Source organism: Bufo bufo, chromosome 6, assembly GCF_905171765.1.
Source record: "Bufo bufo chromosome 6, aBufBuf1.1, whole genome shotgun sequence".
NCBI classification, from domain to species: Eukaryota; Metazoa; Chordata; class Amphibia; order Anura; family Bufonidae; genus Bufo; species Bufo bufo.
Window position 1 is genome coordinate 322414540 of NC_053394.1, and position 144179 is coordinate 322558718.

Sequence of the window (144179 nt, forward strand, 5' to 3'; positions counted from 1 at the left end):
TATGCTGGACAGACTGTGCGAGCAGCAGCAGGCCATAGTGGAGTTTCAGCTGCAGCACGCACGGGTCAGTCGCACTGTGGATCAGACACACTTCACCACCAATGACTGGGCCTCCATGCGAGACCTGTGTGCCCTGTTGCGCTGTTTCGAGTACTCCACCAACATGGCCAGTGGCGATGACGCCGTTATCAGCGTTACAATACCACTTCTATGTCTCCTTGAGAAAACACTTAGGGCGATGATGGAAGAGGAGGTGGCCCAGGAGGAAGAGGAGGAAGAGGGGTCATTTTTAGCACTTTCAGGCTAGTCTCTTCGAAGTGACTCAGAGGGAGGTTTTTTGCAACACCAGAGGCCAGGTACAAATGTGGCCAGACAGGGCCCACTACTGGAGGACGAGGATGAGGAGGAGGTGGAGGAGGATGAGGATGAAGCATGTTCACAGCGGGGTGGCACCCAAAGCAGCTCGGGCCCATCACTGGTGCGTGGCTGGGGGGAAACACAGGACGATGACGATATGCCTCCCACAGAGGACAGCTTGTCCTTAACTCTGGGCAGCCTGGCACACATAAGCGACTACATGCTGCAGTGCCTGCGCAACGACAGCAGAGCTGCCCACATTTTAACGTGTGCGGACTACTGGGTTGCCACCCTGCTGGATCCCCGGTACAAAGACAATGTGCCCACCTTACTTCCTACACTGGAGCGTGATAGGAAGATGCGCGAGTACAATCGCACGTTGGTAGACGCGCTACTGAGAGCATTCCCAAATGTCACAGGGTAACCAGTGGAAGCCCAAGGCGAAGGCAGAGGAGGAGCAAGAGGTCGCCAACGCAGCTGTGTCACGCCCAGCTCCTCTGAGGGCAGGGTTAGCATGGCAGAGATGTGGAAAAGTTTTGTCAACACGCCACAGCTAAGTGCACCACCACCTGATACGGAACGTGTTAGCAGGAGGCAACATTTCACTAACATGGTGGAACAGTACCTGTGCACACCCCTCCACGTACTGACTGATGGTTCGGCCCTATTCAACTTCTGGGTCTCCAAATTGTCCACGTGGCCAGAGCTAGCCTTTTATGCCTTGGAGGTGCTGGCCTGCCCGGCGGCCAGCGTTTTGTCTGAACGTGTATTCAGCACGGCAGGGGGCGTCATTACAGACAAACGCAGCCGCCTGTCTACAGCCAATGTGGACAAGCTGACGTTCATAAAAATGAACCAGGCATGGATCCCACAGGACCTGTCCATCCCTTGTGCAGATTAGATATTAACTACCTCCCCTTAACAATATATTATTCTACTCCAGGGCACTTCCTCATTCAATACTATTTTTAATTTCATTTTACCATTATATTGCGGGGCAACCCAAAGTTGAATGAACCTCTCCTCTGTCTGGGTGCCGGGGCCTAAATGTGTGACAGTGGCCTGTTCCAGTGGTGGGTGACGTGAAGCCTGATTCTCTGCTATGACATGAAGACTTATTCTGTGCTGACATAAGGCCAGATTCTCTGTTACGGGACCTCTCTCCTCTGCCTGGGTGCCTGGGCCTAAATGTGTGACAGTGGCCTGTTCCAGTGGTGGGTGACGTGAAGCCTGATTCTCTGCTATGACATGAAGACTGATTCTGCGCTGACATAAGGCCAGATTCTCTGTTACGGGACCTCTCTCCTCTGCCTGGGTGCCTGGGCCTAAATGTGTGACAGTGGCCTGTTCCAGTGGTGGGTGACGTGATGCCTGATTCTCTGCTATGACATGAAGACTTATTCTGTGCTGACATGAAGCCAGATTCTCGGTTACGCGACCTCTCTCCTCTGCCTGGGTGCCTGGGCCTAAATATGTGACAGTGGCCTGTTCCAGTGGTGGGTGACGTTAAGCCTGATTCTCTGCTATGACATGAAGACTGGTTCTGCGCTGACATAAGGCCAGATTCTCTGTTACGGGACCTCTCTCCTCTGCCTGGGTGCCTGGGCCTAAATGTGTGACAGTGGCCTGTTCCAGTGGTGGGTTACGTGAAGCCTGATTCTCTGCTATGACATGAAGACTGATTCTGCGCTGACATAAGGCCAGATTCTCTGTTACGGGACCGCTCTCCTCTGTCTGGGTGCCGGGGCCTAAATGTGTGACAGTGGCCTGTTCCAGTGGTGGGTGACGTGAAGCCTGATTCTCTGCTATGACATGAAGACTGATTCTGCGCTGACATAAGGCCAGATTCTCTGTTACGGGACCTCTCTCCTCTGCCTGGGTGCCTGGGCCTAAATGTGTGACAGTGGCCTGTTCCAGTGGTGGGTGACGTGATGCCTGATTCTCTGCTATGACATAAAGACAGATTCTGTGCTGACATAAGGCCAGATTCTCTGTTACGGGACCTCTCTCCTCTGCCTGGGTGCCTGGGCCTAAATGTGTGACAGTGGCCTGTTCCAGTGGTGGGTGACGTGAAGCCTGATTCTCTGCTATGACATGAAGACTGATTCTGCGCTGACATAAGGCCAGATTCTCTGTTACGGGACCGCTCTCCTCTGTCTGGGTGCCGGGGCCTAAATGTGTGACAGTGGACTGTTCCAGTGGTGGGTGACGTGAAGCCTGATTCTCTGCTATGACATGAAGACTGATTCTGCGCTGACATAAGGCCAGATTCTCTGTTACGGGACCTCTCTCCTCTGCCTGGGTGCCTGGGCCTAAATGTGTGACAGTGGCCTGTTCCAGTGGTGAGTGACGTGATGCCTGATTCTCTGCTATGACATGAAGACAGATTCTGTGCTGACATAAGGCCAGATTCTCTGTTACGGGACCTCTCTCCTCTGCCTGGGTGCCTGGGCCTAAATGTGTGACAGTGGCCTGTTCCAGTGGTGGGTGACGTGAAGCCTGATTCTCTGCTATAACATGAAGACTGATTCTGCGCTGACATAAGGTCAGATTCTCTGTTACGGGACCGCTCTCCTCTGTCTGGGTGCCGGGGCCTAAATGTGTGACAGTGGCCTGTTCCAGTGGTGGGTGACGTGAAGCCTGATTCTCTGCTATGACATGAAGACTGATTCTGCGCTGACATAAGGCCAGATTCTCTGTTACGGGACCTCTCTCCTCTGCCTGGGTGCCTGGGCCTAAATGTGTGACAGTGGCCTGTTCCAGTGGTGGGTGACGTGATGCCTGATTCTCTGCTATGACATGAAGACAGATTCTGTGCTGACATAAGGCCAGATTCTCTGTTACGGGACCTCTCTCCTCTGCCTGGGTGCCTGGGCCTAAATGTGTGACAGTGGCCTGTTCCAGTGGTGGGTGACGTGAAGCCTGAATCTCTGCTATGACATGAAGACTGATTCTGCACTGACATAAGGCCAGATTCTCTGTTACGGGACCTCTCTCCTCTGCCTGGGTGCCTGGGCCTAAATGTGTGACAGTGGCCTGTTCCAGTGGTGGGTGACGTGATGCCTGATTCTCTGCTATGACATGAAGACAGATTCTGTGCTGACATAAGGCCAGATTCTCTGTTATGGGACCTCTCTCCTCTGCCTGGGTGCCTGGGCCTAAATGTGTGACAGTGGCCTGTTCCAGTGGTGGGTGACGTGAAGCCTGATTCTCTGCTATGACATGAAGACTGATTCTGCGCTGACATAAGGCCAGATTCTCTGTTACGGGACCTCTCTCCTCTGCCTGGGTGCCTGGGCCTAAATGTGTGACAGTGGCCTGTTCCAGTGGTGGGTGACGTGAAGCCTGATTCTCTGCTATGACATGAAGACTGATTCTGCGCTGACATAAGGCCAGATTCTCTGTTACGGGACCTCTCTCCTCTGCCTGGGTGCCTGGGCCTAAATATGTGACAGTGGCCTGTTCCAGTGGTGGGTGACGTGATGCCTGATTCTCTGCTATGACATGAAGACTTATTCTGTTCTGACTGCTGACATGAAGCCAGATTCTCTGTTACGCGACCTCTCTCCTCTGCCTGGGTGCCTGGGCCTAAATATGTGACAGTGGCCTGTTCCAGTGGTGGGTGACGTGAAGCCTGATTCTCTTCTATAACATGAAGACTGATTCTGCGCTGACATAAGGCCAGATTCTCTGTTACAGGATGTGTCTCCTCTGCCTGGGTGCCTGGGCCTAAATGTGTGACAGTGGCCTGTTCCAGTGGTGGGTGACGTGATGCCTGATTCTCTGCTATGACATGAAGACAGATTCTGTGCTGACATAAGGCCAGATTCTCTGTTACAGGACCTCTCTCCTCTGTCTGGGTGCCGGGGCCTAAATGTGTGACAGTGGCCTGTTCCAGTGGTGGGTGACGTGATGCCTAATTCTCTGCTATGACATGAAGACAGATTCTGTGCTGACATAAGGCCAGATTCTCTGTTACAGGACCTCTGTCCTCTGTCTGGGTGCCGGGGCCTAAATGTGTGACAGTGGCCTGTTCCAGTGGTGGGTGACGTGATGCCTGATTCTCTGCTATGACATAAAGACTTATTCTGTGCTGACTGCTGACATGAAGCCAGATTCTCTGTTACGCGACCTCTCTCCTCTGCCTGGGTGCCTGGGCCTAAATATGTGACAGTGGCCTCTTCCAGTGGTGGGTGACGTAAAGCCTGATTCTCTGCTATGACATGAAGACTGATTCTGTGCTGACATGAAGCCAGATTCTCTGCTATGGCATGAAGAGACTGATTCTGTGCTGACATGAAGCCAGATTCTTTGCTATGGCATGAAGAGACTGATTCTCTGCTGATGTGAAGCCAGATTCTCTGCTATGGGACCTCTGTCCAATTGATATTGGGTAATTTTTATTTTTTTAATTTTTATTTTAATTCATTTCCCTATCCACATTTGTTTGCAGGGGATTTACCTACATGTTGCTTCCTTTTGCAGCCCTCTAGCTCTTTCCTGGGCTGTTTTACAGCCTTTTTAGTGCCCAAAAGTTCGGGTCCCCATTGACTTCAATGGGGTTCGGGTTCGGGACGAAGTTCGGGTCGGGTTCGGATCCCGAACCCGAACATTTCCGTGAAGTTCGGCCGAACTTCTCGAACCCGAACATCCAGGTGTTCGCTCAACTCTAGTTGTAATCGCAATGCGATTAATGCAGGTAATATTAATCGCATTGCGATTACAACTTAGATCTGAGTTCCTAATGGTTGTATTGCTAGAATATAATGAAGATTGAGAATATAGTGCTATATTCGTCAATTCTAGCAATACAACATAAAGTAACACAGTACTGTGTGTTAAGTAGTACTATTCCTATCAGTTAAATACCTGTTACGTTCACTAGTATTATTACTATTATAAGGTGTGTTAAGTAGTACTATTCCTATCAGTTTAATCCCTGTTACATCCCCTATCAGGGGACGTGTACATGGAATAGATTTTTGGAACCGGGAGATGGAAAAAGATGCTTGGTCGGTTCTCCTACTTCAAATTTGGGGCACTGCGCGTGCAATCTAATGTGCCACCAGATATGAGTGGTGTGTTAAGTAGTACTATTCTTATCAGTTTAATCCCTGTTACGTCCCCTATCAGGGGACGTGTTTATAGAATCTATTTTAGGAACCGGGAGATGGAAAAAGATGCTTGGTCGGTCCTCTTAATTCCAATTTGGGGCACTGCGCGTGCGCTGTGTAATTTACTGTGCAATCCCAATATGTGTGGTGTGTTAAGTAGTACTATTCTTATCAGTTTAATCCCTGTTATGTCCCCTATCAGGGGACGTGTATATGGAATCGATTTTAGGTACCGGGAGATGGAAAAAGATGCTTGGTCGGTCCTCTTAATTCCAATTTGGGGCACTGCGCGTGCACTGTGTAATGTACTGTGCAATCCCAATATGTGTGGTTTGTTAAGTAGCACTATTCTTATCAGTTTAATCCCTGTTACGTCCTCTATCAGGGGACGTGTATGTGGAATCGATTTTAGGACCGGGAGATGGAAAAAGATGCTTGGTCGGTCCTCCTACTTCAAATTTGGGGCACTGCGCGTGCAATCTAATGTGCCACCAGATATGAGAGGTAAGCTAAGTAGTACTATTCTTACCAGTTTAATCCCTGTTACGTCCCCTATCAGGGGATGTGTATGTGGAATCGATTTTAGGAATCGGGAGATGGAAAAAGATGCTTGGTCGGTCCTCCTACTTCAAATTTGGGGCACTGCGGATGCAATCTAATGTGCCACCAGATATGAGTGGTGTGTTAAGTAGTACTATTCTTATCAGTTTAATCCCTGTTACGTCCCCTATCAGGGGATGTGTATATAGAATCGATTTTAGGAACCGGGAGATGGAAAAAGATGCTTGGTTGGTCCTCCTATTTCAAATTTGGGGCACTGTGCGTGCAATCTAATGTGCCACCAGATATGAGTGGTGTGTTAAGTAGTACTATTCTTATCAGTTTAATCCCTGTTACGTCCCCTATCAGGGGACGTGTATGTGGAATCGATTTTAGGAACCGGGAGATGGAAAAAGATGCTTGGTTGGTCCTCCTACATCAAATTTGGGGCACTGCGCGTGCAATCTAATGTGCCACCAGATTTGAGTGGTGTGTTAAGTAGTACTATTCTTATCAGTTTAATCCCTGTTACGTCCCCTATCAGGGGACGTGTATGTGGAATCGATTTTAGGAACCGGGAGATGGAAAAATATGTTTGGTTGGTCCTCCTACTTCAAATTTGGGGCACTGCGCGTGCAATCTAATGTGCCACGAGATATGAGTGGTGTGTTAAGTAGTACTATTCTTATCAGTTTAATCCCTGTTACGTCCCCTATCAGGGGACGTGTATATGGAATCGATTTTAGGAACCGGGAGACGGAAAAAGATGCTTGGTTGGTCCTCCTACTTCAAATTTGGGGCACTGTGCGTGCAATCTAATGTGCCACCAGATATGAGTGGTGTGTTAAGTAGTACTATTCTTATCAGTTTAATCCCTGTTATGTCCCCTATCAGGGGACGTGTATGTGGAATCGATTTTAGGAATGGGAGATGGAAAAAGATGCTTGGTTGGTCCTCCTACTTCAAATTTGGGGCACTGCACGTGCAATCTAATGTGCCACCAGATATGAGTGGTGTGTTAAGTAGTACTATTCTTATCAGTTTAATCCCTGTTACGTCCCCTATCAGTGGACGTGTATGTGGAATCGATCTTAGGAACCGGGAGATGGAAAAAGATGCTTGGACGGTCCTCCTACTTCAAATTTGGGGCACTGCGCGTGCAATCTAATGTGCAACCAGATAGGAGTGGTGTGTTAAGTAGTGCTATTCTTATCAGTTTAATCCCTGTTACGTCCCCTATCAGGGGACGTGTATATGGAATCGATTTTAGGAACCGGGAGACGGAAAAAGATGCTTGGTTGGTCCTCCTACTTCAAATTTGGGGCACTGTGCGTGCAATCTAATGTGCCACCAGATATGAGTGGTGTGTTAAGTAGTACTATTCTTATCAGTTTAATCCCTGTTACGTCCCCTATCAGGGGACATGTATATGGAATCGATTTTAGGAACCGGGAGATGGAAAAAGATGCTTGGTTGGTCCTCCTACTTCAAATTTGGGGCACTGTGCGTGCAATCTAATGTGCCACCAGATATGAGTGGTGTGTTAAGTAGTACTATTCTTATCAGTTTAATCCCTGTTACGTCCCCTATCAGGGGACGTGTATGTGGAATCGATTTTAGGAATGGGAGATGGAAAAAGATGCTTGGTTGGTCCTCCTACTTCAAATTTGGGGCACTGCACGTGCAATCTAATGTGCCACCAGATATGAGTGGTGTGTTAAGTAGTACTATTCTTATCAGTTTAATCCCTGTTACGTCCCCTATCAGGGGACGTGTATGTGGAATCGATTTTAGGAACCGGGAGATGGAAAAGAATGCTTGGTCGGTCCTCCTACTTCAAATTTGGGGCACTGCGCGTGCAATCTAATGTGCCACCAGATATGTGTGGTGTGTTAAGTAGTACTATTCCTATCAGTTTAATCCCTGTTACGTCCCCTATCAGGGGACTTGTATGGAATAGATTTTAGTCTACCGCAAAGAGTTTTCAATAGTTGACACACTCATGAAATTTTATACCTCTATGCGTCAATCTTGGTGTAGTTATGACTGTGCTCGTGCGCACGTTTGGGAGATTGCAGGCGATGGGGTTTTTCAAAGCCTATGGTCGTGCTGAGGTAGTTCAGCGACAGATAAGTGACCCAGAAAACAATGATTCTGCAGTGTGGGCCCATTGTTGGCCTAGTAGGCTTTAATTATCACCTTAGATGATCACAAAGAAAATTTATGTTTTTTCTATGCAAAATTATCCAGCTGATCGCTTTTGGTCTGTTCCCAATAAAGCAACGACCTTATCATCTGGGGTGTGCCAACATTGCCAACACACTCATAGAGGTGGTCGCTTCATTGTGATACGCAAGCCCCTTCAACACAACAAGGTAACGATCACGAAGGGGAATTGACATATGTATGTGTCTTTTTTGTTGTTTTGTTTTTGCAGCCACAGTGCAGCACCAGAGGCCAGAAAAATTAGGTATGTACACATGCCTGAAAAATTTGGTATTGTTGCAGCCGCTGCACTAAAGAAAGTGCACTAAAACATTGCGGCTTGAACCCTAGTTCGTGGCGGAGAAGTCACGCAAGTCATCCGGCATGCTGAGATTAAATACAGCAGCGTGTGGACCATTTTTAGCCAAGGCATCTCATCAGGCCTTTTTTAGTCAAATGCATCCCCCACTGTCAGTCCCTTCGGGATCCATGCCTCATTCATCTTAATAAAGGTGAGGTAATCTCGACATTTTTGACCTAGGCGACTTCTCTTCTCAGTGACAATACCTCCTGCTGCGCTGAAGGTCCTTTCTGAGAGGACACTTGAAGCGGGGCAGGCCAGAAGTTCTATCGCAAATTGGGATAGCTCAGGCCACAGGTCAAGCCTGCACACCCAGTAGTCAAGGGGTTCATCGCTCCTCAGAGTGTCGATATCTGCAGTTAAGGCGAGGTAGTCTGCTACCTGTCGGCCGAGTCGTTCTCTGAGGGTGGACCCCGAAGGGCTGTGGCGATGCGTAGGACTTAAAAAGCTCCGTATGTCCTCCATCAACAACACGTCTGTAAGGCGTCCTGTCCTTGCCGGCGTGGTCCTGGTAGGAGGAGGATTACTTTCACCTCTTCCCCTTTTAGATTCCCGTTGTGCTGTGACATCACCCTTATACGCTGTGTAAAGCATACTTTTTAACTTGTTTTGGAACTGCTGCATCCTTTCCGACTTCCGGTAATTCGGTAACATTTCAGCCACTTTCTGCTTATACCGGGGGTCTAGTAGTGTGGCCACCCAGTACAGGTCGTTCTCCTTCAGCCTTTTTATACGAGGGTCCCTCAACAGGCATGACAGCACGAAAGACCCCATTTGCACAAGGTTGAATGCCGAGCTACTCATGTCCCGTTCCTCATCCTCACTGATCTCATTGAAGGTCTGTTCTTCCCCCCAGCCACGTGCAACACCATGGGTACCAGATAGGTGACAATGAGCACCCTGTGGTTAGTCTTCCTCCTCCTCAAAGCCACATTCCTCCTCTGACTACTCTTCCTCAGACTCCTCTTCCAGCGTTGCCGCAGGTCTAGCAAGCGATAATAAGGCTGTTTCTGGTGGTGATGGTGACCACAACTCTTCCTCTTCAAGCTCATCTACGGCCTGATCCAGCACTCTTCACAGGGCACGCTCCAGGAAGAAAACAAATGGGATGATGTTGCTGATGGTGCCTTGCGACTGACTAGGTTTGTCACCTCCTCAAAAGGACGCATGAGCCTACAGGCATTGCGCATGAGCGTCCAGTAACGTGGCAAAAAAATTCCCAGCTCTGCAGAGGCTGTCCTAGCACCCCGGTCATACAAATACTCGTTGACGGCATTTTCTTGTTGGAGCAGGCGGTCGAACATTAGGAGTGTTGAATTCCAATGTGTTGGGCTATCGCAAATCAAGCGCCTCACTGGCATGTTGTTTCGCTGCTGAGTATCGGAAAAGTGCGCCATGGCCGTGTAGGAACGCCTGAAATGGCCACACACCTTCCTGGCCTGCTTCAGGACGTCCTGTAAGCCTGGGAACTTATGCACAAAGCGTTGTACGATCAGATTCAACACATGTGCCATGCACGGCACATGTGTCAACTTGCCCAAATTCAATGCCGCCAACAAATTGCTTCCGTTGTCACACACCACTTTGCTGATCTCCAGTTGGTGCGGGGTCAGCCACTGATCCACCTGTGCGTTCAGGGTGGACAGGAGTGCTGGTCCGGTGTGACTCTCTGCTTTCAGGCAAGTCAACCCCAAGACGGCGTGACACTGTCGTATCCAGGATGTGGAATAGCCCCTGGGGAGCTGGGGTGGTGCAGTTGATGTGGAGCAAGACGCAGCAGCAGAAGAGGACTCAGCTGAGAAGGTTAGCAAAGAGGATGGAGTAGGAGGAGTAGAGGAGGTGGCAGCAGGCCTGCCTGCAAGTCGTGGCGGTGTCATCAACTCTTCTGCAGAGCCACGCATTCCATGCTTGGCAGCCGTCAGCAGGTTTACCCAATGCGCAGTGTATGTGATATACCTGCCCTAACCGTGCTTTGCAGACCAGGTATCAGTGGTCAGATGGACCCTTGCCCCAACACTGTGTGCCAAACATGCCATGACTTCCTTTTCCACAATAGAGTACAGGTTGGGGATTGCCTTTTGTGGAAAAAAAAATTCGGCCGGGTACCTTCCACTGCGGTGTCCCAATAGCTACAAATTTTTTGAAGGCCTCAGACTCCACCAGCTTGTATGGTAAAAGCTGGCGGGCTAAGAGTTCCGACAAGCCAGCTGTCAGACGCCGGGCAAGGGGGTGACTCTGTGACATTGGCTTCTTACGCTCAAACATTTCCTTGACAGACACCTGACTGTGGACAGATGAGCAGTAACTGCTGAAGGTGAGAGGCGGAGTGGCGGGTGGTTGAGAGAGGGCAAGGAGGACAGCAGTGGTTGACGTGGCTGAAGATGCTGGACCAGGAGGAGGATGGTGGCTTTGAGTTTGTGTGCTTCTTGTACTCATCATGTGTTGATCCCATAGGCGTTTGTGATGTGAGATCATGTGCCTTCGCAAAGCAGTTGTACCTAGGTGGGTGTTGGACTTCCCACAACTCAGTTTCTTTTGGCACAGGTTGCAAATGGCATCGCTGTTATCAAAAAAATGCCACACTGCTGAGCTTTGCAATGACGGCATTCTGGTGGTGGCAACAGCATGCGTTGATTGGCGTGCTGTCTGGCTGACCCCGGGTGCCGATACATGCTGTCTGACTGTGCCACTAGCTCCTTGCGACGACCTTCCCCTGCTTCCAACTCGTCTCCTCCTCCTCTCTGTGTCCCCATCTGAACTTTTTACTTGTTCTTCTTCTCTTCGAGCGGGCACCCACGTGACATCCACGGACATATCGTCATCATCAACCACTTCACGTGTATCTGAAAACTCAGCAAAGAAAGCAGCAGCGGGTACAACATCATCATCATCACACCGTACGTCCATGTGTGTAATGCTGCCTGACTGAGACATGTCCCTGTTATCTACATCCTCTGGCAATAATGGTTGCACATCACTCATTTCTTCCAACTGATGTGTAAATAACTCCTCTGACAGATCAAGTGAAGCGGCTGTGGTGCTAGTGTTGGTGGTGGCGGCGGGCAGGCGAGTGGTAACTTGAGAGGGGCCCGAAGCTGAGATGGAGGAGGATGGTGCGTCAAGGTTCTGAGCGGAAGCTGTAGAAGATTGGGTGTCCTGTGTAAGCCAGTCAACTATGTCCTCAGAACTTTTCGAGATCAGGGTACGTGACCTCTGAACACTGGGCATTATTCTAGGGCCAAAGGAAATCACAGCACCACGACCACGACGGCCCCTGCGGGGTGGCCTGCCTCTGCCTGTCATTTTTTTTTAGATTAGTGGTACTATGCATGCAAGGTACTGTGCCACCCGATATGAGTGGTGGGCAGTGGGCACAGTACAGTCTGTGGGCCTGACACCCACTGGCAGGCAAGTAGAAGGCTGAAAAGTCAGCCTGAATTTGTGGGAGGGGCATCTTACCTTCTTAAGCTCCAGCCCCCAGCTCCTCAGGGCGCTTCTGTTCACACGCTGGATAAGGAGTCGCTCTGCTCTGGTACTGCACCCTTGCACGTCGTGAGCTGCTTCAACTGCTTCATTCGCCATCCATACACCGCCGATTCGCGTCCACAGGACAGGTGAACTAATGTATGATGTTCTCCCCGCTCCACAAGGGCTCCTCCGAACGGCGTTCACATACTTCCGGCGCACGCCGGAATCCTCGTCCAGGCCTAGGCTTCCGGTCACATGACCAGCCTGCGTTCCAGCATGGAGCACACACCGGAATCCTCGCACAGGCCTAGGCTTCCGGTCACATGCTCGGCGTGCGTTCCAGCATGGAGCGCACGCCGGAATCCTCGTCCAGGCCTAGGCTTCCGGTCACATGACCAGCGGGCGTTCCAGCGTGGAGCGCACGCCGGAATCCTCACCCAGGCCCGGCAGCTCTAATCGGCCAGGCGGTTCCAAGGCAGGTAGGCTCTGTCCCCACTGGGTTCCCCCTTACAGGAGCCTCCGGGGCCCATGTTCCGGGCTTCTGATGATCGAATTAGCGTGCGTTCCAGCGTGGAACGCACGCCGATAGCTGCTCCCACATCTGGGTCTCCCGCTCCACAGGGCTTCACCCGGAATCCTCACTCAGGCCCGGCAGCTCTAATCGGCCAGGCGGTTCCAAGGCAGGTAGGCTCTGTCCCCACTGGGTTCCCCCTTACAGGAGCCTCCGGGCCCCATGTTCCGGGCTTCTGATGATCGAATTAGCGTGCGTTCCAGCGTGGAACGCACGCCGTTAGCTGCTCCCACATCTGGGTCTCCCCCTCCACAGGGCTTCACCCGTCCCGTCCTCTGGCTGGACTTGTTTGGCGTGGAACGCACGTCAAACAAGTCCATATACGAAGTAGGCAGGGGTGTCTACAACTGTTCATGTCTTTAAGCGGCCATTTATAATTTGTGGGCAAAAAAAAAAAGAAAAAAACTCAGCAGGGTTACCCAGCAACCAAACGATCAGAAGCGCACACCCGCCGTACCGCGCGGCGTCAGGTGGGATGAAGAAAAAGTTATCCTCTGTCCCCACTCTTAGGGGATCAGGGGGAGGGCTCCTGGGTCCCCGTTAGGTCTGGTAGGGCACTAGTTTTAGTTCTGAGGCCGAAGAGAGCTGGGGGTCTCACCAGGTGTAGGTTAGGTCTTTATCGCACCCCATACGCGATCATCTGTCACTAATCGTTCACTGCAATAATCTGTCGGCCTTACTATTAGGTCTACGGCCCCCAGACTGGCACCCCCGTCGAAACAGGCCACACGCGGCAAGCAGGGGTATCTAGCCCCTGGGCAACGACGGCCCATGCCCACAAACAGCAAAAAAAATATATATATATATACAATGAAATCGGTAGGTTCCAATCACCAGCCATTTCATACGCACTCCCGCCGTGCCGCAGCAGGAGGAAGGCAAGTCATCCTCGGTTCCTCATTTAGGGGGAGGGCCCCGGGGTCCCTGCTGGGTGGAAGGGACCTAGTTTCAGCACGGTGTTCAAAGAAACCGGGGTCTCACCACGAGTAGGCCAGAGTAGGCCAGGTCATCATTGCACGCCATACCCATTCAGCGGTCACTAAACGCTCATTGCAGTCATCTATTCTATGGTGGCAACAGTGCCATGTGTTATATGTATGTACTTCACGTTATATGCTGCAGTCTCATCTACTGGTTCGCCAGGCTCATACCTACTTCTGTCTCCTGGATCACCCAGGCTCACACCTACTTCTGTCTCCTGGATCGCCCAGGCTCATACCTACCTCTGCCTCCTGGATCGCCCAGGCACGCACCTACCTCTGCCTCCTGGATCGCCCAGGCACGCACCTACCTCTGTCTCCTGGTTCGTCCAGGCTCATACCTACCTCTGCCTCCTGGATCGCCCAGGCACGCACCTACCTCTGACTCCTGGATCGCCCAGGCACGCACCTACCTCTGTCTCCTGGTTCGTCCAGGCTCATACCTACCTCTGCCTCCTGGATCGCCCAGGCACGCACCTACCTCTGCCTCCTGGATCGCCCAGGCACGCACCTACCTCTGTCTCCTGGATCGTCCAGGCTCATACCTACCTCTGCCTCCTGGATCGCCCAGGCACGCACCTACCTCTGCCTCCTGGATCGCCCAGGCACGCACCTACCTCTGTCTCCTGGTTCGTCCAGGCTCATACCTACCTCTGCCTCCTGGATCGCCCAGGCACGCACCTTCTTCTGTCTCCTGGATCATCCAGGCTCATACCTACCTCTGTCTCCTGGTTCGCACAGGCTCACACCTACTTCTGTCTCCTGGTTCGCCCAGGCCTGTCATCCTTCCCAGTTATGTTCTCTTTTCTTTCCGAACTTTATGGATTTGCCCTCTCAGGAACGTGTCCTGACCGTTCACTGGTACGAGATTTTGGACCAAGGTCAGGTGACCCAAGACATCGATACAGGTAATAGCCTCTAAGCCCAGGTACGTACCCAGACCGACACAAGCCATCTCGTAGGCACCAGTCGTACTACGTTCTGGTCACATAGAGTTATTGTGTCTCTGTCCCATTTTTTTCCTGGAACAATCTGGTTATGTATTCCCCTGAATCACTCAGGTCTAAGTATTGGCCTGAATCGCTCAGGCTTCTGTATTTTTCCCTGGTCTCTCAGTGGGTAGGTAGTGGCCAGGTCCACCCAGGTCCAAGGTAATGCCCGATGCACCCAGGGTCCGTCATCTTCACAAAAGGCGTATGTAATCGCCTGATTCGCTCAGGACTCCATGTTGCCTGAACCGCTCAGGATCCAGTGTATTTGCCTGAATCGCTCAGGTCCCATGCATCTGCCTGGAACGCTCAGGGGTTTTCAGCAGGGTCCGGCTGGTTCCCGGTTACCCGGTTCGTGTCCTGCATGTCTGGATTCCTGTTTCCCGCAGGTCTCGTTGCATGCAGCACGACTTCGGGCCCTGATTCTGGCAGTTCAGGTCACCCAGCAGTTGGCCATGGCGCCCAGGCTGTATCCTGGTTCTCCGTCGCTTCACCCCAGTGCCACCAGATCGCACCTCTCTCCGGGTCTCGTACCAACGCAAGCTTATTCTCATGTAAGCAGGGCCTCAGGCCACCGGAAGTTCGATCCATCCTCAATTGTGTCGCAGGGCTCTTCCGTGTCCGGTCACTCCACGGTTCAGGTCTTCAGTATCGCCGGAGAGTTGGCAGCGCTGTCCGTCGATTCGGGTAGGTTGCGATCCCTTCTATACCATGGTCATTCCTGTTTCCTTTCCACTCTCGCCGGTCACTCGGCCACTGCTCAAAAAAAAAAAAATAGAGAGGGAAGTATATGTATGTGTACTCTCCTGAATATCTCAGGGTGTATTTTCCTGAATCGGGTTTCATATATTTCCCTGATTAGCTCAAATTTTCACGTATTTCCACGATTCACCCAGGTCTCAGTTCCCTGAGTCGCTCAGGTTTATGTATTTCCCTGAATCGCTCGGGCCATGTATGTTCCTGGATCGCTCAGGGTTATGTATTTCCCCGAATCGCGCAGGTTTGTATTTTTCTGTCTCTTCAGGTTGACTGTATTTCCAGGTTGTATGTATTTTCCTGATTCTCTCAGGTCACGTATTTCCCTGAATCGCTCAGGTCTTATTTCCCACAGGTTGTACGTATTTGCTTGAATCGCTCAGGATCCAATATATTTGCCTGAAAACGCTCAGGGGTTTTCCCATACCATCAGGAAACTACCAAGCCGGTGTCAAGGTTTACGAAGTTTTCCAGGTCCCACTCGCAGGGTGGCTTCGACGATGCCTCCTAAACCCTGGCGTTCATAGCCCACTGTCACCGCAATCTCAGGCTGTCATTTAACACCATCGGGCTGTACCTAGCGGGGATACAGCACTGCGCCATGCTTCATAATCCAAATAGAGGTTCCTTTTCTTCAGTGCAGACAGTCAAGGTGGCCCTTGGGGGGATCCAGAAATGCGGGGATGCCCCTACCGGCCGTAGACAACCTGTCTCCGGCGAGATGTTTGGGCGACTCTCGTCCGCGCTGGATGGTCTTCCTTTTGGGCACTCTCCTAGTTTGATTATTAAGGCAGCCATGTATCTCGGGTTTTACGGGTTCCTCAGACCAGGTGAGTTCACCAGCACCTCCCCTAAACTTCAGGGGTTGCAGGTGCGACAGTTGTCCTGGGCCCATGACCATTTTGTCCTCTGGCTCCCTTCCACGAAGGCCAACCAGCATGGACCACCCTCGGAGGTCAGGTTTTTAAAACCTCCAACGATTAGTGCCCAGTCATGGTCCTCCGTCAATTGCTAGCCCTGTTGCAAGATGCCTCCCCAGAGGCCCGCTGCTTCCTTGGCGTGGGGGGCCCCTGACGTCAATCCAGTTTGTGTCCCACATCAGAACGCTGGCCTCAGGTCTCGGTTATAACCCGCTGGCCATCACAGGACACTCGCTCCGAATCGGAGCTGCGTCCTCAGCATCAAAAAACGGGGTTCCGGCGCACGTGATTAAATGCATGGGTAGGTGGCGCTCTTCTTGCTTCACGAGATACATCCCGAACCCGCATGTTGAGATTTCCCAGGCATTTTGTAATCTTGCTCTCTGAGTGGTATTAAAGGCTTTTGGTCACTACTCTGCTCTCCTCCTTCATTTTGCCCACTACTAGGCTTACCCTCGCTCCTGGCTTCCGGCACAACACAGCCAGCAAGGTCAGGGGAAGCGCTTCACCCACTCATCACAGTTAAGCCTCTCCCATAAGTGGAAGGCTGAAAAGTCAGCCTGAATTTGTGGGAGGGGCATCTTACCTTCTTAAGCTCCAGCCCCCAGCTCCTCAGGGCGCTTCTGTTCACACCCACCCACCCACCCCCCCTGTTCTCAAACACTCCCCTTAGGGTACGCCCACTACTAGGCTTACCCTCGCTCCTGGCTTCCGGCACAACACAGCCAGCTAGGTCAGGGGAAGCGCTTCACCCACTCATCACAGTTAAGCCTCTCCCATAATTGCAATTATATTACAGAGAAAAAATTTAATGACTTTTTTATCTGCAAGGTACTGTGCCACCCGATATGAGTGGTGGGCACTGGCAGTGGGCACAGTACAGTCTGTGGGCCTGACACTCACTGGCAGGCAATTGCAATTATATTACAGAGAAAAAATGTAATTACTTTTTTATCTGCAAGGTACTGCCTTGATATGAGTGGTGTGCACACAGTACAGTCTGTGGGCCTGTGGCCTCTCACACATGGGCAGGCAACTGCAATATATAAATAGAAGAAGAAAAAAAACAGACTGATGTACCAGCCCTAAAAAGGGCTTTTTGGGGTGCTGTCAGGACGCTGTCCTTACAGCAGATGAGTCTTTGAGGACTGGAGTGGACACAGAACACTGGGCTAGCTAACGATTTCCCTATTAATTCAGCAGCATCAGCACTCTCCCTGCTCTAACTAACACTGCAGCTTTAAAATGAATCTAAGATGGATGCTATCCTTGCTTTTCGCTAGGAGGTGGGAGGGTCTGGGAGGGAGGGTATGCTGCTGATTGACTGGAATGTGTCTGCTGACTGTGAGGTACAGTGTCAGTTTGCTCAATGATGACGTATAGGGGGCAGCCCGAACATCGGATATGTTCGCCCGCCGCGGCGAACGCGAACAAGCGATGTTCGCCGGGAACTGTTCGCCGGCGAATAGTTCGGGACATCTCTAATGACACACTGTTATGGAGGATCTGTGGATTACACAGTGTAATGGGAGTGTCTATGGATGACACACTGTTATGGGGTACCTGTGGATGACACACTGTTATGGGGTAGCTGTGGATGACACACTGTTATGGGGGACCTGTGGATGACACACTGTTATGGGGGATCTGTGGATGACACACTGTTATGAGGGACCTGTGAATGACACACTGTTATGGGGGACCTTGGGATCATTCACTGTTATGGGGGAATCTGTGGGTGAAACACTGTTATGGGGGATCTGTGGAAGACACATTGTTATAGAGGATCTGTGGAAGACACACTGTTATGGAGGATCTGTGGAGGACAAACTGTTATAGAGGATCTGTTGATGTTACACTGTTATTGTGGACCTGTGGATGACACTGTTATGCAGGATCTGTGGAGGATACAATGTTATAGAGGATCTTTGGGTGACACTGCTATGGGGGGGTGTCTATGGATGACAATGTTATGGGGTACCTGTGGATGTCACACTGTTATGGAGGACCTGTGGATGTCACAGTTATGGAGGACCTGTGGATGTCACACTGTTATGGGGGACCTGTGGATGTCACACTGTTATGGGGGACCTGAGGATGTCACAGTGTTATGGGGGACCTGTGGATGACACTGTTATGGGGGACCTGTGGATGACACACTGTTATGGGGGACCTGTGGATGACACACTGTTATGGAGGATCTGTGGAGGACACACTGTTATGGAGGATCTGTGGAGTACACACTGTTATGGAGGATCTGTGGAGGACACACTATTATGGAGGATCTGTTAATGACACACTGTTATGGGGGACCTGTAGATGTCACACTGTTATGGGAAACCTGTGGACGACACACTGTTATGGGGTACCTGTGGATAAAACACTGTTATAGAGGGCCTGTGGATGTCACACTGTTATGGGGGACCTGTGGATGTCACACTGTTATGGGGAAATGAGGAGGACCCACTGTTATAGAGGATCTGTGGAGGACACACTGTTATGAAGGATCTGTTGATGTCACACTGTTATGGGGGACCTGTGCATGACACCCCGTTTTGGGGGACCTTTGGAAGACACTGTTATGGACGATCTGTGGATGACACTGCTATGGGGGGGTGTCTATGGATGACACTCTTATGGTGTACCTGTGGATAAAACACTGTTATGGAGGACCTGTGGATGTCACACTGCCATGGGGAACCTGTGGATGTCACACTGTTATGAGGAACCTGTGGATGTCACACTGTTATGGGGGACCTGTGGACGACACACTGTTATGGGGGACCAGTGGATAACACTGTTATGGAGGATCTGGAGGATCTGTGGATGACACTATTATGGGGGTCTATGGCTGACACTGTTATGGGATACTTGTAGATGTCACACTGTTATGGGGTACCTGTGGATGACACACTGTTATGGAGGATTTGTGGATCACACTTTTATGGAGGATGTGTGGATGACATTGCGGTGGGGGACCTATGGATGACAAACTGTTATGGGGCACCTGTGGATGACACACTGCTATGGGGGACCTGTGGATGACACACTGTTATGGGGGACCTGTTGTTGACACACTATTATGGGGGATCTTTGGATGACACACTGTTTTAAGGGAATCTGTGTGATGACACACTGTAATTGCGGAATCTGTGGAGGACACACTGTTATGGGGGACTTGTGGATGACACAGTGTTATGGGGGACCTGTGGATGACACAGTTGTATGGGAGACCTGTGGATGACACAGTGTTATGGAGGATCTGTGGAAGACACACTGTTATGGGGGATCTGTGGAGGACACACTGTTATGGGGGATCTGTGGAGGACACACTGTTATGGGGGACCTGTGAATGACACAATGTTATGGGGGACCTGTGGATGACACAATGTTATGGGGAACCTGTGGATGTCACACTGCTATGGCGGGTCTGTGGATGTCACACTATTATGGGGGACCTGTGGATGACACACTGTTATGGGGGACCTGTGGATGACACACTGTTATGGGGGACCTGTGGATGACATAGTGTTATGGGGGACCTGTGGATGACACACTGTTATGGGGAACCTGGGGATGACCCAATGTTATGGGGGATTCTGTGGATGACACACTGTTATGGAGGATCTGTGGAGGACACACTGTTATGGAGGATCTGTGGAGGACACACTGTTATGGAGGATCTGTGGAGGACACACTGATATGAAGGATCTGTTGATGTCACACTGTTATGGGGGACCTGTGTCTGTCACACTGTTATGGGGAACGTGTGCATGAAACACTGTTATGGGGTAATCTGTGGATTACACACTGTTATAGAGGATCTGTGGATGACACACTGTTATGGAGGATCTGTGGATGACACAGTGTAATGGGGGTGTCTATTGATGACACTGATATGCGGGACCTGTGGATGACACACTGTTATGGTGGACCTGTGGATGAAACACTGTTATGAGGGACCTCTGGATGACACACTGTTATGGGGGACCCGGGGATCACACACTGTTATAGGGGAATCTGTTGGTGACACACTGTTTTGGGGGATCTGGGGAGGACACACTGTTATGAAGGATCTGTTAATGTCACACTGTTATTGAGGATCTGTGGATGACACTGCTATGGGGGAAGGGTCTATGGATGACACTGTTATAGTGTACCTGTGGATAAAACACTGTTATGGAAAAAGGAAGACCTATGGATGTCACACTGTTATGGGGGACCTGTGTCTGTCACACTGTTATGGGGAACCTGTGCATGAAACACTGTTATGGGGTAATCTGTGGATTACACACTGTTATAGAGGATCTGTGGATGACACACTGTTATGGAGGATCTGTGGATGACACAGTGTAATGGGGGTGTCTATTGATGACACTGTTATGCGGGACCTGTGAATGACACACTGTTATGGTGGACCTGTGGATGAAACACTGTTATGAGGGACCTCTGGATGACACACTGTTATGGGGGACCCGGGGATCACACACTGTTATGGGGGAATCTGTTGGTGACACACTGTTTTGGGGGATCTGGGGAGGACACACTGTTATGAAGGATCTGTTGATGTCACACTGTTATTGAGGATCTGTGGATGACACTGCTATGGGGGAAGGGTCTATGGATGACACTGTTATAGTGTACCTGTGGATAAAACACTGTTATGGAAAAAGGAAGACCTATGGATGTAACACTGTTATGGGGGACCTTTGGATGTCACACTGTTATTGGGGACCTGTGGATGTCACACTGTTATTGGGGACCTATGGATGTCACACTGTTATAGGGGTTCTGTAGATGACTCAGTGTTATGGGGGACCTGTGGATGACACACTGTTATGGGGAACCTGTGGATGACAGTGTTATAGAGGTCCTGTGAATTTCACACTGTTATGGGGGACCTGTGGATGACACACTGTTATGGGGGACCTGTGGATGTCACACTGTTATAGGGGACCTGTGGACGACACACTGTCATGGGGGACCTGTGGATAACACTGTTATGGAGGATATGGAGGATCTGTGGATGACACTATTATGGGGGTCTATGGATGACACTCTTATGGGGTACCTGTGGATGACACACTGTTATAGGGTACTTGTAGATGTCACACTGTTATAGGGGGTTGTGGATGTCACAATGTTATGGGGGACTTGTGGATGTCACACTGTTATGGGGGACATGTGGATGACACACTGTTATGGAGGATTTGTGGATGACACACTGTTATAGACGATTTGTGGATCACCCTTTTATGGAGGATGTGTGGATGACATTGCGTTGGGGTACCTATGGATGACACACTGTTATGGGGCACCTGTGGATGACGCACTGTTATGGGGGACCTGTGGATGACACACTGTTATGGGAGACCTGTGGATGACACACTGTTATGGGAGACCTGTGGATGACACTGTTATTGGGGGACCTGTGGATGACACTGTCATGGGGACCTGTGGATGACACTGTTATGGGGGACCTGTGGATGACACTGTTATGGGGGACCTGTGGATGACACTGTTATGGGGGACCTGTGGATGACACTGTTATGGAGCATCTGTGGATGATACAGTGCTATGGAGGATCTGTGGATGACACTGCTATGGTGGGGTCTATGGATGACATTGTTATGGGGTACCTGTGGATAAAACACTGTTATGGAGGATCTGTGGATGTCACACTGTTATGGCGGACTTTGGATGTCACACTGTTATGGGGGACCTGTGGATGTCACACTGTTATGGGGGTCCTGTAGATGACTCAGTGTTATGGGGGACCTGTGGATAACACTGTTATGGAGGATCTGGAGGATCTGTGGATGACACCATTATGGGGGGTCTATGGATGACACTGTTATGGGGTACCTGTGGATAAATCACTGTTATAGAGGACCTGTGGATGTCACACTGTTATGGTGGACCTGTGGATGAAACACTTTTATGAGGGACCTCTGGATGACACACTGTTATGGGGGACCTGTGGATGACACACTGTTATGGGGGACCTGTGGATGTCACACTGTTATAGGGGACCTGTGGACGACACACTGTCATGGGGGACCTGTGGATAACACTGTTATGGAGGATATGGAGGATCTGTGGATGACACTATTATGGGGGTCTATGGATGACACTCTTATGGGGTACCTGTGGATGACACACTGTTATAGGGTACTTGTAGATGTCACACTGTTATAGGGGGTTGTGGATGTCACAATGTTATGGGGGACTTGTGGATGTCACACTGTTATGGGGGACATGTGGATGACACACTGTTATGGAGGATTTGTGGATGACACACTGTTATGGACGATTTGTGGATCACCCTTTTATGGAGGATGTGTGGATGACATTGTGTTGGGGTACCTATGGATGACACACTGTTATGGGGCACCTGTGGATGACGCACTGTTATGGGGGACCTGTGGATGACACACTGTTATGGGAGACCTGTGGATGACACACTGTTATGGGAGACCTGTGGATGACACTGTTATTGGGGGACCTGTGGATGACACTGTCATGGGGACCTGTGGATGACACTGTTATGGGGGACCTGTGGATGACACTGTTATGGGGGACCTGTGGATGACACTGTTATGGGGGACCTGTGGATGACACTGTTATGGAGGATCTGTGGATGATACAGTGCTATGGAGGATCTGTGGATGACACTGCTATGGGGGGGTCTATGGATGACATTGTTATGGGGTACCTGTGGATAAAACACTGTTATGGAGGATCTGTGGATGTCACACTGTTATGGCGGACTTTGGATGTCACACTGTTATGGGGGACCTGTGGATGTCACACTGTTATGGGGGTCCTGTAGATGACTCAGTGTTATGGGGGACCTGTGGATAACACTGTTATGGAGGATCTGGAGGATCTGTGGATGACACCATTATGGGGGGTCTATGGATGACACTGTTATGGGGTACCTGTGGATAAATCACTGTTATAGAGGACCTGTGGATGTCACACTGTTATGGTGGACCTGTGGATGAAACACTTTTATGAGGGACCTCTGGATGACACACTGTTATGGGGGACCTGGGGATCACACAATGTTATGGGGGAATCTGTTGGTGACACACTGTTTTGGGGGATCTGGGGAGGACACACTGTTATGAAGGATCTGTTGATGTCACACTGTTATTGAGGATCTGTGGATGACACTGCTATGGGGGGAGGGTCTATGGATGACACTGTTATGGTGTACCTGTGGATAAAACACTGTTATGGAAAATGGAAGACCTATGGATGTAACACTGTTATGGGGGACCTGTGGATGTCACACTGTTATTGGGGACCTGTGGATGTCACACTGTTAAAGGAAGGAGAGTAGCTGTCGTCTCCTTACTGAATCCAGCTCTTTGAAAGAGAGGTTGTCCCAGGAAGACCAGTTTCAGTGTGTGGACAGAAAGCCTCATCATCAAGCAAGGCCGCACGGTTGCTGAGAGCTTGGTGGCCATCCCGGGTAAGCGGCATCCTAGGGCCCAGAACGGACAAAGGTCAGTACACCCGTTTACTCCATACTTTACACTAGTGGCGCCTGAAAAACAGAGACTAAGCCTAGGCCTGAAACTAGATAGCTAGTTAGGGTTGTGTTATTGCCAGGTTGTTCGGGACTGTTTTGCGGCGCAGCATTGACATTGCAGGCTCTGCTGTGTCAGCCATCGGCTAGGTCAGTCCTCTGTAGCGGCACAGCACGACTTGCAGGCTCTGCTGTGTCCGCCATCGGCTAGGCCTGTCCAGTGGGCAGGGACATTGACTGTGAGTCCGGGATATAGCGTTTTCTATGCATATTTGTATTGTTTTGGTTATGCCTGTGTTATTACTTTTTGTCTAAGGCTACTTTCACACTAGCGTTCGGAGCGGATCCGTCTGATGTTTCATCAGACGGATCCGCTCCGATAATGCAGACGTTCGCATCCGTTCAGAACGGATGCGTCTGCATTAAAACTTAGAAAATTTTCTAAGTGTGAAAGTTGTCTGAGCGGATCCGTTCAGACTTTACATTGAAAGTCAATGGGAAACGGATCCGCTTGAAGATTGAGCCATATTGTGTCATCTTCAAGCGGATCCGTCCCCATTGACTTCCATTATAAGTCTGGACGGATCCGCTCGCCTCCGCACGGCCAGGCGGACACCCGAACGCTGCAAGCAGCGTTCAGGTGTCCGCTCACTGAGCGGAGCGGAGGCTGAACGCTGGCAGGCGGATGCATTCTCAGTGGATCCGCCTCCACTCAGAATGCATTGGGGCCAGACGGATGCGTTCGGGGCCGCTCGTGAGCCCCTTCAAACGGTGCGCACGAGCGGACACCCGAACACTAGTGTGAAAGTAGCCTAAGTAAAGTTTCTGTTCATATTAAGCTGGTCTCTGTGTCGCTTTCCTTGTCTGTGACTTTGCTGTATCCTGGGGAGCCCACCCCGGTACACGGCTTACAAGGGGAAGAGGGGGGAGAATAAGGGAGAAAACCAAATTCTCAAACAGGCAGACACAGTGCTAAATGAATACCCCCCCCCCCCCCCCCCTTTCAGGAGAAACCAGAATGCCGGCAGAACACATGAGGGATTTAACCCATGAGCTGCCAACAGTATCTGCAGTCAAAAACACCCTCGCTATATGCTGTGGTGTTAACTAGCTCCTGCAGTCCAGCTGAGGTCAGAGCCTGTGGGTTGGACACAGCAGAAGGCCCAGTCATCCCAGTCTGATGTTTGGGCCTTGCAGCCTGGAGCCAGTGCAGGCAAAGGATGGGGGTGGGGCTATGTTAGCTCCGCCCACACAGAACGTCCTGATGCCGTTCTGTGGCATCAGAATTGTGGATAATGCTGGCCTGTCACCGAGCTCTGGTGAGACGGGGAGACTGTGCAAGGGGGGGATACTTAAGTATCTAACAGCAGGGGGCCCCTTTTAGAAAGGGGGACCTGGGCAATTGCCCTGTTTGCCCCCCTAACGCCGGCCCTGCTCCTATGTACCCATAGGATGGCCCTGATAGAGGGATAGAGAACCTACTGATATAAGTGGGTTGATAGACTACCATAAATACCGAAAATAACAAACACTAATCAGATAATAAACCACCATATATATAGCATCCGCCACAGTTAACATATCCACTCCTTAGATCAGATGTATCTCAGGAGCCACCAAAATGGTGCCCCACATAAATATCAAATCTTTTTAAAGTAGTTGAAACTCATGATGACCCAGTGCCAATGCGTTTCGCCCCTTCAATCACAGGGCTCATCAGGGGACATCTTTTGATTATCGGATAGGAGGATATGAATAAATAAATTAATATCGCCACTTAAAGTAATAGTATTTGGAGTTGAGAGATTATAAAGATCAATCTAATAGCAGCAAAAATTGTAATTGACTGGGGCCAAACAAGATAATTGTCAGCTTCCAGATGGCCACTGATGAAGAGGTAGGAACACCTCGAAACGCGTATGGCAACTTGGCATCATCCTTGCGACTACCCACCAATACCCACACCTTTGCTAAAAGGACCTCGGATCATCGCAACAACATATGAAATTTTATACGAAATTTTATACGAATTTCTTTACGAGATAAAGGATACAAAGAAAAAGGTACATGCTGAACGGCAAACAACCACGTGCTAGATCACGTGAGACGCCAACTCGGCAGGAAAGAGCGCGCAACACACAGCGTGGACAAGCAAACCGCCAGGAGGATCACACCGGCTACTGCTTCACCAATACAGGAACCATACTTGAACCGCAGGGTGAGTACAAATAATTGCTGTGTGGGACGCCACCAGCAATAAATATCATAAAGTGAACATTGTACAAAATACCCTTTGACGGCAAACAACATCACCTGTATTTACGAACAATACCGTACCTGAAAATACCATCTAATGATACTGGACTAACTCAAAATCCGTTTATCTTTATATATAGTCTTTATATTACAATTTTTTTTTAAATACATACATTTATACCTTCTAATTTTTTTATCTTGGACAATCATCGTTGTATTTCTTGGACATTCTTGGACTATTTTTATTTCTATTTTTATCCTTATATATATTTTTTCATTATTACTATTTTGACATCTTCAAGACCTCCATTGATTCATTTTTTTCAACCAATTTTTCGACTATTATTACTATCGATTGTTTTCATTCACTATATCCTGTGTAATTTTCATTGAATATTGATGCTTATCGATTATATTTATTCTCATCGATTATAATTTTCTTATCGATTATTATATTATATTTTTCTCATCGATTACTATTTTTCCCATCGATTAATTATCGAATATCCACTCCCATCAATTTAAATATCGATTAGATACTTGCATTTCCAACACACTTATACCTCACCATCCCCTCACCCCCCCACCACCATCCGGGTGATAATCCCAGCACATTCTCACTACAACACCCTATCACTCAAAATAAATCAACAAGAAAACAACTAACCAATAGATTTTTAATAATATAAACTTTTTATAATAAAAATATTTTTAAAAAACTTTTTGTAAAATAACCAACAATAAATATCCTATAAAAACCAGATATAGAGCGCCTGTCGACTTCTTTACTTCTATCAATTGTCAGCTTTCAGTACAATATCTGAATTGTATAGTTCTCTCCCCTCTCCCCCTTTTCTTTGTATCTATCACAGAAATCCAGGCGAAAGAAAAAGCTTATATACTTAACTTTGTCTACTTATGTACCCAGCATTTGACTAGTTAAGTTGTCACATCTTTAGGGTACTTTCACACTAGTGGCAAGGAACTCCGGCAGGCTGTTCTGGCGGGTGAACAGCCTGTCGGATCCGTGCTGCCGCTAGTGCACCATGCTGCTGGACTACCGCTCCGGCCTCATTGACTATAATGGGGGTGGGCTGGAATTCCGGCGGCAGCATGGCAAACATGCCGAGAGGCGGCCGAAATAAAAGTACGACGTGTCGTATTTTTATTCTGGCCGCCTCTCGCCATGTTTGCCATGCTGCCGCCGAAACTCCGGCCCACCCCCATTATAGTCGATGGGGACGGAGCGGTAGTCCAGAGGCACGGTGCACTAGCAGCAGCACGGATCCGACAGGCTGTTCACCCACTGGAACAGCCTGCGGGAGTTCCTTGCCGCTAGTGTGAAACTAGCCTAAATCAGCATTTACAAATGTATTTGCATGCCCGATATCAATTATAGGTTCGATCTCCCAAAATTGGATAGCGATAACCTGCTGAACAAGAAGGGGTTGGGGTGGGCCTGGCGTCCTCGGTGTATTTTGAGGTTATTTCAATTTTAATGTGATCAGAATAAAGGCTATGTTTTAATAGTGGCAATCTGTGAATACTGAGTGGTGAGGTGGCAGCAGCATCAGGAGACCACAGAGTGACCCAGTGACAGAGTGGGGAGGTGGATGGCAATAACAGTACCCGCTGAAGATGGTGCGTGTAAGAAGGAGCACTTGGCATCAGATGTGTGGCATCAGGTGGGTGGCAGCATCAGAATAGTAGCTGACACAGGTAGCCAGAAGAAACCAGTCTCTCTTGTCAAGGTTTGGGTGAGGCAGCATGGATGATCTAATCTGATGCATCAGGCATTGGTGGGTGGAAATCCTGGCTGATTCACGCCTGATTCATCTTCTAAATAGGAGCACTTGCCATCAGAGATGTGTGGCATCAGGTAGATGGCAGCATCAGAATAGTTGCTTAGGCAGGTAGCCAGAAGAAACCGGTTTCTTTGTCAAGGTTTGGGTGAGGCAGCATGGATGATCTAATCTGAAGCTAGAGCAGAAAAAAAGCTGAAGTTAATTCAGACACTTGGGGATTACACCGTATTCCAAAGGAATGAAGAAATCTGGGCGCCGACAAGGGTGGTTCAAGTCGTGTAAGAGAGAGAGGAAGAGAAAGAAGGGGGGAAGGCAGCTCAAACAAAGTGTTAGTGACTACAAACACCTCACAAATTTGTGAATGCCTATGTAGGGTGATATATCTATAGTGTTGAACAGAGTCAGTCACTTACAATATAGACCCCAAAAACAAGAGAGAAGGAGAACAAGCGCCAATCCCTGTTAGGACACAAAATCGTGGAGAAAAATGATAATAAAGGAAAGCCTGGGGTGGGAAATGAGACGTAGGACTGGATAGCTCTATCACATGATTTAGGAATAGTACGTGGTACCATAAGTGAACACAGCTATATAAAGGAAGGATATAAATAAATGTATAGTATAATTAAAAAATTTATGATAAAAATTAATAATGATAAAAATTAATTATAGAAATGGTGAAATGCCCCTCAGGGCAGCTTCACACAAATGGCATAAACTTACACTAATATAACTGGTGAGAATATAATAAATGAAATGCCCCTCAGGACAATTTCACACAAGTCACACTCACTTCACTAGGGGGTAGTCATCAGAATAAGCACATGACACCTGTGACTAAACCCCCCCCCCCCCCCCCCAGCCAGGATCGCATGTAGAGTAGTAGTGATGGAAGGCAGCAGGAATCCTGTGCTTCTGATCAATCACCTTTAATACACATATGTGGCTCAACGCGTTTCGGGGATAACAATTCCCCTTCTTCAGGAGAATTACATAACAGAATAACAGTAAAACATATCGGACCGGAAGTTATTCTGGCTTCCGCTCCGTGGAACGCAAACTATGCGCTCCACCGGAGATGAGAGCCAGGGCTTCCGGTAAGGCACAGGCCGATACATGTCGGACCGGAAGTAACCCGACTTCTGCCCTGCGGAATGCACAAGCTGCGTTCCAACAGAAGCAAGAACCAGGTTTCCGGTCCGCTACTCCAATATACAGTAATGCCCGAACGGAAGTGTGGAATATCAGGGACATCACTTGCGGTCAAGATACTATATCATGGATGCACAGTTAATAATTAATAAATGCATGCACAATTAATAAAGGCACAATTAATTAAAAAACACAAGAATGATTAATAAGAGACAATGGCGTATAATAATATGCATATAGATAAAGGAGTGTAGGAGTTAACAAATATAAGAGAATTTCACACATATGTATGTATATTATTTTATATATATATATATATATATATATATATATATATAAAAAGATGTAAATAGATATGAATAGATATATAAATAAAAAGATGTGAATAAAATACATACATTCCATTCATATTGTGCAAATGCCAATAGATCATATAAATAATAATAAATAGTGCTAATGCATCTATATTATACACATATAAAATGCATACATGAATAAATTATAGAAATTAATGGATAAATAAATAGATAAATAAATTGATAAATTACTAAATAAATAAATTAATTAATTAATAAATAGGAGTCTCATAATAATTTCCTGGAAAAAAAAAAAGAAACATTTCTCTCTCTCCTAAAAATTTTTTTTCTAAAATATATATATAGTGTAGCCCTAACCAAGGCCAACTATAACTACTCTAACTCTAACTACTAAAGTTTCACTGTATTACCAATACACTGAATACCCTAAATTAATCAATACCTTTAAATTGATAATAAATTAATAATAAAAATCAGGAATACACTTGGCCTTGGTTAGGGCTACACTATATATTTTTTTTTAGGATTTTTTTTTAGGACAGAGTATTTATTTATTATTATTATTTTCAGGAAATTATTATGAGACTCCTATTTATTAATTAATTAATTAATTTATCAATTTATTTATCAATTTATCCATTAATTTCTATCATTTATTCATGTATGCATTTTATATGTGTATATATATAGATGCATTAGCACTATTTATTATTATTTATATGATCTATTGGCATTTGCACAATATGAATGGAATGTATGTATTTTATTTACATCTTTTTATTTATATATCTTCATATCTATTTATTTACATCTTTATATATATATATATATATATATATATATATATATATATATACATGTGTGAAATTCTCATATATTTGTTAACTCCTACACTCATTTTATCTATATGCATATTATTATACACCATTGTTTCTTATTAATCATTCTTGTGTTTTTTTTTTTATTGTGCCTTTATTAATTGTGCATGCATTTATTAATTATTAACTGTGCATCCATGATATAGTATCTTGACCGCAAGTGATGTCCCTGATATTCCACACTTCTGTTCGGGCATTACTGTATATTGGAGTCGCGGACCGGAAACCTGGTTCTTGCTTCTGTTGAAACGCAGCTTGTGCATTCCGCAGGGCAGAAGTCGGGTTACTTCCGGTCCGACATGTATCGGCCTGTGCCTTACCGGAAGCCCTGGCTCTCATCTCCGGTGGAGCGCATCGTTTGCGTTCCACGGAGCGGAAGCCAGAATAACTTCCGGTCCGATACAGAACAGCCTGATTTGGAGAAAGAGCCCTGGTAACTGGCCGTTGTAACGGACCGTTTCAGCAGACAAGGGGTTAAAATCCGTTTAGGCGATAAGCTCCTTTCTGAGAGACAGGCACAGCTACTGCAGAACACCAAACCCCGAACTGGATACAAAGTAGCACTCCAAACTGGAACCTCACGAATAGCTGCTAGCAGACGAACAGGGATCAGCTTATCCTTCTGGCAATCGGTCTTCTAACAGCATACAGCGAATCCCCCCAATAACGAGACAAGGCTCCGTGTTGAGGATCAAGCAGTGGTCTGACTGTACTTCACGTACCTATGTCATAAACCACAAACATAGTACTGCCCACAGGGGTTTGAAATGCAACCAATCAGTAATTAACAACACATACAATGTAACTACAGCAACCAATCGTTCACGCCCCCAGAGGACCAGAATGAAGACTGACATAGGACAACATATCCCCACAATGCATCATGGTCTCCTCCCCTCTGTCTGGAGACAACCTGAGGAGCAATCCAATTATCTCTCAGAACAAAGGGAGATCGCCAATACACATGCGCAGACAACAGGACAGACATCACCATTTAAACACACAATGGGACAATGGCACAATAGAAACACACCCAGCATTTTCCTCCCAAGCTGACAAGTTACACTTATTATAAATTGTTACAACTTTGTGAGTTTACATTGGCCATACATATAACTTACATTAATTCAAACAGTATAACGTGGGGACAAACCTATCCAAAATTCACTTGAATCGGTTCAGGGGTTTAAAAGTTAGTATATGGCCCATAATCCTGGGGCAAGAGGCCAGCAGCCAGTCCTCTCCAAAACCCAGTGGCGAGGTCGGTTTCGCCACAGCCGTATTTGTATATGTATAGCAGGCTGGATTTCCAGCCTGCATTTGTGGGAGGGGCATAGGGTATTTAGCCGGCGCACGCCCTCCCTCTGGTGTCGGCATCGCGCAGTGCACCTCGTGTTACGGCAACGTCATCCGAGTGCGACTTCCGGTTCCGGCTAGATTGACGAAGCAGAGGCCGCGGCGGTGCGCTTCTCCCGTGCGGCGGTCCTCTGTGGTAAGTTACTCCGTGCGGCTTCGCCGCCGCACTGCATCTCCGGCCGCCCACCTCCGGCTCCGCTTCCCCCACCAACGCGTCTCCTCTGCCGCACGTCTCCCCCTCTCCCCCCCCCCCGGGCTGATTGCTTCTCATTGTTCAGCCTTTGGGGGAGCGGCAGACGGGGACGCGGGGACGCCACTCCACGACTTCCCCGATGCGTTCCACGGTGGAACGCATCGGCATGTACAATTCCGCCCACCTCCCGGAGCTCCGCTACTTCCCCGATGCGTCCCACGGTGGAACGCATCGGCGTTCACAAATCGCTTTAATCATATGGAAGCCTCCCATATCACCAACCTTCCCTGCGCTCCTCCGTGGGGGCACACGGGGGGAACCCCATATACTATACCCTGGGCTCCAATATGGAAGGCATACCACGCCCACTCCTGGTTCCTTGACTGCATTTCATTCCTCACATGTATCCAATGTAGTGTTACATGCAAAGCCCAGAATAAGCTTGGGCAGGCACGTTGCGGGGATGCCGTGGCCGGGCGGCGCGGTCTTGTTGTGCGGCCGGGCGTTCCGGGAGCAGCCGCGTGTGCCGGTTGCTAGGCATGCCGCGGTTCCGCCCCTGATTAAAAAAACTTTTCCTTCCAGGGACGTCCAGGTGGTCTTCTTTTCCTGTCTTGCATTAATATGGTTCTCTCCGTGTCCTGTCGCCTGATACGTTCAGGTTCCCTTTCGGGGTTTATCGCCCGATACGTCCAGGCTCATTGCCTGTCCAATCACCTGATACGTCCAGGTCCGGTTGCCTGATACGTCCGGGGTTTTGCTTTCATTATGTCCTCCCACCTGATCCTGTCTAGTTTTCTTTTCCGATGTGTCAGGATTGGCTCCACGTCCTCCTGCCTGATGCGTTCAGGATGTTCTTTGTGCCTTCGGCCTGATACGTTCAGGTTTCTATCTTCATGTCTGTTTGCCTGATACGTCCAGGTTTCCGTTTTCATGTCTGTCTGCCTGATACGTTCAGGTTTCCGTCTTCGTCACTGTCTGCCTGATACGTTCAGGTTTCCGTCTTCGTTACTGTCTGCCTGATACGTTCAGGTTTCCGTCTTCGTGTCTGTCGCCTGATACGTTCGGGTTTCGGCTTCTGGTTTTTCTGCCTGATACGTTCGGGTCCTCGTCATGTCCTCTTGCTGGTCAAGCCTTCATCATGTCCTCCCTCCTGTTACGTTTGGTTCATGTCCCGTCTGGTCAGTCCGGTTTGTGATTTTTTCATCTTTTTCAGAATCATTCTTGGGGTCGCCATTTCACGCCACGTCACTTTCCTCTCTTACTGTCCTGTCGCATCTTTCTCCTTCCCCATAGGTGTACCTATCACGGTCAGTTCAGGCTTCTTTATCTGTCACGCTTGGGGCCTGTTGCTCGCCATTGCCATCACGCACGGGTCATGTCTCCTCACTGCCTGCCACACTGGTCAATTCCACGCTGGCAGCCAGTTGGGGCCTCGTTTCCAGACGCGTCTCGGCTCTCGGTCTTGTTCAGGGCCCGGCGTTTTGTTCACTTGTTCACGCCAGGTCATGTTTCCTCACTACCTGATACGCTCAGGCCGCTCGGTTTTTCGTGTTTTCTTTCAGGTTGTCCTTCCATCGCCTGATATCGTTCAGAATTTCTTGCGTTTACGGCCTGCCACCTTCATGGGTTCGTTTTCTTTCCTGTTCCATCACGTAAGTTTCGTCTTGTCAGCATATGTTGGGGTACCTCTCCCCGCAGGTACCAGTAAAAAAAATTTCCTCACTTACCAATCCCAGATTCGCAGGGTGTGAAGTTCACTCTCTTCGCGGACATTCCCGAGTTTTTGTTCGATTCCTCCCAGGTTTTCCAAACAATTTTCCATTCCAAACTTTCTGAGGCTCCAGGTAAGTGAAAAAGAAAAAAAAAAATAATTTTTTTGGGGTTGCACGAGGGGTTGTCAATTCACGTCAGATCCTCCCACAGGGTCCGGTCTTCTTCGTGCAACATGTCCCACGTCTCGGACATTGAGGACTCAATGTCCATCCCGGAGTCAGCGGTCCTCTGAGGCAGCCAGCCGCGTGTCTTACAGGCATGGACCATCCCCAGGATGATCGCTGAACTGAAGAAGAAAGGGATCCGCCACTCGGCAGACTGCGCGAAAGGCAGAACTATATCATCTGCTCTTCCCTGAATCTCCCAGGACTCCCGAACCACCCGGAGCCTCCGAAGATCTGGTCTCCATGTCGACCATTCAGCTCTCCCTGACCCAACTCCATACGACCATCAACAACCTAGCGTCTTCGATGTCACACATCGACTCCAGGCTCCAGGCCGTCGAGAGCAAGATTGCTACGCCGCCTCCTCCTCCGCCAGAGCCCGAAGCTGTGCAGTCTACTTCCCAGGCCAACGTCCCAGGTACAAGTCTGGCCTCTCCCGACATCGCCCCCGCGTTCTTCGTTTCAGAGAGCATCAGGCGGGATATCCTGGCGGGGAAGGACATCAATTTGGCCGCCATCCTAATCTCTACCCATGATACGGTCGAAAACCGGACAATCGCCTGCGGTGATGTGTCGGTGGTGCTGAGGTCTAAAGACGTCCGCCTCAACAAGAAGCTGTCCATCCCCGAATTCATGCTGACCTTCAGCCAGTACCGGGACATAGTGTGCTCCATTCATCCCCACCGCAGGGTAGAATTGGACACATACATGTGTCACCGAGCTGGGTTACAGATATGGCGGTACCGCCTTTTATGAGTACCACCGGTCCTTCTCTGCCAAAGCTGCAGCGGCTTTCCTCCAGCACCAGCATGTCACCAACTGGGCAGTGTTGGACATGGAGATTTTTTGCAGGCACTTCGCCGGGCAAAAATCCCCAGCCTGTGCCGGTTGCCAATCAGTCCTCCATTCTACTGATTGGTGCCCCATGTCACCAACCCATCTCCTGCCAGGCCTACGTTCAGCTCAGGGCGCAGAAACCCAACCCCGCCACGGACAAACTCGGTCCGTCCCATCACCTTCTTAGAAAGAATCAGATCTGTAACAACTTCAACCTGGGTTTTTGCAGTTATGATAAATGCAAGGCTTTGCACATCTGTGCCATCTGTTTCAGGGCCCATCCTCAGTCCTCCTGCTCCCAACGCACGGCAAAACGCTCCTGACTAGGCGGGGTCAACGTTGACCTGTTACTCTCCCTCCTCCAACAGCATCATGACCCCAGTTTTGTCCAGTTTCTCACACAGGGTTTCTCGGAGGGTTTCCATACCGGGCTAGTCACCCTTCCGCAGGTCACTCATGAGTGCCCCAACCTCCTCTCTTCTTTGGCGGATCCCGGGGTGGTGGACGCTCTGTTGGAGGCGGAGTTGCAGAAGGGCTTCATGATCGGTCCTTTTGCGGAATCCCCTTTCCCTCTCTACCGGGTCAGCCCCATAGGTCTGGTGTCCAAAAAATCTTCTAATAAAAAAAGATTAATCTATGACCTGTCTGCTCCTCATGCATCCAGCACCCCCAGCCTGAATTCCCTGGTCCCGTCGGACGAGTTCTCCATGCAGTACTCGTCCCTGGACGAGGCCGTGGAGCTCATTTTACAGGTCGGGGCAGGAGCTTGGTTGTCAATAGCAGACATTGCCGATGCCTTCAAGTTGCTGCCTATCCTGCCTCACCTGCGGAAGTTCTACGGCATCAAATGGAGGGCAAAATATTACTTTGCCACCCGCTTGACGTTCGGGTCAAAGAGCAGTCCCTGGCTCTTTGACCAGTTCGCCCAAGCGCTTCATTGGCTCTTGGTCAATCATGCCTACTGTCCGAGGGTCATCCATTATCTGGACGACTTCTTGCTCATCGAGCAGGCCGAACACGCCCCGGACAGGTTGGACAGCCTCCTCAGCCTGTTCAGCCGTCTGAACGTTCCGGTGGCTTCAGCTAAGGTTGAGGGCCCCTCCAGGGTAATCACCTTTCTGGGCATCACCCTGAACACAATCAGAATGGAGGCCAGCCTCCCCCTGGACAAATTAAACAGGTTAAAGGACTCTGTGGCCAGGCTCGTGGGCACCCGCACGGTGTCAAAGTTGGAACTCCAGGTCTTTATTGGGGTCCTTCACTTGGCCGCCAGGATCATGCCCCAGGGCAGGTCTTTCACCGCCGGCCTGCTCAGACTCCTCCCAGCAGCCTCAGATCAGCATGCCCTCATCCACCTCGACGCGAACGCGCTGGCGGATCTGCCATGTGGTCATTGTTTTTGTCCAGCTGGAATGGCATCTCCCTCTTTGTTCCTCAGTGGACCGAGGCCTCTCCCTTGGTGTTCTCCGATTCTGCTGCTTCCCTCGGTTTCGGGGCCATCTGCGGGGATCAATGGTTTGCAGGTCCTTGGCCCGCGCAGGTCTCCTCAGACCAGGAGGCTGCCAGGTCCTCCCCCCTGCTCGAGGTCTACCCCATCGTCGCAGCCGCTCTTGTCTGGGGGCAGTCATGGAGTAACAGGCCAGTGTGCTTCATGACTGACAACCAGGCTGTTGTTGACATCCTCGCCAGGGGTAGGTCCAGCTCCCCCAAGGTCCATGCGTCTGGTTCGCAGGCTCACCTGGCTGTCCCTTCAAAACAACTTCCGCATCATTTGCAGGCACATAGAGGGCAAGAAAAATACCGCAGCCGATGCTCTGTCCCGTTTAAACTTTATTTGTTTTTCCAGGTCATGCCGGGAGCACGGAGAGTCGGGATCAACCCTCCGGGTTCGAAGCCCTGATCATGGATTAGAGGAGTACATTTCCGCAGCCCACGGGCTCATCCGCAAGTCTCTCTCGGCTAATTCGGCCCGGAACTATTTAACGGGGTGGAACACCTTCAGGCGGTTTGCCCTCCTGCACCCCAGGGGGGACAGGGACAGAGTCTCCTTCGTCCTGGCCTTCCTGGCGTACTGCCACAAGGAGCTCCGGTTGACCCACAACACCATCAGACTTTATTTAGCAGGCATCCAGCACCACCACATGAATCAGTCATCCCGTCATACCTCTTTCTTTTCCTCCCCGGCGGTCAAGGCGGTTTGAGAGCATTCAGAAGCTCTCCTTCTCCTTCCGTTCCGCACCAGACAACCAGTCACAGGGGATTTATTCCAAAAAAATTTCTGCCGCCCTAGATGGTAATCCCTTTGGCCCTTTTAGAAGTTTGATCCTCAAAGCCGCTCTCTACCTCAGCTTCTATGGGTTTCTCAGGCCAGGGGAATTCTGCTGCACCTCAGCCCGGAATCCAGGGCCAGCTATCAGTCAGCTCCTCCGTAGTTTAGACCACTTCACCTTCTCTCTACCGTCCTCCAAAACCTCCCAAGTCGGTCCACCGGTACAGATCGAATATTTTAATTCATTCAATCCTTGGTGCCCCGTGTCCGTGTTCAATCAGCTGCTCTCCACTCTCCATGACAGAACGCCCGATAGCCCCCTACTGCCATTTCCCGTACTGTCACTGACATCCACGCAGTTCATCAGGCACATTTGTTCCCATAGTTTCGGGTCTGGGGTTCCACGCAGCTTCCATTTCGGACACTCCTTCCGAATCGGGGCCGCATCGGCAGCCTCCAAACATGGCGTCCCCGCTCACGTCATACGGAAGATGGGGATGATTGGCAATCTCCTGTTTTTCCCGCTACATCCCTCATCCACGGGTCAAAATTGCCAAAGCTTTTTCCAGTTTGGTTTTATAATCTCCAAATAATAAACTACCTAAAATTCATGTTTTGCCCCCTTTTTTGGCTACCCGCGACACGTGGCTAAAGGCACACCACTAGCCAAGTTAGGTCCTATCGTGTCCAGTTCCACACCCTCTGTTTCAACACTCCCCCCGGAGCCTTGACCACAAGTATAGCAGGCTGGATTTCCAGCCTGCATTTGTGGGAGGGGCATAGGGTATTTAGCCGGCGCACGCCCTCCCTCTGGTGTCGGCATCGCGCAGTGCCCCACCCGACCCTCCCTCTTTTCCAGCCTCACTGCAGCTAGACTCCCTGGGTTAGCCCCCTTTTTTGGCTACCCGCGTCACGTGGCTAAAGGCACACCACTAGCCAAGTTAGGTCCTATCGTGTCCAGTTCCACACCCTCTGTTTCAACACTCCCCCCGGAGCCTTGACCACAAATATATTTATATGTTTCTAGGAGCTATTCCACTGGCGGCTTTGTCTTGCCCTGTTGCTAGTATTATTAAGATGTTTTTATTTATAACTTATAACCATTAGGTGGAACGCATATGCATTCCAAAATACCGGATGTACGTCCATACCACTTCCGGTCATTCGAAAAACGCGCCCTTTTTGGGGCTATTAAGGTATAAATTCTTATGTTTTACTGTTAGGGCTCTTTCACACTTGCGTTGTTCTGTTCCGGCATAGAGTTCCGTCGTCGGGGCTCTATGCCGGAAGAATCCTGATCAGGATTATCCCAATGCATTCTGAATGGAGAGAAATCCGTTCAGGATGCATCAGGATGTCTTCAGTTCAGGACCGGAACGTTTTTTGGCCGGAGAAAATACCGCAGCATGCTGCGCTTTTTGCTCCGGTCAAAAATCCTGAACACTTGCCGCAAGGCCGGATCCGGAATTAATGCCCATTGAAAGGTATTAATCCGGATCCGGCCTTAAGCTAAACGTCATTTCGGCGCATTACCGGATCCGACGTTTAGCTTTTTCTGAATGGTTACCATGGCTGCCAGGACGCTAAAGTCCTGGCAGCCATGGTAAAGTGTAGTGGGGAGCGGGGGAGCAGTATACTTACCGTCCGTGCGGCTCCCGGGGCGCTTCAGAGTGATGTCAGGGCGCCCCACGCGCATGGATGACGTGATCGCATGGATCACGTCATCCATGCGCATGGGGCACTCTGATGTCATTCTGGAGCGCCCCGGGGGCCGCACGGACGGTAAGTATACTGCTCCCCCACTCCCCACTACTACTATGGCAGCCAGGACTTTAATAGCGTCCTGGGTGCCATAGTAACACTGAACGCATTTTCAAGACGGATCCGTCTTCAAATGCTTTCAGTTCACTTGAGGTGTTGCGGATCCGGCGGGCACCTCCGGCAAATGGAGTGCACGACGGATCCGGACAACGCAAGTGTGAAAGAGGCCTTATTCTGTTATGTAATTTTCCTGAAGAAGGGGAATTGTTATCCCCGAAACGCGTTGAGCCACATATGTGTATTAAAGCTGATTGATCAGAAGCACAGGGTTCCTGCTGCCTTCCATCACAAACTACTACTCTACATACGATCCTGGCCGGGGGGGGGGTTTAGTCACAGGTGTCATGTGCTTATCCTGATGACTACCCCCTAGTGAAGTGAGTGTGACTTGTGTGAAGCTGCCCTGAGGGGCATTTCACCATTTCTATTATTAATTTTTATCATAAATTTTTTAATTATACTATCCATTTATTTATATCCTTCCTTTATATAGCTGTGTTCACTTATAGTACCACATTCTATTATTAAATCATGTGATAGAGCTATCCAGTCCTACGTCTCATTTCCCACCCCAGGCTTTCCTTTATTATCATTTTTCTCCACGATTTTGTGTCCTAACGGGGATTGGTGCTTGTTTTCCTTCTCTCTTGTTTTTGGGGTCTATATTGTAAGTGACTGACTCTGTTCAACACTATAGATATATCACCTTACATACTCATTCACTAATCTGAAGCACCCGGCATTGGTGTTTGGAAATCCTGGCTGATCCATGCCTGATTCATCTTGACAAAGGTCAGTCTCTCCACATTTTGGGTGGACAGGCAAATTCTTCTTGGGGTAACTATGGCCCCCACTGCACTAAACACCTGCTCTGAAGCCACACTACTGGCCAGGCAGGACAGCTTTTCCAGGGCAAACTCTGCCAGTTGCGGCCACAAATCCAGTTTGGCTGCCCAGTAGTCCAGCGGATCTTCAATGTGGGATGGCAGGGTGCTGTCCAAGTATGCCACCACCTGCTGGTTCAGGTTCTGCTCCAGGTATGGCTGCTGCTGCTGGTGAGTAGTTTCTTCACTAGGCGGGTTAAGAAAGCTGCTCATCATCGACTCTAGACTCGAGCTGCTGCTGATAGAGCTGGTACTGCTCCTACCCCCCACCCTGCCACAGCAGCCATGGCAGTGGACCGAGAGTGCAGAAGGCCCCCCCGATCAGACCTGCGAGAGGATGGATGATGGCGCAGATAGGCAGCGGCCAACTGACTACATAGAATGTCTCTATAGTAGTTCAGTTTGTCCTCCCTCTAAGAGGGTGTAAAAAAGGCCCCCATTTTGGACCGGTAGCGAGGGTCCAACAAGGTGGAGAGCCAGAAGTCATCCCTCTGCCGAATGGTGACAATTCGGCTGTCACTATCCAAGCAAGTGAGCATGTAGCGGGCCATTTGTGCAAGTGACTTGGAGGGACTCCCTGCCTCCATCTGCACTCCATACAGCCATGGTGTGCCTGGGTCATCTGCCTCGTCTTCCTCATCTCCCTCTTGCTCCTCCGGCTGCTCCTGCTCATCCTCTCCTGTCACTTGTATAGAAAAGCCACCCATTTCGCTACACATTGCTTGTGCTCCAGTGTCCTCCTCCTCTTCCAGTTCAGCCCTCACAGGGCTCATGTGGCCATGAGATGTACAAGTCGTGGCCAAAAGTTTTGAGAATGACAAAAATATTAGTTTTCACAAAGTTTGCTGCTAAACTGCTTTTAGATCTTTGTTTCAGTTCTTTCTGTGATGTAGTGAAATATAATTACACGCACTTCATACGTTTCAAAGGCTTTTATTGACAATTACATGACATTTATGCAAAGAGTCAGTATTTGCAGTGTTGGCCCTTCTTTTTCAGGACCTCTGCAATTCGACTGGGCATGCTCTCAATCAACTTCTGGGCCAATTCCTGACTGATAGCAACCCATTCTTTCATAATCACTTCTTGGAGTTTGTCAGAATTAGTGGGTTTTTGTTTGTCCACCCGCCTCTTGAGGATTGACCACAAGTTCTCAATGGGATTAAGATCTGGGGAGTTTCCAGGCCATGGACCCAAAATGTCAAAGTTTTGGTCCCCGAGCCACTTAGTTATCACTTTTGCCTTATGGCACGGTGCTCCATCGTGCTGGAAAATGCATTGTTCTTCACCAAACTGTTGTTGGATTGTTGGAAGAAGTTGCTGTTGGAGGGTGTTTTGGTACCATTCTTTATTCATGGCTGTGTTTTTGGGCAAAATTGTGAGTGAGCCCACTCCCTTGGATGAGAAACAACCCCACACATGAATGGTCTCAGGATGCTTTATTGTTGGCATGACACAGGACTGATGGTAGCGCTCACCTTTTCTTCTCCGGACAAGCCTTTTTCCAGATGCCCCAAACAATCGGAAAGAGGCTTCATCGGAGAATATGACTTTGCCCCAGTCCTCAGCAGTCCAGTCACCATACTTTCTGCAGAAGATCAATCTGTCCCTGATGTTTTTTTTGGAGAGAAGTGGCTTCTTTGCTGCCCTTCTTGACACCAGGCTATCTTCCAAAAGTCTTCGCCTCACTGTGCGTGCAGATGCGCTCAAACCTGCCTGCTGCCATTCCTGAGCAAGCTCTGCACTGGTGGCACTCCGATCCCGCAACTGAATCCTCTTTAGGAGACGATCCTGGCGCTTGCTGGACTTTCTTGGACGCCCTTAAGCCTTCTTAACAAGAATTGAACCTCTTTCCTTGAAGTTCTTGATGATCCTATAAATTGTTGATTGAGGTGCAATCTTAGTAGCCACAATATCCTTGCCTGTGAAGCCATTTTTATGCAACACAATGATGGCTGCACACGTTTCTTTGCAGGTCACCATGGTTAACAATGGAAGAACAATGATTTCAAGCATCACCCTCCTTTTAACATGTCAAGTCTGCCATTTTAACCCAATCAGTCTGACATAATGATCTCCAGCCTTGTGCTCGTCAACATTCTCACCTGAGTTAACAAGACGATTACTGAAATGATCTCAGCAGGTCCTTTAATGACAGCAATGAAATGCAGTGGAAAAGTTTTTTTGGGATTAAGTTAATTTTCATTGCAAAGAAGGACTATGCAATTCATCTGATCACTCTTCATAACATTCTGGAGTATATGCAAATTGCTATTATAAAAACTTAAGCAGCAACTTTTCCAATTTCCAATATTTATGTAATTCTCAAAACTTTTGGCCACGACTGTAGGCACCACATCTCCAGTCCCCTGACCAGCCAGATTTACCATCATCTGTTCCAGGACATGAAGCAGTGGAATTACGTTGTTTATCCCGTAATCCTGGCAACTGACAAATAACATGCGTACGTTCACCTCACGCATTGCACCCGCGTGGAAATCTTGTCCATGTGAAAGGGGTCTTACAGTTACTGTCAGCGTCTTACAGTTCAATTGAGTACAATACAGAATGTATTGTACTTAATTGAAACAGGGATCAAACCCTGAAAAGGTGAAGTCCCACAGTGGGACAAATGTATAAAAAAAAAAGCGTCCTTTTCCCAAAATAAAGTTAAAAAAAAATGGATTTTTTTAAAAGACATATTAAGTATCGCCGCATCTGTATCGACCGGATCTGTAAAAATATCACATGACCTAACCACTCAGATGAGCACCGTCAAAAAAATTAAATAAAAACTATGCTAAAAAAACATTTTTTTGTCACCTTACATCACTAAAAGTGCAACAGCAAGCGATCAAAAAGGTGTATGAATCCGTAACAATCTGCTCTATAAAAATACCACATGACCAAGCCCCTCAGTTGAACACTGTAAAAAAAAAAAAAAAGTGTCAAAAAAGCCATTTTTTTATATCGCAAAAAGTGTAATAGCAAGCAATCAAAAAGTAATATGCACCGCAAAATAGTGCCAATCAAACCGTCATCTCATCCCGCAAAAATTATACCCTACCTAAGACAATCGCCCAAAAAATTTAAAAAAACTATGGCTCTCAGACTGGAGACACTAAAACATGATTTTTTCTTTTGTTTAAAAAATGATAATTTTGTGTAAAGCTTAAAAATAAATAAAATAAATCATACATATTAGGTATTGCCAAATCCGTAACGACCTGCTCTATAAAAATATCACATGACCTAACCCCTCAGGTAAACACCGTAAAAAATAAAAAAATTAAAACGGTGTCAAGAAAGCCATTTTTTTTGTCACCTTACTGTAAGATACTCACCTGTCTTGCACTCCGATGTGACCAAAAAGGGTCCTCGTGGAGCAGCGGGACAAAGCGATCAAAAAGTCATATGCACCCCAAAATAGTACTGTGACGGACTGAACCGTCACTGTGGCTGCTGGAGAAGCCTGAGGGCCAGCCTCTTGCCTACGGACTATGGACCCAGAACTATGGAGACCCCCTCAGACCTTTTGGGGTTACAAAGAACTTTGAACCCTGATTTATGTGTGGAATTTATATGCCACATATTTCCTATTGCCCATTAATTTGTAGGGTGTGGATTCAGCAACACAAAAAGGGTTAACTCTGCACTGAGACTCCCACTGATTGTGTTAGTGGTGGGATTAAGATAGCTGACTGTAGGAGCAGCCGACTCCCAGATGAGTAGATCACCCTATAATACACTCAGGAGATAATCCCATCACATGTGTCTCCTCTATCCCTCTTCATTCATTACAGATGTCTGTTTGCATGTTGTTCATGGTTGATTGTGTTATGTTGTTAGACTTCTTGAACTGTATATATATTGAGTTGGTCTTCAATAAAGGGAGTTCCTGTTTTACACTTCATCATGTTGAGGCTGGTGTTTGGGTAACTGATCGACACTGGGGATTGCTATACGCTGAAGATTTTCTATACTCCCCTGGCTATAACTACTAGCTCTTGTAAGAGCTGTTCCTTGTGCCTGTGGTGGTTTTGGTGTAGAGCGGAGTGCTTTGAGTCCTCGGGAAGCGCTAGGAGCATCCATCAACGGAGGTACCCGGTCGGGGTGCCAGGAGATCCGTTACAAGTACCAATCAAACCATCATCTCTTACCAAAAAGAATGAGAGCCTACATAAGACAGTCACCCAAAAAATAAAAAAATAAACTATTGCTTTCAGAATATGGAGACACTGAAAAATAATTTTTTGCAAAAATGCTTTATGTAAAACTGAAACAAACAACAAAAAAATATTCATATTTGGTATTGTCGCATTCGTAACAAGCTGTTCTATAAAAATGACACGTGATCTAAGTTGTCAGATGAACATTGTAAATAACAAAAAATAAAAACAGTGCAAAAACAGCTATTTTTTTGTTACCTTGCCTCACAAAAAGTGTAATATACAGCAACCAAAATCATATGTACCCTAAAATAGTACCAACAAAACTGCCACCTTATCCCGTAGTTTCCAAAATGGGGTAACTTTTTGGGAGTTTCTACTTTAGGGGTGCATCAGGGGGGTCTTCAGATGTGACATGGCAGCTTAAAATTATCCCAGTGAAATCTGTCCTTCAAAAACCATATGGCACTCCTTTCCTTCTGTGCCCTGCCGTGTGCCCGTACAGCAGTTTACGACCACATATGGGGTGTTTCTGTAAACTACAGAATCAGGGCAGTCAATATTGAGTTTTGTTTGGCTGTTAACCCTTGCTTTGTTAGCGGATTTTTTTTTATTAAAATGGAAAATCTGCCAAAAAAGTGAAATTCTGAAATTTCATCTCCATTTTCCATTAATTCTTGTGGAACACCTAAAGGGTTAACAAAGTTTGTAAAATCTGTTTTGAATACCTTAAGAGGTGTAGTTTCTAAAATGCGGTCATTTTTGGGTGGTTTATTTTATGTAAGCCTCACAAAGTGACTTCAGACCTGAACTGGTCCTTAAAAAGTGGGTTTGGGAAATTTTCTGAAAAATTTCAAGATTTGATTCTAAACTTCTAAGCCTTCTAACATCCCAAAAAAATAAAATGGCATTCACAAAATGATCCAAACATGAAGTAGACATATGGGGAATGTAAAGTAGTAACAATTTTTCGAGGTATTACTATCTATTATAAAAGTAGAGAAATTGAAATTTGAAAATTTGTTAATTTTTGGTAAATTTGGTATTTTTTTTATAAATAAAAATGCAATTTTTTGACTCAATGTTACTACTGTCATCTGACGAGAAAACATTCTCAGAATGGCCTGGATAAGTAGAAGCGTTTTAAAGTTATTACTACATAAAGGGACACATGTCAGATTTGCTAAAAATGGCCTGGTCCTTAAGGTAAAAAATGGCAGGGTCCTCAAGGGGTTAAACAGAACCAAACTTATGCACAAAAAATAAAAAATATAATAAATCCTAATTAAAGTATTTGATAACACAGTCCAAGATCCACAAGGTCGATTCCACCTAAACTTGAAAGTCCATTAACATATCACCACAGAATTAAGCATTCAATTAACAAAATCCATTCAATATTAAATCAACGTCCTATTCCCAATAATTACTCAGTTCATCAATAATTCATCAGATGTTATAGACAAAGTGATTGCAGGTTAGCAAATGAAACCAATAATACACATTCCCCGAGTAGTTATCAGATACGTAGTTAAAAAAAATCCTCATCCTGTTCTATGGCAGATTTCCCTTCTCAAATTAAAAGGGTCTAGATAATTAGGATTGCTTCACCTCCTTCAATACAACCGCACGAGAGCAGCAAAGTTATTAAGGCTTCATAAACTACTTTTCCAATAGAAGTCAAGCAAACCTTTCACAGCATATCCCCTAAAATGTCTCTGTCCAGTCAATATGTGACAGTAATTAATATTGTTTAGTAATTATTTAGGAGTATTTTGCTGAGTAACGCGATAAGACGATTGGAATAGATATGACCAGTTAGTATGCGAGTGACCGATAATGGTTAATGGTTAATAATGTTATGCTGGAAAGTGTCAATACTACGGGTGAGGTAGGTTAATGGACTCGTGGGGGTCCTCACATCCAGGTGACATGACAGTACAGCAGGCAACTCTCCCACTCCCAAATCCAACCATCTCACAAGTCCTTTGCTCCCCAGGGACTGTATTTCCGGAGAATATACATGTTCCAGCGCTTCTTCCATGCCATGCAAACAGCCCCCAGCACAGATGCGGAATGAATATCCTCACTCAGGCAACCCACAGCACTTCGATAAGCCACGGCCGTCTCAGCGAGCTCCAGGTCTCACCCTCCATTTGAGCTCAGCGGCAGCACATCCACTTTCAGGACATCCATCCACTGTCAGAGAGCGCCGAGGACTAAGCACGAGGGGCATCCTCACAGGCGCATCAGTGTCGGCACCAGCTGGCGCGCGTGCCACAGGACGGGGAGGGACATCCAATGGGTCGAAACATTGCATATCAGCCTATGTTGGGGGATGCCGTTCTGCAGCTTAAGGAGGGTGTGCTTGGTAGTGTACGAGTGGCTGAAGTGCATGCAAAGTTTCCTGGCCATTTTTAGGATGTCTTGCAGATGGGTGAAAGACTTCAAGAACCGCTTGACAACCAGATTATACACGTGCGCCATGCAGGGGACATGGCTCAGCCTTCCTTTACACAGCACCGACACCATGTTCTTCCTGTTGTCGGTCACCATGGTCCGATTTTGAGTTGTCACGGAGAAAGCCAGGATTCGATTTCTTGATGAAGGACATGGAGCAGTTCCCCCCCTGTGGGACTTCGTTCACCCAGGCAAACGAGGTGTAGAACAGCATGACACCGCCTGGCCCTGCACATGTGGTATGCTGGAGGAGCACTGTGTATTGTCCCTGCAGGACACTGTGGAGGATGAGGAGTCAGATGGGGACATTGTCGCAGAACCAATGGCGTGAGAATGTGGAGGCAGAAGCGACGTCACCTGGCCAAGTTGCTGGTTTGGCTGGGCAGGAAACACATTTACCCAGTGGGCCGTAAAGGACATACATTGTCCTTGACCATAGTTACAGCTCCACACGTCGGCGCTGCCGTGCACTTTGGCAGACACCGAAAGGCTCAAGGACTGGCCCACCTTCTGTTCTACATATTTGTGCAGGGCTTGTACTGCCTTTTTGGCAAAGAAATTACGGCTTGGGACTCTCCATCTCGGCTCGGCATAAGCCATCAGTTCTCTGAAAGGTGCAGAGTCCACCACTTGGAAAGGGAGGGACTACAGCACCAGCAACTTGGCCAGGAGCACGTTAAGCTTCTGCTCCTTTGGATGAGTGCACACATACTGTTGTCTCTTGGAAATCGCTTCAGTGATCGATTGCTGACGGAATGACTGACGAGGAGCAGGAGGGCGAGGAGCAGGAGCATCAGGACCGGTAGATGATAGAAAGGACAGACAGCTCCCTTCGGCTGAGGTGGTGGAGCCTTGCTTGCCTGAAATCAGGTGCGTGCCACTGGGTGATGCAGCGGTTGCTGCGGCAGGCTGGACCACCACATTGGAGCTTAGATTCTTCCAGGCCACTTTATGGTGACGCTGCATATGTTAACGCAGGGCCGTGGTGGCACATTGGCACCCTGGCACGCTTCCCCTTCTGCCCACAGATTCGGCAAATGGCCATGTTCACCTCCTCCGGCGACTTACAAAAAACTGCCACACCGCTGAGTAGGTGATTTTACTGCTACTGCGCGCTGCCTCTATGAACCCCAGCACCACTACTTTTCCGGGGAGGTTGGCTCTAGTGATGAGCGGCAAGGGCAATATTCAAATTTTTGATATTTCTACGAATATTTTGTAGAATATTCGTCCTACATTTGCCCCAATTTGAGATTATATTCTTGATTGCGAAAAACCGTCAATGTAATATTAGCGTATGCAAGCGAAATACAGACGTGGGTCACTTATGCTACATTTTTCAAGCTGGTATAAGTTTAGTTTTCTGAGACTGGAGAAAATGGTGGCATGGCAGAACACTTAGAAGAACTTTATATCCAGATTGAGTGCTCCAGTAATGTTCGCGCTTGCGAATTTTCGTCAATATCTGCTACACTATAGATCAATCTAACCTACACCTGACTATCTCCCCCTAACTATCTGAATTATATATAAGTTAACTGTCTAATGTAATAACAAAGCACAGAGCACAGCAATGACACTGCTGTCTGTTTCAAAACTGCAATAAACTTTAGAAAATAACTGCTGGGGAGGTTCTTAATAGTAAGGGTTAGGCAACTTTACTATTGATTGCCTAGGGATGTTGCTAAGCTGTGACAAAGCCTTCTTATTGGCCCACAAGCTAGAAGAAGGGGAAAAGGGAGGGATGATCACCTATATGTACTGTGTTATAAAAAAAAAAAAAAAAAAACGAATATTCATCATTGCGAATATATAGCACTATATTCAAAATATTCGCAAATTCTCGAAGTGCCGAATTCACGATAAAAATTAGCTTTCGAATATTCGTGCTGAACACAAGTAGGCTCTGCCAAAGCGGGGAGGTCTACCCAGACCTCCCACTGCTGACACCCTGCTAACTCCCGGCCACGCTACCGACTTCCTGGCTCTGCCGCTGCCTCACGCATAAACTGCCGCCCTCTTCTCCCGATGATGATGAAGCCCCTTCGTCACCCGGCTACCAATTGCCGATCGGCTACATCATCATCGAGTAATGTATGCACGGTCACTGATGTCTTCCTCAATGGTCCTTCTGAGCCAGGAGCCTGACCGCTCGCAACACCAGCTCCCACGATACTCTCCATCATATTGAATAGATCTGTCCATCTCTGTGTCATTTACTTGAATGGGCGTGAGCTGCAGTACCAGCTGCAGCCATGGACAGAGGGGGCGCTTTCTATGGGAAAATACGAAAAGAGCCTTCTAATCCCTAGACAACCCCGGATTATCAGTAGATGTGTGATCCATAAACTATTAGTAAGAGCGTGGCATATTACGTGTGGGCGTGGCATAGTGTCATATTTTTATGGGGTTCACATATTTTTATATTTCCCTCATTTAACATCTCATAATATATATTTCTAATATCTGACAGCGGGGGGCGCTGTTGCATTGCTGTTGGCATAGTGGTGAGATGCGGTACTACAAGTGACATACTTTCCAGTGCAGAATTCCATTAACCCCGTCCTTGTCCGCAGCCTCTGCTGGTTCCTGGAGACCTGACGGATGAGACGGTGGTGCGGGGGATGGTGGAGCAGACGGTGGTGCACTTCGGACTACTGGACTTGCTGGTGAATAGCGGAGTGATATTGCTCATGGGGACTATAGAGAACACAGTGCTGCAGGACTGCGACCGCGTGATGAACGTGAACATCCGGTGAGAAGGGGCGCTTCCTGTCAGTGATGTGACACTGTCTGCTCATATTAGGCTGTTTCTTTTGTTTATGGAGGTTGGTGCCATGTGGGGGTAGGGTCATGCTCCCACCTTGTAAGGGGCTGGCTCTGGAGCTGCCAGGACGATGCTGTAGGTAAGTTTGCGAGGCGGCACCGGTTGTGGTGGTTCTATCACAGCCCGACAAAAATAACGGATCTTAGACAAAAACGGACACATTATAAGCTCAGCATGATCCGTTTATTTTAATTGTGCTCGGATCGTCTATCAGAACGTACCTAACCTGACTTCCCCTAGCTACACTTAGCAGTAGAGTTATGTCACAACTGCCGGAGTAGGGCCGCCTAAAGGGGGCAACCCTAATATGAATGATTGTAAGATGGTGTGGGTGGGTGAAACATTACCGAGCCGACGTCAGCCTGAGGACGCAGGTGAGCCTAAATAGGGTCGTCAATCAGCCTCCCCTCCCACAAATCCAGCAAACACATTTGCTTAACACTTGTGATCTGATCGTCTATCAGAACGTACCTAACCTGACTCCCCCTAGCTACACTTAGCAGTAAAGTTTTGCCACAACTGCCGGAGTAGGGCTGCCTAAAGGGGCCAAAAAATAACAGACCATAGATTCAGAAAGAATATTTATATAAACATGTCGTTACAACACCAAGGTCTGAAAAGCAAGAGACATTTCATGATGAGGGTCTGGAATGTACCGTATGTAGCAAGATGATTTCCACCTGCCCAATCTCTGAATAATATGAACTGGGACGTTGTTTCTGGAGGCAGCTGACGCTGCCCCAATTCTGAAGGGGTGGCCTGTGATAGACATAGGATTGACCCTCATATTAACTAACAGTAGCCGGATATATTTCATGAATGTCTGACTACTCAGGGGTGCAGCATTAAAGGCTAACAGCGGCGAGTCCGCTGAAGCCACCCTGACGTACTCCAACCATTCACGAAGAACCACTACCGGACACCAACTGCTCCCGGTGGGAAAATACTTCACCTCTTTCACCAGTTCCCCAGGCTGAGCTGTTTTCGACGAACTTAAAGGGAATCTGTCACCTGCTTTTACCATTTTAATCTGGCACCATCACTATGTTGACTAAAGTACCTTATTTCCAGCAGTCTTCTTTTTACTTTATTTCATTTTGTCCTTTTGATATAAAAGCGCTTTTTATGTTATGCTAATGAGGCTCCAAGGTGCCCAGAGGGTGTTTTTTTCACTCTCCGGTGCCCAGTGACGCCCCCCTGCAGTGCCCAAGAACGCCTCCTGATCCTCAAATAACCTCCCACAGCCCGGCAAACGGTTCCGCCCCCTCCCCACGTCATAGTCTACCTTATAGAAATGCCCCGTCCTTCTTCCTGTCCGCGGCCAGAAAACTTGCGCAGGCGCAGTAACGCCTGCGGCCCATGACGCCTGCGCTCGATCATCAACTCCTCAGGGCAACAGCGCTCAGGTTACATCACTGGGCTCGGCGCATGCCCAGTGAGACTTTTGAGGCTGTTGCCCTCAGGAGGTTGATGATCGCGCAGGCGCAGGCCGCAGGCGGTACTGCGCCTCCGCGAGTTTTCTGGCCGCCAACAGGAAGAAGGACGGGGCATTTCTATAAGGTAGACTATGACGTGGGGAGGGGGCAGAACCGTTTGCCGGGCTGTGGGAGGTTATTTGAGGATCAGGAGGCGTTCTTGGGCACTACAGGGGGGCGTCATTGGGCACCGGAGAGTGAAAAAAACGCCCCTCTGGGCACCTTGGAGCCTCATTAGCATAACATAAAAAGCGCTTTTATATCAAAAGGACAAAATGAAATAAAGTAAAAAGTTAAGACATAACATGTGTTACTCCACACAAGTTGTCCTTTACGTAAAAAAGCTATAGAGGAAGCGGAATGTGTAAACTCGCTAGGCCTGAGGAACCCGTAAAACCCCAAATACATGGCCTTTTTAATCAACAGGCTAGTGCCATAGCCAAAGGGCTTCTTCTGCAGCAAGTCAGACAATGTCCTAAACATCCGTCCTGATAACGGCTGTCGAGTAGAAAGGCTCCTAGCTGTCACCTTCACCGGATGTGCCGAAAACAGAGACGGCTGATCGGGGTGTAGGACATAGCAGTGATGCTGTATGCCAGCAAGGTATAATTTGATGGTACTATGTGCTAACTTAAGGTGAGAGTGGCAAAAAGCAATAAACGCCATCAAGTAGGTTATGGGCCCCATGCCCCCAGGTGGGTAAGTTTCCTTAAATTTGTTGAACAACCCCCAAGCAGTCTCGTATAATTTGCGCGTGTTGCTGGACAACGACTTAGCCACAAGGCTCCTAGCTGTAGGGAGGTGTAACGCTAGTCCATCACCAGTTGACTGTGATGAGGGGTTGGCGTTGGCAAGGAGTCTGCCCCTGGGTAAACCTGGAAGAAGAGCCGAAAGTTAAGCCAGGACAGAGAGTCTGCTGCTACATTCTTTTCCCCACTAATGTGTGTACAAATAAAATGAAAACCATGTTGTAGTGCCAGACAAACAAACCTTCTAACGAACGCCATTATCTCTACGTAACTTGATCTGCCCTTCATCAGAATGTCTGCAGTAACCGCATTGTCCGTCAAAAACAAGACCCTATGATTCCTCCATTGCCTACCCCAGACCTGCGCTGCCCCCACTATGGGGTAGATCTCAAAAAAGGGGATGACTGACCGAACCCTGGAATGTTCACTACCTCAGGTGGCCAAGGACTGGCCAACCAGTGTCTTCCCCATATGGCAGCGAACCCTACCGATGACGCCGCATCCGTATATACCAAGGGGGACTGATTCGACACTGCAGGAACAAACAATGAAATTCCATTCCACTGTGTCAAAAAGGTGTCCCACACCAGTAGATCGGCCGTCGCCTGTTGATCTAAGTGGATAGAACTTTCTTGATCTGGGGCTGATGGAAGCAGTTTCAGCAGCCTGGAAATAAAGGTCCTCCTTTGAGGAATAATCCGCATGGCAAAATTTAACATGCCCAGAAGGGACTGGAGGTTTGCCCTCGTGGTGACCCTGACATGAGCCAACCTATGAACCACCTCTCTGATTCTGCATAATTTATCCTGCGGAAGACTGGCCTGCATCTTTAATGTGTCCAGCTGTAGCCCCAAGAAGGTAATTGCAGTACTAGGGCCTTCCACCTTATGCGGTGCTACTGGTACTTTAAGATTCTTGAATACCGTATTTAATATGTGCAGATTCCTGGGGGCTTGTGACGGGGGTTCGATTAACAGAAAGTCGTCTAAATAATGAATAACATGGTTAGCGTGGAATCTATTAGTCAAAATCCAGTGTAAGGCCTTCACAAACTGGTCAAACAACCACGGACTGGATTTTGACCCGAAGGTCAATTTATTAACAAAATAATAACGACCTTTCCACTTAATGCCGTGCCACTGCCATAAGTCTGGCTGTAAGGGAAGTAATTTAAAGGCGTCTGTGATGTCTGCTTTCGACAACCATGTGCCTTGACCTAAAAGAAGTATCACCTGGATAGCCTCGTCAATGGAAGCATACTTCATAGAGAACTCCGATGGTATCAAGGAGTTCAGACTAGAGATAGGCAAGGAATGTGGTGCTGACAGATCATAAATTAATCTTTTTTTATTTGAGACTTTCCCAGTTACCACCCCCACCAGGTTTACCCTCCAACAGTCGAAGGGTGGCTGACTAAATGGACCTACCAAATAACCCTTCTCCAATTCAGTCTGTATCAGTTCCGAGACTGACACCGGGTCTTTGAAATCTGAGAACAGGTTCCTACACTCATAGGAGCACTGAGGTAGTGCCACTAGCCCAGTATGGAAACCATTAACCAAACTGTTCACCACATATTTAACCCAGCCAGGCTCCGGATGATCTCTTAAATAATAATCAAGCTGTTCCGCGTCTACCACACCTAGCCATGCCGTATGGTTATTCCTCTGAGGACAAGTCACACGGGGATGAGCCCTAAAACAAATCGAACATACAGTGGCGGAAATAATTATTTGACCCCTCACTGATTTTGTAAGTTTGTCCAATGACAAAGAAATAAAAAGTCTCAGAACAGTATCATTTCAATGGTAGGTTTATTGTAACAGTGGCAGATAGCACATCAAAAGGAAAATAGAAAAAATAACTTTAAATAAAAGATAGCAACTGATTTGCATTTCATTGAGTGAAATAAGTATTTGAACCCCTACCACCATTAAGAGTTCTGGCTCCCACAGAGTGGTTAGACACTTCTACTCAATTAGTCACCCTCATTAAGGACACCTGTCTTAACTAGTCACCTGTATAAAGAGACACCTGTCCACAGAATCATATCAATCAAGCTGACTCCAAACTCTCCAACATGGGAAAGACCAAAGAGCTGTCCAAGGATGTCAGAGACAAAATTGTAGACCTGCACAAGGCTGGAATGGGCTACAAAACCATTAGCATGAAGCTGGAAGAGAAGGTGACAACTGTTTGTGCGATTGTTCGAAAATGGAAGGAGCACAAAATGACCATCAATCGACCTCGCTCTGGGGCTCCACGCAAGATCTCACTCGTGGGGGTGTCAATGGTTCTGAGAAAGGTGAAAAAGCATCCTAGAACTACACGGGAGGAGTTAGTTAATGACCTCAAATTAGCAGGGACCACAGTCACCAAAAAAACCATTGGAAACACATTACACCGCAATGGATTAAAATCCTGCAGGGCTCGCAAGGTCCCCCTGCTCAGGAAGGCACATGTGCAGGCCCGTCTGAAGTTTGCCAATGGAACACCTGAATGAATTCAGAGAGTGACTGGGAGAAGGTGCTGTGGTCTGATGAGACCCAAAATAGAGCTCTTTGGCATTAACTCAACTCGCTGTGTTTTGGAGGAAGAAAAATGCTGCCTATGACCCCCAAAACACCGTCCCCACCGTCAAGCATGGGGGTGGAAACATTTTGCTTTGGGGGTGTTTTTTCTGCTAAGGGCACAGGAACAACTTATTCGCATAAACGGGAAAATGGACGGAGCCATGTATCGTGAAATCCTGAGCGACATACCTCCTTCCCTCTGCCAGGAAACTGAAAATGGGTCGTGGATGGGTGTTCCAGCACGACAATGACCCAAAACATACAGCAAAGGCAACAAAGGAGTGGCTCAAGAAGAAGCACATTAAGGTCATGGAGGTGCCTAGGCATCTCCGGACCTTAATCCAATCGAAAACCTATGGAGGGAGCTCAAGCTCAGAGTTGCACAGAGAAAGCCTCGAAACCTTAGGGATTTAGAGATGATCTGCAAAGAGGAGTGGACCAACATTCCTCCTAAAATGTGCGCAAACTTGGTCATCAATTACAAGAAACGTTTGACCTCTGTGCTTGCAAACAAGGGTTTTTCCACCAAGTATTAAGGTCTTTTTTTGTTAGAGGGTTCAAATACTTATTTCACTCAATGAAATGCAAATCAGTTGCTATCTTTTATTTAAAGTTATTTTTTCGATTTTCCTTTTGATGTGCTATCAGCCACTGTTACAATAAACCTACCATTGAAATGATACTGTTCTGAGACTTTTCATTTTCTTTGTCATTGGAACAAACTTACAAAATTCAGTTGAGGGGTCAAATAATTATTTCCGCCACTGTAAGTGCAGCAACCTACACTGGCTGTAATGACATGCCAAGAAATTTAAGTTGTTACACACTTGTGACCTGCCCAGATATTTAATTAGTCGTCCTAATTGGTCCACCCCTGACAGATCCCCGCCACTGCTGGTCGATGGACCCGGAATGTTCCTAATCTGTGAGGTCTCTGTTGGTACGCTAAGACTGGAACACCAATCCGTAGTATGTGAGTAGGAACTACACGTGGCACACGTCGGGGCTCTGAGACCCGCGAAGTGGCGGCAGAATAGTTCCGTGTCGACGACTGACCAGTCAACGACATGTTCACTCTGCGCCAGGGCTGCCTTAGCCGAGAACGAACGCTGGTAGTCATAGAAGGCATGTGCACTGTATTTATAACCTAAATCCACCACCTTGTATAAAGTACAGATCCAACTCTTCCCTCCTCTGTGGGCTGACTGACGCGACCACATCCCGAAATAAACTAAAGGCGAGGACAAATTCTGCCACACTTAGCTTTCTGTTGAGCCTGGCATCTTTGGACTTAAGGACAATGGACACTTCCCCACAGACTATCATCCTATTATCAGGCACTTCGTGCGTAGCTATCAGTAACGATGCTAAATTAACTTCCTTACCCACAAGGCTGTCCTGGCGAATGTTTCCTGTAGTCGTGACTGACTTCGTAATCTCGCACCTGTAGTCGTGACAGACTTCGTAATCTCACGCCTTTAGTCGTGACTCGTGACAGACTTCGTAATCTCGCGCCTGCAGTCGTGACAGACTTCGTAACCTCGCGCCTGTAGTCGTGACAGGACTTAAACATTGTGTCTGTAGTCGTGACAGATTTTGTAGTAATGTGCCTGTAGTCGTGACAGGACTTAAACATTGTATCTGTTTTCGTGACAGACTTTATAGTAACGTGCCTGTAGTCGTGACAGGACTTAAGCACCATGCCTGTAGTCGTGACAGACTTCGTAATGAGCACCTGTAGTCGTGGCGGACACCGTAATACCGTGCCTTTGGCCGTGATAGATTAGAGTAATCCTAGCGAATCCCGGTGACACCTAGTGCCCCCATTGACCTGAACCTCCCGGACCATACCTATCCCGCTGAGCAGCCGTATGCTAAGATGACACTGGACTGGCCGAGGCCAGCGCCCACGGGCCTAACCGAACTATGGCCTCAGTTTAACCCATTACTTCCCATACAGTAAAATAAAACACTTAGTAACAGGAAAAACCAAGACCTATGGGTCACACATACTGCCCGATTGTGGTACCATGTATCGGCATGTCCCTTGATCACTCTGGTGACTCGGGCCTCCCACATCTTCCTGACCTTCCATGGGTCTATGGACTCGCCACCACATAAACCGCCCAGTATTACGCCTACTATAAAACGTTCCCATCGTTCAGCCGCTTCTGCTCCCCAGCCACCTTACAACCTTAGGGCAAAGTCACACTCCCTTTTTTTAAGCCATATTATTCCGTTTCAGCTGCACAGCTGGATTCATTTCTCTCAGAAGCAGGGGGTGTCTCTCTTCAGCACTGTACTGCTGTGACGTCCTTTCCCTTACTTCCCACTATGTTTGTTTTTATCTCCAGAGATAAGGAGGGAGAGATCAGACTTAAGGCATATTTACATGATCAGAGGAGAAGCTGATTGTCGGGAAGGAAGTGGTCAGATGCTCGTTAAGTGGAGGTGAAGCACCTTGTTTACATGCAGTGATCTCCTCCACAGTATCATAATGAACGGCCGCTGCTGCAGTCCCCATACAGAATCAGCCGAGGATGTTTAGACGACGTTGGCACCAACGACCATTTTCAGCCGAGATCAAGCGTTTCTCTCATTCTGGCGTTCATCGGGTGATCTGCGGCACCTCTAGACAGGAAGATTATCAGGAAAAAGCCTACATAGGAACGCCCGATGTTTGGGGCGTTTAAATCCAGCTTTACAGACGCAGGAGGCTCTTGTGATCTTCGGAATGTTAGTAGAAAGCAGATGTTTTATCAGTTTTCAGGATGTCGCCTCTGGCAACGCCCCCTCTCAGCCGTCTTTTCACAGATCCCGCCTGACAACAGCTGGAAGGGAGACCCCTGATCGCCATGACTCTACAGCTCTATTCAGGCGATGTTTTTATATGAGGTGATTTTAAAAGTTTACACCATTCTCTACTAAATGACGATTGTGTGAAAGTAGAGTGACTCTTTTACGGACATCCTGGAGTAGCAAATGGGTATCACAAAGAAATAACTCCCCTCTGCCCCTCAGGTCCATGTTGTACCTCACCCAGCTGGGCCATGCCGCATCTCATCAAGACCAAAGGAAACATTGTGTGAACGTATCCAGCGTCAACGGCAGAGAGCGGTTGAGTGCTGACCGTCTGTTACAGGCTCCGCCCCATTTAAAAAAAATCTGTCATGAGGGCGCCCCGTGGTGCATTTAGTCTCTGCTGGAGGTCCGTGCCCAGCATCCACTACTCTTTCAGTAAAGTAGATGGAGACAGGATCAGAATGTATTCTTCTCACTTGAGACATAACAGCAGAATTGTGACTGCATCTCTTGAGGTGACTGGAGTATAAGACATGATGGAACAGAAGAATGGTGTGTACAGCTCTGGAGGTGACTGGAGTATAAGGCATGACCCAAGAAGAAAGGTGTGTACAGCTCTAGATGTGACTGGAGTATAAGGCATGATCTAAGAGCAGAATTGTGACTGCAGCTCTTGATGTGACTGGAGGATAAAATATAAGAGCAGAGTGGTGTCTACAGCTCTGGAGGTGACTGGAGTAGGACATGACTTGTATTCATATTGACCCTCGGTATATGTAAGTCGAATTTTCCAATATTTTGGACAATGCTGTGGATGTAAGAAGCGCTGAAGGATACAATGTATCAACCAACAACCCGGTCATTGTAAACTCACTTTACCTCCACAGCATTGTCTTCTCTTCTAAACACTATAAAAGAGACGTTTTAACAATTAGTTGTTATATGACAAATAATGTGATTAATAGTCTTCTGACTACTTGGAGTATGACATGGCACAAGCAGAATGGTGTCTGCAGCTCTGGGTGTGACTGGAGTATAACACATGAAGTAAAAGCAAAATGGTGTCTACAGCTCTGGATGTGACTGGAAGATAAGTCATAAGAGCAGAATAGTGTCTGCAGCTCTGGATGTAACAGCGGCATGACTGTCCTTGTCACATTGTGTGCAGCCCACTGTCACGGAACCATGAACCAGACGTACAACAAGAGATAAGTGAAAATAGGAAGGCTTTATTGAAAATAAAGCTGTAAAGCAAAAGTCCAAACGGATGGTGAAACCGAGCAGAGTCCTTGCGAAGCCAGAGGTCAGGAACCAGAAGGGTAGTCAGACGAAGCCAGGATCAGGAACCAGCAGGGTAGTCAGACGAAGCCAGGATCAGGAACCAGCAGGGTAGTCAGACGAAGCCAGGATCAGGAACCAGCAGGGGTAGTCAGACGAAGCCAGGATCAGGAACCAGAAGCAGCAGCAGTCTTAGAAGCATGTGAACACAAGAGGACCAAGCAAGGAACTGAAGCCACAGACCTCCTATATATATGAGCTAGGCATCCAGCTCCTCCCAGTGGGAAGGAGGAGCCGCAGGGTGGAAGGCTACAAGAAACCCAGAAACCAAGATGGCCGCCAGCACATGTCAAACGAAGGAGAGCAGCAAGCAGGTAAGACCATGACAGTACCTCCCCCTCAAGGGCCCCTCCTCCGCGGAGCACAAAACGGTTTCTGAGGGAAGCGTGCGTGGAAGGCTCGGAGCAAGGCAGGAGCATGGACATCTGCGGAGGGAACCCAGGAACGCTCCTCTGGACCATAACCACGCCAATGGACCAAAAACTGCAACCGACCGCGGACCAGGCGTGAGTCCAGGATATTGCTCACCTCATATTCCTCACGATTGCCCACTTGGACCGGACGAGGCCGAGGAACCGAGGAAGTGAAACGATTACACACCAGTGGCTTCAACAGGGAGACATGAAACACGTTGGAGATCCGCATGCCAGGAGGAAGCGCAAGGGCATAGGCTACCGGGTTTACCCTGCGAAGCACTCGGAAGGGACCAACAAAGCGAGGCGCCATCTTGGGAGTGGGCACTCGAAGGTTGAGGTTGCGGGTGGACAACCATACACGGTCTCCGACCTGGTAGGAAGGAGCAGGCGCTCGTCTGCGATCAGCCTGGAGTCTCTGGCGCTGCGTAGAGACCTCAAGGGACTTCTGGATCTGTACCCAAGAAGCACGTAGGACGGAAAGGTGATCCTCCACAGCCGGAATATCCTGGGGAGAGAATACCTCCGGTAACACGGCAGGTTGGAACCCATAATTGGCCATGAAGGGAGACGTCCCAGAGGAAGAATTCACCGCCGTGTTCCTGGCAAACTCAGCCCAAGGCAGGAGGTCAACCAATTGTCTTGGTGATCGGAGACATAGCAACGAAGGAATTGCTCCAAGGCCTGATTGGATCGTTCTGCGGCCCCATTGGACTGAGGGTGGTAGGCCGAGGAGAAGGAGAGATGAATCCCCAACTGGGAGCAAAAGGCGCGCCAGAACCTGGACACAAACTGACTCCCCCGATCCGACACAATCTCCTTAGGCAAACCGTGCAACCGGAAGACCTCCCTGGCAAAAATCGTGGCCAACTCTTGTGCAGAGGGTAACTTCTTGAGAGGAACACAGTGGCACATTTTGGAAAACCGATCCACAATCATGAGAATGACCGTATGGCCTCGGGATGCAGGGAGGTCCACAATGAAATCCATCCCCAGGTGTGACCATGGGCGCTCCCCGGTGGCTATGGGTTGCAGAAGGCCCAACGGAAGGTGCCGAGGGGACTTACTCTGGGCACAAACGGAGCATGCCGCTACATATGCGGCGATGTCGGAACGTAGGGAAGGCCACCAGAACAGACGTGAAACAGCCCAGGACAGCTGATTCTTTCCAGGATGCCCCGCGGTCTTGGAGTTATGGTAGGTTCGCAACAACCGAGTGCGCAACTCCTCAGGCACAAAACATCTGCCGTTGGGTCTCCCAGAGGGAGCACCAGATTGAGCCGCCAAAATCTGCTCACCCAGGGGAGAGGTCAGGCTGGTGCGAATGGCGGCCAGGATCTGATTCGGAGGTATGACCGAAGTCGGAATCGACTCCTCCCTGGACAGCTCGATTACTGCCGTGATAAGGCATCCGCCCTGATGTTCTTGGAACCGGGTAGGTAGGAGACCACGTAATTAAAACGTGACAAGAACAGAGCCCATCTGGCCTGACGTGGTGTCAATCTCTTGGCCTCAGAAAGGTAGGTCAGATTCTTGTGGTCCGTCAGGATGAGAACCGAACCACCGAACCCTCGAGCAAGTGCCTCCATTCTTTAAGGGCCTGCACGATGGCCAATAACTCCCTGTCACCAATCTGATAGTTGCACTCCGCGGAAGACAGTTTCCGGGAGTAAAACCCACAAGGAAGCAGAGGACCCTCTGGTGTTCTACGCTGAGACAGAAGGGCGCCTACTCCCGTCTCAGACGCGTCCACCTCGAGGACAAAGGGCAACCCAGGGTTGGGATGCGACAGAATCGGAGCCGACACAAAGGCGGACTTTAGGGCCTCAAAAGCTCGGATGGCCTCGAGCGGCCAGACCTGGGAATTACTGCCCTTCCTGGTCAGATCTGTGAGAGGCTTGGCCAGCATGGAAAAGTCCCTGATGAACTTCCGATAATAATTGGCGAAGCCCAAAAAGCGCTGCAGGGAACGAAGACCACTGGGCTGGGGCCACTGTAAGACAGCCGAAACCTTCTCAGGATCCATGGAGAACCCCTCAGCGGAAATGATGTAACCTAAGAAGGTTACCTGGGATCGGTGAAATTCGCATTTCTCAAGCTTACCGAACAGCTTGTTCTCTCGTAACCGTTGCAACACTCGTCTGACATCCAGAATGTGGGCCTCCATGGATTCAGAATATACCAAGATGTCATCCAAATAGACTACCACACACTGCTGCAACAGGTCACGGAAAACATCGTTGATGAATTCCTGAAAGACTGCGGGCGCATTGCACAACCCAAAGGGCATCACCAAGGATTCGTAATGACCGGTCCTGGTGTTAAACGCGGTCTTCCACTCATCGCCCGCCTTGATCCTTACCAGGTTATATGCCGCCCTCAGGTCGAGTTTGGTAAAGACCGTGGCCCCTTTAAGGCGATCGAACAGCTCGGAAATCAAGGGTATCGGGTAAGCGTTCTTGATCGTGATGCGATTGAGACCCCTGTAATCGATGCAAGGCCTCAACTCACCGCCCTTCTTTTTCACAAAGAAAAATCCAGCCCCTGCCGGGGACGAAGATTTACGAATGTGTCCGCGTGAAAGCGCCTCCCTCACGTACTCCTCCATGGCCTCATTCTCCGCTACCGACAGTGGATAGACTTTGCCACGAGGAGGAACGGCACCAGATTGCAACTCTATGGCACAATCGTATGGGCGGTGCGGAGGTAGGGCAACCGCGCGCACCTTATCGAATACATCCCGGTACTCCTCGTATTCAGGAGGCAACAGAGAGTCCGAGGAAGTACACAGCAACTTGACAGACCCATGGATGCAACTAGCCCCACACTGCGGTGACCACGAGAGGATCTCGACCGATCTCCAATCGAAAGTCGGATTATGCTTCTGGAGCCAGGGGTACCCCAAGATTACCGAGTAGTGTGGAGACGAAATAACCTGGAGGCAGACCGACTCTCTGTGAACGGCACCAATGGCTATCCCCACTGGAAGGGTCTCATGAGTCACGTGTGGCGGCAGAAGGGGTCTGCCGTCTATCGCCTCAAGAGCCAGTGGGGAACCTCGAGCCTGCAGAGGAATGGAATTGGCGGCAGCGAACACACTATCAATGAACAAACCACCAGCACCAGAGTCCACCAACGCCTGGGTCGTCACCGAGCCCCCGACCCAGGAGAGGACAACAGTGATCAGTGGTTTGTCAACACGGGAAACCGGGGACGAGGAGACTCCACCCAAGATCTGCCCCCGACAGGATCTCAGGGTACGAGCGTTTCCCGGACGGTTCGGACATGCCAACCGAAAATGCCCACCGAGACCACAGTACATGCATCGTCCCTCGCGTCTCCGGAGTGCCCTCTCCCCCTCGGACAGGCGAGCAAACCCCAGCTGCATGGGTTCACCCCCAGACAAGTCATCCCCAGGAGGCGTGGGAGGAGAGGGAGGCACGGGTGGGACAGCAAACGTAGGCACCAATCTGTTAGAAGACCTCCGCAGGTTCTCCTTAAAGGAAGGTCTCTCCCTGAGTCTGGTGTCAATCAAAATCAGGAAAGAAATAAGAGACTCGAGCTCAACTGGTAGGTCCTTAGCTGCAACCTCATCCTTCAAGGCATCCGAGAGACCATGAGAGAAAGCAGCGACCAGAGCCTCATTATTCCAGCCCACCTCTGCTGCCAGGGTACGAAACTCAATGGCGTATTCAGCTACGGATCGTGAACCCTGTCTGATGGACATAAGGAGCTTCGCAGCAGAGGCAGCACGAGCCGGCACATCGAATACCTTCCGAAGAGAAGCAACAAAACCGGAAAACTCGGCAACCACCGGATTGTTGTTCTCCCAAAAAGGGCTGGCCCAGGCCAAGGCCTTGTCCGAGAGCAGCGAGATCAAGAAGCCCACCTTTGATCTCTCAGTGGGAAAGGCATGTGGCAGCAACTCGAAATAATGCCCACCTGGTTAAGGAAACCTCGGCACTGAGTTGGCTCTCCCCCAAAGCGCTGTGGAAGAGGGGCAGAACCGGTCATACCCCGAAACACCGCAGGAGCAACAACAGGTGTCGGGGTAGACTCTGGCGCAACAACCGGAGCGGCAGTAGGAGCGAGCCCAGGAGCGACAACCGACCCATCGGCAACGGGAGCGAAATGAGCCGTGCGTTCAAGCAGGGTTTGCAACGCCACAGCGAACCGACCCAACAGGTGATCCTGCTGATCAAGTCTGGCAACCAGCGTGGGTAGCGAGGATGGCCCTGTACCGTCAGAATTCATGGCTTGGTCCTAATGTCACGGAACCATGAACCAGACGTACAACAAGAGATAAGTGAAAATAGGAAGGCTTTATTGAAAATAAAGCTGTAAAGCAAAAGTCCAAACGGATGGTGAAACCGAGCAGAGTCCTTGCGAAGCCAGAGGTCAGGAACCAGAAGGGTAGTCAGACGAAGCCAGGATCAGGAACCAGCAGGGTAGTCAGACGAAGCCAGGATCAGGAACCAGCAGGGTAGTCAGACGAAGCCAGGATCAGGAACCAGCAGGGTAGTCAGACGAAGCCAGGATCAGGAACCAGAAGCAGCAGCAGTCTTAGAAGCATGTGAACACAAGAGGACCAAGCAAGGAACTGAAGCCACAGACCTCCTATATATATGAGCTAGGCATCCAGCTCCTCCCAGTGGGAAGGAGGAGCCGCAGGGTGGAAGGCTACAAGAAACCCAGAAACCAAGATGGCCGCCAGCACATGTCAAACGAAGGAGAGCAGCAAGCAGGTAAGACCATGACACCCACAGCCTGTTGTGGCCCGCCCCTTCCTTGCCTCGCCCTCCATATATATTTGTATTGTCTTTCAGTGGCCCGGGGTCCTGGCCTATTGCATGTCTAAGTCTGCAGTTGACCAGTTGACCAGAAGTGCAGCTTTGGGTGACTAACCTCCTGAGATACCTGGCTGATACCAGCGGGCACTAGCTGCTGCTCCGATTATACAGTGATCAAATTGCGGATAATGGGACAGGGCAGGTGATAGGGCAGGGCAGGGCAGGTGATAGGACAGGGCAGGTGATAGGACAGGACTGAGAAGGTGATAGGACAGAGCAGGGGCAGGCCAGGTGATAGGGTAGGTGATAATGTACCACACTAACAGAGGCACAGATTAAACTTCTAGATAGGGGGCTAAAGTTTGCACCAACAATGAAACTAAACAAATTTGACACATATATTGGGTTACAAAAGTTTATAAGGAAACTGTGTCTGAGGAAGTACTATCAAAAGAATCCTATAAGATTAGAACCTCAAATAGAGAAAAAGGAAATAATAGAACATACAGGGTTAAGAAACAAATCGAAAAAATTCCCAAAGAATGAGATCGGCCATGATATGGCCACATTCCAAAGATCAGTTGAGAATGACCTTAGAAAAATTAAAGACAAACATAACCAAAGAAGCAACTTAACAGGGAGAGAAATCAGAGCCATAAAAGAATTACAAAAACAAGAAAATTTAACAATAAGACCTGCAGATAAGGGAGGGGCAATAGTGGTCTTAGATACCACACTGTACAACAAAGAATGCCTGAGACAGCTGATGGATACCACTACTTATCAGAAATTAAAGGGAAATCCAGAACAGGAATTTAAGAAAATCCTGACCAACTATTGTGACGTTGGCTTAAAAGACAACATTCTATCGGAACAAGAACGCAATTTTATCTTGGGCACACAGGGAAGACTACCCATCTTCTACTGTCTGCCCAAGATACACAAATGCCTGTAAAAAAAAACAGGTCGTCCGATAATATCTGGAATAGGGTCACTTACATCGAACCTATCCCAATATATTGATATCTTACTACAGCCTGTGGTGAGAAGAACCGGGTCATACATCAAAGATACCACGGAGATCATTGGCATTTTGGAGGGCCTGGACGTCCAACCCAATTGGACCATGGGAACTTTGAACGTCTAGTCCCTCTATACCAGTATCAGACATGACCTGGGAATGTCAGCTGTAAAGTCCAAGATTGAGATAAACAGCACTATGTGCACCCAACAGATAGATTTCATGATGGAGGGGATAAAATTTATACTCCACCACGATTACTTTTTCTTTGAGGGCAGTTGAGGTTCACCCCCAGTTATGCTAATCTTTTTTTGGCACAATGGGAGCATGACAACATCAGTCCCAGACTGGGGACGGACCTGGTCCTCTGGCGTCGCTACATTGATGATGTCCTTTTTGTGTGGGGTGGAGATGCACATCAGTTACAGCATTTTTTGGGCAACCTAAACCTCAACAATATGAATCTGAACTTTGTGCCCAAGGTGGGGGAAGAGTCCACGGAATTTTTAGATATACAGATTTCACGACAGGACAACAAATACATCTGCAACACCTATAATAAACCAACTGCAAAAAACAGTTTTATACCCTTCACAAGTTGCCACTTACCACAGTGGCTCTTGAATATCCCCTCGGGGCAGTTCCGTCGGATCAAGCGAAACTGCACCGAGGGGACGAGCTTTGAGGTGGAAGCCTCAAAAATGAAGGAACAATTCAAATGTAAAAACTACCCTGAAAAGGTTGTGGAGGGGGCCTTAGAAAAAACAAGGAAGACCGATAGGAAGGCATATTTTCAACCACGGATACAGAAGGGAGAGACAAAAGAAGGAGAAATCAGAGTGATCCTACCATATAGTGCACAAGCTAAACAAGTACGCCACATTATCAACCAACACTGGCACTTCTTATTGAGGGATAAGATTATCAGCCCTATGCTTCATACCTCACCCCTTATTACATTCACCAAAGTACCCAACCTAGGGTTAAGGATTGCACCCTCTATTAGAAACTACACAATGAAAGATGGTACCACACTTCAAAAATGGTTAAATATGAATGGTTTTTATACTTGTGGGAAATGTTTGGGATGTAGGAATACAACATTCCCAAAAAAAAACACTAGGGTCCAATCCACTCAGAATGACTTTGCTTTAGACATCAAGGGTTGTCTTACATGTGACTCCTCCAGTGTCGTCTACCTTATCCAGTGCCCCTGCCATAAACAGTACATTGGCAGAACTAAGAGACCCCTGAAAGTAAGGATCTCAGAACATCTGAACAACATAAAGAAGGGCCTCGAAAACCACTCTTTATCGAAGCACTTTAAGATTGCGCACAATAGTGACTTCAGGGGCATCTCTTATGTGGCCCTGGAGAAGGTAGACGTACACTGGAGAGGAGGCAACCATATTATGAAAATGTCGCGAGCCGAGTCTAGGAGAATCTATGACTTTGGTAGCCTTCTCCCAGCCGGTCTGAATTCAGACTTCCGGGTTCAATTGAACCGCTGGTCCATCACTGCAGATATTGTACGTATTTATTTTCACGCGACTATAGATAGTAACCCATCTAGGGTTCAAAAGCATCACTAGATTAGTGACATCGTCACGTATAAATATTTAATGAAGTGTCACACACGCATTAGAACCACAAAGAGAGCACTTTTTCACTTTGATATATTTTATCTCACTTGCTCTGGACAAAATACACTCACTTTATGTTTTCTGAAAAATTTCACATGCAGAACACCAAGTAACAATTTTTCCACATATACTACAAAAAACGCAGGTGTACTGAGAAAAACGCAGTAAAAACGCATCACTATAAAGATATGAGCCAAAAAACAAGGGATTGATAAAATCAAAAAGTATGAATGTGGTTGGTAAACTACAAGAATATCGGACCAGAGTTAAGGATAAAATCGAGAAGCATGAATAACGCAAAAATAACATACTGTTTGAATGTAGAACTGTATATTGTATCCATTAGAAATCATTCAAAACCGTTGTTCTCAATGTAGATGAAATATATCCCTTTTTTCTATTTGTACCAGACAAGTTTGGTATAAAATCTGCAACTATGAAGAAAAAATCGGACACCCCTAAAAAATCGGATACCCTTTCTTTGAAAAAATCGGACATTCTAACTACTTAATCTAATTATCAACACATGTTAAAACCCGATGTGAACAATTAAGGCTGGATGAAGAGAGTATAAAAGTCGAGAGGTTCAGACCACAGGTGACCCACTGAGGAAGAGATAAGCTATCTCGAAACGCGTCTGGACGGAATACCTGTGCGCTAGATCGACTAGACATTATACATGTCCATGTATTAAATTCGACTATCAAGGAACAAAATATTGCTTCACTTACGAAACCTATAGACGGACCAAGTCTCACGAGAATTGGGACGAGATCCCGAAAGACGCTGCAAAACGAAACCAATATTGCTGGAGCGTGGTGTGAGCTGTGGGACGCCACTGAAAAAAATCTCCACACGCAGAAAAAGTTTTCAATCAGCGCAACGTATCGTGAGTAACAAATGTGTATATCCACTCTCTAAAGCGGGTAAAACCGATTGATTATGAAAGCTTGAAACTAAGGCAAAATTGTGTCCTCTATACATAAAGATTAGGGGTCCTACGTATACAGATTGGTATTAGACATTTGCTACTGGGACTTTTACCTATACAGACAAGTCTTCATAGGAAACCAAAGCAACAATCGATTCTGAATATTCCATTGACGTTCTATTTTATATTTTATATATTCGATTTAGTATATATTCGATTTTATATATTCGACCTATTTTATATAATCAATGTATTTTATTGTATTTTATATATGAGATGTACACTCACCTAAAGAATTATTAGTGCCCCCATACTAATACGGTGTTGGACCCCCTTTTGCCTTCAGAACTGCCTTAATTCTACGTGGCATTGATTCAACAAGGTGCTGATAGCATTCTTTAGAAATGTTGGCCCATATTGATAGGATAGCATCTTGCAGTTGATGGAGATTTGAGGGATGCACATCCAGGTGATAGGACAGGTCAGGTGATAGGACAGAGCAGGGGACAGGCCAGGTGATAGGGTAGGTGATGATGTGACAGGACAGGGCAGGTGATAGGGCAGGTCAGGTGATAGGACAGGGCAGGGCAGGTGATAGGACAGGACAGGTTCACACCTGTGACAGGTAAATCCTGTCCTATGTTCTAGCAGAGGAGCAGACTACAGGAGTAACCGTATCCGGCATAGCCGGGTCTCACCGGATCTTCATTCCTATAATACAGGGATTTCCGGCATAAATGCAACAGTATTTGGCAGAAAGACGCCATTTACGCCGGAAACCCATCTGGGGCCATTACAATGACTGGTACCCGGCACAGCCAGACACCGGGCACAGTAACACCAGTAGTCTGCCCCTCTGCCAGACCACACCACTGGATTTACCACGTGGAGGTGGGGGCCGAGCCTTAGGCCTCTTTCACACAAGAGTTTTCCATCGGGGTGCGATGCGTGAAGCAAACTCATAACATCCGGACCCATTCATGTATATGGCTCTCTGCACATGAGTTTTTTACGCATCATTTCTGCGTTCAGGAAAATCGCAGCAGGTTCTATATTATGAGGCTTCAGTGAAAAACGGATTCAATCCGGATGCAGTGCATTTTTCACTAATGGTTACTCTGAGATGTAGATTGTTTCACCAGTGTGAAAGATGCATGAAAAACTGATTGCACAGCGCAGAAAAAACTGAAACACTGAACGCAATCACAGATGAAACTGACTGAAATTGCTGCAAAACCATCAGATTTTTCCTGTACAGATCCCGAGAGAATCCGTAACGCTCATGTGAGAGACGCCTCAGACTCCGATGGCGATATAAATTCTATTATGTTCTGTTTTTAAGAGTGGAAAATGGAATTGGATCTGCATCGGGTCCAATCAGAACATTAGCGCTGCAGCATTATTTCCATCCAGTGGAATGAATCTGCAACAGCGTCCCTAATGCAGCAATGTAAACAGAGACATAAAGCCCTGAAAAACTGTGACTGTTTATATGCAAAGGGGAAACAATGTTGCAGTGTGATCAGGACAGAAACAATGTAATAATCACAGGGGGAGGGGTGTGTTACCAGCTAGCCGAGTACAGAAGCCCAGAGGAGACATTCCACAGGAAGAGGATGGGGGGTCACTATAGTGATGATAGTGTGAGAATGGGGGTCACTATAGTGATGATAGTGGTGTCCGGTGTACGGAGCGGAGGAGGATGGGGGTCACTATAGTGAAGAATAGATAGTGGGGTCCGGTGTACGGAGCAGAGGAGGATGAGGATCACTATAGTGATGATAGTGTGAGGATGAGGGTCACTATAGTGATGATAGTAGTGTCCGGTGTACGGAGCGGAGGAGGATGGGGGTCACTATAGTGATGATAGTGGTCACTATAGTGATGATAGTGGGGCTCCAGTGTACAGAGCGGAGGAAGATGGGGGTCACTATAGTGATGATAGTAGGGTCCAGAGTACGTAGCGGAGGATGATGTGGATCACTATAGTGATGATAGTGTGCAGATGGGCGTCACTATAGTGATGATAGTGGGGTCCAGTGTACGGAGTGGAGGAGGATGGGGATCACTATTGTGATGATGGTGTGAAGATGGGGGTCACTATAGTGATGATAGTGGGGGTCCAGTGTACAGAGCGGAGGAGGATGGAGCTCATTATAGTGATGATAGTAGGGTCCGGTGTATGGAGCGGAGGAGGATGGGGATCACTATAGTGATGATTGTGGGGGTCCGGTGTATGGAGCGGAGGAGGATGAGGGTCACTATAGTGATGATAGTGTGAGGATGGGGTCACTATAGTGATGATAGTGGTGTACGGAGCAGAGGAGGATGGGGGTCACTATAGTGATGATAGTGGGGGTCCAGTGTACGAAGCGGAGGGTGATGAGGATCACTATAGTGATGATAGTGTGAGGATGGGGATCACTATAGTGATGATAGTGAGGGTCCAGTGTACGGAGCGGAGGAGGATGGGGATCACTATAGTGATAATGGTGTGAGTGAGGATAGGGGTCACTATAGTGATGATAGTGGGGCTCCAGTGTAGGTAGCGGAGGAGAATGGGGATCACTATAGTGATGATAGTGTGTAGATGAGCGTCACTATAGTGATGATAGTGGGGATCCGGTGTACGGAGCGGAGGAGGATAGTGATCACTATAGTGATGATGGTGTGAGGATGGGGGTCACTATAGTGACGATAGTGGGGGTCCAGTGTACAGAGCGGAGGAGGATGGGGGTCACTATAGTGATGATAGTAGGGTCCGGTGTACAGAGTGGAGGAGGATGGTGGTCACTATAGTGATGATAGTGGGGGTCTGGTGTATGAAGCGGAGGAGGATGGGGGTTACTATAGTGATGATAGTGGGGGTCCGGTGTACGGAGAGGAGGAGGATGGGGGTCACTGTACTGATGATAGTGGGGGTCCGGTGTATGAAGCGGGTGAGTGCAGTAGACTGGAAGCTCTGCAGCGCCTTCAATTATTATTGGAGCGTGCATGTTCTAATTCACTTTCACCAGAATATCTGCTCCATTAGCCGTCTACAGCTGATTACACAGTCCCTTGAAAAAGTATTCACACCCCTTGAACTTTTCCTTATTTATTATTATTAGAACAGGCACAGGAGACACACATGGAGTCCTCCTGCCTCAGAGCAGATCTCTACTTGTAGGCAGATATCAATCTTTATTCAAAATGCTAGTTATGCAACAAGTTATTAAACTAGTCAGACTAAGGCCTCATGCACACGACCATTTTTTATTGCGGTCCGCAAAACGGATTTCCGTTGTTCCGTGATCTGTGACTGTTTTTTCTTCCGTGGGTCTTCCTTGATTTTTGAAAAAAAAAAACTACGTCAAGTTTGCATTGAAAATGATAGGAAAAACGGACACGGATCACGGACACGGATCACGGACGCGGATGACTATCTTGTGTGCATCCGTGATTTTTCACGGACCCATTGACTTGAATGGGTCCGTGAACCGTTGTCCGCGAAAAAAATAGGACAGGTCATATTTTTTTCATGGAACGTAAAAACGGATCAAGGACGCGGAAGCCAAACGGTGCATTTTCCGATTTTTCCACAGACCCATTGAAAGTCAATGGGTCAGCGAAAAAAAAAAAAAACGGAAAACGGAACAACGGCCGCGGATGCACACAACGGTCGTGTGCATGAGGCCTTATATAGAGCACAGTTATAGTTAATTGTATGAATGCATCATAATAACTGTCACATTGGCATTCGCCCAACCTGTGATCATATCTATAACTTGAGAAACAGGACCAGGTAGAGGGATCTTATCTAACCCTTGGGAAACTTGATTTAATTACCCACAGTCCACAGAAGAAACATCTGAAGAATCTTCTGTAACCCCTTTGTTACTCTCACACATACAATAACACAAAGTTCCATGTAGTAACCATACAGTTTTATATAGTGCCATACAATTGTAGTGTACGGGAACTGTAATACCCGTCACTACCAAAGTGTCACTTGGTGTGCTGTCGTCCCTCCTAATTATGGGGAAGTTGTTATATGTCAGTTTTATAAAATGTCATGTAATGTATGTATTTTCCTGTTACTGAAACTTGCATGTACAGGCCTGCAGGGGTGTCATTCCAGCTTCTAGTCGCTAGAGGGAGCTAGAGAGCCCTAGTTTATATAAGGCCCAGACAGGGAAGCAAAGGCCAGTCTAGACCACAGCTCAGAAGTTTCTGGAGCCTGAGGAAGTGTCCAGAAGCTGAGAGAGACAGAAGCAAAGATCAGGAAATCAAGAGGTACTCAGAAAGACAGAGGAGGTACTGATTAAAGCTATAGCCAAGGATATAAAGCCAGAACTAGGTTAATGGGCCTTGGTGAAGATATGCTATATTCCAGGATCAGACAGAATTAGAGTGCAAGCTCCTGTGCTGCAAGTCCTGTGTTCAACACTCTGTAATCACCTTGCTGTAACTGAATTGCCTGCATCGACCGAATTGCAAAATCGACTGTATGCCAAGGAACTGCGATTCCAATATTGTCTCTGCTTGAAAACTACTAAAGTTGGAGTTCTGTTTTAATACTACGTTTCCTCAATTTATTCCTGCATCCGCAAACGGCGTGCCACCGTTTACTTGGCACTGGCGTCACGAACTATTTCTACCTATACCTGCCCTTGCAGAGAGTCAGCTGTACCAGGTTAGTGTATATTGCACTACATCACCCAGAAACACCTACTACACACAACTTGAGTACGCTGCACAATAACAACACTGCCATATAGTGACCGTATAGTGCCATACAATAACAACACAGTGCCATATAGTGACTGTATAGTGCCATACAATAACAACACAGTGCCATATAGTGACCGTATAGTGCCATACAATAACAATAGTGTCACACAATAACACAGTGCCATATAGTAACCATACAGTGCCATACAATAACAATAGTGTCACACAATAACACAGTGCCATATAGTAACCATACAGTGCCATGCAAAAGGAGGGAATGCAGACTCTTTCCTTTTGGACAGAGCCGCCTCTGCTGTGTCAGAGACGTGTCGGCCGCTCCATGTCATGTTTCGGGTTTTGAGGGCGGCTCCTATATATTTTGGGGGGGTCATGCACTCCATGCAGATCACCACTGAACCACTTTGCAAGATCCAAATCCCGAGAACTGTGATGCCATGATGAAGGACGACAGGCGTTTGTCTGAAACGTGTAGGATGTGAATTTGCACTTTATGGATCTTTTTAAGAACTGACTGATAAAGAATCATTTTATCGAGATGGGGAGGTCTCCACAGGCCGGAGGTTTGGTCTCGGGGTGCGCAGAGCTCTTGGGAGAGGGGGGGCAGAGTAATATTGTATGCAGTGGGGGCATGTATTATTGTATGCAGTGTGACATAGCAAGGGGTTTCATTTAGGAAGGCAAGTATTTTCTTCCCAAAATGGGCGGCTGGGCTGAAATCCAGCCAGGTGAGATCAAATACTGGACCGGAGTTTAAGTGCCCGTCCGGGTTTTGGCAGCACCTGGCTGTCCTTTAAATAGGCAGCTGGGCTCAGAATCTGAGTCTCTGTTTTGGGATCTGGAGCATGGTGCTGTGCTGGAAGGCTGAGAGCCGCATGAGGGCTGCACGCTGAGAAACAGGCCTCCTAAAGCCTGTGAACTGCCGGGGATAAAACTGCTAGAAAGGTGACGTGCCTGTTCTATTGACTTTTCATTGTGTGAATTAACACAAACTGTAATAAGTCGTTTTTCTTTTGCCTTTTGTGTGAATAAACACTGACATTTTGATTTATGAAATTGTTTTGCCTCTGCACTGCGTCTGTTTACCCTGCCTACCAGAGCAAATTCTCACAATTGGTGGCTTGAAGCAGGCACACGCAGTGAGGCTGGCGTAAACCCCGAAATTTTTTTGTTTTCGGGTACAGCTGGATGTCCTGGATTAAACCAGCTAAATTTAAACCTGTGTCATGTGACAAAATGGAGGCTGTAATGAAAGCTCTCGTGGAGGCTAACCAACACCAGCAAGAAACAAACCAGCTGCTGTTGCAACACGTGATGGCTTTACAGACGGCAGGAGCGTCCCAGAGTGTCCATGATGTCCGGAAAGCGGTCCGTGCGGCGATCGCCAAGATGACACAATCAGATGACATCGAAACCTACCTGGCGATGTACGACAAGGTGGCCACAAGGGAGAATCTACCCTGAGATCAGTGGGCTGAAGTTGTCGCTCCGTTCCTGACATCCGATTCCTAGAGGGTATATTTCAACTTGCTGGATGATCAAGCGGCCGACTACCAGAAAGTCAAGGGTGAGATTCTGGCAAGACTGGGGGTGAATGTGTTGGTCTGGGCCCAGCTGGTGCATCAATGGGGGTTTAAGCTGGCTGAGCCCGTGAGACCCCAGTATTATAACTTAACCTCTTACAAAATTGGCTACAGCCTGACGTGCTGAGCCCCACTGCTATGCTGGACCGTCTGTTGGCTGATATGTTCTGGAGGGCTTTGCCACCCCCTGTCCAGCAATGAATCAGCCAGTTCTCTCCAGGTAATGCTCTCGAGATGGTCGACCTGGTGGAGCCCTATGAGGCTACCCGGAATCTACAGGGGGGTTCTTTTGGGAGGGGGGTAGTCAAATCCCTTAACTCTCCACCCCAGACCCGGCAGTTTGTGCCCACCAAACCCGCTCAGGATGTACCCCCTGTGGACCCAGCTCAGATAGTCTGTTGGCTGTGTCGTGAGCCTGGCCATGTGCGAGCTGACTGTCCACATCAGGTGGAACCCATGGACACGAACTATTGCTTCTGTCAGTCGTTATATGCTAGGAAGCTGTGTGCAGTGGGTGCCCCGAAGACTCTGAATCACCTGTGTCAGGTGGAGGTGGGAGACACTCCAGCGGAGGCTCTATTGGACTCAGGGAGTCTGGTGACCCTGGTAAGGGCTTCCCTGGTACGCTCCACTGAGTATACTGGCCGGAAAGTTGGGATCATGTGTATTCATGGAGACTTAAAACACTGCCCCACTGCTATGGTGTCTCTATCCACAGTTGCCGGCAGGTGGACCCACGAGGTGGCTGTCGCCATCAATCTACACTACGAACTTATAATAGGGAGAGACTTCCCGGGCTTCCCAGGACTGTGGACTGTTCCAAGAGTGTCTGATACCCATGAGACAGGGGTAACCCTAGCAGAGTGGCCCGGCTCAGGGGGGAGACCAGAACCCTGGGAACCTGAGTCCGAAGGGCCAGCGGTAGGGGTGACCCCACTTCGGTGGAAGAGGGGGAGTCAACTCCGCTAAGTGTGATGGTGGGAGACATGGAGGACTTGCCGCCGGGTCCTGAGCTGGCAGACCTCAATGTCTCTGGTGATAATTTTGGTACCACCCAACACCGGGACCCAACCCTATCCCGAGCCTGGGAAAATGTATTAATAGTAGATGGTGAACCACAACAACCAGGGGCAGAGTCGGTGTTCCCCCGTTTTGTGGTTCATCAGGGTATGTTGTACCGGGTAAACCAGCTGTAAGGTGGAGGGGCTGTACCAATATAAGATGTTACCCTTCGGTCTGCATGGCCTGCCACTTTTCAACGTCTAATGGACATTGTGCTTCGTCCACATCGGCGGTACGCCTCGGCTTACCTGGATGATATTGTCATTCACAGTACCGACTAGGAAAGTCACCTGTCCAAAGTACAGGCCTTAGTGGACTCCCTTCAAAAGGCTGGTCTAACAGCTAACCCAAAAAAAATGTGCGATAGGGTTAGAGGAGACCAAATACCTAGGGTATGTCATTGGGCGCGGAGTCATCAAACCCCAAGTAAACAAAATAGAGGCGATAAGGAATTGGCCCCGACCCGTCACCTCTAGGCAAGTAAAGTCATTCCTGGGAATTGTAGGCTATTATGAGGTTCGTTCCCCATTTTGCCACTTTAGCAGCTCCATTGACAGAGCTCTTGAAGGGACGGAAGTCCGTGATGGTCCGCTGGAATGACCAGGCGGAAGAGGCTTTCTCCGCTTTGAAGTCGGCCCTGTGTGGGTCCCCGGTTTTGGTGACGCCCGACTTCAAAAGGGAGTTTATAGTACAGACTTATGCCTCCGAAGTAGGCCTCGGTGCTGTACTGTCTCAGGAAATCAATGGGGAGGAGCATCCCATTGTCTTCCTCAGCCGTAAGCTTACTCCAGCTGAGACCCGGTACAGTATAGTGGAGAGAGTGCCTGGCCATCAAGTGGGCACTCTAGTCTCTCCGCTATTATCTGTTGGGGAGAAAGTTCCGTCTGGTGACCGACCACTCCCCTCTCAAGTGGATGAGCCAGGCCAAAGAGAGGAATGCTCGGGTCACCAGATGGTTCTTGTCCTTGCAAAACTAAGTCTACAGTAGAACACAGGGCAGGCCGGTTACAGGGAAACGCGGATGCCCAGTCCCGGGTACACTGTCTGACGTGTGTTCACCCCCTCAGGGTTGAACAAAGGGGGGGTATTTGACATAACAAGGGGTTTTGTTTGGGAAGGCAGGTATTTTTCTCCCAACATGGGCGGCTGGGCTGATTTCCAGCCAGGTTAGATCAAATACCGGACCGGAGTTTAAGTGCCCGTCCGGGTTTTGGCAGCACCTGGCTGTCCTTTAAATAGGCAGCTGGGCTCAGAATCTGAGTCTCTGTTTTGGGATCTGGAGCATGGTGCTGTGCTGGAAGGCTGAGAGCCGCATGAGGGCTGCACGCTGAGAAACAGGCCTCCTAAAGCCTGTGAACTGCCGGGGATAAAACTGCTAGAAAGGTGACGTGCCTGTTCTATTGACTTTTCATTGTGTGAATTAACACAAACTGTAATAAGTCGTTTTTCTTTTGCCTTTTGTGTGAATAAACACTGACATTTTGATTTATGAACTTGTTTTGCCTCTGCACTGCGTCTGTTTACCCTGCCTACCAGAGCAAATCCTCATAGCAGATTGGGAGGCCGTGTAATATTTTATGCAGAGGGGGGGGCCCTGTTTAATATTGTATGCGAGGGGGGGGGGGAGAATGTGTAATGTATGCAGAGGGGGGGCCTTTAATATCGTATGCTGGGGGGTCATGTAATATTGTATGCAGGGGGGGGGGTCGTGTAATATTGTATGCAGAGGGGCCCCCGTTTAATTTTGTATGCAGGGGAGTTGTGTAATATTGTATGCAGAGAGCGCCCCCTTTAATATCGTATGCAGGGGGGTGTCGTGTAATATCTTATGCGGGGGGGGGGGGGTCGTATAATGTATGCAGAAGGGGGGTTGTGTAATTTTGTATGCAGGGGGTGTCATGTAATATCCTATGCTGTGGGGTTGTGTAATATCTTATGCAGGGGGGGGCCATTTAATATTGTATGCAGGGGGGTAATGTAATATTGTATGCAGGGGGAACTCGTGTAATATTGTATGCAGAGGAGGGGTCGTGTGATATTTATGTGGGGGGGTGTAATATTGTATGCAGAGGGGGAAGGTGTAATATTCTTTGTAGGGGGGTGCCGCTGCAGTGTAATGTGTGCAGAGGGGGGGTGCTGTGTAATAATGTATGTGGGGGGGTGCTGTGTGATATTGTATGCGGGGTGGGGCGGCATAATGTGTGCGGGGGGGGGCGTGTAATATTGTATGCAGAGCGGGAAGGTGTAATATTCTTTACAGGGGGGGTGCCGTGTGATTTTGCATGCAGAGGGGAGGGTGCCGTGTAATTTTGTATGCAAGGGGGGTGCTATGTAATGTATGCGGAGGTGGGCATGTAATATATGCAGAGGGGGGGTGTAATATTGTATGCAGGGTGGGTGCCGCTGCAATGTAATTTTGTATGCGGGGGCGGGTGGGGTGCTGTGTAATTTTGTATGCAGAGGGGGTGTGTGTGCTGTGTAATTTTGTATGTGGGGGGGTGCAGTGTGATTTTTGTATGCTATCTGGGGAGGCCACATTGTATGTAACATAGTAACATAGTACATAAGGCCGAAAAAAGACATTTGTCCATCCAGTTCGGCCTGTTATCCTGCAAGTTGATCCAGAGGAAGGCAAAAAAAAAAAACTGAGGTAGAAGCCAATTTTCCCCACTTTAGAGGAATAAAAAATTCCTTCCCGACAAAATAACTCCCTGGATCAACGACCCCTCTCTAGTAGCTATAGCCTGTAATATTATTACACTCCAGAAATACATCCAGGCCCCTCTTGAATTCCTTTATTGTACTCACCATCACCACCTCCTCAGGCAGAGAGTTCCATAGTCTCACTGCTCTTACCGTAAAGAATCCTCTTCTATGTTTGTGTACAAACCTTCTTTCCTCCAGACGCAGAGGATGTCCCCTCGTCACAGTCACAGTCCTGGGGATAAATAGATGATGGGATAGATCTCTGTACTGACCCCTGATATATTTATACATAGTAATTAGATCTCCCCTCAGTCGTTTTTTTTCTAACGTGAATAACCCTAATTTTGATAATCTTTCAGGGTACTGTAGTTGCCCCATTCCAGTTATTACTTTAGTTGCCCTCCTCTGGACCTTCCCCAGCTCTGCTATGTCTGCCTTGTTTACAGGAGCCCAGAACTGTACACAGTACTCCATGTGTGGTCTGACTAGCGATTTGTAAAGTGGTAGGAATATGTTCTCATCACGGGCATCTATGCCCCTTTTGATGCAACCCATTATCTTATTGGCCTTGGCAGCAGCTGCCTGACACTGGTTTTTGCAGCTTAGTTTGTTATTAAAATTCCTAGATTCTTTTCCATGTCAGTGTAACCGAGTGTTTTACCATTTAGTATGTACGGGTTACTTGCATTATTCCTTCCCATGTACATAACTTTACATTTGTCAGTGTTAAACCTCATCTGCCACTTATCTGCCCAAGCCTGCAATCTATCCAGATCCCTCTGTAGTAGTATACTGTAATCTTCAGTGTTAATTACTTTACACAGTTTAGTGTCATCTGCGAAAATTTATACTTTACTATGCAAGCCTTCTACAAGATCATTAATAAATATATTGAAGAGAATAGGGCCCAATACTGACCCCTGAGGTACCCCACTAGTGACAGTGACCCAATCTGAGTATGTACCGTTAATAACCACCCTCTGTTTTCTATCACTCAGCCAGCTACTTACCCACATACAGACGTTTTCTCCCAGTCCGTGCATTCTCATTTTATATACTAACCTTTTATGTGGTACAGTGTCAAATGCTTTGGAGAAGTCCAGATATACAACATCCATTGATTCGCCGCTGTCAAGTCTAGAACTTACCTCCTCATAGAAACTGATTACATTAGTTTGGCATGACCGATCCCTCACGAAGCCATGCTGATATGGCGTTATTTGCTTATTTCCGTTGAGATGCTCTAACATAGCATCTCTCACAAAACCTTCAAACAGTTTACCCACAACAGATGTTAAACTTACCGGCCTATAGTTTCCAGGCTCTGTTTTTGGACCCTTTTTGAATATTGGCACCACATTTGCCATGCGCCAATCCTGTGGGACATTCCCTGTCAGTATAGTGTCCGCAAATATCAGAAATAAGGGTCTGGCTATGACACTACTTAATTCCCTGTGACATGATTTCAGTATGTTCTCCACACCTGATATTTATTTATATATATTTTCTACTGTACAAGTCAAAGTGAACTGGCTAAAAAGGTAAAAACTGACCAGTCCTCATGGTCTGACTGGGAAAAAAATGACACATCGGGCATAGAATATTGCAGAATTTTTGGTAGATGGGCCAGGACAAAAGAAGATGACAGTGCCCGTAGTTTAAAAGACGTAATACAGGAGACTAAAGAAGACGTAGTGCCATTTGAGTTTAGACTACGGACAGAGTGGACAGACATGGGTTGGGATGCCACTGGACCTATGGGACAGAAGTTACTGACCTCTGCTTTCATGGAGGGACTGAGACCTGCCCTCCAGACAAAACTGAAGACATGTAAGCCTGAATGGAGCACTACCTCAGTTAGTTGCTGCTGCTTAGGGTTTGGAACTAGACAGGTCCACTACCAAATCCTCAAAAATCAATATGGTACAAGGACAACAGAGACCATGATCTGGTCAACAGGGACAGACCAGACAGAGGAGGGGTGACTTCAGATGTTACAATTGCGGCAAACCTGGTCACATACGCAGAAATTGCCGGTTACTCCCTCAAGGACAACAGGTGAACTCGCAGAACCAGGGTTCAGTGCACACCCCTGGTCCGGTGACCTCACAATAGGAAGCCGGCAACCCCGTGTCCTTATCTGCCATGACTGCAGCAGCCGTGGGCTGCCAAATTGAGATACCAGTCCAGGTAGGCAACCAACAGGTTCCTTTCTTAATAGACACGGGGGCAGCCAAGACGGTGATCAATCCTGATTATATTAAGCCATGGCAGATAAGCACACAATGTGTCCCCGCATCAGGGTTCACAGGGGAAGTGGTCTTCATCCCAGAGACCAAACCTATGAAATTAAAAAATCAAAGACAGTACAGTGGTGACTCAGTTGTTAGTAAAAGAAAATATTCCATTCAATTTGCTGGGTACTGACGTCCTGCAGACACTGGGGGCTCATATTCACTTTAACCCCTTAAGGACCGGGCTCATTTTCACCTTAAGGACCAGGCCATTTTTTGCAAATCTGACCAGTGTCACTTTAAGTGCTCATAACTTTAAAACGCTTTGACTTACCCAGGCCGTTCTGAGATTGTTTTTTCGTCACATATTGTACTTCATGACACTGCTAAAATTGGGTCAAAAAAGTTAATTTTTTTACATAAAAAAATACAATTTTTACCGTAAATTTTGAAAAATTAGCAAATTTCAAATTTTCAGTTTCTCTACCTCTGTAATACATAGTAATACCCCCAAAAATTGTGATGACTTTACATTCCCCATATGTCTACTTCATGCTTGAATTGTTTTGGGAATGATATTTTATTTTTTGGGGATGTTACAAGGCTTAGAAGTTTAGAAGCAAATTTTGAAATTTTCAGAAATCTTCAAAATCCTACTTTTTATGGACCAGTTCAGGTTTGAAGTCATATTGTGAGGCTTAGATAATAGAAACCTCCCAAAAATGACCCCATTCTAGAAACTACACCCCTCAAGGTATTCAAAACTGTTTTTTCAAACTTTATTAACCCTTTAGGTCTTCCACAAGAGTTAATGGCAGATGGAGAAACAATTTTGAAATTTATATTTTTTGGAAAATTTTCCAATATAATCCATTTTTTCCAGGAGCAAAACAAAGGTTAACTGCCAAACAACACTCAAAATGGGTTGCCCTGATTCTGTAGTTTGCAAAAACACCCCATATGTGGTCGTAAACTACTGTTTGGCCGAACGGTAGCACATAGAAGGAGGGGAACACCATATGGGTTTTGGAAGGCAGATTTGGCAGGACTGGTTTTGTTTATACCATGTCCCATTTGAAGCCCCCTGTTGCACCCCTAGAATAGAAATTTTGAAAAAGTGACTCCATCTAAGAAAGTACACCCCTCAAGGTATTCAAAACTGGGTTTACAAACTTTGTTAACCCTTTAGGTGTTCCACAAGAGTTAATGGCAGATGGAGAAACAATTTTGAAATTTCTATTTTTTGGAAAATTTTCCAATATAATCAATTTTTTCCAGGAGTAAAACAAGGGTTAACTGCCAAACAACACTCAAAATGGGTTGCCCTCATTCTGTAGTTTGCATAAACACCCCATATGTGGTTGTAAACTACTGTTTGGCCGAACGGTAGCACATAGAAGGAGGGGAACACCATATGGGTTTTGGAAGGCAGATTTGGCAGGACTGGTTTTGTTTATACCATGTCCCATTTGAAGCCCCCTGTTGCACCCCTAGAATAGAAATTTCAAAAAAGTGACTCCATCTAAGAAAGTACACCCCTCAAGGTATTCAAAACTGGGTTTACAAACTTTGTTAACCCTTTAGGTGTTCCACAAGAGTTAATGGCAGATGGAGAAACAATTTTGAAATTTCTATTTTTTGGAAAATTTTCCAATATAATCAATTTTTTCCAGGAGTAAAACAAGGGTTAACTGCCAAACACTCAAAATGGGTTGCCCTGATTCTGTAGTTTGCAAAAACACCCCATATGTGGTCGTAAACTACTATTTGGCTAAACGGCAGGACATAGAAGAAGGGGAACGTCATATGGTTTTTGGAAGGCAGATTTTGCTGGACTGGTTTATTGACACCATGTACCCTTTCAAGCCCCCTGATGCACCCCTAGAGTAGAAACTCCATAAAAGTGACCCCATCTAGGAAACTACGGGATAAGGTGGTTGTTGTTTTGGGACTATTTTTGGGGTAAATTTGATTTTTGGTTGCTCTATATTACTCTTTTTTGAGGCAATGTAACAAAAAAATTTAATTCTAAAATTGTTTCTACATTCACTATTTGGTTTTGTGGAACACCTAAAGGGTTAACATAGTTTGTAAAGTAACTTTTGAATACCTTGAGGGGTGTAGTTTCTTAGATGGGGTCACTTTTTTGGAGTTTCTAGTCTAGGCTACATCAGGGGGGGCTTCTAATGGGACATGGTGTCAAAAAAAAAACTGTCCATCAAAATCTGCCTTCCAGAAACCATATGGAGTTCCCTTCGTTCTATGCCCTGCCGTGCGGCTATATAACCATTTACGACCACATATGGGGTGTTTCTGCAAACTACAGAATCGGGGAAATAAATATTTAGTTTTGTTTGGCTGTTAACCCTTGCTTTATTACCGGCAAAATGGATTCAAATTGAAATTTTGCCCAAAAATTGGTGTTTTGGCACAGTTTTTATTTTATATTTTTAACACCGTTCATCCGAGGCGTTTGGTCAAAAGTTATTTTTATAGCAACGACTTTTACGCACGCGACGATGCCCAATATGTATGGCTCTCAGACTTTGGAGACACTAAGCAGGCATCCTAAAACTGCGGCCCTCCAGATATTGTAAAACTACAATTCCCACCATGCCCTGCTGATGGCTGTAGGTTGTCTGGGCATGCTGGGAGTTATAGTTTTACAACATCTGGAGGGCCACAGTTTGAGGATGCCTGCTCTAAAACTAATATTTTTTGGGGAAAGAAAAATTGTTTCCGTGTCTCCAAAGTCTGAGAGCCATAGTGTTTTATGTTCTCTAGTGGACTGTTGAGGATTATAAAAATTTAGTACTCCATGGAAGTGTGATACTCCCTGAAGCAATTGATAATGCAGAGGCCCGGATGATCGGGGCAAGTGTCACATTGAGTAGTGGTGTCCTTCCGTATCCCCCTCTTGTGACACACTCTGCACTTTTTTTGGGTTCGTCCCTTCTTTCCAGTATGGGGGACCACACCTGTAAAGTGTTGGCCAGGGACGATCCGGGCGCCTCCAATTCCCGAGGTACTCCGGCCTGCTCTTTCCCGGTCCGAAAAGATCAGGTCCTTGAGGACTGCCTCATAGAACTGGAGGAATGTCCCTGTGCTGCCAGCGCTTCGGGATAGTACAAAAGAGTTGTACATGGCAACCTGTACCAAGTAGACCGCAACTTTTTTGTACCATGCCCGGGTTTTGCGCATGGCATTATATGGCGTGAGGACTTGATCAGAGAGATCAACTCCTCCCATATACCGATTGTAGTCGACGATACAATCGGGCTTGAGGACCGTTGCCGCGGTACCTCGCACAGGGACAGGGTTGGTGCCGTTACCATTGATTGTGGACAGCATAAGGACATCCCTCTTGTCCTTATACCTGACCAGCAACAGGTTTCCACTGGTAAGGGCACGGGTCTCACCCCTGGGGATAGGTACCTGGAGGGGGTAGGCAGGGAGGCCGCGTTGATTTTTCCGCACGGTCCCACAAGCGAACGTGGATCTGGCGGCAAGGGACCTGAACAAGGGAATGCTGGTATAAAAGTTATCCACGTACAAGTGGTAACCATTATCCAGCAGTGGGTACATAAGGTCCCACACGAGTTTCCCGCTAACACCCAGAGTGGGGGGACATTCTGGGGGTTCAATACGGGAATCTCGCCCCTCGTACACACGAAATTTGTAAGTGTACCCTGAGGCACTCTCACAAATTTTGTATAGCTTCACGCCATACCTCGCCCGCTTTGTGGGAATGTATTGGCGGAAACTGAGTCTCCCCTTGAACGCAACGAGAGACTCATCAACCGCGACCTCCCTTCCAGGTACGTAGGCCTGCTGAAATGTGGCCCAAAGTGATCGATGACCGGCCGTATCTTATACAGCCGGTCATAGGCAGGATCACCTCGGGGTGGACATGCTGCATTATCGGAATAATGCAGACATTTCCGGATGGCCTCAAACCGGTGACGTATCATGACCATACTGTACAGTGGGGTCTGGTATAGGACGTCCCCACTCCAGTATTGCCTGACACTGGGTTTTTGGACTAGACCCATATGCAGCACGAGGCCCCAAAATGTCCTCATTTCGGCTGCACTGACCGGCGTCCAGCCACCGGGTCTAGCCAAAACTGAGCCTGGGTTTTGAGCGACAAACTGTTGGGCGTACAGATTCGTCTGCTCCACCATCAAATTCACCAGTGAGTTACTGAAAAAAAAACTAAAATAGTCTATTTCAGTAAACCCCACTGTGGGAATCTGGATTCCAGGATTGCCAGCAAAATCCGGAATCTCAGGCTCAAAGTCCACTGGGGGACACCAGCTAAGTTCATCGGCAGGGGGCTCCGGTGGACTTATTTGGTGGGCCGGGAAACCAGTACGAACCCCAGGGCGGCTCGTACTAGGGTGGGCCACAGGATCCCTAGCATGTGGGGCCCCTGGCTCCGCCTGGCGGCGTCTCCGCCGCCTTGGTGGCTCATCGTCATCAGATGATGATGAGGAGGATGCGGATGATAAAAGGAATGTGGGGTCATCCTCATCCTCACTGGGGCTCTCAGAGTCGGAGGCAATCTGGGCGTATGCCTCCTCGGCCGAGAACATCCGGCGGGCCATGGGTGTGTGTGCGTGTGTGGCAAACTTTATTATATGTGCGTGTGTGTGGGGGCAACGGGTGTTCGCGTACTAAAAAGTCCAGGCAAAAAAATGGGCAAGTGTTAGAAAAAAAAAAAGTTAAAACTTGCTGATCAGCGGTACAACGCTGATCAGCGGTCGGTGGGGTGGTGGGGCGGGCGATGCGCTAACAGTGGACGGACGCTAAAAAGTGCCGGCCAGTCAGCGCACGCAGAAAAAAAAAAAGTGGTGGTGAGGGGGGGAGGGGGGTGGGGGGGGGGGGGGGCAGGTGGGTAGGGGGGGCAAGTGGCAGGAGGGGTCTGGGTTAGGGTTAGATGGAAGTTTGGAATAAAAGTACTTTTTTTTTTCTAACTTACTTTTCCCTTCTTTCCCTGCCTAACGGTGCCTCTCCCTCACTGACCCTAACCTACCTGGGTGGCGATGGGTGCAGGAGGGTGATGGATTCCGATTAGGGGGACACAGGAGCTGGTGCTGGACGATGCTGCACGGTCAGGGTGCTGGACAGGAAGAGGAGGGGAGAGAGGAGCGCAGGAAGTTTGAATCTCGCGCCTCTCTCCCCTGCACCAATCAGCACCCTGGACAGCGGCATTCAGCACCAGGGCCAGCACCGCCTCTCCAAATCCTCGGACTGCGATAGGTGGTGTATAATTACGCCACCGATCGCAGTCTTTTTCCGGTTCATCGGGTCACAGGACACCCGAATGGACCGGAAACGCAGAAAACCGCAGGTCTGAATTGACCTGCGGTTTTCTGCGATCGCCGATACGGGGGGGTCAAATGACCCCCCCCCCCTGCATTGTTACGGGATGCCGGCTGAATGATTTCAGCCGAAATCCCGTTCCGATTAACCCCTGCGGCGCCGGAGTTCCGATTTTAAGTCAGGACGTACCGGTACGTCCTCGGTCCTTAAGGACTCGGGAAATAGGGCGTACCGGTACGTCCTAGGTCCTTAAGGGGTTAAGAGGATGGTACCACACATGTAGATATTGAAACCCCCGATGATCTTTTAACCCGGGTTCTAGCTTTACACCTGGAGCTGGACCAAACATCCTGTGTGGTACAATTGGAGCAGGACCTGCAGCCAGTCCCCAACAAATTGTGGGCAAAGGGTAAAACTGATATTGGCAGATTGGATGTCACTCCTTTCATGGTACATTTAAAACCAGGATGTACACCACCCCGAGTCCGTCAGTATCCCTTGAGTCATTCACAAGAACAATCTGTGGTCACTCAGATTGATCAGTATGTTAAAATGGGGGTCCTGGTTGTGACTAATTCTCCCACCAACACTCCCCCTGTTTCCGGTCAAAAAGAAAGCAGTAAAAGGCCAGCCTGTGACTTATAGGATGGTGCATGACTGTCCCAAACACACACACCTTGTTGTCACAGGTCCCTCCGAGGGCATCGTGTTATATTGTGATTGACCTTGCAAATGCATTTTTCAGTGTCCTGATCCACTTGAAATGTCAATATTTATTTGCATTCAAGGGTAAACAGTATACATGGACGGTATTGCCACAGGGAGCTCAAAACACACCCACCATGTATACTAAATCCCTCCAATCAGTCCTGATAGGTTGGCGGGTTCCTGATCAGGTTGTTTTGTTACAATATTATGTTGATGATCTATTGTTATGTGCTCCTGACTATGACACTTGTAAAAATGCATCTCTGTCACTGTTGATTTTTCTGGCAGAAAGTGGACAAGTTGCAGTTTTACCAATCCCGTGTTACTTTCCTCGGTCACTGTTTGTCAGAAGGTGCCCGGCACCTTACCGAAGAAAGAAAGCAGGCTGTGAAGGACATCCCACTCCCTCAGGGGCCCGAAGCCCCTCAGAATGTTTTTGGGACTGGTGTCCTATTGCAGACCTTGGATCCAGAATGCATCCATGTTGATGCAACCCCTTTATGTCTGCTTGGCCTCTGACCCTTTTTCAATCAGCTGCTTTGCAGAGGATTCTATTTACTCACTCAAATTAGCAATCCTGTCAGCACTGGCACTAGGCATACCAGACTATGACCAGCCTTTGAACCTGTTCTGCTCAGAACTGAGTGGCCATAGTACCTCAGTCCTGATCCAGAAACATGGGGACAGGCAAAGGCTGATTGACTATTTTTCTGCCAGATTAGATCCAGTCTCGCGCGGCGCCCCCTCCTGTGTCAGGGCGGTCGCGGCAATGCAGCTGATGGTGGAAAAAGCTTCTGAAGTTGTAAATGACTATCCCCTGGTGGTACAGACCCCTCATGACATCCAAGGTATCCTTAGTCAGCTGCAACCAAAGCACATATCCATGGCACACCAACTACGGTTGCAATGTTCTTTACTTATGCCTGAGTCCATTACTTTCAAGAGATGTACTACTCTAAATCCTGCAACTCTCTTACCGATTTCGGATTCAGAAATGGGGGAAGGGGGTACAGGCCCTTTTTTACAAAAATTACAAGATACTGATGAACATGATTGTGTCCAATTAATGCAACAAGAAACTTCTGGCTTTTCACATGTACATGATTAACCCATACCTAATCCTGATTTTGAGTTTTTTGTAGATGGCAGCAGATACATGGGTGAGGATGGCCGATTTCATACTGGATATGCAGTGGTCACGTAACATGAGGTAGTACTGGCTGTACCACTCCCTCCTCACATGTCAGCACAGGAGGCTGAGTTGAAGGCAATCGCTGAAGCATGTAAAATGGCACAAACAAGCAAACAAGCAAATATTTTTACAGACTCCAGGTATAGGTTTGGTATTGCACATGATTATGGCCCTATTTGGAGAACCAGGCACTTCCTTACGTCTGCAGGTTAACCTATAAAGAACAAAGACTCAGTGTTTGAACTAATGAACTCACTACTGCTTCCAAAGGAATTAGCCATTGTCAAGGTTAAGGCACATACCAGACAACAAACCCGTGAGGCTAGGGGCAACAACAGGGCAGATGGGGCTGCAAAAGAGGCAGCAGTGAAGCCTTGGAAACCCGAAGTTATCCCTGTCAGCATCCTGGAGCCTCACCACATGTCTGAAGACGTGTTGATTAAACTGTCTGCACAGGCAGATGAAGGAGAAAAGAGCTCCTGGACTCAGAGGAGCAGTGCCGAATGGGCAGGGACTCTAAGAAGTGTCAGGAAAACGATACCTACCCAGAGCCCTCTATCCTATGATGGCACAGGAGGCCCACGGGTCCACACACCAAGCAAAGGGTCCTATGGTGAGCATGGTACTGAAGAGATGGGTTGCACCTGGTTTCTCCACTATTGCCAGTCGATTTGTACAAGGCTGTATGATCTGTGCTCTAAACAACCCCGGACAGGTAGTTAAGACACCTAAGAAGCATAAACCTAGGCCATTTTACCCATTCCAGAGACTGCAAATAGACTATATACAGATGCCGAAGGTTAAAACATACGAATATGTGCTTGTCTGCGTTAATCTCTTTTCAGGATAGCTGGAGGCTTACCCTGGATCTACTGCAAATGCCAAGAATACTGCAAAGAAGCTGGTCAGTTAACTTGTGTGCAGGTATGGAGTCCTTGAAGTGATAGAATCAGACAGAGAAAGCCATTTCACAGGGGAGGTGATGGGAGCCTTGGGGGTCACTCAGGCCTTTCACGTGGCCTATCCAGTGACTGTGTGGAAAGACTGAATGGCATTATTAAAAATCCAGAAGGCTATGAAGGAGACTGGGAATCCCTGGACTGAGTGCCTCCCCCTTGCCCTGTATTCCATCCGCACCACTCCAGGGAAAAGGTCTGGCCTATCCCCATATGAAATCTTGTTTGGTTCTGTACCCAAACTGGGGCTGTATTTTCCTCAACAGTTGCAGCTCCAGACTGACAGCATGGTCAGTTACATGAAGGTCCTCACCCGCAGGTTGGAGCACAATCATAAATAAGTGTTTGTGCTCGGATCGGCTCATGGTGAGATGTTACCCTAAATCACTGTAGAATTGCAGTGGCCAATATGGCGGAACTGCTCAGACCCCAAACACTGTAGCGTGTTTCTCATTGGGCGAGCAGTCCCATCGCATGTGAACCACAGAAATATCGTGGCAGATATGGAGGAGCTGCTCAAACCCCAAACACTGTAGCGTGTTTCTCATTGGGCGAGCAGTCCCATCGCATGTGAACCACAGAAATATCGTGGCAGATATGGAGGAGCTGCTCAAACCCCAAACACTGTAGCGTGTTTCTCATTGGGGGAGCAGTCCCACCGCATGTGGACCGCAACAAACGACCATCCCGAGCAATTAATGCATACAAAGGAGGACGCCAGCGCGGTCCACATGCACCACAAAAGCATCCTGCACAGGCAGAGCATTGTGCGGATGAAAATACAATTATATAAATCACTGAAGAAAATGCACCAAAAAGATATGTCACTGACTAAACTAGCTGGTCATACAAGCAGATATTAAAAGCTGAGACTTTCGCCAATATGTTCCTGTCAGGAAGATATCGGAGCCCATCATTGCACCACGTCACGGTCACTCAGCATGGCAAAGGGTCCTACCACTACGCTAACTGTGGTGTGAACACGGTCTGAAGGTGATGTGATCCAGCTCACAGCCCAGCCTGCACACAAATGCCTAGCAGGACAGCCAGTGCAATGTGAACAAAGCAAGACTGTGAGCCCCACCCATATTAGACCATGTGATGGAGGATTCCAGGTGCAAAGGAATGTTCAATTGCCAGATGAAGGCACATTCAAGACATATAAAACAAAATCACTGTAGAATTGCAGTGGCCAATATGGCGGAACTGCTCAGACCCCAAACACTGTAGCGTGTTTCTCATTGGGCGAGTAGTCCCATCGCATGTGAACCACAGAAATATCGTGGCAGATATGGAGGAGCTGCTCAGACCCCAAACACTGTAGCGTGTTTCTCATTGGGGGAGCAGTCCCACCGCATGTGGACCGCAACAAACGACCATCCCGAGCAATTAATGCATACAAAGGAGGACGCCAGCGCGGTCCACATGCACCACAAAAGCATCCTGCACAGGCAGAGCATTGTGCGGATGAAAATACAATTATATAAATCACTGAAGAAAATGCACCAAAAAGATATGTCACTGACTAAACTAGCTGGTCATACAAGCAGATATTAAAAGCTGAGACTTTCGCCAATATGTTCCTGTCAGGAAGATATCGGAGCTGTTACCCTAACTAACCCTACTCTCCCCACCCCTACCTAAAGAGCAGCAGGGTTATGCCGGAACTGCTGTCGAAGGGTAGCCAAAAGGAGTACCTGAGAAGAAGGGTGGGTACCTGGGAGGGCCGAAGCGCTCAAACCAACGAGCAAGAGAGGTCAGCATAAATAGGCCATGCCCCGCCTCCCCTCTCTCAAACCCTGCAACCTTAATTGCCTACACTTGTGCTCGGATCGGCTCATGGTGAGATGTTACCCTAACTAACCCTACTCTCCCCACCCCTACCTAAAGAGCAGCAGGGTTATGCCGGAACTGCTGTCGAAGGGTAGCCTAAAGGGACCAAAAGATACAATGCCTAGAAATTGAAAAGACTTTATTTCACACAGCACTACAAAACCAAATTTTGAAAGGCCAGCGACTTCTCACATTGGGGATCTGGGATGTAACGCATGTAGCAGGAGGAACTCCAGCGTCCCAACCGTTTGATGACGTGTATGGGCACCTTATGCATGGAGGCAGCAGCCGCCGCGCCGATGCGGAAGGAGTGCCCCGTGATCGACAGAGGATCAATACCTGAACCGACTAACAAAATACAGATGAACCTGCCCTAGCTTCAGCAACGGGGAATCTGCAGGCTCGGACCCGACCATAAGCAACCATGCGTCTAACACCCGTACCGGACACCACCTATTGGCAGAGGGGAAGTACCTGACCTCTACCGATTCCCCCGGCCGAGACGTCTTGGACGAGGCCAAGGTAAGGACGTATATAGAGCCGTGCCGGCGGAGCTGATCCTTGCGCAGGAATTTAGCAGGAGTGTTGGCGCCCGTAAGCTCGCCTGGCCTGAGAAACCCGTAGAAGGCCAGGTACATGGCTGTCTCACGATCTGCCCCCTGACAAACCGGAAGAAAAGTTGAAAATTAAGGCAGGAAAGAGCATCCGCTGCGTGTCCACTAATGTGCCTACAACAAAACAAAAATTATGCATCAGACAGCCAAACGAGCCTCCTGACAAACGACATAATCTGTGTGGAACTAGACCTGCCTTTCATGATGATGTCCACGACTGCCGCATTGTCAGTCAGGAACAGCACCGTACGGTTCTTCCACTGCTTGCCCCATACAACTGCTGCCCCTACAATAGGATACACCTCGAACAAACACCGTACGCAAGTGCTGTAGGTCCTGAGGCTGCTGTGCTGGGGGTTCAATAAGAAGGAAGTCGTCCAGGTAATGTGTGACATGACTGACCCGAAAGACATCTGACAATACCCAATGCAAGGCGGCCGCCAACTGGTCAAAGAGCCACGGGCTCGATTTGGACCCGAAGGTCAGCTTATTGGCAAAGTAGTACCGTTCCTGCCACTTGATGCCATGCCACTGCCATAGGTCTGGCTGGATGGGGAGCAGTTTGAAGGCATCTGTGATATCCGCCTAAGACAACCAGGCGCCTCTGCCAAACTTAAGAATGACCTCAATAGCCTCATCGATGGAGGCGTACCTCATTAAAAACTCATCTGAGGGGATCAACGAATTCAAACTGGGAACGGGTAAAGAATGCGGGGCCTACAAGTCGTAAATCAACCTCTTTTTATTCGAAAACTTGCCAGTCACCACCCCGACCGGGTTAACCCTCCAACAATCAAACGGAGGCTGTGCCACTGGGCCGACCAAATATCCTTTGTCTATCTCCAGCCGTATCAACTGTGTGACTGTTTCTGGATCTCTTATTGCCGACAACAAGTTCCTGCACTCATGCGGGGCTTGAGGAAGGGCAAGCAAACCTGTGTGAAAGCTGTAACGTAGGCCGTTGAGTACGAACTGTACCCAAACTGAGTTTGGATGACCGGCTAGAAAACAGACGGGGAGATCCACGTTGAGCACGCTTAGTCATGCATGACTACTACCCTTCTGCGTGCAAGCAGCGCGGGGGTGGGCCCTGAAACACAGCGTACATAAATGAAGCAACCTACATTGATTGTAGTGGCACACTGCGTAACTGAAATTATTACATAATGGCGATTTGCCGAGATACTTCACCGGGCGACCAAACTTGTCGCAGGACGAGAGAATCCTACTAGCCGGCTGGGCCGGGGGAGTGCCAGCTACAGAAGGCCCTGACGAGCTACCACCCTCTGAACACCAGCCGGCCGTATGAGCATAGGATCCGCAACCTGAGCAAGTTGGAGCCTTAAGCCCCGCAAAGTGACGGCAAAACAGCACCGTATCAACCTGTGACCAATCCACGGAATGGTTACACTGGGTGAGAGTGGCTGCCGCCTTGGCCGAAAAGGAACGGTGGTAGTCGTAAAACACGGTGCCACCGTATTTGTACCCTAAATCGACCACCTTAAATAAATATAAATCTAATTCCTCCCTTCTGAGAGGGTTAACGGTGCACACCACATCCCGATAGAGGCTGAAGGCCAACACAAATTCAGCGATATTCAGCTTCCTATTCAACCTGACGTCCCTAGACTTAAGGACAACAGAGACCTCTCCACGTGAAATGGTCCTGTTGTCCGGGGCTTCATGTGCAGCCACGACAAGAGACGCCAGATTGATGTCCTTGCCCTCCAAAATATCCTGTCGGATATTAGAGGGTACGAAATGGGACGGTGCTATCGTGGCAGAAAGACCGGACCCACCAGGAGCACCGGAGGCCGACTGATGATGTCTGCACTCCTGTTTGGAATACCGCAGGACTGGCCTCGATAGTCTCCAGCCTAGCCTGCATGTCTGACATGGACGAACCCATCGTGTTGACAGCCGCATGTAGCTGATTGAGCGATGTGAGGATGTTGCTAAGGGAAACTTCATCCTGGCTAGGAGCCACCGGGTGTGTTGAAAGAAGGCGGTAGAGTTCTGCCTTCCTCAGCCGTCAGTTTAGGGACAGTCCACAACCTCATTGGTAACTCCGCCATCCGCTCAGTCTGCTGCTCCCCGCTATCCCGAGAGGACGAAGAACCTTCGGGAAGAAACGCCTGAGACATCTCCCTACTAAAAGAAAATACAGACTCAAGTGACCATACCAACACCTTCAAATCAACCACAGGCCACGTCAGCCTCGGACGTGCACCACGAAGGAGCTACTGTACCCGTGCCTAAGGACAAGGGCGCCCACGGTCGTATCCACAAGGCTGCCAGATCTGTCGGCCTGGCCGGTTACCGACTCGGGAAGTGGACAACGTTAAGGAGGACTTAATCCCGCTGAGCCTATGGCCGTGCCAGCGTGAAGCTCCGAGTCTGATGACATGATAGAGTGCAGACGCAGCGGCTATCAGCGTTGACGAGGGTGGCACTGAGATTTGTACCTGCTGGGAGACTGTGGGCGTGACAGGACATGCCTAATGCTGTGACCGATTAACTGAAGAAATCGTGGCCGACTAGCGTGTATGAACGTGACGAGACTAGCCGAATCTATGGACGTGACAGACGGGTGCCTGAAGTCGTGACGGGAGGCCAATCGAGTCTGTGGACGTGACAGAGTAATGCCTGGAGTCGTGGTGGGGCTTCGTAACGAGTCTGTAGTAGTGACAGACTAATGCCTGCAGTCGTGGCAGGGCTTTATAATAAGTCTGTAGACGTGACAGACCTGGCAGTACCTGCCTGGAGAAAAAAAAAAAAAATTATTTTCACTGCTGCGGCACCCCTACCCTGACCTAATAGCGCTCCTCACAACCCCTGCCGATGCTGCATGACGAAAGTAACCCATTGAACCACGCGTGTGTAAGCACAGACTGATGCCAACGCTAAGTAGCTCGTCTCAACCCCCGATACTACTTAAGGACAAGGAGGCTGCACTCACTAACAGAAGTCTGCTACCCAAGTATAAGTATGGCTAAACGCTGTGGGGTCTTTTTTTATTTTTTTTTAACAAATGCCAATTCATTTATTTTCCCTGCTGGACAACTACCTCCCCCAAACACCCTACCACTCCAGCAACCCTAAACTGGATTATCAGATCCTACTGAATCAACATGAGGCACCACTAGACGGGTGCAATACCAACAGTGGCCGGTAGGTGGCGATCATCATATGCGTGCCACCAACCAGCGCTCCCGCCATCACGTCGGACCCAGCTGAACCAGACCCGACGCACGGGGAGCTGACAAACACATGGCGCGCTGGAGGAGCGACGAGGTGCCGGTGAGGGCGGCCAGAGGGTGCATGTGCCGACTGCAGGGCGAGAGCAGGTGAGGGGGTAGATGCCGTTTCACATGTTGTACGGCCCGGACGGACCGGACCGCTGCAGATGAAACACGGGGAGGAGGGTGAGGGCAGCAGCTGCGCCGGGCGAACCTGTGAGGAAATCGTAGTATGCTCAGCGTGAGCCAGAGCGTCGGTCGAGCAGTTTGCAGAGACCTACCTATGCCGCGACGAAAATAGCCCAGTGTGCGAACGAGCCTCAAACTCCCGTCGCTCTGAGGTGACGATCCGAAGCGCTCGAACTGACGAGTGTGAGCAGGAGAGGTCGGCATAAATAGGCCATGCCCCACCTCCTCTCTCACAAACCCGGCAACCTTAATTGCCTACACTTGCTTCCATTCCAGATCCAGACTCCGTGGAAGGGACGCACCCTCTGGTGCTTGGTGATTGGGTTGTCATAAAAAGACACGTGAGAAAGACATTTGAGCCCAGCTTTGATGGTTTTGCTTTCCGTATACGGTCCGTATACGGAACCATTCATTTCAATGGTTCCGCAATAAAAACGGAATGTACTCCATATACATTCCATTTCTGTTTTTTCCGTTCCGTTGAAAGATAGAACATGTCCTATTATTGCCCGCAAATCACGTTCCGTGGCTCCATTCAAGTCAATGGGTCCGCAAAAAAACGGAACACATACGGAAATGCATCCTTATGTCTTCCGTCTCCGTTCCGTTTTTTGCGGAACCATCTATTGAAAATGTTATGCCCAGCCCAATTTTTTCTATGTAATTACTGTATACTGTATATGCTATACGGAAAAACAGAACGGAAAAATGGAACCGAAACGGAAACACAACGGAAACAAAAAACGGAACAACGGATCTGGAAAAAACAGCCCGCAAAACACTGAAAAAGCCATATGGTCGTGTGAAAGAGGCCTAAGACTGCTGTAAAAGTTGAAGGAAAACCCAAAAGGATACACGCTTCTCATTGCAAGAATGTCTTGAAACCACAGGATGAGGGTCCTTCTGTTGGCAGTGGCTCTGACCTTGAGTGTGTCAGCAGTGTTTCATCCACTGAATGATGAATGGGACAATGCTTTGATACAGCAAAGGGCAGAATAGGATTAGCTTGTTCTGAAGTACTTCTGGGCGGTGACAGTCCACAGATGTCTCAAAGATGGAGGGTCCATCTTGAATATTTGTATCACTGCTTGTTGTTATAATCTTGCTTGTAATAGTGGTATATTATATTCTGCCATGTATTAGGCTACTTTCACACTTGCGTTCGGGGTTCCGCTTGTGAGTTCCGTTTGAAGGCTCTGACAAGCGGCCCCAAATGCATCAGTTTGGCCCCGTTTGGCCTCCGTTCCGCTCAGCAGGCGGACACCCGAATGCAGTTTGCAGCGTTTTGGTGTCCGCCTGGCCGTGCGGAGCCAAACTGATCCGTTCAGACTTGGGGGACGGATCCGTTTGACGTTGACACAATATGGTGCAATTGCAAACGGATCCGTCCCCCATTGACTTTCAATGTAAAGTCAGGAGTCCCTATTAATATACCATCAGATCGGAGTTTTCTCCAATCCGATGGTATATTTTAACTTGAAGCGTCCCCATCACCATGGGAACGCCTCTATGTTAGAATATACCATCGGATTTGAGTTCGATCGTGAAACTCAGATCCGACAGTATATTCTAACAGAGGCGTTCCCATGGTGATGGGGACGCTTCAAGTTAGAATATACTAAAAGAACTGTGTACATGACTGCCCCCTGCTGCCTGGTAGCACCCAATCTCTTACAGGGGGCTGTGATCCGCACAATTAAACCCCTCAGGTGCCGCACCTGAGGGGTTAATTGTGCGTATCATGGCCCCCTGTAAGAGATCGGGTGCTGCCAGGCAGCAGGGGGCAGACCTGCCCTCCCTCCCCTGTATTTAACTCATTGGTGGCCAGTGCGGCTGCCCCCCCCCCCTCCCTCCCCTGTATTTAACTCATTGGTGGCCAGTGCGGCCGGCCCCCCCTCCCTCCCTCCCCTTTATTTAACTCATTGGTGGGCAGTGCGGCCTCCCCCCCTCCATCCCCTGTATTTAACTCGTTGGTGGCCAGTGCGGCCGGCCCCCCCTCCCCCCCCTAATTAAAATCCCCCCCCCATCATTGGTGGCAGCGGAGAGTTCCGATCGGAGTCCCAGTTTAATCGCTGGTGCTCCGATCGGTTACCATGGCAGCCAAGACGCTACTGCAGTTTTGGCTGCCATGGTTACTTAGCAATTTTAGAAGCATTATACTTACCTGCAATGTCTGTGACCGTCCGGGCGCTCCTCCTACTGGTAAGTGAAAGGTCTGTGCGGCGCATTGCTTATAGCACAGACCTTTCACTTACCAGTAGGAGGAGCGCCCGGCCGGACACAGACAGCGCAGGTAAGTATAATGCTTCTCACTGGCCACCAATGAGTTAAATACGAGGGAGGGAGGGGGGGGCCGGCCGCACTGGCCACCAATGAGTTAAATACAGGGGAGGGAGGGAGGGGGGGCCGGCCACACTGGCCACCAATGAGTTAAATACAGGGGAGGGAGGGGGGGCCGGCCGCACTGGCCACCAATGAGTTAAATACAGGGGAGGGAGGGAGGGGAGGTCTGCTGCCTGGCAGCACCCGATCTCTTACAGGGGGCCATGATACGCACAATTAACCCCTCAGGTGCAGCACCTGAGGGGTATAATTGTGCGGATCACAGCCCCCTGTAAGAGATAGGGTGCTGCCAGGCAGCAGGGGGCAGTCGTGTACACAGTTCTTTTAGTATATTCTAACTTGAAGCGTCCCCATCACCATGGGAACGCCTCTGTGTTAGAATATACAAATCAGATCTGAAAAAAACAGTTATGCAGACGGATCTGTTCTGAAGGGATGCAAGCGTTTGCATTATAGGAGCGGATCCGTCTGTGCAGACACCAGACGGATCCGCTCCGAACGCAAGTGTGAAAGTAGCCTTAGAAGACTGCTTGAAAAGACAGCAGACAGAAGTAACTTTTTACCAATTCTGTAGTGAGACAATGGATGAGCTTGGAACCCTGGTTCAACTGACCTTTGCACGGCTGCCGGCAGATGTACATTTCATCCATGAGGTGAAACATCTGGGGTACGTCCGGCCGGATCTTACGGGCTCACCATGGTCTCAAATGGGGAAGATGTGAGGGATGAGACTCCATCTTTGTGTCTGCAGCGGACATTTTACATTGTATGACCTTTTTGAAGTTAATAGATCAGGGACTTTTCTTGCATTTCAAAATTTCTGCAGGGAGTAACTTATCCCCCCAGCTTGCTATTCTCGATAAATGGAAACTGCTAGCTATGACACTTATTTCCTGTATTCTGAAATATATGTATCTGCGGTTAACATTTTACACTTTCTGCTTCATAAGCATTTATATATGTCTAGATGTTTTGTGGTAAGTGTGTGGGTGTATAACCGGAACTGGCCCTAATGATAAGTATTTGCTACCATGAAAAATAAATGAGACTTGTTTGATCACTCAAATGTGTCGGTCAATCAATGCTCCATGAGTACTCATTATTAAATCTATGGGCAATGATGATTTGTAACTCAGCATAAATTAGAGTAAGGGGTCTTTGCCCCCACAACCTTTTTAATTATGTTTGATTGCAGCATGAAAAATACTAATAATCAATAAAAAAAAACATCCACAGAGCAGACAGATATAATGAGAAGAGATGCATCATGTATGTGCTAATCTGCCAGCAGAGAAAGTATAAAATGCTAATTATCAGTACAGTATAAGGAGGTATAAACCTAACTAAATACTGAATTGGTAGTTGTACGTAAGAAATCTGTCACAGAAGCCAACTACCTAAAATATAACTTTTAATCAAAATCAGCTAAAATAAACACATTATCCCTCACTAGGGGACTGATAGACAAACAGAAGACATATACAGACAAAAATAGAGCCAAAACAAGGACCAGGTAAGGGAGGGCCAATATGGTGATATGGCAGGACCAGACACAAATGGGACACTAAATGTCCCTGTGATGTCCCTGTGTTGTTCTTAGCCCGGAGATGAACCCTGATGGTGGGAACACTCCGTCCCCGTGCCTAACCTAATTGTCCTTGAAAAGCCCTAATCTCAAAAAAGACCCATATAGATGTCCGGGTCCTGAGATATCTGTGTATAAGGCCTCATGCACATGCGGTGAGCTGGACTGGGGTATGCACTCTGACGCCAAAAATATGCAATGGCGGGGTCAGGTGTAGGTGATAGTTTATAGTTTAGTTTGTGACGCCAATTGCAGCGTGCGCAGGGTTCTAACAAAGGGCCCTTTAAGGTTTTGTAACTCATGTACCAGGTTAGGAATGCCAGAGTGGTGTAATGTCTCTGTGTGGTAATGGCAATAGTGTCAACGGTGTCTCCTACCTGGGCGGCTGGACTCCTGGATCCTGGCTCACTTGCAATAAATTGAGTGTGATGCTACTAGGCGTAATTGAGGAATTCACAGCAGTAATTGAGATCCAGACCATGGGTAAAGTTCAAACTTGTCTTTACTAGTGATAGCTTTGATCCAAGCAAGGTACAGCTTTGGTCTTAGGTCCCAGCAGGTATTGGCAATGGTTGGCAGGGATTTATCTTCTGCTCTGTCTATCTTCTGCTGTCTGGAGACTGACTAGCTGAGGAGGAATTTGGCTTCTCCTGGGTCTCTGGACGGTACTCACAGCTATCTTCACAGGGTATGGTTCTTCCTGGAGTTCTGGAGTTGTCTGCTTGCTTCTTCCAGCTGAGGCTGAAGGTTCAGGCTGGGGATGATGATCAATTGTCTCAGCCAAGACAAGATCCTGACTTGGATCCCTTTAACTGGGAGCTCCTACACGCACACCCTACCCCTAGCAGGGGGTGGGCTACACTAACTCTAACCCCCTTCCCTCCCCATGAGGCAGGATATGGGCGCAGCCCACTTCTGCTCATAGAGGGGGGAGCTGAACTGGAATGAACTATTCCAGTTCAGAAACACTAAACTAAGTCCTTGCTGAACACATTGCTGCCACCTGCTAGTGAACATAGAAATTACAGCAATATATAATTTACAAGGCTTTACAATGCACAATTGTCAGAAGATTATATAAAATTACATTAGATGACAAGGTAAATGCAGTTAACAGGTTTTAGCGGGGTAAAAGAGTTTCGTAACACAACTCTGGGGTGTTACGAACGTTGTTTTGGTCCGCATCCGCTTGGATGCGGACCTATTCACTTCAATTGGGCTGCAAAAGATGCGGACAGCACTCCGTGTGCTTTCCGCATCCGTTGCTCCATTCCGTGGTCCGCAAAAAAATTATAACCTGTTCTATTCTTGTCCGTTTTGCGGACAGGAAGTTTATTATTTGCTGTCCATGCTGTTCTGCAAATTGCGGAACAGACGCCATCAGTGTTTTGCGGATCCGCAATTTGCGGACCGCAAAACACACCGTTCGTGTGCATATAGCCTAAAGCATCCACAGAGCGGACAGAGATAATGAGAAGAGATGGTTATTAAGAGCTAGATTTAGAGTAAAAATAGTTGGGGTCATTTATCAAACTGGTGTAAAGTAGAACTGGCTTAGTTGCCCATAGCAGCCAATTAGATTCATCCTTTCATTTTCCAAAGGAGCTGTCAAAAATGAAAGGAGGAATCTGATTGGTTGCTATGGGCGACTAAGCCAGTTCTACTTAACACCAGTTTAATAAATGACCGCAAGGGAGGGAGGGAAGTCTCAGTCATTTACACTGTCACCCAGGGGCGTACATAGAAATCACTGGGCCCCATAGCAAAAATCTGAATTGGGCCCCTTAACCCCGCCCACTACCCACCATGGCCCCTCCTACTTCCTGACCTGGCTCCTCCCATGCCACACCCCCATTAAATACATTTATACATGACCTACAGAAACTGTTAGGGATAAACATTTTTATTTTATTTTTAACCAACTTTGTTGCAGTAACGTATAAAATGTGCATGTATTTTCCAATAAGGATTTGTTCTGTGAAATAAAACAAATGAAATATTATAGATAAGCTACATTTAAAATATTTACCAAAAAAATAAATAAAAAATTATTAACTTACTTTGAAGATGACGTGTCTGCCTCTGAAAGTCCAAGTTAAAAGAAGTATGGTAGCATGGCGGGGATCAGAAAAATAAACCTGAAAGAGTAAAACATAATGCATATCACATGTTAAGTTGAGCTGTTACAACTTATTCAATACATCTGTTGTCAATAGTAATATTGCATTTAACTCCTGTTCTATTAGCCAAAACACTTAAAACACTAATTTTACACAGGATGAATGCTATATGTGTACTGTCCACATCTATATGTCCGTTCCACAAAAGATAGAACTTGTCAATGGGTCCACATCAAAATGTGGATGCCAAATAGACTGCAAAATACATAGGGTTACATAGAATACTTACAGTATTTACTGGTGAATTTCCATGTATAAACCAGGTGACCTTTTTCATCCAGAACTTGAAGCAACTATACAGCTTCAGATTTTCCAAATTCAACAAACTTTGATAACTTTCAAGCTTTCAAACTTTCAAACGGTAAAACGATGTGCCAACCTGTAACATAATTAAGATATATTAGGTTCTTTTCTCAGGTTGGTATTTCTGTTCCAATGTTATATGTACGGCTGCTTTATACCCTATAATGAAAGTCCATATTATTGATAGTTATTATTGCCAATGTATTCTGTTAGATCTTGCATTGATAAATTTGTGAATACATTTTAGTCCGGCCTGAAAACCAAGAACTCATTTTTAATTAACAGGCCTGGAATTTTTCTGTGTAATTTACCAATCGAAAAAATGGTACTAATCAATGTAATTAGTGGTATCTACAGAATCATAAATTTAAGAGCTAGATTTATGTGAATTATTTATTTTTAAATTGTTATTTCACATGCTTACAAGCAAGGGCATATAGTTACATGAAATAGGGCATGCATCAGCTGTATACATAACTGGAAAAATATAACGTTTAAGGGCTGCAAGGAGCAGAACAACGGAAAAGCTGGATAGGGCACATAACTGACCCAAACAAAGCTGAACAGATTCCACTGACTACCGTTTCCAGTCAGTATCCTGTATTCTACTGGAGAAAAAAGTCCTGCATGCAGTAAGAATAAGTTTTGACAGGGATTTCAAAACGTCTGGAAAGCGAAAACGAAGGGCAAGCAATGCTTCATACCGAGATGACCATCGTGTTGGGCATAATTTCTTTAAAGTTATAGAAGACTGGCTTTGGAACGAAGAAAGAATCTCCCAACGCCTTATACTTTCCCCAAAAAATTTGTACAATGTTTGTACCATATCATTAAAGTTGGACATTTCTGTGCTGTCAGAAACTGCATCCTGCAGGACTAAATTCAAATTATGGGCTGCACAATGAACATAGAGAGCATTTTTTCCTCTTTGTAAAATGCGAGTCTGCACACCAGAGTAGACCCCACTCATTGTGGCTGCTCCATCATATCCCTGACCACGACACTTATCTAAAGACAGACCATGCCCATCAATCAATTCCAAGATTTCTTTTTCTATACCAGCAGCACTCTGGTCATGCACTGCCTGAAAGCCAAGAAAACTCTCATGAATACAAACTTCTGTGGCTCTCATGTTTTTATCTCTCTCTATAGATACATATCTCACCACCTGACTCATCTGGTCTATCTTTGCAATGTCTTGAGTTGTGTCAATAATCAGGGAATAAAAATGCGATTGCTTCACATCTGATAAAATCTGATGTTGAACCGTTTTGGATAAAATATCTATTAATTCATTTTGAATTCGGGGGCTTATGTATTTTGCAGTGCGCTCTGGTAACTGTAGCAATTGTTTTAGGAGAGGATCATACACCACTAGCAACTCTATGATTGCAAGGAAATTACCACTGTTGCCTTTTCCAACTTTTTCTCTGTGACCACGAAACGCCATATTTGCCATTGACATTGTCAAGGTGACATTAACAATGCGTTTTAAAACTTGCCTCCAGAAGTTTTTTTCTTTTTTAATTTGGTTTTCAGTTTCCTGGTCAATTGTTCCCTCCCGTCGCCACTGATCATAAATCACACAAGCGTCAATATGAGTCTGTGAACTTTCATGAATCTGTATTTTGGTGGATAAGCCTTTCCAATTTTGTATGCCTTTGGCCCAAGCTGGGTTTAACCCCAATTTCTTTCGATCTCCAAACAGCCAACATGGCTCACAGTATACGGCATTTAATTTTGGAGAGTAACATAGCCAAGTAATTGGAAATGTGTGGCCAGTCTTAGTTACTCTTTCATAGTAGGTCTCAGAAAAGCACCTTTTTTGCTCATCTTTATCTTTTGGGAAAGGTCCTGGAGGTCTACAAGGACCATTGGCAATAACAAATCTCTTCACATTGGCATCAGTAATAGTTACTGGAAAGTTTGCTCTGTCCGTCACATATTTTTCAGAAGCTAAATCTATATTCATACCAGTGGCATCAGCACCAGTGGCTAAATCACTGCTAGATAATTCAGCATCAGAGCAACTTGGCTCACTTTCACCTGCTTCTATAGTACTTAATTCAGGGATACTGTGCAAGTCACCTACAGTACTGGGGTCGCCGACCTGTACAGACTCCTGCACTATGGCAGCTGAGGGGGTAAGACTTTCTGGCATGCCTTCTACATTCTGGGTGGGTCCAGTAACAGAAGAACTTTCACCACAGCTAGGAACATTAAAGAAACTAGTAATTTTTGGAAGTTTTCCCATTTTTTGGCTTTCCTCTCTCTTTTTTTTGCGCTTCTGAGTGCCACTGAGATGTTGGTAACTTGACATCAGGACACTCTGTAGAAACAGTATAAATAATCTTTAATGTTTACTAACTATCTCATAACTTTTGTAAATGTGATAGAACAGGCAAATAAAGGACACTGTGTAATATATACTCAGTATAATCATGAGAAAATGACCCTATTTCCAATTATACGCTCCTTTCTTCCATCCCTCAAGTCCTAATTAGGTTTTTATTCTGCAAAAGCATCTGGGGGGAATATTGAGTTGTCAAATTACAGGTAACATAGAGGTCTATGGAGAGGTGAGGGGGCATGATGAGTGAACTAGAGAGTGAACAGTCATAGGCAGAGCAAGACACATACACGCTACAGCAAGAAATAGTGTTATATCTTGCTGCCAAGTTATTTTAATTAAAATGGTTCAACTTCCATGCTACATGCAACGGTTTTTGACTGTCCGATTCCCGGCATTATCTGCCAGAATAGCCTGAGCCTTAGGGTACTTTCACACTTGCGTTTTTCTTTTCCGGCATAAAGTTCCGTCACAGGGGCTCTATACCGGAAAAGAACTGATCAGTTTTATCCCCATGCATTCTGAATGGAGAGTAATCCGTTCAGTTTGCATCAGGATGTCTTCAGTTCAGTCGTTTCGACTGATCAGGCAAAACATAAAACCGCAGCATGCTACGGTTTTCTCTCCGGCGAAAAAAACTGAAGACTTGCCTGAATGCCGGATCCGTCCTTCCGGCCTGCGCACGTGCAGACCAGTAAAAATGTGAAAAAATGTACAAGACGGATCCGTCTGTCCTCATGACAAGCGGAGAGACGGATCCGTCCTTGCAATGCATTTGTAAGACGGATCCGCATCCGGACCCGTCTCACAAATGCTTTCAGTCAGCGGCAGATCCGGCGGGCAGTTCCGATGACGGAACTGCCCGCCGGATCACACTGCCGCAAGTGTGAAAGTAGCCTTAGGAAGTCTATTTCTCCTACCTTCTGTGTGTGTGGTTATGTATATAGCAGATCAGGTACATCACATAATCTGACATAGAGACTGTGTAGTGTACGGGAACTGTAATACCCGTCACTACCAAAGTGTCACTTGGTGTGCTGTCGTCCCTCCTTAGTTATGGAGAAGTTGGTATATGTCAGTTTTATAAAATGTCATGTAATGCAATGCTATGTATTTCCCTGTTGCTGTGAAACTTGTATGTACAGGCCTGCAGGGGTGTCATTCCAGCTCTTAGGCATAGAGGGAGCTAGAGAGCCCTAGTTTATATAAGGCCAGACAGGGAAGTGCAAGGCAGACGGAGTCTAGTGTCTGTAATCTACAGTTGGAGATTAGACAATGTCAGAGACAAGTCCAGGCCTGAAGCCTGCTGTTCAGGAGAAGATTCCCTCCTGAATTCCCATATGCAGAAGCAGGAATATCTTAGACTAAGAGCCTGAGGAACCATTCAGAAGCTGAGAGAGACAGAGGTAAAGATCAGAAGAGTCAGAGGTACTAAGAAAGACAGAGGAGGTACTTATTTACGCCATAATCAAGGATATAAAGCCAGACTTAGGTTAATGGGCCTTGGTGAAGAATTGCTACATTCCAGGATCAGACAGAGTTAGAGTGCAAGCTCCTTTGCTGCAAGTCCTGTGTTCAACACTCTGTAATTACCCTGCTGTACTGAATTGCCTGCATCGACCGAATTGCAAAATCGACTGTATGCTAAGGAGCTGCATTTCCATTATTGTCTCTGCTTGGAAAATTACTAAAGTTGGAGTTCTGTTTTAAAGCTACGTTTCCTCAATTTATTCCTGCATCCGCAAACGGCGTGCCACCGTTTACTTGGCACTGGCGTCACGAACTATTCCTTACCTATACCTGCCCTTGCAGAGAGTCAGCTGTACCAGGTTAGTGTCTATTGCACTACATCATCCAGAAACACCTACTACACACAACTTGAGTACGCTGCACCTCTCTTTTGGCGTCACGAACAGGATACGCACGCTTTCTAGTGCAAGAAGCGTGAACTTTGTGCCTTATACCGTTGCCCTGTGACCAAAGTGACAATTTGCCTGTTTATTGCAAGTGGACTTTGTGGACTGAAAATCATACCCAAAGTGTACCAAAAACCTCTAAAAAGCGCTGTGCAGTGTTGCGCTACCCAGAGGAAGAAAATCGCCGCATTGGAATGTGGTTTTGTGGACTTTTTACAATCCTGCTTGCTGTCAGTGAATAGACAGCGTTTGTACCTAAAGATGGCCGCTGAGCTTGCTGAATTTACTGCTGCGTCACCTTCATCCCGAAAAGGCGGGAAAAATTGGCGCCTTTCTGAGGAAAAAGCGGGAAGAAGGTCAAGGGCAGGCGCCACGGCTTATCTGGACATTTGCATGTCTGCCAGCATGGACACCGCCTTCCATATACTGGAATACCTGGGGGGCGGCTCCCCAGTGCAATGGGAGGAGCTGGCTACTCTAATTGACGCGACCCTATCGCTCTCCTCAGAAGGATCGAGCATGTTGGATTGTGAACAGAGTGTTGCTGCAGCGTCCGCACCTGAAAAAGAAAAGATGACTGACATCGGTGTAGAGCTAGAGGAGGCTCCACCGGCCTACGCTCCGGGACCGGAGCAACCCGCCTGCCGCCCAAGGGAGAAAGAACCCGAGCCCTACTATGGCTCGTGGAGGGACTTTTTCCAGCCATCCTTCAAATGGTCCTCCCTGATGGCGGAGATCCGAGAGGCCGCTATAAAGCGGAATACAAAGACTAAAATTGTCTATGAGGAACTAACCAAGACTATACATGAGAAGCACACGCACACCCAACCCCGCCTGGAAAGGAGAAAGGGAGTGGTGCTATCGTTTGACAAACCCCGTGGCTACGGGTTTATTCAGGACTATCTAACTGGCAGAGACCTCTATGTAAATCGAAGGTCTGTCAAAAGAGACTACCTCCCTTCGTACCAGCACAGCCTCCGCGAGGGAGAGGAAGTGGAGTACACCCCTGCCGAGAGCCTACGAGGCCCTTATGCGACTGCTGTGACCCGTCCCAAGCGTGTACCTGAGGACTGGGAGGCAGAAGAAAGAGAAGACTACTCTGGCTGCGAGCGAGAACCGGAACGCTCTCCAGAGCCGGCCCATCACGCCTTCCAGGAGCGGAGCTCCTTCATTGGGCCTAATGTCTTCTGGCAGCCAACCGTGTTGGAAAAATGGGTGAGCCCCTATCCTTCCCCCGAGCTGCCTCGTCGGGAGAAGACAATATCTGAGCTGGAGCAGTTAAAAGGACTTAGTGCTACCTTCCAGAACATCCGGATGGGACGGAGACCAGACGCATCGCCAGAACCTGCAGAGGCCGAGTCCGCGTCATCGGTGACTATACCTGCGCCGGCGGCGCCAGCAGAGGACAGCGACTCCGACACAGACAGCATCGGTGAGCAGATCGTCCGGCTGGAGGAGAAGTTGCGGGAGTTGCGCAAGACATACACCGCCAGGATCCAGACACCGCCGAGGAAGGATGAGGTAAGGGTGCCTGTCACCACCCGCCGACCGCCTTCTGTTGCCACCGCTCCGTCAGTGCCCCAGACCGGACCCGCGATTGCCGTAAATTGCTGCACCCAGAGCACCGGACCGCTTGCTGCGGCGGTGCCAAGCACGTCACACCCTGCAGTGATCATGCCAGGGCCGGCACGGTCCATCAGAGGGTTCACCCCTAGGCCTATGGGGCCAATACCTATTAGGGGCCCCTTTACTCTACAGCTGCCCCCTGACACTGTTATGTGGGCCCATCCTCCTGTAGAGGACTACTACAGACGATACTTGCCAGCGGAGCCGAGTGGATATGACATGCCACTGTGATTAGCCTGCTAGGCCTTTGCTTTATTTCATAAGAAGTTGATGTTAACCCTTCCAGGACAGGAGTCCTATGTTTCCTGGTCCTTTGTTGCGGCTGCCAGTTTGTCCACGGCTCAGTGGTGGGTGTTGACCACTGAAATTACAAAGTCAGCAAGGCCAGGCTTGTTTCCAGGACCTCCTGCCTGCTTTTGCTACCCCACGCCAAGTTGTGCCTGTTCCTTTGTTGCACCTTTTACCCTTCACCCCCTTTTCAGGTTGATCAGGGGTATTACAGCACTTGTCTTTGCTGTCCTTTTGTTGTGCAACTTCATACTAAGGAACCGTGCCCGGAGACAGACTCAAAAGTACCTGAGCCTCTGAGATTCTTACTCTTTTAAAAGTATTGTGCCCAGAGATGGACTCCACCGCATGAGAGCCTCTGTGATTTAATAAGAAATGACCTGGGTACGGACTCATGTTTGTTATTTGAGCCTCCAAGAACTTTTATACCGTTTTCTACTGTTTTATCATGGACTTATTCATTGTCATGGACTATCCTGGTTATAATGTTACGCTGTGCCAGGTCAGCGCCCCCGTTCCATTCACTATCCTGAGAGAAGAGAACGACGCCCCTTGTCACTACCCTTCACTTTTGCCAATTGGACCTGATATGAATGTAAATGCAGCTGAATTACATGTATGTATGCCTGCATGTCTCTTTTTTCTGTTTCAGGTAGAGATTCCAGTTGGGCGACCCATGAAGGAGTACGAGGTCGTACTCAGCTTAAAGCAGTGGGGTATGTAGTGTACGGGAACTGTAATACCCGTCACAACCAAAGTGTCACTTGGTGTGCTGTCGTCCCTCCTTAGTTATGGAGAAGTTGGTATATGTCAGTTTTATAAAATGTCATGTAATGCAATGCTATGTATTTCCCTGTTGCTGTGAAACTTGTATGTACAGGCCTGCAGGGGTGTCATTCCAGCTCTTAGGCATAGAGGGAGCTAGAGAGCCCTAGTTTATATAAGGCCAGACAGGGAAGTGCAAGGCAGACGGAGTCTAGTGTCTGTAATCTACAGTTGGAGATTAGACAATGTCAGAGACAAGTCCAGGCCTGAAGCCTGCTGTTCAGGAGAAGATTCCCTCCTGAATTCCCATATGCAGAAGCAGGAATATCTTAGACTAAGAGCCTGAGGAACCATTCAGAAGCTGAGAGAGACAGAGGTAAAGATCAGAAGAGTCAGAGGTACTAAGAAAGACAGAGGAGGTACTTATTTACGCCATAATCAAGGATATAAAGCCAGACTTAGGTTAATGGGCCTTGGTGAAGAATTGCTACATTCCAGGATCAGACAGAGTTAGAGTGCAAGCTCCTTTGCTGCAAGTCCTGTGTTCAACACTCTGTAATTACCCTGCTGTACTGAATTGCCTGCATCGACCGAATTGCAAAATCGACTGTATGCTTAGGAACTGCATTTCCTTTATTGTCTCTGCTTGGAAAATTACTAAAGTTGGAGTTCTGTTTTAAAGCTACGTTTCCTCAATTTATTCCTGCATCCGCAAACGGCGTGCCACCGTTTACTTGGCACTGGCGTCACGAACTATTCCTTACCTATACCTGCCCTTGCAGAGAGTCAGCCGTACCAGGTTAGTGTCTATTGCACTACATCACCCAGAAACACCTACTACACACAACTTGAGTACGCTGCAACTGCCGAAGGGATGATAAATAAATGCCACATACGAGACATATAATGTTCGGACACAAAATCATTACTAGGCTTCTCAGAAAATAAATTTTAAAGGGGTTGTCTCACTTTAGCAAATGGCATTTATCATGTAAAGTTAATTCATGACACTTACCAATATATTGTGATTGTTCATATTGCTTCCTTTGCTGGCTGGACTTTGCTTCCATGGTTATGACCACCCTGCATTCCAGCAGTGGTGGCCGTGCTTGCACAATACAGGAAAAAGCACCAGCTTCCCAGAACTGAGGCAGCAGACATTGCCCACCATTTTTTCCCTATAGTGTGCAAGTATGTCCACCGTGGCTGTATTGCAGGGTGGTCATAACCCCTGGATAAGAGCAGTGTATACTGTCATGGAAAAATGAATCCAGCCAGCAAAGAAGGCAATCAGCCAGTCATCACTCCTAACTTGTCTGTTATAATAAATGTATTTTCTATTAAATAACTCTGGAACTTCTTTTACTCTATGTTTTGCTGTGCCTCTATTATTCCTATTAAAAGTTAGTAAATTTAATGCCAACTGGATTTTATCAGCTAGTGGTGTTTCCCTTTACAGGTTGACATTCTCCAATCAGTGCTGCCAGTGGTATGCTGTGTAAGGACCCTCCCTGGGGTCAGTAACATACAGTTGGCATTGAACCGACAACCGTCTAATAGAAATAACAGAGGAACCACACAAGTCATAGTGAATTATGGGAAAAGATGATCCAGAACGACTTAATTGAGAATTCAATTATTCCCCGTTCTGGAAGTCATGGTCTTCCCTCTACCTCTTATCCAACAAGTTGTAGTAGGACAGATCATGTGGGTGCACTGCCCAGTCAGCTGCACTTACGTGGTCAAGCTTTTTCTTTCTGTGCTGAGGTCACTACTAGCGTCCTCTTCTCCTCTTCTTGCTTTTCTGACAAACTTCCTCTGTGCTGTGCAGCTCAAGGGTATATTCAAAATGTAATTCTGAGGAAGGATCAAAACACACAGTCAAATCAGTAAAATATTTACTATGTGGCCACATTTAAATTTTCACTTTTAAGGCTACTTTCACACTTGCGGCAGGACGCATCCGACATGCTGTTCATCATGTCGGATCCGTCCTGCGGCCATTTCGCCGTGCCGCCGCTCCGTCCCCATGGACTATAATGGGGACACGGCGGTGCACGGTGAAAGCCACCAGACTAAAAAGCCTGACATGCAGTAATTTTAGTCCGGCGGCCTTTCGCCGTGCACCGCCGTGCTGCGCCGGAGCTCCGCCCCCGTCCCCATTATAGTCCATTGGGACGGAGCGGCGGTCCGACGGGACGGAGCGGCGGTCCGACGGCACGGCGAAATAGCCGCAGGACGGATCCGACATGGTGAACAGCATGTCGGAACCGTCCTGCTTCAAGTGTGAAAGTACCCTTACGTGTCTATTCACAAAACAAAACAATAGTTTTACTTTTTACTGATCTGGCGTCAGTGTAAAAAATCATGGAGACATGCACTATTTTGGTCTGTAATGGGAATCTAGCATGCCCATTATAGTATATGGGTTCGTAAGAAAACACATACACAACATCCATCTTGCAACTGCGTTGGTTCATTATTCACTGACCACTAATAAGAGAAGCTCTGGAAGTTAAGATGTGTTACTGTCTGCAGGGATGGGCAAACTGCAGCCCTCCAGCTGTTATAAAACTAGAAATCCCACCATGCCCTGCTATAGGCTGATAGCCGTAGGCTGTCCTGGAATGATGTTAGTTTTGCACCAGCTGGAGGTCTGAAGTTTGGACATCACTTCGATGTTGAAGTGTACCTAAACTTTGAAAAAAAATAGTTTTTTCGTTTTTATAGCCATATGAGGGCTTGTTTTTTGCGGGACAAGTTGTACTTTTGGACGCCACCATTTAATATTACATATGATGTAGTACAAAGCGGTAAAAAAATTCCAAATGGAGTGAAATTGCAAAAAAAAATTAAAAATTCCATCACAGTTTTAAAGTTTTTAAATAGTGATGTTCAATTTGCGATAAAACTGACCAGTTAATTTTATTCTACAGGTTAGTACAAATCCGGCAATACCCTAAATGTATAGGTCTTATTGCGTTTTGATAGTGAAAAAAAATGCTAAATTGGGGGAAAAAAAATCAGTTTTACTTTTTTATCGCCATATTTGGACCCCTATAACTTTTTTGTAATTATGTATACGGAACTATATGGGGGCTCAAATTTTGCGGGGCGATCTGAACTATCCATTGATACCATTCTGGGGTGTTTATGACTTTTTGATCACTTTTTATTTAATTTATTGTGGAAAAGGAAGTGACCAAAAACAGCTAATCCGCCTTTTGGACTTTTTTTCTGTTTTGCTGTTTGCCATATGGGGAATATTTTTTTATATTTTCATACAATGGGCGTGTCACTTGCCAGGCTTGCCAGAGTGGGCACAGGACAGTGGACACAGATGGGCCATGTCACTTGCCAGGCTTTAGCAGAGTGGGCACAGGACAGTGGACACAGGGCGCAATATGTATGCCACACAACTGAGCGAGTGCAGGGCAGGAGCACATACACATCACTCCTCCTGCCTCTGTCCACTGTGCTAAAGCCGGACGTAAGTCATCCCCCACATCTTAACCTAACTTGCTACCTGCGCCATTTTGTCATCACTTCTCTTAGGGCTCTTTCACACTTGCGTTCTTTTCTTCCGGCATAGAGTTCCGTCGTCGGGGCTCTATGCCGGAAGAATCCTGATCAGTTTTATCCTAATGCATTCTGAATGGAGAGAAATCCGTTCAGGATGCATCAGGATGCCTTCAGTTCCGGACCGGAACGTTTTTTGGCCGGAGAAAATACCGCAGCATGCTGCGCTTTTTGCTCCGGTCAAAAATCCTGAACACTTGCCGCAAGGCCGGATCCGGAATTAATGCCCATTGAAAGGCATTAATCCGGATCTGGCCTTAAGCTAAACGTCGTTTTGGCGCATTACCGGATCCGACGTTTAGCTTTTTCTGAATGGTTACCATGGCTGCCAGGACGCTAAAGTCCTGGCAGCCATGGTAAAGTGTAGTGGGGAGCGGGGGAGCAGTATACTTACCGTCCGTGCGGCTCCCGGGGCTCTTCAGAGTGACGTCAGGGCTCCCCACGCGCATGGATGACGTGTCGCATGGATCACGTCATCCATGCGCATGGGGCGCTCTGACGTCATTCTGCAGCGCCCCGGGAGCCGCACGGACGGTAAGTATACTGCTCCCCCGCTCCCCACTACTACTATGGCAGCCAGGACTTTAATAGCGTCCTGGCTGCCATAGTAACACTGAACGCATTTTGAAGACGGATCCGTCTTCAAATGCTTTCAGTTCACTTGCGGTGTTACGGATCCGGCGGGCACCTCCGGCAAATGGAGTACACGACGGATCCGGACAACGCAAGTGTGAAAGAGGCCTTACCCCAAACCCCCCCCAACCCCTAATGCCCCCCAAAAAAATCTCAGGACACAGTGTGCTTTCTTCCTACTTCTCCCCCATGGGCATTTTGGGTCTCATAGAGGACAACAGGACTCACTGGAGTGGGATTGAAGCATGTCCCACCACTCTGTCCTGGCTATCCCCCTCCCCCCACCCCTCCTCTCTCTTGCTGCCTGGCAGTGGCCTGTCAGGTCAAATCTGATTCTGACATTATCAAGAAGACAATAGACACACATCGACTCGATCATACCTAGAGTCGACTCTCTGCAGTGCTGACTGTCAGTCTGCTCTCTCTCTCTGTGCGGCGTCTCGACTCTCAGGCAGCCAGAGCCAGGCAGTGACACGGCAGCCTCAGGAAGGAGTCAGTCAGGACTGGACGGATGGTTCTTCAGGCCAGCCAGGCACACTGGCGAGACGGCCGACGGGCCGGCGAACCAATTCTCCCGCCTCTCTTGCACACACTGCCACTGGCCAATCAGCAGCTGCCTCAACAGAATTGCCTTGTGCTGATTGGCCAGGCTGGTTGCAGGCTGGTTTGATCCTGTCTGAGTCTGATTCAGCAGCAGACAGGATCAGCAGGTCAGGAGGAGGTCAGCCGGTCAGGATCTGGTCAAACTTCGGCGCCTCAAAGGGGGGGGGGGGGGCGGTGCGATTGCGGAAGAATAGTTGGCAATAGCTCATATTTATAAGAGCAGCCGCACATAGCGCTATAGGCCCCCGCAATGAGTGCCACGGGCCCCATAGCAATGGCGTGGTCTGCCTCTATGGGCGGTACGCCACTGCTGTCACCCCTGCAGTTTCTGCACAATTGTCGGGCAGGGTCATAGCAGCCATTTACACAGGCTGTGCGTGTCACTGACTGCTCTGCATCTCATTCACAAATTCCCACACAATCTATCTGCGCAAAATAAATCTGATACTAAGGCTATGTAAGATGGAGAAACAGCCACTGATTCTTGAATGCTGTTTCTGAAACTGTTGTTTGGCATTTTGGGCACTAGAGGCCACTGTTTTGCAGCTACAGCCAGCACACTCTGCAGATGATGACTCATGCTGCTGTCTGTGCCAGAGAGAGAGAAAATGGTGACATGAGGAGACATGCTTGTGCAGAGGTTGAAGACAGGATCCAGTGCCATCCTCAGGTCTGTGGGACTTGGAGCGGTCAAAGTCACTGTCAGAAGTGACTGATGCCTGTCAGCAATGCAGATGTTGTCAAGGAAGAAAGGATCGGTTCCCGGAAGGTCAGTTGGACCGTGGAACGTGGTTACAGACCCTGTGAGGCCTCGTGGTGGATGGAAGGACCTGTGAGTTGGTGTAAGTCCCCATCGGATAAGGACCAGGCCAGGGTCAGCGATCCAGAAGGCTTTCCAGAGAGAGAGAGAGGGGACCGGGTCCCGGAAGGCAGGAAGAGCCGTGCAACGGTTGGAGTTACCAGGAGAGGTGGAGTTGCTCAGCTTGGAGAAGAACTAGTCCGCCATTTTGTGAGCTGCATGAGAAAACCGCGTGGATCCGGATTCTTTTCGCAGGAATGAGTATCGGCGTCAGGAAGCTGATTGGAACAGAGGGTCAGAGTTACAGGTTCTGCAGGGTCACATGTTGTGGCAGGGACTTGCTGTCTATTTGGAGCAACCAGTGAATACAGGACATACCCAGGTCAGTGACTTAGCGGCACGGTTATTGACTTGTGGGCTCTGCCGTGTGCGCCATCAGTCAGGTCCGTTACCCTGCGGCACAGTATCAACTTGCGGGCTCTGCTGTGTACGCCGCCTTGGGTGCGATTGTTCTGTTGGGCTGGTATCGTGACTCTGAGCCTGGAGTATCAGGTATTCTGGACATTACAAGGCTACTCCAGCGTCTAGGCTGGAAGTATTGAGGGCATGTGAACAGTGTAATTTGGGGGCAAGAGAAGGGAATGTGATGTTGTGGTGTTCATTGTATTTGATGCTGTATGTGATATACTGTATACTCTCTGTAACTACTGTTGTAATATCTGTTAATACTTCTGTTTATAGTTCAGTAAAGTTTCAGTTTTTGCATCAGGAGCTGGTGTCCATGTCGCTTTCCTAATTCCATGACTTCGCTGTATCCTGGGGGTCCCTCCCCGGTTCACGGTCTTACAGCTACATGCACACGACCGTTGTGGGTTTTGCAGTCTGCCAATTGCGGATCCGCAAAACACAGATGGCGTTCGTGTGCGTTCCGTAATTTACAAACCGGCACGGACAGCCTTTAATATAACTGGCTATTCTTTTCTGCCAAGTGCGGACAAGAATAGGACAGGTTATATATATTTTTTTTGTGGACCATGGAACAGAGCAACGGGTGCGGACAGCACACGGAGTCAGTGGCGGATCCAGGGGGGGACAACGGGGCAATTGCTCCCCCCTCCCGAGCTGGCGGCGGCGGGGCACAGGGAGATGAGCGATTCCATTGTGGAAGCGCTTATCTCCATAGTCATCTGTATCGCCATCCTCAGGACAGCGATACAGATGACTGTGCTGAGGCAGGGGAGGGAGAGGTGTGTCCCTTTCCCTTCCTCTGATAGGCTGCAGGCCCTAGTGCCTGCAGCCTATCAGAGGCCGGCGCGATGACGTCATTGCGCCGCCTGAGCAGTACAGCGCGGGACACAGGCCGGAAGAGGCCTGCATCGCATCGCTGACATGGAGGCAAGTATGTGTATTTTTTTTTATATATATATATATATATATATATATATATACAATACTTGGCACATGGGGGGGCTGTTATTGCTGGCACATGGGGGGGCTGTTATTGCTGGCACATGGGGGGCTGTTATTGCTGGCACATGGTGGGGGGTGTTATTACTGGCACATGGGGGGGCTGTTATTACTGGCACATGATTGGGGGGGTTGCTTTTGTTACTGGAACATTATTGGGGGCACTATAGGGGCATCTACTGAGGCCACAAAGAAGGGGTATTTAATATGGGGTGCTCTGTACAGTACAATTTTATACTGGGACACATTATGGTGGGTACTATGGGGAAGGGGGGGAGGAGTACTACGGGGGGCACTAAGAAGGGGTATTTTTATACTTGCCCTCAGTGTCCCCCATAATTTGCATCTACTGGAGCATTTTATATTGGTACATTATGGGGGGCACTAGGAGGAAGGAGGGTGTGGAGCACTATGGGGGCATTTACTGTGGGCACTATATAGGGGTATTTTATACTGGCACATTATGGGGGCACTATGGGGACATTAGCTCACCTGGGGCATTACAAGGGGGTATGTTTTGCACTGTCACATTATAAGGCCTCATGCACACAACAGTATTTTTTCATGGTCCGCAAAACGGGGTTCCGTTGTTCCGTGATCCGTGTCCGTTTTTTCTTCCGTTGTGTTTCCGTGTGTCCGTTTTTTTTTGTGGACCGTCAGATAACAAGGAATGGAGAAAAAAATTAGATTTTAATAACTCGACCCAGGATACTGGTATATATGCAGGTCACCTGAGTTTGGTTTTGTGGTCATTTTCTGTAGTCTTTACAGGGTACAGAGGTTCTTTTGGTTGCTTGTCTTTGCTGTTTCACCATGGCGGATGACTCTGAGGAAGAGGTCTTACTGCACTGGCTTGTTTCTCGGCGATGGGGACAGCGCACTCCTTTGTTGGATGAAGAACCTAGTAGAAGGCGGCGATTTTGGGTCCATCCGATTGTTTCACAACGCTACTGGAAAGGACACTTTCATACCCTCTACAAAGATCTGCGCCTGCTTCCTGAGAAGTTTGTTTCCTTCTGTCGGATGTCAGTCACTACATTTGATTGCTTGCTGTCGTCTCTACGTACTGTCCTTACCTTCATGGACACCAATATGAGGCGCAGCATTTCTCCAGAGGAAAGGCTCATCGTCACGTTGAGGTAAGCAATATTTAACGTTTATAGTTTGACCAGTAATGTGCAGTGCTTCTGTCAGGAGGAACATGTGTTAGAAAATGGCTGCTGTTACACATGTGCTACTGTTTGCTGAAGTAACCTCTCTTTGCCCATAATGTTTTGCGAACATTGTTATGTCCTTTTTTTTTTTTTTTAACTTAAATCCCTGACACATTAACTGGCAATATTAAAGGTCATCGTATCTTTTTAGCAGATTTGCAATTTGTGTTCAGCTATCTTCATCATCATGCATAATGTTCACATCATTCTTAAGGCGCCCATAACCTTCAGCATGTAAAGGGTCTAAACACAGTTGTTGTAACTTAGTTGTGGTAGTACTGCCCACACCCCAATAGCTGGTAGTGTTTGATTCATACACCCAAAATCACTTTTTAAAATTTATGTTTATAGTCGACAATGGACATAGATAGTTTTAAATCATGTCTTGTATACAACATTATAGGCGCATAAAGTATCTGATGTTCCCTTTTATTTTCCGCTTATTTATTTTTTATTTTTTGTCTTTTTCCTACAGATTCCTGGCAACTGGGAACTCTTTTGCATCCCTGCATTTTGAGTTTCTTTTAGGAACCTCAACGATTTCTCAGATTGTACGTCACACTTGCCATGTCATTTGGCAGCAACTCCGAGAGACGGTGATGCCGCAGCCCAAGACGGATGATTGGATTCGCATCGCTGAGGGCTTCAATATTTCTGCGCAGTTTCCAAACTGCATCGGGGCAATGGATGGCAATCACATCCGTGTGAAGAAGCCTCCTCACTCAGGGTCCCGATTCTTCAATTATAAGCATTATTTTTCGGTAGTGCTGATGGCTGTTGCTGACACTAACTACCGGTTTATAATGGTTGATATCGGGGCCTATGGAAGCACTGCGGATGCTCCTATCTTTAGTGCTTCTAGAATGGGTGAGCGGCTTTGTGCCAACCTGCTTGCCCTGCCTGAGTCCAGAAGACTGTCCGGATATGCAGGTCTGCTGTCTCCATTTGTCATTGTGGCGGATGAAGGGTTTGCATTGACTCCACATGTTATGCGGCCCTTCCCAAAGCGTGGTTTGAATGTCAGGAGGCGTATTTTCAACTACCGGTTGACTCGTGCCCGTCGGTATGTTGAGTGCGCTTTTGGGATACTCTCTAGCAAGTGGAGGGTGTTCTTGTCATCCATACAGATGGATCCGGAGAATGCTACTCTGGTGATTAAAGCTTGTGTTGTTCTACACAACTTCACCAGGATTCACGAGGCTTCCTCTTCTGTTGACATGGAAGATCTTCCTACGTCATCAGATTTGGGTTTGGAAAGGACCCTGCATAGACGACCTGGGACTGCAGGCAATGCAGTTCGGGAACTGTATGCAGACTACTTTTACAGCCCAGAGGGGTCCTTGCAATGGCAGAGGGACGCTATTCGTGGCAGTTTTTTAAATCTTCTGGGCTCTTTAGTTGTTTGTTATTTTGTAGATAGATTATTAAAATTTATTGTGGTAGTTGAGGACTCACAAGAAAATGAGGACCCTTGACGTGGGCTTGCGGGCTGAGATTTTTTGGACTTCACATATTTTAAACTGCATATAAATAAATATTAAAGATGTTTTCTTCAAAATGTTAATTGACATTAACATCTTTAGAATTTAGCCAATATAGTCCAAAAATTTTTCTAATACCTCATGATCACATTTTCCAAAAATACAGATGTTGTTCTTCAAAATAAAGTGTTGCTTTGTGAGCTAGAGTGCGTGTGGATGTGTTTTTGCGATGTGTTAAACTCTAAATGTTTTGAGAATTGAGAAAATAAACACAAGTCAAATTGTTTTTTCACAAACAAAGTTTAAATAAAATATGTGGATCACAAATCCAAAAACCATAGCAATGTACATCATTAAAAAAACATATACAGAAAAAGTGCAAACAAAATTTTTATAAACATCTTTTATAATTCAAAGAGGTCTTGGGTAAACGACCCAGGACCAAATGAAGACCGTGGCCGTACATGGGCCTGTTGTGTGGCCCCAGTTGCCAAAGTGGCCGGGTAATGGGGCTGACCCACATGCTGTGTTGGGTCTTGAGAATGGTGGTATAGTGGTTGGGGGGGGGGGGAAAGATGGCTCTTGGGTTGGTTGGGGAGGCTGCTGCTAGCAGCGTGTTTGCTGGTATTTCATTTTTCAATAAATTAATTTTGGCAAGTATGTCTCCCTGGTAAGGGGTGGAAAACATCTTTATGACTAGGGCCAAGGCACTCATGGTACTTTTCCGGAGTGACCTGCTTCATTAGTGGCCCTAGTCCGCTGAGCATTTCCTCCTCCAAGCCATCACTCCTCCTCTGGGCAAGGAATTCTATGACTCGTGTGTCAATCATTTCACGATTCCCTTGCCCAGAGGTAGAGGGAGGGACATGGCGGCGACGCCTGGGCTGCGGCTGATGGACTCTTTCTGGACTCACCAGTGGTAGGGTGGGCTGGGCCAGTGACAACTCTTCCGGCTCCTCCGCTGGCGTTGGTGCTGGACTTGTGGCCGGCGAGAAAACAGCCGGGGTTTCACTTCCCGCCGTCTCTGAGTCATCTGAGGCATCCAGACTGTCCACAGTACTGTATTTGAAAGAAACACATAAAAATATATTACATCATTTGACTACCTCATTGCAAAAGTACATCATTTTTACTAAGTTTAAACAGCTGTGTGTATACAATATATACGGGGTGGCTGCATACATCACATATTTGTTTTTACACTAGGAATAACACCTTCAATTTTAATTATTCCAATTGTTTAAAAATGTAAAAAAAATGTAAAAAAAAACAATGGTAAATTTCATGTAAAGGCCTAATGTTAAACTATTTTGAAAACATTGTTTGGCGTTTGGAGCTGTCCAGCCTCAAAAGAGGTTTACTCATTCAAGGACCAAAACCAGTGCTGATATTCAGTCCATCTCGTCTGTATGTGGCCTGCTTCCACCATCCAAACATCCTTGATGTAATGTAAACCTAATAGAACATCATTTCCAGAGAAACAACATGTACCAGGCGGCACTTGCCCATGGTGGGAGTAGTATTTAAAATTCTACTGGTCGAACGTAGTTGGAGCATCATTATACTCCATTATCATAGGATTATGTTATTGTCATTTTATATGTGAAATTTTAGGAATCCATGTTGTGGTTTGTAGTATACCATTTAACCTATATAAATGACAATGACAATACAGAATGGGTATCAAATTCAAAAACATACAAAAGTAATATAGCAGGTATGTAGGGAAAAGATCTAACCAACCAAAACATACACAAATGGCTACACTATTCAGGGCCAAAACAAGAAAGGAGGGTTTATCCTACTTTTTGCGATTTGAGACCTATCCATAGGATAGATACACAAGATTATATTGGTGTGTGACCAACAGCCGTCAAACACGATGATCAACTGTATGAGGAGATAATGCGTGCAGTGAGCACGTGCCGTCTCCCTTCTCTATTCCTGCTCTGATTGCAAACATCTATGTTCCGGGATTTCCCTACCCCCTGACTTCCTGTCGCATCGGCGATGACGTATGGAGGCGTGTCTTAGTTTTTACAATCTGCGCATGCGCAAAAGGCCAGACTAGTGAAAATCTCACTGCCGATTTCAGCAGCACACTGGGACACTGCGCATGCGTCGGGGAGCCGAGGTAGGGAAAAATTACGGCCCAGTGCGCAAGCGCGGTTAACTCATAAAAATCCACCCGATATACGCGCCTGCGCAGTGTGGGTGTAGGGAAAAATTACGTCCCAGTGCGCAAGCGCCGAGGGTAGTATAAATATCCATTTCACAAAAGCGCTTTTAACCCTTTGCAGGAGCAATTGTCATATTGTTCGCTTATAAATAGGTTCTATTATATAGGGGGTCTGCACAGTATATGGGGGGGGTCTGTCTGCACAGTATATGGGGGGGGGTCTGCACAGTATATGGGGGTAGGTCTGCACAGTATATGGGGGGGGGTCTGCACAGTATATGGGGGTAGGTCTGCACAGTATATGGGGGGGTCTGCACAGTATATGGGGGGGGTCTGCACAGTATATGGGGGGGGTCTGCACAGTATATGGGGGGGTCTGCACAGTATATGGGGGGGGTCTGCACAGTATATGGGGGGGGTCTGTCTTCACAGTATATGGGGGGGTCTGTCAAAACAGTATATGGGGGGGGGTCTGTCTGCACAGTATATGGGGGGGGTCTGTCTGCACAGTATATGGGGGGGGGGGTCTGCACAGTATATGGGGGTAGGTCTGCACAGTATATGGGGGGGGGTCTGCACAGTATATGGGGGTAGGTCTGCACAGTATATGGGGGGGGTCTGCACAGTATATGGGGGGGGTCTGCACAGTATATGGGGGGGGGTCTGCACAGTATATGGGGGTAGGTCTGCACAGTATATGGGGGGGTCTGCACAGTATATGGGGGGGGTCTGCACAGTATATGGGGGGGGTCTGCACAGTATATGGGGGGGGTCTGTCTTCACAGTATATGGGGTGGTCTGCACAGTATATGGGGGGGTCTGTCTTCACAGTATATGGGGGGGTCTGTCAACACAGTATATGGGGGGGGTCTGTCTGCACAGTATATGGGGGGGGTCTGTCTGCACAGTATATGGGGGGGGTCTGCACAGTATATGGGGGTAGGTCTGCACAGTATATGGGGGGGGGTCTGCACAGTATATGGGGGTAGGTCTGCACAGTATATGGGGGGGGGGGTCTGCACAGTATATGGGGGGGGGGTCTGCACAGTATATGGGGGGGGTCTGCACAGTATATGGGGGGGGTCTGTCTTCACAGTATATGGGGGGGTCTGCACAGTATATGGGGGGGGGTCTGTCTTCACAGTATATGGGGGGTCTGTCTGCACAGTATATGGGGGGGGGTCTGTCTGCACAGTATATGGGGGGGGTCTGTCTGCACAGTATATGGGGGGGGGTCTGCACAGTATATGGGGGTAGGTCTGCACAGTATATGGGGGGGTCTGTCTTCACAGTATATGGGGGGGTCTGTCTTCACAGTATATGGGGGGGTCTGTCTGCACAGTATATGGGGGGGTCTGTCTTCACAGTATATGGGGGGGTCTGTCTTCACAGTATATGGGGGGGGTCTGCACAGTATATGGGGGGGTCTGTCTGCACAGTATATGGGGGGGTCTGTCTTCACAGTATATGGGGGGGGTCTGCACAGTATATGGGGGGGGGTCTGCACAGTATATGGGGGGGGGTCTGCACAGTATATGGGGGGGGGGGTCGGCACAGTATATGGGGGGGGGTCTGTCTTCACAGTATATTGGGTGGTGTCCGCCCAGTATATTGAAGTTGTGGGGTCTACGCAGTTTATTGGGGGGCTATCTATGCAGTATATGGGGGGTTATCTGCGCAGCATATTGGTGTTCGTTCTGCGCAGTATATTGGGGTCTGTCTGCGCAGTATATTGGGGGATGGATGTGCAGTATATTGGGGGGGGGCAGTGTACTATATTTGTGGGCTGTGCGTTAGATGTGGAGCTGTGCACCACGTGTGGCCTGTGTGTTCCATGTGTACAACCCTAGTTTAACAAAAAATAAAAATAAATTCCCAGCCAGAGGGACGGCCCCACATCTGCCACCAAATCCGTCGCTCACTGGATTCTGTCATCTCCGTCTCTGTGTCTCCCACAGTCTGTGTGTCTGTCTGCTGTATATATGTGGACCGTCCGTCTGCTGCACTGCGTCTGTTCTGCCATTTACTCTAACCATTTTAATTATTTTTTGTGTGTCCCAACTCTGACCAGCATGTTCTCCTATGGAACACGAAGTACCTGAAGTGGAATGAAGAAGCCCATGTTTGAGGCCCGCGCCCTCTGACAGATGACAAGCTGCTCCTGTTTGCACCGCTACTTCAGCATTGTGTACGGTGATCACCGCGAGGTCAGAGGTCGGCAACCATAGGCCGTCCAGATGCTGTGAATTACATCTCCCATCATGCTGGTAAAGTATTATGGGAGGTGTAGTCCAAAACATCTGGAATACCAAATGCGTATGAATGAAAAGCATGGTGTGTGTGACTGGTCAGTAACAAGGGTTGGAGCCTTGACGTGGCGTTACTGCTCACATGTGTATCCATGTGCCAATTCAACCAATGTGAGTGACTGTAATACTGATGAGGTAACTAAATACTGTGACGATGGAGAATTAATCTACCGTATCTCCTACACACCGCTTACACCGTGACCGCATCTCCTACACACCGCTTACACCGTGACTGTATCACCTACACACCGCTTACACCGTGACCGTATCTCCTACACACTGCTTACACCGTGACTGTATCACCTACACACCGCTTACACCGTGACCGTATCTCCTACACACCGCTTACACCGTGACTGTATCACCTACACACCGCTTACACTGTGACCGTATCACCTACACACCGCTTACACCGTGACCGTATCTCCTACACACCGCTTACACCGTGACTGTATCACCTACACACCGCTTACACCGTGACCGTATCTCCTACACACCGCTTACACCGTGACTGTATCACCTACACACCGCTTACACTGTGACCGTATCACCTAAACACCGCTTACACCGTGACCGTATCTCCTACACACCGCTTACACCGTGACTGTATCACCTACACACCGCTTACACCGTGACCGTATCTCCTACACACCGCTTACACCGTGACTGTATCTCCTACACACTGCATATAAAATGACTAAATGGAAATGTACAAAAGCCATTCCGAGGATCCGTAATGCGGATCATTTTGTCACGTTCGTTTCCATTTTTGCCTCCGTTCAGCGGATCCTTTCTTGATTGAGTAGGATTACAGTCTGTCCCCCCATCTCATGTATTCAGATCCCAGGGTTGTCATTTGCTTTGAATCCTGTAAATGCTCCGTTGCTAATCTCTCGGGGGGCCGTCTTCTTGAAATTTTAATTATGTCCGGTTTCAGCTCTGATCACGGACCACACCTTTTGGAGTCTTGTACACGACTATATGCACTAAAACATGTCTAGTGTTAGTTAACGGGCTATATTGATGGTGCGGACAGGAGTACATGGCATCATGATGTTGTCCATGCCGAAAGGCGCCATTCTTCTGTCGCTCTCAGGCTACACTAACACCGATTGGCGTCATCTCGCGTGAGCCGAGATTTCCTGTGAACGTGCGCACACAGGATCGGAAGGTAAGCAAGTGGATCTCCAGCCTGCCAGCGGCGATCGTTCGCTGGCAGGCTGGAGATGTGATTTTTTTAACCCCTAACAGGTATATCAGACGCTGTTATGATAACAGCGTCTAATACCTGCTACCTGGTCCTCTGGTGGTCCCTTTTGTTTGGATCGACCACCAGAGGACACAGGCAGCTCAGTAATAAGTAGCACCAAGCACCACTACACTACACTACACCCCCCTGTCACTTATTAACCCCTTATTCACCCCTGATCACCCCATATAGACTCCCTGATGACCCCCCTGTCATTGATCACCCCCCTGTAATTGATCACCCCCCTATAAGGCTCCATTCAGATGTCCGTATGTGTTTTGCGGATCCGATCCATGTATCAGTGGATCCGTAAAAAACATACAGACGTCTGAATGCAGCCTGACAGGGGGGTGATCAATGACAGGGGGGTGATCAATGACAGGGGGGTGATCAGGGAGTCTATATGGGGTGATCAGGGGTGATCAGGGGTTAATAAGTGACAGGGGGGGGGGGTGTAGTGTAGTGGTGTTTGGTGCTACATATTGCTGAGCTGCCTGTGTCCTCTGGTGGTCGATCCAAACAAAAGGGACCACCAGAGGACCAGGTAGCAGGTATATTAGACGCTGTTATCAAAACAGCATCTGATATACCTGTTAGGGGTTAAAAAAATCACATCTCCAGCCTGCCAGCGAACGATCGCCGCTGGCAGGCTGGAGATCCACTCGCTTACCTTCCGATCCTGTGTGCGCGTGTTCACAGGAAATCTCGGCTCACGCGAGATGACGCCAATCGGTGTTAGTGTAGCCTGAGAGCGCCACAGCAATGGCGCCTTTCGGCGTTAGTGTGGCGGGAAGTGGTTAATGGGGCCCCTCGACCACTGTTTGCTAATCCACAACTCTCACATAGAAAAGAATGGATGGCGGCAGAGCATGCGTATTGGGCCATACTCCAATTTCGGGGATCAGTTCTCAATATAGGTGCGGGGAACAGCACCTATAAGACAATGGCGGCATATCCAAGCGATACGCCCCTATTGTCTGAGATGAGAAAACCCATTTTAAGGCCTCTTTCACACGACTGTATTCCCTACAAGAGGCCATATGTCCCGTCGTGGCATTGATCGTGCCAACAGGAGTGCACACAATCATAGATGACGATGATGCAAGTCGAGCTTCCGGTGGGACTATTGTTTAGCACTAATAGATGATAGGAGTGTGAGACAATCGCCCATTGTGAGGCACAACATGGACAACATCATGATGCCATGTACTCCTGTCCGCACCATCAATATGGCCCGTTAACTAACACTAGACATGTTTTAGTGCATATAGTCGTGTACAAGACTCCAAAAGGTGTGGTCCGTGATCAGAGCTGAAACCGGACATAATTAAAATTTCAAGAAGACGGCCCCCCGAGAGATTAGCAACGGAGCATTTACAGGATTCAAAGCAAATGACAACCCTGGGATCTGAATACATGAGGTGGGGGGGACAGACTGTAATCCTACTCAATCAAGAAAGGATCCGCTGAACGGAGGCAAAAATGGAAACGAACATGACAAAATGATCCGCATTACGGATCCTCGGAATGGCTTTCGTACGTTTCCATTTAGTCATTTTATATGCAGTGTGTAGGAGATACAGTCACGGTGTAAGCGGTGTGTAGGAGATACGGTCACGGTGTAAGCGGTGTGTAGGAGATACGGTCACGGTGTAAGCAGTGTGTAGGAGATACGGTCACGGTGTAAGCAGTGTGTAGGAAATACGGTCACGGTGTAAGCGGTGTGTAGGAGATGCGGTCACGGTGTAAGCAGTGTGTAGGAGATACAGGGGCGGAGATTGCTGAGCTCAGTCTGGTGCTAGCAGCTGCAGTGATCAGACGTGCCTGTGTGAAGCTCCTGCATCCCAGCTTGTGCTCCAGGGTGATTCACCAGCTTTTCCCCTGTAGAGCCACCTGTCTTCCAGGGAGTTTTTCCAACTACTCCCAGTCCAGACCCTGCCTCTCCCTAGGGAGTTGGTGGGGTCTTGGACCATGGTGTCCAAGACGAGGACCCCTGCTCTCCGGTCAGGGTCGGGGGGGAGCAGGGGGTCCAGGCAACCGGCCCTGAGCGGAAGTGGGGTCAAGAAACCTGGTGATAACAGCCAGGTCCCCCATGAAGACCCAAGAAGGAAGAGTGAAGTCCCTGCGGAGGCTATGGAGGTGTCGTCCCAGGTAGGTTGGGGGTCCCGGTGGGAGGGAGAGTCCACCGCCACCTACAGCTCCCGGGTAGCAGCCAACCTACAGAAGTATAAGGAGCTGGGGCGACACCTCAAAGCTCTGAGAAATGAGCTCAAGCTTGAAAGGATAAAAGCAAATAATACCTCCAGCAGGAAGAGACTCCCTATTGCGGAGAGGATCAGGGACCTAAAGGCAGTGATTGAAGCTGCCGTGGTGGAAAAGCAGAAGCTGCTTAATGAAAGCGGTCCTTTCAGAGAAAAGCTGGAAAATGAGGACCGCTTCATGGAAATGGAGAGGAAAGGGGAGCAGTGTGGTGAGGGCAGTGATAGTGAGGCAGATACCCCAAAACCCAGTGAGGTAACTGGGTCCAGGGTGACAGCCCAGCCTGAGCCTGCCCCTGCACCCCCTGATTTCCGGGAGCCACTGCAGAGCCTGGAGTGCAGAAGTGGGATCCCAGCTGAGCAAGTTGGATTGCCACCATCTGACGACAGCGCCTCCTATGCGAGCGACTTCAGCGAGGAAGAGAGCGGGAACGGTGGGGGTCTTATGGAACAGATCCGGCTGCTGGAATCCCCTATGGAGTTTAAGGATTTTGCCTTTGGCGACGAATTGTTGAAAGACAGAGAAGGGAAGAAAAAAAACAAAAAAAGCAAAAAGAACAAAGAACAAAAATTTGAAGTGCGCTATGTATATGTTCCTGTGGCTCCCTCTGTGCGGGCTGAAAAGTCCGTGCAGGGTGAGCCGCAGGTGTGTCCTCTGGGTCCCGCTGTCATGGCGGGGTCAGGTGCTGGAAAGACGGCGCAGGACGCCGGTCTTGCCGGCAATAGAGGAGGCGGGGCTAGCTGCGGTGCTGGCCAGTTGGGAGCCCCCGGCGCTGTGGGCTGCTCTCCTGTGGGAGGGGGGAGTGGCTTGGCGCTGGGGTCCGCTCCCATGGAAAAAGTGTCCCCGTCCGCTGCCTCGGTGAGCGTTTGTGGCGTGGAGCTGAGGCGGTACGGCGGCGACGCTGCTCCTCCCACACATGGGCGGAGCCTAAAGGTCCTGGAGATGGGGACGAGAGACGGTGCGGTGAGCGCGGCTGGGGGCGGGCCTGGGGATGCTCCCGGCGATGCTCCCTTGTCTGGGGGCGGAGCTGGGGGTGTGTCCGGGGACGCGCCCAAGCAGCAGCGCACAGTGGCGGCGGGAGTGGCGGCAGCAGGAGAAGCGGGGACTGGTGTGGCTGGGAGCAGTGGTTCTACAGCGCACCAGTTCCCCATTAAAATTAAAATAAAAAAGGTGAAGAATGTTAAGAGGGCCAAAAAGGCTAAGAGGTTAAAAGCGGGGTTTGTATCCCCCAGTGCAGTGGCCGACTACATAAAGACCGGGTTTATTGCTGGGGCCTCTGCCTCCTCCTCCGGCGCTGAATCAAGCGCTGGAAAGGGGGGGGTAATGGTAACCGGCGCCCAAGTATTGAGGGAGGCCGGCAGCGATAACATAGATGTGAATACGAATACTGTAATAAATGTCTCTGCTGGCCCAGCGGTTTGTTCGCAGGGGGCGGCTCCTGGAAAAGGGGTTGCTCCTGGCGGACAAACGTGTGATGGGTCTCTGGCCGCTGGGGCTGGGGGGGCTATGGAGGTGGGGGTCGGTGGGACACCGGTGGCTGGAGTAGCTGCTGGTGCGCCTGTTAGACCGGCCGGTGCCTCCGTGGCCTCTCGGGCTTCTGGGGTCAGTGGCCAAAAGAGTGTGGGAGAGTGTGTTAGGGCTACGGGCCCGGTCTCTGGTGGTGGGGTGAATGCGGGGGGGCGATCGGCCGCTGAGAAAGCGGCTGCGGGCCCCCGTGCGGCCCCTCCGGGGGGACGGGGTGCGGTATCTGCGTTAGGCATGGTGGGGGAGGGGGGGGGCCGGCTCGGCTGCCCCTCCCGCGTCCGTGGCGCCTGGCAGAAGTTATGCCAGTGTGGCTGCGGCCGTGGGGGGGGAGGGGCTGTCCTCGTTGGCTTCCTCGCTCTCACAGTCCGGTGATGGTGACTTGCAGCGGCGACTGCTGGAGGCCCTCAAAAAGGGGGAGAGCTCCATCACTGTAGAGGGAAAGAAGGTTGATCTGTCGTTCTGGTTCAACAGACATGGCGTGAGGGCTTTCCGAGAGCAGAACGGGGGCGAGACCGCCTGGTCGTCACCTACAACCGGCCCTGGGGTCAGACGGAATGTGGTCTGTCTCAAGTGGAGTAGCGATGAAGCTTGCCCTACAAGAAAGAGGGTGGCGGAGCTCCTGCTTGGGATGGGTTTCAAGGCGACCGACATCTTTGCCTTGATCCATCCGTACGGCTCCAAGGAGTTCGACGTCAGCTTTGTCCGGCCGGAGGGGCTGGAGCTCTTCTGGTCCGGGTATGAGCTGGCGAAGAACACGCCGGACTGGCGCGGTTTCCTTGCGAAAGCAATAACCCGTCAGAGTGAGGTCAAGAGAGTGACCGTTTTGACCCGTAACGAGTCGCTCTCTTGTGTTGACATCATGACCTGGCTGGGCAGGTATGGAGAGATCCAGGGGGTTCCATCCAAGAACCTGGACGAGTTTGGCATTTGGTCGGGCGCCTGGACGTTTAACATCAAACTCAAGCGTCTGGGGAGTACGGTTTCCCACATTCCATCATCTGCCTTTATCGGCCGTGACAGGATTTTGGTTTTCTACAGGGGGCAGCCTAAGCTCTGTCACAAGTGCGGCAGCCCCTCACACTTCAGCGCCAGCTGCCAAGTGCAGAAGTGCGCGCTGTGTGGGGGGACCGGTCATCTAGCCGCATCTTGTGGGGAGATTAGATGCAACCTGTGCGGTGAACTCGGTCACCCTTTCAGTCGTTGTCCTCTCTCTGAGGTCAATGCGGCCCGAGCTCACGCAGGAGCGGGCCGGGAGGTCTCTTCGGCTGAGGCGGGTGCTGGCGGAGACGGCAGAGTTCAGGGGTCGGTGAAGAACAAAGATGGTCCGTCCCGGCAGAGGCGGAGGGAGAGGCGCCAGGCGGAGAGGGAGCGGGAGGAACCCCGTCCTGGGGTGATGCCTGCCCCTTCCCAAGCGGCTGCCCCTCCTGCATCGGAGACCCTAGGGGACAGGGAGCTGAATGAGGAGAACGAAAGACTGGAGCGTGCCGAGGGGACTCTGTCCTCGCACTATGAAAGCGCCGCAGAGGATAGCGGGACGGAGTCCAAAATAATTAGACGGAAACGCCGTACTAAGAAAAGACCCGGCTCGACCAAAGTAGCCAGGGAGGGCCTAACCGACTCCCCTCTGGAGCTCTCCAACCGGTTTCTCACCTTGGATGAGACCTCCGCCTCCTCTTCTTCTGGGGAGGAGGTCGAAGGTGGGAGACCGGGGGCGAAGGAGGGAGGGCCTTCGGGAGGCCCCGCGCCCCCCTCTGGTGGGGATGTAAGGTCCTCAGGAGGGGTGGCAAAACCGGGCCCTGAGACCGAGGAAGCCGGGGGTGGTGCGCGGGGGGAGGCGGTGGTGACAAATGAGATGGACACCACCGTCTCCCTCAAGAGGGGTCGTGCCGCCTTAGAAGACAGCCCCGGGAGAGGGAGGGTTGGGAAGAAGGCCGTCTAACTCGATCACTCTGTATGGCGGCACCCGCTCTGCTGACGCTGGCGACCATTAATGTCGCCAGCATTAAGTCGGATGCGGCTCGTTTCGCGGCCTTTGATTTTCTCAGCCGAATTGGGGCTGACGTTTTGTTTTTGCAAGAGACCAGGCTGCCAGATTTGGCGGCGATTCACGAAGCCAGGAGGGAGTGGAGATCAGGGCCCTCCTACTGGTCTCTTGCGGCCGAGCCGTATAGCGGAGTGGCGGTCCTTTTTACCGCGCCGGTAGAAAGCCGACGAGTGATCGAGTTGGAAATGGGGAGGTGTTTGATCCTGGATGTCCTCATGAAGGGACAAGAACTGCGCCTAATTAACATCTATGGGCCCCAGACCAAACGGGACAGGAAAAGTCTCTTTATGAGGATCAAGCCTTTTCTTTTTACGAGTCGGCAAGTGGTCTTTGGAGGGGATTTCAACACGATCACGAGGTCCCAGGATAGGGGAGGCGCCAGAGACCGGCTGGCTTACGATAGCATCTCTTTAAATAGCGTAGCTAGCGAGGCTCGCCTGGTGGATGTCCACATCAGGCATACCCCAGGCCACGGGGGTTTCACTTATTATAGAGGAAGTCAGACTAGGTCTAGAATAGACAGGTTTTATTTAAAGGAGGAGGCTATTTTCTCGCCCTTAAGGGTCGTAGAGGTAGAATTCTCCGATCACTGTCTGATTATGTTTTCTTTGAATATTTCAGAGTCCCCCCAAATGGGAAGAGGTTACTGGAAGCTGAATTCGGGAGTCCTGGAGGAAGCGGAGGTGAGACAATCCTTTGAGGACTTCCTTCAGAGTCAGGTAACTTTGCTGGATCTCTGTGATACTAAGTCAGAGTGGTGGGAGATATTCAAAGATCGGGCGGCAAAGTTCTTCCGCCAGCTCTCGAGCCTCAGGTCCCTGGACAGGTACCGCCTGTATCAGGGTCTGAGGAGGAAACTCGAGCGTCTGGTCTCGACTGGAGGTAGCCGCGAGGATATCTCCAGGGTGAAATCTTTGCTCAGGGGGTGCCAGTACGATAGGCACACGTCTTTGGTTTTTGAGAGGGACTTCGGGAAGTACCGCTCGCCCGACCCTTACAGAAACTGCAAGATGTCAGTGAGTAGTAAGTTGGTGACGGGACTGGTCGATAGTACGGGATCTCTGAACCGGTCCAGATCGGGGATCCTGGAAGTCGTCAGATCCTTCTACTCGCGCCTCTTGGGAAAGAAGGATCTGGATCGGGACAAGATGTCGGCTTTCCTGGCTGACATCGCCCCTGAGTCGGGAGCTCACCTCTCTTTTGACGTTTTGGTGGAAGAGATCAGGAAGGAGGAAGTAATCCTGGCGGTGGAAGGGTTAGCTCTGAAGAAGTCGCCGGGCCCGGATGGCTTAACATCCGAGTTTTATAAGGCCTTTAAGGACTCTTTATGTCCCCTCTTGACTGAGGTATTCAATGAGTGTCTATCCTCGGGCACTCTGCCGAAGTCAATGAGGAGGTCAGCCCTGATCCTTCTGTCAAAGGGTAAAGATCCGAGCCGTATCGAGAACTGGCGTCCCATAGCGCTTCTCGATACGGACAGAAAGATTCTGGCCAAGATACTGTTCAATCGGTTGGTGAAATTTGCACCCCAGCTCCTTTCGGTGGCCCAGCATTGCTCGGTTCCAGGCCGCAGTACTCTCAGTGCTGTGCTCGGTGTCCGAGAGGCAGTGGAGCGGAGTAGAGCGGGTCACTGGAAGGGGTACATGCTGTCCTTAGATCAGGCAAAGGCGTTTGATCGGGTGAACCACGAGTACCTCTGGTCGGTCCTTCTGAAGTACGGCCTGCCGGGGGGGTTTGTTGATTGGTTAAAGATCTTGTACGCGGGGGCGGAGAGTTTCCCGCTTGTGAACGGTTGGTCTGGCTGCTCTTTCGAGGTTGGGTCTGGCGTTCGTCAGGGTTGTCCTTTGAGCCCGCTTTTATACGTGTTCGCGATCGATCCCTTTCTTAAGAGGATCGATCGTGGTCCGTTGGCGGGAGTCGGGATGGATCCGGCAGCGCCGGAAGCCACTCTGAGGGCAGTAGCGTACGCCGACGACGTCACCGTTTTCGTGTCCTCGAGAGGGGAGGCGGAGTACGTGATGTCTGAGGTGGACAGCTACTCGGAGGCATCCGGGTCCATGATCAATCGGGATAAGTGCGAGAGTCTCTGGCTGGGAGGGGGTGATCCAGTGTTCGATCTCCCGGACACCCTTCCGGGGCCCCAGTCGTCAGCAAAAGTTCTAGGCATCCATTTCGGCCACGGGGATTATCCCACCCAAAATTGGGACGACAGGCTCAAGATCGCCGCTCAGAAGGTCGGCCAGTGGAAGGGTTGGTCTTTGACCCTCAGGGAAAGGGTGAATCTGATCAAGACTTACCTTCTCCCTTTGCTTATCTATTTGGGTAGCGTGTGTATCTTGCCAGAGCCTCTCTGGACTCGGGTTTATAGCCTGTTCTTCCAGCTTTTATGGGGGAATAGGCTGAACCTGATCAAGAGAGAGGTGACTTATCGCACGAGGAGACTAGGGGGGTTATCTATGGTCAACCCCGTGGTGTTTCTCGTGAACACCTTTGTTAAGATCAATTTGGCAAACCTCTGGATGGAGAGGGCTCCTCCGTGGATAGTCTCCTGCAGGGGGTGGTTTCGGCCTTTCTTCCAGGAATGGGAGACAGGAGGGCGAGTGAAGGACTTGCGTACGCCTCACGGATATCTTCCGGCTTATGTCACCCCGATTCTGAAGGTGATCCGCCGGTGGGGTTTGGAGGTGAGGGAAATCAGGACCCTGTCAAGGAGATCCCTTGACGAGAGGGTCTTGTTGTCCCACTTTCAGAAGCCCCTGGCCCTCAAGGATTGCCCAAGCCGGGATCTAGACAAGGGGTTACAGTTGCTAAATTCTGCAAGGATCCCCTTGAAGTTTTGGGACTTGGCTTGGCGCTGCTTTCACGGGAGGCTGTATGTAAGGGACAACCTGAAGTACAGGAACTCTGAGGAAAGGGGTTGTCCCCGGGAGGAGTGCGGCTCCATACTGGAAAGTATGGAGCACTTCCTGCTTCATTGTCCTTTTAATACAGAGGTGTATGAACGGGTGGGAGCTTCCATTGGCTGGCCCAGGCTAGCCAGCCTCTCCTATGCGGAGTGGGCCTACGGAGTGTTCAGAGACCTGGGAAGGAGGGACCCGTGCACAAGTTTTTTAGTTAGCATAGTGGTTAGGTTCTACACGTGGAACGCACGGTGTTTAGTTTCTACGCAGCAGAAAGTCCTCCCGGTGGACGAGGTTTGTAGGAACATCTTGGGTGGCCTGGTGAAGGTGCGTTCTCTTGAGTATGAGAGACTGGGTACCAGTAGGGCCTCTCTCCTCTGGAGAGGCTTTGCTTTTGATGTACCGTAAGTCTAGTCGTACTGTTCCTGGTGGTGGGCTGACGCTTCCACACTAGATTTTTGTTTTGTAGTAAGTTGAGGTTTTTGAAAAAGGCTTGCAAAGACCGAACTTGGGCCTTCGGGAGTTTATGTAGTTATGTGAGTTATGTTTGCTAGAGGAGGGAAAGTTGGGATTAGTTAGGTTGGGTGGGTGAGGAAGGGGGGGATAATTTTTATGTGTCCTTTTGTGTTTTGAGTGGGGAGGCCTGCATCTAGCCCTGGACTATGCGGACATGGGAGGACATGGGGCGAGGGGCTAGATGTGGGTGGTGAAGGAAGGGCTGGCCTTGGACTATGCGGACATGATAGAGACATGAGGCGAAGGTCAGCCCTGGGTGTCGGGTGATGGGTAAAAGGATAGTGTGAGTAGGGATAGAATAGGTTAGGCTGGTGATTTTTCTATAAACAGGTGACGGGAGAAAAAGAAAAAAAAAAGGAAAAAAATGAAAAATATATAAATAATTATGTACATATTTGGCAAAGTCGCCTTGTTGTTGTTTTTTTTTTGGCAAAGGTCGCCTTTATTTAGTTACTTTATTGATTTATTTATGTTTATGTTTGTTATTTTCTGTTCATTATATACTTTTCTGTTTATGACGATTAGTCCTATTTTTGTTTGGGTTTTACAGCCGGGCGGCCAGGTAAGTTTTATAGTTATAAGGTTAGTTGTTAAGTTTGATATGTTGTTGGGGCATGAATGTGAGTGTGGATGTATGTGGCTGGGCCAGTAATAACATTGTTTTATGAGTATTGTTTTATTTGAAATTGTTTGTTTTATTTTGTAAAGTTTTGTACTTTTATAATAAAAAGAGTAGCAGTGTGTAGGAGATACAGGGGCGGAGATTGCTGAGCTCAGTCTGGTGCTAGCAGCTGCAGTGATCAGACGTGCCTGCGTGAAGCTCCTGCATCCCAGCTTGTGCTCCAGGGTGATTCACCAGCTTTTCCCCTGTAGAGCCACCTGTCTTCCAGGGAGTTTTTCCAGCTACTCCCAGTCCAGACCCTGCCTCTCCCTAGGGAGTTGGTGGGGTCTTGGACCATGGTGTCCAAGACGAGGACCCCTGCTCTCCGGTCAGGGTCGGGGGGGAGCAGGGGGTCCAAGCAACCGGCCCTGAGCGGAAGTGGGGTCAAGAAGCCTGGTGATAACAGCCAGGTCCCCCATGAAGACGCAAGAAGGAAAGGTGAAGTCCCTGCGGAGGCTATGGAGGTGTCGTCCCAGGTAGGTTGGGGGTCCCGGTGGGAGGGAGATTCCACCGCCACCTACAGCTCCCGGGTAGCAGCCAACCTACAGAAGTATAAGGAGCTGGGGCGACACCTCAAAGCTCTGAGAAATGAGCTCAAGCTTGAAAGGATAAAAGCAAATAATACCTCCAGCAGGAAGAGACTCCCTATTGCGGAGAGGATCAGGGACCTAAAGGCAGTGATTGAAGCTGCCGTGGTGGAAAAGGAGAAGCTGCTTAATGAAAGCGGTCCTTTCAGAGAAAAACTGGAAAATGAGGACCGCTTCATGGAAATGGAGAGGAAAGGGGAGCAGTGTGGTGAAGGCAGTGATAGCGAGGCAGATACCCCAAAACCCAGTGAGGTAACTGGGTCCAGGGTGACAGCCCAGCCTGAGCCTGCCCCTGCACCCCCTGATTTCCGGGAGCCGCTGCAGAGCCTGGAGTGCAGAAGTGGGATCCCAGCTGAGCAAGTTGGATTGCCACCATCTGACGACAGCGCCTCCTATGCGAGCGACTTCAGCGAGGAAGAGAGCGGGAACCAGGGCCGGTACAAGGCAGGGGCCGAAGGAGCGGGTGCCCTGGGCGCTACCATTTGCGGACAGGAGGGGGGCGCAGGTGAAGTGCCAGCAGCAGTGGCGTCGCCAGGGGGGGGCCAGAGGGGGCCACGGCCCCCCCTACATCATGCTGTGCCCCCCCAACTAAAATGACCCCCCCCCCCAAGTGAGCAGCCGCCGCCGGGCACAGGGAGATGAGCGCTTCCATTGCGCTCATCTCCATTGTAAACTGTCTGTGCCAGCGGAGGTGCAGGGGAGGGAGAGGCGTGTCCCTTCCCTTTCCTCTGATAGGCTGTAGGCAGGCACCGAAGTGGAGGAGAGGCCCCGCCCCCTAATTACTCCTGTTTACCTTTCTAAAGCTAAAGGACCTTTGATGATGTCATCACAGGTCCTGTAAGGGAACTGCACAGTGTAAAGTGTAGTTCCCAGGTTAGAACAGTGCATCTGCCAGGACCTGTGATGACATCATCTTCAACATCACAGGTCCTGCAGAATCTAGCAAAGGAACTGCACCAAAAATGGTGTAGTTCCTAGGTTTCAAAGGTACATCTGCCAGGACCTGTGATGACATCATCACAGGTCCTTCAACCCCTAACAGCAAGTATTAAAAGTTCACAAGCAGCTCTGTATTGATCCATACAGACTGGAATGGAGAGGTAAGAGGAGGTCCTCCACTTTTCATCATTTACCCCCCCCCCCTCCATGCCCTGTTTTTACTCATTGCTCACTCATGTATAATACTTCAGACAGGTACAGTGACCACTTCCTCATGTACCTCACACACAGTGACCATAATGCATAACTGACCACATATTTCTATAAACACTGCATCTACAGTATTATACCTTCTATGTGTCACATCAATACACTGCTCTGTGTATATATATATATATATATATATATATACACACACATACATGCACACACACTGCATATATTACACAGTATTATACATGCAATATGTACAGATATATAGTATATACCGCAGTGCATTGATATGTGAGGTATGAGGTATAATAGATGCTGTGTGTACAGATATCAGTACACTTCTGTATATACTATATATGTGAGGTACGAGGTATAATAGATGCAGTGTGTACAGATATATAGTATATACAGCAGTGTACTGATATGTGAGGTACGAGGTGTCAATACACTGCTGTATTTACTATATACCTGTACACACTGCATCTATTATACCTCGTACCTCACATATTACACTACTGTATATACTGTATACACTGCATATATTATACCCCGTACCTCACATATCAGTACACTGCTGTATATACTATATACCTGTACACACTGCATCTATTATACCCTGTACCTCACATATCAGAACACTAGGGAATATACTATATACCTGTACACACTGCATCTATTATACCGCGTACCTCACATAACTGTACACTGCTGTATATAATATACATCTGCATCTATTATACCTCTTTTGTGTGCCTCTTTTGTGTGTTCCCATTCCGGCCCTGATGGCATAAATGATAAAACGCAGCAGCAAGAATAGTTCATGGAACAAAGGGAGAGGCTATAAAAGGGGAATGGGGGCCCAATTTAGATTCCTGCTATGGGGCCCAGTGATTTTTATGTACGCCCCTGGCTGCAGGCACTAGGCCGGCAGCCTATCAGAGGCCGGCGCAATGACGTCATCGTGCCGCCTGAGCCTTACATTACAGCGTGGGACACAGGAAGAGACTGCATCGCATTGCTGACACTTAGGTAAGTATAAGTGTTTTTTTTTTGTTTTTTTATTACAATAGTGTTACTGGCACATTGGGGGGGCTTATTACAAAACTGGCACATGATGATGGGGGGGGACTTTATACTGGCACATGATGATGGGGGGGAACTTTATAGTGTCTGTGACTTTCAAAGTCCCACAGTCCTTTGTTCTATTGCTTTAAGTATATTCTTGTTTTGAAACAACATTGATTCTTTCTTAAAAACGGGGGGGGGGGGGGGGGGGGCAGTTTGCCATCTTCGCCCTGGGCACCAAATGGCCTTGTCCCAGCCCTGGCGGGAACGGTGGGGGTCTTATGGAACAGATCCGGCTGCTGGAATCCCCTATGGAGTTTAAGGATTTTGCCTTTGGCAACGAATTGTTGAAAGACAGAGAAGGGAAGAAAAAAAACAAAAAAAGCAAAAAGAACAAAGAACAAAAATTTGAAGTTCGCTATGTATATGTTCCTGTGGCTCCCTCTGTGCGGGCTGAAAAGTCCGTGCAGGGTGAGCCGCAGGTGTGTCCTCTGGGTCCCGCTGTCATGGCGGGGTCAGGTGCTGGAAAGACGGCGCAGGACGCCGGTCTTGCCGGCAATAGAGGAGGCGGGGCTAGCTGCGGTGCTGGCCAGTTGGGAGCCCCTGGCGCTGTGGGCTGCTCTCCTGTGGGAGGGGGGAGTGGCTTGGCGCTGGGGTCCGCTCCCATGGAAAAAGTGTCCCCGTCCGCTGCCTCGGTGAGCGCTTGTGGCGTGGAGCTGAGGCGGTACGGCGGCGACGCTGCTCCTCCCACACATGGGCGGAGCCTAAAGGTCCTGGAGATGGAGGCGAGAGACGGTGCGGTGAGCGCGGCTGGGGGCGTGCCTGGGGATGCTCCCGGCGATGCTCCCTTGTCTGGGGGCGGAGCTGGGGGTGTGTCCGGGGACGCGCCCAAGCAGCAGCGCACAGTGGTGGCGGGAGTGGCGGCAGCAGGAGAAGCGGGGACTGGTGTGGCTGGGAGCAGTGGTTCTACAGCGCACCAGTTCCCCATTAAAATTAAAATAAAAAAGGTGAATGATAAGAGGGCCAAAAAGGCCAAGAGGTTAAAAGCGGGGTTTGTATCGCCCAGTGCGGTGGCCGAATACATAAAGACCGGGTTTATTGCTGGGGCCTCTGCCTCCTCCTCCGGCGCTGAATCAAGCGCTGGAAAGGGGGAGGTAATGGTAACCGGCGCCCAAGTATTGAGGGAGGCCGGCAGCGATAACATAGATATGAATACAAATGCTGTAATGAATGTCTCTGCTGGCCCAGCGGTTTGTTCGCGGGAGGCGGCTCCTGGAAAAGGGGTTGCTCCTAGCGGACAAACCTGTGATGGGTCTCTGGCCGCTGGGGCTGGGGGGGCTATGGAGGTGGGGGTCGGTGGGACACCGGTGGCTGGAGTAGCTGCTGGTGCGCCTGTTAAACCGGCCGGTGCCTCCGTGGCCTCTCGGGCTTCTGGGGTCAGTGGCCAAAAGAGTGTGCGGGAGTGTGTTAGGGCTGCGGGCCCGGTCTCTGGTGGTGGGGTGGATGCGGGGGGTCGGTCGGCCGCTGAGAAAGCGGCTGCGGGCCCCCGTGCGGCCCCTCCGGGGGGACGGGGTGCAGTGTCTGCGTTAGGCATGGTGGGGGAGGGGGGGGCCGGCTCGGCTGCCCCTCCCGCGTCCGTGGCGCCTGGCAGAAGTTATGCCAGTGTGGCTGCGGCCGTGGGGGGGGAGGGGCTGTCCTCGTTGGCTTCCTCGCTCTCACAGTCCGGTGATGGTGACTTGCAGCGGCGACTGCTGGAGGCCCTCAAAAAGGGGGAGAGCTCCATCACTGTAGAGGGAAAGAAGGTTGATCTGTCGTTCTGGTTCAACAGACATGGCGTGAGGGCTTTCCGAGAGCAGAATGGGGGCGAGACCGCCTGGTCGTCACCTACAACCGGCCCTGGGGTCAGACGGAATGTGGTCTGTCTCAAGTGGAGTAGCGATGAAGCTTGCCCCACAAGAAAGAGGGTGGCGGAGCTCCTGCTTGGGATGGGTTTCAAGGCGACCGACATCTTTGCCTTGATCCATCCGTACGGCTCCAAGGAGTTCGACGTCAGCTTTGTCCGGCCGGAGGGGCTGGAGCTCTTCTGGTCCGGGTATGAGCTGGCGAAGAACACGCCGGACTGGCGCGGTTTCCTTGCGAAAGCAATAACCCGTCAGAGTGAGGTCAAGAGAGTGACCGTTTTGACCCGTAACGAGTCGCTCTCTTGTGTTGACATCATGACCTGGCTGGGCAGGTATGGAGAGATCCAGGGGGTTCCATCCAAGAACCTGGACGAGTTTGGCATTTGGTCGGGCGCCTGGACGTTTAACATCAAACTCAAGCGTCTGGGGAGTACGGTTTCCCACATTCCATCATCTGCCTTTATCGGCCGTGACAGGATTTTGGTTTTCTACAGGGGGCAGCCTAAGCTCTGTCACAAGTGCGGCAGCCCCTCACACTTCAGCGCCAGCTGCCAAGTGCAGAAGTGCGCGCTGTGTGGGGGGACCGGTCATCTAGCCGCATCTTGTGGGGAGATTAGATGCAACCTGTGCGGTGAACTCGGTCACCCTTTCAGTCGTTGTCCTCTCTCTGAGGTCAATGCGGCCCGAGCTCACGCAGGAGCGGGCCGGGAGGTCCCTTCGGCTGAGGCGGGTGCTGGCGGAGACAGCAGAGTTCAGGGGTCGGTGAAGAACAAAGATGGTCCGTCCCGGCAGAGGCGGAGGGAGAGGCGCCAGGCGGAGAGGGAGCGGGAGGAACCCCGTCCTGGGGTGATGCCTGCCCCTTCCCAAGCGGCTGCCCCTCCTGCATCGGAGACCCTAGGGGACAGGGAGCTGAATGAGGAGAACGAAAGACTGGAGCGTGCCGAGGGGACTCTGTCCTCGCACTATGAAAGCGCCGCAGAGGATAGCGGGACGGAGTCCAAAATAATTAGACGGAAACGCCGTACTAAGAAAAGACCCGGCTCGACCAAAGTAGCCAGGGAGGGCCTAACCGACTCCCCTCTGGAGCTCTCCAACCGGTTTCTCACCTTGGATGAGACCTCCGCCTCCTCTTCTTCTGGGGAGGAGGTTGAAGGTGGGAGACCGGGGGCGAAGGAGGGAAGGCCTTCGGGAGGCCCCGCGCCCCCCTCTGGTGGGGATGTAAGGTCCTCAGGAGGGGTGGCAAAACCGGGCCCTGAGACCGAGGAAGCCAGGGGTGGTGCGCGGGGGGAGGCGGTGGTGACAAATGAGATGGACACCACCATCTCCCTCAAGAGGGGTCGTGCCGCCTTAGAAGACAGCCCCGGGAGAGGGAGGGTTGGGAAGAAGGCCGTCTAACTCGATCACTCTGTATGGCGGCACCCGCTCTGCTGACACTGGCGACCATTAATGTCGCCAGCATTAAGTCGGATGCGGCTCGTTTCGCGGCCTTTGATTTTCTCAGCCGAATTGGGGCTGACGTTTTGTTTTTGCAAGAGACCAGGCTGCCAGATTTGGCGGCGATTCACGAAGCCAGGAGGGAGTGGAGATCAGGGCCCTCCTACTGGTCTCTTGCGGCCGAGCCGTATAGCGGAGTGGCGGTCCTTTTTACCGCGCCGGTAGAAAGCCGACGAGTGATCGAGTTGGAAATGGGGAGGTGTTTGATCCTGGATGTCCTCATGAAGGGACAAGAACTGCGCCTAATTAACATCTATGGGCCCCAGACCAAACGGGACAGGAAAAGTCTCTTTATGAGGATCAAGCCTTTTCTTTTTACGAGTCGGCAAGTGGTCTTTGGAGGGGATTTCAACACGATCACGAGGTCCCAGGATAGGGGAGGCGCCAGAGACCGGCTGGCTTACGATAGCATCTCTTTAAATAGCGTAGCTAGCGAGGCTCGCCTGGTGGATGTCCACATCAGGCATACCCCAGGCCACGGGGGTTTCACTTATTATAGAGGAAGTCAGACTAGGTCTAGAATAGACAGGTTTTATTTAAAGGAGGAGGCTATTTTCTCGCCCTTAAGGGTCGTAGAGGTAGAATTCTCCGATCACTGTCTGATTATGTTTTCTTTGAATATTTCAGAGTCCCCCCAAATGGGAAGAGGTTACTGGAAGCTGAATTCGGGAGTCCTGGAGGAAGCGGAGGTGAGACAATCCTTTGAGGACTTCCTTCAGAGTCAGGTAACTTTGCTGGATCTCTGTGATACTAAGTCAGAGTGGTGGGAGATATTCAAAGATCGGGCGGCAAAGTTCTTCCGCCAGCTCTCGAGCCTCAGGTCCCTGGACAGGTACCGCCTGTATCAGGGTCTGAGGAGGAAACTCGAGCGTCTGGTCTCGACTGGAGGTAGCCGCGAGGATATCTCCAGGGTGAAATCTTTGCTCAGGGGGTGCCAGTACGATAGGCACGCATCTTTGGTTTTTGAGAGGGACTTCGGGAAGTACCGCTCGCCCGACCCTTACAGAAACTGCAAGATGTCAGTGAGTAGTAAGTTGGTGACAGGACTGGTCGATAGTACGGGATCTCTGAACCGGTCCAGATCGGGGATCCTGGAAGTCGTCAGATCCTTCTACTCGCGCCTCTTGGGAAAGAAGGATCTGGATCAGGACAAGATGTCGGCTTTCCTGGCTGACATCGCCCCTGAGTCGGGAGCTCACCTCTCTTTTGACGTTTTGGTGGAAGAGATCAGGAAGGAGGAAGTAATCCTGGCGGTGGAAGGGTTAGCTCGGAAGAAGTCGCCGGGCCCGGATGGCTTAACATCCGAGTTTTATAAGGCCTTTAAGGACTCTTTATGTCCCCTCTTGACTGAGGTATTCAATGAGTGTCTATCCTCGGGCACTCTGCCGAAGTCAATGAGGAGGTCAGCCCTGATCCTTCTGTCAAAGGGTAAAGATCCGAGCCGTATCGAGAACTGGCGTCCCATAGCGCTTCTCAATACGGACAGAAAGATTCTGGCCAAGATACTGTTCAATCGGTTGGTGAAATTTGCACCCCAGCTCCTTTCGGTGGCCCAGCATTGCTCGGTTCCAGGCCGCAGTACTCTCAGTGCTGTGCTCGGTGTTCGAGAGGCAGTGGAGCGGAGTAGGGCGGGTCACTGGAAGGGGTACATGCTGTCCTTAGATCAGGCAAAGGCGTTTGATCGGGTGAACCACGAGTACCTCTGGTCGGTCCTTCTGAAGTACGGCCTGCCGGGGGGGTTTGTTGATTGGTTAAAGATCTTGTACGCGGGGGCGGAGAGTTTCCCGCTTGTGAACGGTTGGTCTGGCTGCTCTTTCGAGGTTGGGTCTGGCGTTCGTCAGGGTTGTCCTTTGAGCCCGCTTTTATACGTGTTCGCGATCGATCCCTTTCTTAAGAGGATCGATCGTGGTCCGTTGGCGGGAGTCGGGATGGATCCGGCAGCGCCGGAAGCCGCTCTGAGGGCAGTAGCGTACGCCGACGACGTCACCGTTTTCGTGTCCTCGAGAGGGGAGGCGGAGTACGTGATGTCTGAGGTGGACAGCTACTCGGAGGCATCCGGGTCCATGATCAATCGGGATAAGTGCGAGAGTCTCTGGCTGGGAGGGGGTGATCCAGTGTTCGATCTCCCGGACACCCTTCCGGGGCCCCAGTCGTCAGCAAAAGTTCTAGGCATCCGTTTCGGCCACGGGGATTATCCCACCCAAAATTGGGACGACAGGCTCAAGATCGCCGCTCAGAAGGTCGGCCAGTGGAAGGGTTGGTCTTTGACCCTCAGGGAAAGGGTGAATCTGATCAAGACTTACCTTCTCCCTTTGCTTATCTATTTGGGTAGCGTGTGTATCTTGCCAGAGCCTCTCTGGACTCGGGTTTATAGCCTGTTCTTCCAGCTTTTATGGGGGAATAGGCTGAACCTGATCAAGAGAGAGGTGACTTATCGCACGAGGAGACTAGGGGGGTTATCTATGGTCAACCCCGTGGTGTTTCTCGTGAACACCTTTGTTAAGATCAATTTGGCAAACCTCTGGATGGAGAGGGCTCCTCCGTGGATAGTCTCCTGCAGGGGGTGGTTTCGGCCTTTCTTCCAGGAATGGGAGACAGGAGGGCGAGTGAAGGACTTGCGTACGCCTCACGGATATCTTCCGGCTTATGTCACCCCGATTCTGAAGGTGATCCGCCGGTGGGGTTTGGAGGTGAGGGAAATCAGGACTCTGTCAAGGAGATCCCTTGACGAGAGGGTCTTGTTGTCCCACTTTCAGAAGCCCCTGGCCCTCAAGGATTGCCCAAGCCGGGATCTAGACAAGGGGTTACAGTTGCTAAATTCTGCAAGGATCCCCTTGAAGTTTTGGGACTTGGCTTGGCGCTGCTTTCACGGGAGGCTGTATGTAAGGGACAACCTGAAGTACAGGAACTCTGAGGAAAGGGGTTGTCCCCGGGAGGAGTGCGGCTCCATACTGGAAAGTATGGAGCACTTCCTGCTTCATTGTCCTTTTAATACAGAGGTGTATGAACGGGTGGGAGCTTCCATTGGCTGGCCCAGGCTAGCCAGCCTCTCCTATGCGGAGTGGGCCTACGGAGTGTTCAGAGACCTGGGAAGGAGGGACCCGTGCACAAGTTTTTTAGTTAGCATAGTGGTTAGGTTCTACACGTGGAACGCACAGTGTTTAGTTTCTACGCAGCAGAAAGTCCTCCCGGTGGACGAGGTTTGTAGGAACATCTTGGGTGGCCTGGTGAAGGTGCGTTCTCTTGAGTATGAGAGACTGGGTACCAGTAGGGCCTCTCTCCTCTGGAGAGGCTTTGCTTTTGATGTACCGTAAGTCTAGTCGTACTGTTCCTGGTGGTGGGCTGACGCTTCCACACTAGATTTTTGTTTTGTAGTAAGTTGAGGTTTTTGAAAAAGGCTTGCAAAGACCGAACTTGGGCCTTCGGGAGTTTATGTAGTTATGTGAGTTATGTTTGCTAGAGGAGGGAAAGTTGGGATTAGTTAGGTTGGGTGGGTGAGGAAGGGGGGGATAATTTTTATGTGTCCTTTTGTGTTTTGAGTGGGGAGGCCTGCATCTAGCCCTGGACTATGCGGACATGGGAGGACATGGGGCGAGGCGCTAGATGTGGGTGGTGAAGGAAGGGCTGGCCTTGGACTATGCGGACATGATAGAGACATGAGGCGAAGGTCAGCCCTGGGTGTCGGGTGATGGGTAAAAGGATAGTGTGAGTAGGGATAGAATAGGTTAGGTTGGTGATTTTTCTATAAACAGGTGACGGGAGAAAAAGAAAAAAAAAGAAAAAAAAATGAAAAATATATAAATAATTATGTACATATTTGGCAAAGTCGCCTTGTTGTTGTTTTTTTTTTGGCAAAGGTCGCCTTTATTTAGTTACTTTATTGATTTATTTATGTTTATGTTTGTTATTTTCTGTTCATTATATACTTTTCTGTTTATGACGATTAGTCCTATTTTTGTTTGGGTTTTACAGCCGGGCGGCCAGGTAAGTTTTATAGTTATAAGGTTAGTTGTTAAGTTTGATGTGTTGTTGGGGCATGAATGTGAGTGTGGATGTATGTGGCTGGGCCAGTAATAACATTGTTTTATGAGTATTGTTTTATTGGAAATTGTTTGTTTTATTTTGTAAAGTTTTGTACTTTTATAATAAAAAGAGTAGCAGTGTGTAGGAGATACAGGGGCGGAGATTGCTGAGCTCAGTCTGGTGCTAGCAGCTGCAGTGATCAGACGTGCCTGTGTGAAGCTCCTGCATCCCAGCTTGTGCTCCAGGGTGATTCACCAGCTTTTCCCCTGTAGAGCCACCTGTCTTCCAGGGAGTTTTTCCAGCTACTCCCAGTCCAGACCCTGCCTCTCCCTAGGGAGTTGGTGGGGTCTTGGACCATGGTGTCCAAGACGAGGACCCCTGCTCTCCGGTCAGGGTCGGGGGGGAGCAGGGGGTCCAAGCAACCGGCCCTGAGCGGAAGTGGGGTCAAGAAGCCTGGTGATAACAGCCAGGTCCCCCATGAAGACGCAAGAAGGAAAGGTGAAGTCCCTGCGGAGGCTATGGAGGTGTCGTCCCAGGTAGGTTGGGGGTCCCGGTGGGAGGGAGATTCCACCGCCACCTACAGCTCCCGGGTAGCAGCCAACCTACAGAAGTATAAGGAGCTGGGGCGACACCTCAAAGCTCTAAGAAATGAGCTCAAGCTTGAAAGGATAAAAGCAAATAATACCTCCAGCAGGAAGAGACTCCCTATTGCGGAGAGGATCAGGGACCTAAAGGCAGTGATTGAAGCTGCCGTGGTGGAAAAGGAGAAGCTGCTTAATGAAAGCGGTCCTTTCAGAGAAAAACTGGAAAATGAGGACCGCTTCATGGAAATGGAGAGGAAAGGGGAGCAGTGTGGTGAAGGCAGTGATAGCGAGGCAGATACCCCAAAACCCAGTGAGGTAACTGGGTCCAGGGTGACAGCCCAGCCTGAGCCTGCCCCTGCACCCCCTGATTTCCGGGAGCCGCTGCAGAGCCTGGAGTGCAGAAGTGGGATCCCAGCTGAGCAAGTTGGATTGCCACCATCTGACGACAGCGCCTCCTATGCGAGCGACTTCAGCGAGGAAGAGAGCGGGAACGGTGGGGGTCTTATGGAACAGATCCGGCTGCTGGAATCCCCTATGGAGTTTAAGGATTTTGCCTTTGGCAACGAATTGTTGAAAGACAGAGAAGGGAAGAAAAAAAACAAAAAAAGCAAAAAGAACAAAGAACAAAAATTTGAAGTTCGCTATGTATATGTTCCTGTGGCTCCCTCTGTGCGGGCTGAAAAGTCCGTGCAGGGTGAGCCGCAGGTGTGTCCTCTGGGTCCCGCTGTCATGGCGGGGTCAGGTGCTGGAAAGACGGCGCAGGACGCCGGTCTTGCCGGCAATAGAGGAGGCGGGGCTAGCTGCGGTGCTGGCCAGTTGGGTGCCCCTGGCGCTGTGGGCTGCTCTCCTGTGGGAGGGGGGAGTGGCTTGGTGCTGGGGTCCGCTCCCATGGAAAAAGTGTCCCCGTCCGCTGCCTCGGTGAGCGCTTGTGGCGTGGAGCTGAGGCGGTACGGCGGCGACGCTGCTCCTCCCACACATGGGCGGAGCCTAAAGGTCCTGGAGATGGAGGCGAGAGACGGTGCGGTGAGCGCGGCTGGGGGCGTGCCTGGGGATGCTCCCGGCGATGCTCCCTTGTCTGGGGGCGGAGCTGGGGGTGTGTCCGGGGACGCGCCCAAGCAGCAGCGCACAGTGGTGGCGGGAGTGGCGGCAGCAGGAGAAGCGGGGACTGGTGTGGCTGGGAGCAGTGGTTCTACAGCGCACCAGTTCCCCATTAAAATTAAAATAAAAAAGGTGAAGAATGATAAGAGGGCCAAAAAGGCCAAGAGGTTAAAAGCGGGGTTTGTATCGCCCAGTGCGGTGGCCGAATACATAAAGACCGGGTTTATTGCTGGGGCCTCTGCCTCCTCCTCCGGCGCTGAATCAAGCGATGGAAAGGGGGAGGTAATGGTAACCGGCGCCCAAGTATTGAGGGAGGCCGGCAGCGATAACATAGATATGAATACAAATGCTGTAATGAATGTCTCTGCTGGCCCAGCGGTTTGTTCGCGGGAGGCGGCTCCTGGAAAACGGGTTGCTCCTAGCGGACAAACCTGTG